General features: G+C 33.7%; 10 protein-coding genes and 1 long non-coding RNA gene across 27 annotated transcripts in view; 1 reads left to right on the top strand and 10 right to left on the bottom strand.

Annotated features, from left to right (window-relative positions):
• Positions 1-959, bottom strand: part of LOC112294325 (glutathione S-transferase TCHQD) — a 3,072-nt gene extending 2,113 nt beyond the window's left edge. The window contains exons 1-2 of one of the 3 annotated variants that reach the window (XM_090244850.1): positions 666-959; positions 162-405 (exon numbers count right to left, since the gene is read on the bottom strand). In XM_090244850.1, coding sequence (XP_090100976.1) covers positions 162-405 — 244 coding nt within the window. In that variant the 5' untranslated portion in view covers positions 666-959. Of the gene's footprint in view, positions 1-161; positions 590-665 lie in introns of those variants that run through there. The other 2 variants (XM_090244854.1, XM_024544630.3) reach the window with 2 other exon arrangements.
• An 11,077-nt stretch (positions 960-12,036) lies between these two features.
• On the bottom strand, positions 12,037-15,199 carry LOC112278068 (bifunctional nuclease 1). 7 transcript variants are annotated; one of them, XM_024511129.3, is made up of 3 exons: positions 14,892-15,199; positions 13,128-13,946; positions 12,037-12,990 (listed from the first exon to the last, which is right to left on the bottom strand). In XM_024511129.3, the coding sequence occupies exons 2-3, from the start codon at positions 13,854-13,856 to the stop codon at positions 12,742-12,744; spliced, it is 978 nt and encodes a 325-aa protein (XP_024366897.1). In that variant the 5' UTR covers positions 13,857-13,946; positions 14,892-15,199; the 3' UTR covers positions 12,037-12,741. The 7 variants fall into 7 exon arrangements, with proteins under 7 accessions (XP_024366897.1, XP_024366922.1, XP_024366914.1 ...); XM_024511154.3 differs by having other exon boundaries at positions 14,888-14,942; XM_024511146.3 differs by having other exon boundaries at positions 14,197-14,909.
• Positions 15,200-50,637: 35,438 nt separating this feature from the next.
• LOC112279172 (mitochondrial adenine nucleotide transporter ADNT1) lies at positions 50,638-55,089 on the bottom strand. The gene is made up of 9 exons (XM_024513355.3): positions 54,397-55,089; positions 53,779-54,081; positions 53,160-53,208; positions 52,823-52,986; positions 52,611-52,648; positions 52,314-52,426; positions 52,017-52,130; positions 51,347-51,691; positions 50,638-51,203 (listed from the first exon to the last, which is right to left on the bottom strand). Exons 2-9 carry the CDS (start codon positions 54,045-54,047, stop codon positions 51,120-51,122), a joined length of 1,176 nt encoding a protein of 391 aa, XP_024369123.1. The 5' UTR covers positions 54,048-54,081; positions 54,397-55,089; the 3' UTR covers positions 50,638-51,119.
• A 3,236-nt stretch (positions 55,090-58,325) lies between these two features.
• Positions 58,326-64,398, bottom strand: LOC112279176 (uncharacterized). 2 transcript variants are annotated; one of them, XR_016498709.1, is made up of 13 exons: positions 63,472-64,378; positions 62,935-63,025; positions 62,533-62,754; positions 62,012-62,206; positions 61,774-61,829; positions 61,342-61,468; positions 60,901-61,128; positions 60,519-60,704; positions 59,978-60,292; positions 59,552-59,711; positions 59,111-59,179; positions 58,730-58,923; positions 58,326-58,576 (listed from the first exon to the last, which is right to left on the bottom strand). XR_016498709.1 is itself a non-coding variant. In XM_024513363.3 (13 exons), exons 1-12 carry the CDS (start codon positions 64,014-64,016, stop codon positions 58,758-58,760), a joined length of 2,262 nt encoding a protein of 753 aa, XP_024369131.1. In that variant the 5' UTR covers positions 64,017-64,398; the 3' UTR covers positions 58,326-58,576; positions 58,730-58,757. The 2 variants fall into 2 exon arrangements, 1 of the variants encoding a protein (XP_024369131.1); XM_024513363.3 differs by having other exon boundaries at positions 59,552-59,613; positions 63,472-64,398.
• A 1,503-nt stretch (positions 64,399-65,901) lies between these two features.
• On the bottom strand, positions 65,902-84,760 carry LOC112278990 (DExH-box ATP-dependent RNA helicase DExH14). Of its 2 annotated transcripts, none has more exons than XM_024512986.3 (50): positions 84,565-84,760; positions 83,755-83,867; positions 83,536-83,600; positions 83,202-83,367; positions 82,587-83,076; positions 82,151-82,216; positions 81,818-81,922; positions 81,249-81,566; positions 81,005-81,121; positions 80,694-80,753; positions 80,441-80,512; positions 80,122-80,238; positions 79,644-79,805; positions 79,190-79,255; positions 78,823-78,975; positions 78,447-78,530; positions 78,136-78,213; positions 77,780-77,911; positions 77,410-77,475; positions 77,195-77,260; positions 76,798-76,920; positions 76,144-76,293; positions 75,762-75,974; positions 75,407-75,562; positions 75,051-75,275; positions 74,817-74,918; positions 74,414-74,494; positions 74,218-74,304; positions 73,886-74,089; positions 73,594-73,710; positions 73,214-73,336; positions 72,874-72,963; positions 72,473-72,598; positions 72,265-72,327; positions 72,016-72,104; positions 71,800-71,890; positions 71,199-71,348; positions 70,722-70,913; positions 70,266-70,331; positions 69,864-70,019; positions 69,622-69,765; positions 69,298-69,365; positions 68,694-68,862; positions 68,408-68,470; positions 68,158-68,253; positions 67,839-68,006; positions 67,376-67,564; positions 66,925-67,077; positions 66,624-66,758; positions 65,902-66,351 (listed from the first exon to the last, which is right to left on the bottom strand). In XM_024512986.3, exons 1-50 carry the CDS (start codon positions 84,577-84,579, stop codon positions 66,277-66,279), a joined length of 6,375 nt encoding a protein of 2,124 aa, XP_024368754.1. In that variant the 5' UTR covers positions 84,580-84,760; the 3' UTR covers positions 65,902-66,276. The 2 variants fall into 2 exon arrangements, 1 of the variants encoding a protein (XP_024368754.1); XR_016498699.1 differs by having other exon boundaries at positions 66,137-66,351; positions 68,158-68,267.
• Positions 84,761-85,996: 1,236 nt separating this feature from the next.
• LOC112278991 (ALA-interacting subunit 1) lies at positions 85,997-88,036 on the bottom strand. Of its 2 annotated transcripts, none has more exons than XM_024512988.2 (2): positions 87,853-88,036; positions 85,997-87,742 (listed from the first exon to the last, which is right to left on the bottom strand). In XM_024512988.2, exon 2 carries the CDS (start codon positions 87,590-87,592, stop codon positions 86,528-86,530), a length of 1,065 nt encoding a protein of 354 aa, XP_024368756.1. In that variant the 5' UTR covers positions 87,593-87,742; positions 87,853-88,036; the 3' UTR covers positions 85,997-86,527. The 2 variants fall into 2 exon arrangements, with proteins under 2 accessions (XP_024368756.1, XP_090100949.1); XM_090244823.1 differs by having other exon boundaries at positions 85,997-87,737; positions 87,853-87,993.
• A 3,532-nt stretch (positions 88,037-91,568) lies between these two features.
• On the top strand, positions 91,569-99,636 carry LOC112278015 (valine--tRNA ligase, mitochondrial 1). The gene is made up of 21 exons (XM_024510980.3): positions 91,569-91,959; positions 92,321-92,373; positions 92,509-92,726; positions 92,858-92,930; positions 93,093-93,158; positions 93,383-93,466; positions 93,557-93,634; positions 93,847-93,930; positions 94,041-94,120; positions 94,303-94,360; positions 94,695-94,997; positions 95,338-95,508; positions 95,797-95,888; positions 96,043-96,141; positions 96,398-96,800; positions 96,944-97,195; positions 97,454-97,945; positions 98,187-98,290; positions 98,524-98,623; positions 98,861-99,006; positions 99,147-99,636. The coding sequence occupies exons 1-21, from the start codon at positions 91,836-91,838 to the stop codon at positions 99,313-99,315; spliced, it is 3,249 nt and encodes a 1,082-aa protein (XP_024366748.1). The 5' UTR covers positions 91,569-91,835; the 3' UTR covers positions 99,316-99,636.
• A 5,080-nt stretch (positions 99,637-104,716) lies between these two features.
• Positions 104,717-107,973, bottom strand: LOC112293341 (COBRA-like protein 1). Its single transcript, XM_024542638.3, has 6 exons — positions 107,470-107,973; positions 107,223-107,305; positions 106,511-106,976; positions 106,151-106,349; positions 105,754-106,049; positions 104,717-105,620 (listed from the first exon to the last, which is right to left on the bottom strand). The coding sequence occupies exons 1-6, from the start codon at positions 107,537-107,539 to the stop codon at positions 105,334-105,336; spliced, it is 1,401 nt and encodes a 466-aa protein (XP_024398406.1). The 5' UTR covers positions 107,540-107,973; the 3' UTR covers positions 104,717-105,333.
• Positions 107,974-117,954: 9,981 nt separating this feature from the next.
• On the bottom strand, positions 117,955-122,510 carry LOC112278814 (NADH dehydrogenase [ubiquinone] flavoprotein 2, mitochondrial). Of its 5 annotated transcripts, none has more exons than XM_024512611.3 (11): positions 122,270-122,509; positions 121,798-121,814; positions 121,136-121,186; positions 120,653-120,718; positions 120,130-120,246; positions 119,859-119,936; positions 119,545-119,650; positions 119,252-119,298; positions 118,910-118,987; positions 118,621-118,686; positions 117,955-118,394 (listed from the first exon to the last, which is right to left on the bottom strand). In XM_024512611.3, the coding sequence occupies exons 1-11, from the start codon at positions 122,400-122,402 to the stop codon at positions 118,287-118,289; spliced, it is 867 nt and encodes a 288-aa protein (XP_024368379.1). In that variant the 5' UTR covers positions 122,403-122,509; the 3' UTR covers positions 117,955-118,286. The 5 variants fall into 5 exon arrangements, with proteins under 5 accessions (XP_024368379.1, XP_090100935.1, XP_090100933.1 ...); XM_090244809.1 differs by having other exon boundaries at positions 121,798-121,953; positions 122,270-122,475; XM_090244807.1 differs by having other exon boundaries at positions 121,647-121,814; positions 122,270-122,475.
• A 2,910-nt stretch (positions 122,511-125,420) lies between these two features.
• LOC112278813 (dnaJ protein P58IPK homolog B) lies at positions 125,421-129,680 on the bottom strand. The gene is made up of 10 exons (XM_024512610.3): positions 129,072-129,680; positions 128,510-128,590; positions 128,171-128,336; positions 127,836-128,034; positions 127,234-127,394; positions 127,013-127,106; positions 126,587-126,799; positions 126,305-126,385; positions 125,838-126,056; positions 125,421-125,659 (listed from the first exon to the last, which is right to left on the bottom strand). The coding sequence occupies exons 1-10, from the start codon at positions 129,238-129,240 to the stop codon at positions 125,498-125,500; spliced, it is 1,545 nt and encodes a 514-aa protein (XP_024368378.1). The 5' UTR covers positions 129,241-129,680; the 3' UTR covers positions 125,421-125,497.
• Positions 129,681-143,843: 14,163 nt separating this feature from the next.
• LOC141045096 (uncharacterized) overlaps positions 143,844-144,179 on the bottom strand; it is a 1,246-nt gene continuing 910 nt past the window's right edge. For both annotated transcript variants that reach the window (XR_012217004.1, XR_012217003.2), the window contains exon 2: positions 143,844-144,157. This is a non-coding gene — a long non-coding RNA (uncharacterized LOC141045096). The remainder of the gene's footprint in view (positions 144,158-144,179) is intronic.

Genomic DNA, 144,179 nt, shown 5'->3' with positions numbered 1-144,179 from the left:
CCGAACATGCTTGCCCTACAAGCTGCATCTTAAAGAAAACAAGACACTGAACAACTCACACGCAAAACGAAACCAAGAGCAAAAGCAAAAGCAGGACTCAAACACTTTCCAAACCACGGAATCACCCTATCTCACATGACACTAAACTTGGCAACCCTCACCTGAAGAAGTCTGTCCAGCAGACACACGAGCGACGCCCGAAGCCCTTTCCAACAACCGGGACCCAAGGAGCTCAGGTCGGGATCCTACAAACCTCCTATTCCCTTCGCAACCAATACCCACCAACGACAAACTCCTCCTCACGCATTCTAATTGTAAACTAGAGCTGCGCCCCGCCGATGATGCAGCAACACACGCGGATGAAATTGCACTCGCCACAACAACACTGCTCCCCGACAACAACATCTGCTCCATCGCAAGCACCCAAACACTGGGGGCAAAATACAAAAACCAAAAACCAAAAACCAAAACTCGCAACCCACACTCTCTACCAACGTAATTATCCCCAATCAAACTCTTGGGTATTGTAAATCGAGACAGCGAGGGGTTAACTGAACCGAGAAATGCACAGTTCGTGATGAGAGTCAACAATATCACTACTGCAAAATCCAGAGGGCTAATGCCCTGATTTGGAGACGTCGTCGACGACGATGAAAACTACCCACCTCGTCATTGGCTCTTCGCAGGAGGGTTGGTCGTCACACTTGGCCTCGATGTGGGCTTCCCACGAGAGGCCACATCGTCTCCACTCCCCACGTCCACCTCGCTCTTCTTTTGCCCCAGGCCCGTCGACAATCCCATGCCACGCATGATTCACTTTGCGATGGTGGTCGTGCTGTCACGTTGTTACAATAGTAGCTTCTTCTTCAGCACTAGATCGATCAGTCACGGGAGTGTGTGTGATTTTCTCCCATTCATCGCAAAGGCACTGGACTCGATTGATGCGCAGCGTCACAACCCCTCATCGATGGATCGATGGTGGTGGTGCTGCTGCCCTCCCGTCGCCATGGACTCGTGCCGACGCCGAACGCGTCGCGACGAGCGGCGATAGGTGTCGACCTATCACCGTGGACTCCGTCGTCGATACTTTTAAAGAAAAAGGTAGTGGACGGCCGAAACTAAAAGTATTTGCTTCGGACATGAAGACAAAAAAAAGACACATGAAAAAAACTGGTATATTTTTCAGTTCAATCAGATTTTTTTTCAATTATTTAAAAGGTAGTAATAAATGAACTTTAAATTTATTTTTTTATTTTTTATTTGTTAAAATCCTAATACATAATAATAACGTTAATAAGTAAATTTTAATAAAATATGTTCAAGAGTTTTTATTCAATAAATAATTGAATTTCTAAATAATTAAATAGATTTTACTTGTGTAGGTATGGCATAAATGCAACAATGACTATTTTTAGTTCATATCATTCATATTTTGTAATATTAATGTACTTTGTTAATGAATTGATGTTTCAAATAAAATAAAATATAAAATCTATAATTTTTTAGATCTAATAAAATTTCTAAAATAGTTGAACTAAGAAGTTCAAATAAAATAAAAAATTAGTAGATTTTAGAATAATACAATGAATAATTTTATTGCATTATATGGTGGACTAACATTATGCTCTAATTAATAAAAGAAACTACTTCAAAGCTTTACATATATATATATATATATATATATATACACACACACACACACATATGTATCAAAGATATTTAATAAATTATTAATATTAATTAATGGCCTATGTGTTGTATTAAAGTTTTTTTTTAGTGTTAAGAAAAAAATTCACTTAAAAGAAACATATATATATATATATATATATATATATATATAGACATAATACAACCTTAAAAATTAAAAAACTTCTATATATGTATATTTTTTTAAAAAATATTTTATGTTTATATTTAATATATAATTTTTTTTATTAAATAATAATTTAATACAATTTTTTTATGATTTAACTTGAATTTTTTTCTATTCAGCAATGTTTTTATAATGGTGTAACAATAAACTAACCAGAGATATTGCTATTTTACAATGATATATATATATATATATATATATGTATGTATTTTTTTTACATTCTTAATAATCTTTCATACATATAATTTTAAATATATATTTTTTCTAATTCAAAGATGACATGATTAAATATATTAGAATTATAAAAAAAATTAAAAAATTAAAAAAAAGGCTTAAAAAGATTAGAATCAATCAAAAAACGACGTCTGATATAAATGTATATTTTATTCAAGTTTATATTTTTTGTTAAATAAAATCATATTATAGTTTTTATGCTCTTGAATTATCAATTATTTTGTATTTTTAATTTTATTAGATATTAAACACTCAATTATTAACATAAATATTTACTTATAAAAAACATTGTAGACCTATCAAAAATTGAAACTATATATATGGATTAAATGTATATAATTTTATTATATATATATATATATATATATATATATATATATATATATACATATATACATATTTACATATAATTATTAATATAAATTTTATACTCTTGACTTTTTAATAAAGAAAGTATATAGAAGTAGTAGTAGAAAGAAGCAAAATACTCCTTAATATATAATCAAGTAATATAGTAGTTTTGTGACAATTATTGATTTTGAATCCACGCCTCCTTAGATGGTGACTTTAATCTTTAAATCTTTAAGTCCACTAGACCAAACCTTCCCATAAGTACATAATGTTTTATGTATAATACAATGTCAAACAAAGATACATGGTTAGTGTTGTGATAAAGAAAATACATTATGTCTTTATCATTACAAACAAGTAATATTTTATTTCTAATTCACAAGTTGTGGCCACTATTAGTTGGTGGCAATACCTTAAAACTTTTAGAGTCTACTATACTATTACATGGCTTGACAAAATAAGTCTTTCAAAGTCTATTAGACATTTGTTGATTAGTATAGCAAACATTGATTGTATTTACTCTAATAAGCATATATTGTTAGACCATAGAGTTTAATTATATATGGTGTAAAAGTAGAGTCTCAAAACAAATTGAATAAGCATATATTGTAAGACTATAGATTTAAATTATATATGGTGTAAAAGTAGAGTTTCATAATGGGTCTCTTAGACTTCTTAAAATTTTGCAACTAATCAGTGAGTTTATATGCGTTTGAATTGTTAAACTTCTCTTTGGACAATACCTGCTGTTTTTCTATTTTTTTTTTTTTTTTTTTGTTTTTTGTTTTTTTTTATATTCTTCCAGAATGTGCCAAAATATGCTTATAGTTTATAGTTTTTGAATGAAGTCTAAATATTAAAATAAATAGTAAATGTTATACATAAAAATGTCATTTATTTATAACTTCATATTATATTAATATATATATATATATATATATATATATGATGATGATGATGAAAAAAATTACATGAGAATTGACATAAAAACAAAGAATTATTCAACCATATCATATATGCATCTCATGTATGTCCATTAAGCAGTATGTTTTGTTAATCTATTGCATGATGATTTTGTGATGCAAAGTGTCTTAAATACTTTAGAATGTGTTTTGGCATTCTTGAAAGGGTTGATAACTTGATATTTCAAATTAATATTCCCAAATAATATTTGACATAGCCAAACAAAACAAAAACATACTGTAAAATGCAGGCACATCTACATTGAATTTAACTCGATGTTTCTGATGACAAAATATAATCATTCTGGGTTGCGCATGTGACACATCAAGACTATCGTTTTATGTTTATACTTTGTAATCAATTTATATCAAAAGGATTCATCCAAACGCTAATGACATACAATTTTTTGGATTCAAATGATTCATTCAGTAAAATTGATCTTATAATAAAAAATAAAAAATGAAAAGTGCACCACAAAGAGAAAATACTACGCTACTGAGCCCAATCTGCTGATGGCCTTGAACCAGTTTCTTATATTTTAAGCTTAGATATGACTAAACTTCTTTTGTACAATCAGAACCACAAAATCCTTATTAAAATATGGGCTTCTAGCACGACATGAATCCAAGAAAAGTAGACAACAAAATAGGACTTTGCATCAATCCTGCTAAGCTCAAACTGAAATTCTCCATACAAACACAAGCTTACACACTTATTGGCAAGCTTGGAAATATACATTACCAAAACTGGAAAGGTCTGTAGTGTACAACAGCTAATAGCCGCAGAGAATCTGCAACGTTACCTTAACACCCAACACATTTTTTTGTGCAAATTGACGATGTTGGCCAAAACATTAACTCACACTCACAAAACTCACGCACATACTTCCCAGCTGTCTGAGTTAGGACTTTTTATTTTTATTTATTTGATTTTTTCATGTCGCCAATATGCTTGCTGGACCTCTAGATCCCTTCTTGGTCCTTGATACCACTTGACGAAAGGCTTCAACCATCCCTGCAAAACCAACAAGTGGCCACAGTGTGGAGTTGCAGTAAAACTACCGGAGTCGGAGGTGTAAGGGGTATCGCATTGGTTCGGAATCAGATGTGTCGGCCACGACCCTGGCATCGTGTTCACGATGCAGAATGTGAGTACAAGATAACGAAAGAACCAGAACCCAATGCATTAAAATAACAGCCAAATATTCGAAGAGTCTATCCCTTCAAGTAGACACTATGTCTCAGAACACACACTAGAACTGTGCTAACTGATAACCGTAAAATTTCTCGAGGAGATGCGAGCTTCTTCTGAGTTGTATCAAACCCGAACCGACCTACCATGGGAAATCACTCTAAGAATGTAAACAAAAATTAAAAAACAGAAGTTTGCAAAATTTATGAGAGCAAGAAATTATATGAAGTTATGATGCGTTTTTTTTATTATTTCATTTTATTTTATTTTGATTTTAAAACAAGCTGATATTCATGTAAAACAAAATCCAGTTAATACCAAAATATATGGCTTTTAATATAATAGTATGTCCTACGCACTGCAAGGCTACAAGCACATAAATCTGAAAAATGAATATCGTGAAGTATCCGTTGCATAAAACTCACTCAAAAGTTGGGTAAACTTTCAAGCTTACTTGCTATAATTTATATATTAATATAAATTACAATCCATGTTAACACTTTGTTAATTTCTTTCTTTGTGTAGAAAAGGGTATTTAAAACAATTTAAATAATATTGGGCATTAAAAATGAAGCTATAATGAAGATTTAAGAATGAAAAGCTTTGTACAATTAATTGAATTATCATTATAAAATAGAATAAGTACATGTAGTGATAAAACATCAATTTTAAAATTATACAAGATTAAAGGAATAAATTTATGATGACATGTTAAGTCTGTAGGATATAGATGCATATATATATATATATCAATTTTTTTTGTAAGAATATAGAATAAATACTTTGAATAATATTTTAAACTAATATTTAATTGTAAATGTATTGTGATGGAACAAAGTTAAAATATTTCAAATGAAGTCATTATGGCTTATAGTTTGGAGCTGATCAAAAAATATATTTTAATTTAAAGAATTCTACTATGAATTTGGAAACAAATATTTTTAATCAAGATGGAACAAACTAATATTTATTTTTAAGATATTAGTACTACATCAAATATGGAAGGTATTCAAGGAGATGTTTGGAGAGAATGTTTAGCATGTGTTGTGGCATTGAAATTTTTGTTGAAAAACAAAGACATTGGATAAAAATCAATATACAAATTTGTTGAAGAATATTGAAATTGTTATGAATTTTTTTGATGTTTTAATAACATATATCAAGGATATATTGTAAAATAAGCTTCTATTAAGGGATTTATTTTTTATATTGAATAAAGCTTATTTACTAGTAAAGACATGTAAAACAATGTGTAAAAAACTTTTAGAGAATTATTTTGGAATTTAAAGTATTATTGTGATCTAGGAAGTGACAAGCTTATAAAGTGCTATTTCAAAATAGATAATAATATATGTGTATTGCTTAATGTTGCAACTTTTGATGAAGTGAGAGGTTATAAAAATCATTTACATAACATGTTGAATCTTGCTAAAGAATAATATTTTCAAGCAAAGCATTTGTTACAAAAATTGGAAGACTTGCATTTTGTAGAAGATGAAAAATTAATTAATTTGAAACTGTTGCCAAATACAAAAAGTTTTAAAATCATGAGACATATTTATTAAGCAAAATGGTTGGAATTTGAGTGTGAAATCAAGAAAATGAATGTAGGACTTCATAAATATTTTATCAAAGAAATAAATATTTTAGCAAGTCTTTGCTATCTCAATTAAATTTCATGTTATTTTTTAATGAAAAATAATCCAAAGATAAATAGTAAATCTTTAACATTAAAGATTTAAAATATTATATTGATATTTAGAAATTAAAATAATACAAAAAATAAATATTACTTGTATAACATGTATATTGCACATAATAATTTGAAGCTATACTACATTTTGCTTTATTATTAAAAAGAAAAGCATACATGAAATTATTCAATATGATATTGTAATAGTAATTGATTTAAGAATATCTAAGATTAAAGTTGGAAGCAATTCAAAACCTATAGAGAATATACACATTTATAATAGTAAAAATTACATAGTTATATAAATTATATAGTATTACAAATTATGGCATTGAAGAATAAATTTCAAACAATTAGAATGAGTCCTTTTGAAACACACTTTTATGAATTTTCAATGATATATTCTAAGATTTTTTTCAAAAATACATTCATTTAATGGTGTTCAAAGAAAAGAAATATTGGAAAGAATAGAAATAGGTGAAAGACCAATTAGATTGTGATGAATTGATTCACTTTATTTAAAAGTGTTAAAGCTTGAATCTTTAGCACCAACCAAACCTTGTATATATTTGTAAGTATTTGATTTTATTAAAGAAAAAGTTTTTGATTGGAGTTATTGTAGTAAAGGTTTTATATTTTGATGCATTTAAGAAAATATCTTATCAAAATATAAGATCATAGGAAGCTTGTGGTAGATTTTAACTACTAAAAAATATAGTAAACTATGAAGTAGAAATGTCTTAAATAGATTTTATTGATTTTATTTCATTTCTTTATATATATACTTGTATATTATAATTAAGGTTAGATTTTTTTTATATAATCTTAAATTTAAAAAACTAATTTAATATGTAATATATGTATTATGTATCCATTTTTACATTTGTTTATTATTAATTTATGGTTTAATTTTTAATTTCAGGATAATATGTAAGAAAAAGTAGTATTTGGTGGACAAAAATGTATATCAATAATTTAACAACTTTTTGCAAGTAAAATGAAAGTATTGTGTCTTGTTAGAATGGATAGAATAGGCAATAATACAATATCAAAGATTGCATTAGATAATGTGAATCACATGTATGATGTCTCATGCTTTGTTGAGTGCATTGAAAATAATGGTAATTGTTATAAAACCTCTTGTAACATTATAGAAAAAATTAAAGAAAAAAAAATTCAAAAGATTTAAAAGAAGCTAAAGGAATGTTTGAATAATTCTTTATCAAAAAAAAGAAAAATCATCTTAATCTTTGACAATGTGAAAGACCAAAGTCAAATCATAATACTTGGTCTTAGTACTATCAATTTAGAGAGGTTCTATTATATATATATATATATATATATATATATAAAGATGATAAATTAAATATTAAATTATTAAAAAATATTCATATTTTATAGATATTTCTTGTTAGATAATATATAATAATAGATAGTTGAATACTTATAATTTAGATGGTAGTCAATACATAGTTGAATAATTAATTATGCTGCTATGATCTACTAAGCTACTATATTAATTAACAAATCAAATTTCTATATGTTAGTAGTTACACTAATTGTTAGTGTGTTTAAATTAAATAGTCCATATTGATAGATACCATCTTTTACATTCTTTTCATAATTAAGTATATATCAACAAGAAATCCTATCATCATGTCAAGGATATGAACTCAAAGAAGATGTATAAACTTGAAAAATTTGTATAAAAAGAAAAGTGGCAAAATAGAATTAAAATAATATGTATATCAAAAGGAAACTGGAATGGCTATTGCCAAAAGACAAAGAAACTAAAAACTCTTGAATTTGGACTAAAAGCAAGAAAAGAATTGATAAGAGTAAAGAAGGCTTCACTCTTATCCCTATATATACTATCTACCTAGGATCTATGTTGCGACGTTCTATAGGACCTCTAAAAACGTATTGACTTTGCATGACACATATCTTAACTTGAAAGGCAAGTTTTCTAGATGGATGCCATATAGTTAGCTTGTTCCTCAAGCTTCCAATATATGTGGCACATTGATAGCTTATTGACCAAGTTTTTAACCTATCAATCAACTACAAACATATGTAAAGTCAAAATAGCATCTAGGAAGTTTCTAGAGAGCTTTTCTAGAAGATATTATGAAATTAATCTACTTTTACCTAATTCTACCTATCTAGGTAATGATTACAATTGATATATATATATATATATATGTATCCATGATACATCAATCTATAGAAATAAAAGAATGAAATGATCTATGTTTGATATAATTCAAGCAATGGATACTATCCTTGCTATTATCAAAGATAATATAGATCTTATTTCTTCTTAAATGTGAAATAAAATTTTACTTTATCATAATTAAAAAAAATACAAGTCAATGCTTTAGAAGAATTAATCTAACTCCTTTGAATTTTTTTTCATTTTATCTTTTAATTTATTATCAAAGATTAAAATAATCAAATGGATTTAAGAAAGAAGCAGTAAAAGGTCTTTTAATAGGTTTATTATTTCTTACTTTGTTTTATATTCTTTAGTAAATAGTAAGATACCAAATTCTAATAGAAGTATATATTTTGCAAATTTACTCTCTATTACAGAGCATTGACATTGATATCAATATATTATTTTTTTCATATGTATTACTCAAAGCAATTTATTATCTAAATTATACATATTAATTCATATTTTTTGAAGTTAGTCTTTGCAATAAAATATTAAAATTGGTTGTTATTACTCAATATATTGATAGATTTTTTATTTAATTATAATGCTAAATATGTATATATTAATTATAGATAAATCTACCTTAAGATTTATAATTAGTTTTTTAAGTTGAAGTAAATAAGATTAAAAAAGAGTTGCTTAATAATTTAGCTATTAAACCAATCAATAGTTTGTTTGTTGAGTATATAATATGTAATTTATTTTAGCAATATATTACAAAATCACCAAAATTACTAAAAAATATATTTTATTTGTATAATAGAGTACTGCCAACTTTAGCCACCAAAGCCCATGCCATATAATCTATTATAGTTAAAAATAAATAAATAAATAAAATAAAATAAAATTCATTCGCATCATTCATGACATAATAGACATTGCCAAAACTACCATTCTATATATACATATCACCACCAAATACAATACAAGACTTACTTAGCTTTTAACTAATATTGTAAGTGTGGTCACTTTTTAGGATAGTAATAAAACATATGTGCATCACTTTATTGACTATTGGCCAAGGCATTTAAATTATACAATATCATCTATTGCAAGGTTATTACAAAGACTTAAAAGACAAATAATTTAAAATTATTGATATTTTTTTTATCTTTAAATAAATTTTAAAACAATGTTATAAGAAAAATCTAGATTCCTCGAGATTTTTTTGTTTGTGCTTGAAGAACTTTTGATCACATAACTTCTATTTTCTATAATATTTTTCTTCTAGCTTAAAAACTTTGCTAAGGATAACAAGAATTAGTACTTAATGGCATTCTTTTCTTTGCTTATGTATTGTGAAGTGTTCAAAGAAATTTAAGTTGGATTTTACTTAGTTGGGCATATATTTAAAGATATTGATGTCTTTTTTAGTTATCTTTCAAAGCGTTCAAAGAGTAGAAATATATTTTTTCTTTTAGATTATATGAAGTCTTTTATATTGTACTAAGAATTGAGCTTCAAGCTTGAGTTTGTACAAAAGGTAGTAAACTTCAAATCTTATGTTCATAGATACAAATGTAATGATGTAGTACAACTCATTGGTCTTAGAGAGATTTATCAATTTTAATTTATATGTAGTTTTAAATAGATGGCTAGTTATGAAGTACAAAGAATTAGGTGGTGATGATGTTTGACTTTCTCAAAATAAACCACTAGTACTCCTTTAGAAGAAAGATACAAATAGTTTCCATCAAATTTCAATAGATGATCCAAATCCAATTTCATTAAAAGCATGTATAAAAAGAGGAGGTTTTTTTATCTATTAAAAATAAGATAAATGTACAAAAAAAAGGGTAGGAATGTACTTGAAAAACAATCATTCATCAAAACCAAAATTCATAAGTATATAAAGTTTTGAAAATATAGGATAATTAAGAACAAAGTATTTGCTAAGATTTTGGAAGTATTACAAACAAGGGTTTATCTATTATATCACCTAAATTACAAGAAGGCTTTTAATCTTCTTGTAATTGGAAGAGGATTCAACCCAATAACATTTTGCAACTAGCAAATACATGAGCTTTTGTCAATACTCAAGAAAACAAAGAACTTAAGTCATATTGTAGACCACTTAATTAAAGGCCATAACAAGCTTTCAATTCATAGAGAGATATTAAAGAAAGATCTTGGCTTCTATTTAGACCATCAAATCCAAAAATCTACCATATATGGCTTGGAAGGACCTTATCTACCATATGTAGAGACATTCCAAATGTAAATTATTCTGATTTTTTTTTTTTCAATCTAATTCTAGAAAGCCAAGAACTTTGCACAAGTCCCTACAAAAAAATACAAGGATTGTTGGGATGTAATGTAGGCCCTTGAAAAGCAAGTTCTAATTCTGAAGAGCCTTAAGAACATGTTATATATTTCATAGTTGAAGAAAAAAATCCTAAAAGTTGTAAAATTCTTATGTGAGATATTAAAAATAAATAAATAAATAAATAAAACCTTATGAATTTAGTAATAGCTAATAAAAAAGATTTGTAAACTTTGACTATTCTAAGTAAGTATTGATGGATCTTCTAATATTAGGGGCATAAATACCAATTGTTATAGAAGTGGTTGATCTAGTGTTACATTAGAAAATCTGCAAAGATAATTATAGTATTATGAAGTTTTTATAGAAACATTTAAGATTATAATTTTTTTTTTAAATTATAGAGGCTATATTGTTATATATATATATATATATATATATATATATTACAATTTTTGGAGTTGGCTCAATTCAAAAGTAGTTAAATGTGGCATATATTTTAAACAACTAAAATCAAAATACATGAACTTTTAAAACTTCTTTTTTTGTATGCAAGTATGGTATATGTGAATAATACATTTTAAGCTGTAAATTATATGTATTATTTCAGTTTTTTATCAAGACAATTCCATATTCTATGGATTTTCACTCTCTAAAATTGATATAACTAAATTATATTAAGTTCTTATCATCTTGTCTCTTGAAAGTTTCTGAACCTTAATTACTCATGCATAAGATTTCTTAACGCTGAAATTTCGAGTTATTCTAAGGCTGAAATCAATTACAGTGAAACTTAGCACCTGGAACATGGATATTGTGTCAAGGAATCTGTCACGTGGGCCACAGTTTGAACATATGTGCCTGCTTGTACAATGAAAAATATGTCCCACCTGTAACATTAATTCTTTGTTGGTACAGATAGTCTTCGTATATGTGTACCAACGAAGAAATACAAATTAACAAAGTTAAACTTTCATAAACCTGCACGTTGTAAAGCTACTTCTTTTGATCAACCTTCAATGATTGAATGAACTAAAGGTTCAAGGTAAGGAGCAGCATTTCAAAAACTGGAGCATAACAAGAAGTAGCTCACGGTTTCCGCTAGAGATGTGCACATTTTTCAACTTTGCACACACCAATTATCCACCTTGAAAATGAACTAGGGGGTAAAGGAGACAAAAGAGACTCTGTTTCCATGTAGAATGTCGTATAGCTGCCATCACATGAAAAAATGCAAATAAGAATAGTACTATTGTGTCCAAATAACGCCTCACTTTTCGAGACTTCAATTTGACCGAACTCCCCCTAGAGCTCTCTGTAAAATAGTGGCAAATCAACACATGCGTGGAAGTGATCAATTCAGATGAGCACTTGCAACAAATCTACGGATGACTACCTTGCAGTGAAACATACACAAGCCCCCATAAGATTTACACTATTTACTATAGACAATGATGATCTGAAAGGCCCCACATCTTACTCGCTGTACCCGAGGCTCTTATAACGGCAGGTCTAATAATCTGAGTGGATTTAGTCTATGTAACATATGTACAGGTAAAGCCTAAGACTCTATTCTAGACTGCAATTGAGCACAGCAAGTTGACTCAGCAGATAAGTTGAGCAGGATGATGAATAAGATCCTTAAGGTGGAGAAGACGGCATAGCGTTGAAGAAGCATGGCGGGCTGCCGTATACAATGAAGCTTGATTCTGCCTGGCCTTGGCAAGCTTAGCAGCTCCGTCGGTGAAGAATACCCATGTTTGTACATGATTGATGTTGCTTGAGCAAACGCCACGCTCAAGAGCAAGGGAGGTTAATACGGCGTGGAGCACATTATCCAGGGACTTGATGTATGCTATCAAACGAGAACTATAAAGCCACAATTCAGGCTTCATCAATTGGTCGTCTGCCAGATCTAATACTCAACCTACAAATTGGATGACCTCATCAATCAATCACCTTTGATTGTTCCTGAATTGGTGGAGCTCATCTCGCAGCTTAGCTGCATCAATAAACCTCTCTTCCACAGCTGCAATATACATGTTTCGGATGATGATGAACTCTTTGGCATCTTGACAGTCTCCTGCAAGTGCCTTGTCCATGTCAGTTATGACTTGCCCATTTTTGGTGACGATGCTCGATGGAAGCTTCTCGGGCTCACTTACAACGCGAACACCGTCCCCTAGAGCTAGCTCCTTGTTAACCTGAATGGAAAAGAAAAGAAAAGAGAAGAGAAGAAATGTATGAGTAGATTGATGGGACTGCGCCGCAACCACTTAAATGCACATTTTGAAGCAACACACTGATTTAAAGATTATTCACCTTGTCAATTAGCGCATACCTGAATGGGGACGTTGCATCGCACGGCGAGGTTGATGGCGTCCGAGGGACGAATGTCGAGGCTCACAGTGGTGGTCTCGTCTCCGTCCTTGACGAGATAAACCCTGGCAAAGTAAGCTTCATTGACACGCTTGGTCACCCGGACAACCTTCGCTTTGTATCCCGACACTTCCAACATCTTGCTCATGACTTGGTATACAGTCGGGCGGGAAATATTTACATTTCTTACAGCCTCCAGGAGCATTATGCTGGGTAGCTCAAGCACAATAATGGGGAGCATAAGGTTAGAGCCATCGTTCAATTGTAGGACGATGGCCGGTTGCGGAGCATAGACGGGGAGTTTGCCTCTCTCGGCTGGTTTATTGTGCACACACTTGACCAAGTTCCCGTCCCGCATCTTGATGATGAAGCCATCAGGCCCGCTCTTAACTTCCAGAGCTTCCACGATTGTAGAATCAGCGTAATCCTCATCATTTTCACTGAAATTCTCCGCCATGCTTCCATTGTTGAAAGACATGCTCGAGTTTCGTCTCGTGGAAGATCTTGAGCTTGTTGATTTGGCGGGAACAAGAGGAGGCGCACACCGACTGACCATGCCGCCACCCAAAACTGCGGTTCTCAAGAGCGAGTTACGTGCGGAACTGAAAGTGCAGGGTCCGTGCTTGCTCCGATGGAATCCCACCATGGTATGGCTGTGTAACAAGCTCATGGCTGTGGCGGGTGTTGCCATCTTCGCTTGTCCGATCTAGTCCTTAGCCAAAAACGACCGCGGGTACAGGAAGGGGAGGAGGCTGTTAATGCAACCCGTGCTGTGGTATACCTACACAGAGTTTCGCATGTTTTGTCAGAACGAATACCAAGCAATGATGTGAGACTTTGCGCTCGACGTCAGGCACGCTGACGAAACAAGGGAAGCCATCACATTGCTACACCTTTCACAGCTTCCAAAAGCGAAGTAGCAAAACTTCATCGTTCACCAAATCAGCGGAGATTTCTAAAACCAAGAAACCATCGCAACAAACAGCCAGACAACTGCTAAAAGTTGCACGCAGAGTTCAGAAGATCGATACCAAGAACAGTGACCGAAAGCAGATACTCAATGATGGGACTTTTCCAACAACTCGTCAAGAAACTTTCTGGCAGACGCATAGAAGACAGCCCAATCCACAAATCCACCATACAGACCGCACAACACACGAAACCCACAGGCAGACATATGAAATCAACTGCCACGGTGACGTACATGTCAAGGCTAAGAGGAAGAGACCAAATTGGGTACAGAATAAGACTGTAGCTCCCGTTAAATATAAAATACTAACAGCAACGAAGCTAACGACAAGTACACGCAACCACAAATTCCGCATCCAAGATTAAAAACAAACAAAACAAAACAAAACAAAACAAAGTACAGCACTCCAAAAAATCACACGTTGAAAAAAAATCAGTAACAAAACAGCAAGGACATGGCAACCATTCCAGGAGGATCCAAGAGAAAACACTTTCTCAGATCCTACCTCGCCAGCTAATTCTGCAGCAACAAGGTCGAGCCACTAACAACTCATACCAATTCCGCGTGGAAACAAGGCTGACCCGGGTGCTGCCACAAGAGCCGGATCCAAACCAGAATTATGGAGCCAGCACTCACATACCGTGGCGATGACAGGATCGCAAAAAGGAGAAGAGGAAGAATGGGAGTCACACAGAGACACAGAGAAACAGAGACAGAGAGACAGAGACAGAGACAGACAGCAACGTACTCACTCACCGGCTTCCCGCTATCTGTGGGGTTGGTTATGAGGGTGAAGCAGAGGGGCGAACGTGAGGTGATCTGATCGGGGTGCAGGCCAGATTCCAAAGGAAAGGCATCTCTATCTTTGGACCCACTTGCAAAGAACGGAACAAAAGGGATGATCAATGGATCACAAAGCAGCCAGTGCTGGGAGATGGCGTGCGAGCAGAGGCAACATGCCTCCCTCAGTCTCAATAGCCTTTTCCCCCTCCTCTCCTCTCCTCTCCTTGTCTTCCTCCTCTTTCTAAAGCCTGCTGCTCCTCACACCTCCATGGTGCCACTACTCCCTCTGCCTATATCCGATAAAACCCCCTTTTTCCTCTTTTCATTGTAAGGAATGACCCCCCCGGCAGAAATGCAGGTGGGGTTGCATTATACGATATCTACCAGACGGTCCCGAATAAAAATAAAAATGAAAAAACCCTCACTAAACCAGAAGCGTGAGAAAGCACCATGGTTCATAATGGTGCAACAGGGACTCTCTCGCTCCCACAATCACAAGCACCATCAACAACGCCCACACTGAACTCTCGAACAATCCACACAGTTCCTGCAAAACCCTAATTCTTCTGGTATGACGATTTGTCGCAGGCTCAATCAACCCCCACAGCTCCGGCACCCACCTTGCCCAAAACCTTGCAAATGAGCGTGCAAATTTAGCATCTCGACATGCAAATCGGTCTGCAAAAAGAGTTTCATCTGCATGCAGTTTTTTTTCTTTTTCTCAACAGCAATTGGGCAACTCGACATTCACATCAGTGGAGCAGATTTATTTCGTTTTATTATTATTAATGTTATTAATGCTATTTTTTCCGTATTCTTTTTTAATCTCAGATAAAGCTGCAGCCTATATGGTGTGGTGATGTGGCCACCCCAACTCACCAAGGCACAAAATGGATTTGATGCAAAGCACGTTTTACATGAAAGTGTAAAGTGGCCATACTGGATTATCCAGTTTGGCATGCATTCTAGGCATTGTCTGCCCCACAGTGAGGCATGTGAAAAATCAGCAGATAATTGCAACAAGATGGAATACAAAACAGGACTAACTGACTGACTGATTTCATGGACATGGTTTACAGGGCAGGTCCCTTCATTTCCTCTGTCCTTGGTCGAGTTAAAGAACAAATAAAACACTACCGTGCATTGATTTCTTGTCTTAGAAGCCGCAATAGCAACCTACATAGCAACCCACATAGCAACCTACATAGCAACCCACATAGCAACCCACATAGCAACCCACATAGCAACCCACATAGCAACCTACTTGCAAAAGCTATGAATGAAAACTTCGAAAAAATTATCAGTAAATATTATTTTAAAATAATAAACACAATTCACAGTACTCAATTCTACTAACTTGAAATCTCCTCATGAAAAATAAACTTGCATGTAATAACAAATTTGTAGTATGTGTGAATTTTGATTGTATGATATAATCAGTACAAAAAAAAAATAAAAAATAAAAATAAAAAATGAATTACACTATTGTTGAATATGTAATCAATGTATAATATTGGTGTCTTTAATGAAATAGTTGTTAGTTTTTAATTGTACATGTGTAGGGGTTTTCTGTGTTTGCTTTTAAGTACTACTGATGTGAATTTTTAATTTCTGTAATTTTTGCCAATATTTCTTTATTTGGCATGCTTTGACTTTCAGCATATTCTTCTTAGTTTAAAGAATGTTTTTGGGAATTTTGCTATGAATTATATACTAATTTTTCTATGTTCTTATATATACCATATATTCAATTCTGTCCTATTGTGATTCGAATTTTGTTATTATGTATTTGTAGTAATTCTATAATAAAAATCTTTTAATTTTAAGAAGTATTCTTTTAGGTGATTTTTTTTCTTATTTTTATTTTGTTAACATCATTTCTTTCCTTTTAATTTTAATTCACAACAGTTTGAAATTTATCCTTAGTTTAGCTGAATTATTTTTACTTATAGAAAAATTCATTATACCTGTTTAAAAATCAGATTAATTATTTATACTAAATAAAATAATACACATTGTATATAAATAATGAAACATTTTATTTCAGCCTAGTTTTATTTGTTTCATCATTAACAAGTTTGAAGTTTGCTTGACGTAGTATTTTCTTACAATCAAATTGTTCTTTATTACATAATGTAATTGTATAGTCTATGTGTATATATTGTTTATATTGTGCTTAAAATTTATGCAACTTTGTTTGTAATTTTAAAAAAATTATTATATTTGTATCCTTAGCATGATGTTTTGGTATTAATTTGATTAATATTTTTTGTACTAAAATATATTCTTTATAATCAAATTTACTTATTGCACATTCATTCTGTGGTTTTTTCTTTTTATTTTTATTTTTTTATCCATCAACTTAAAAACTTAATATATATACATATTTTTACGTTTTTTTTGTCTTGTGATTTTTGATTTATCTGTGTATTTTTTTAAAAAAAAATCATGTATACTTTTTGTATTAATAGTTTTTGATAACTTGTTTAAAATCCTTAAAAGTATTTAATTTCTTTTTCTATATATATATATACATATATATACACAAATATTTTATAAAAATCAATAAAAAAAAGTATAAAATTATTCTACAAGTTTAAAGAATTCCTTGGACTTATTTGTTATAAAGATTTTATATTTATTAAAGAATCTAGGAGAAACTCAAATGCATAATCAATTCCAATATGCATTTTGTAGAAATGTATTCAAGATTTTTTGGTTGATCAAATTATGAAAGATGAATCAAAAGTTTGTTGGGAAATTGAGATTAGTATTAAAAAAATTCTATTATTATTCATCCTTAATTAATTTTTTTATTAGTAAGCACTTTATAAATTTTATTTTCATTTTTCCAATGAAATCATTGTTTTTTAATTATGTTAAATTATGTTTTAATTGTGTTTTTTAAAAATATGGTTTCTTTTCTTTTCTCTTCTTTTTGGTAGGGGTTATTAAGCATATGAGCTAAACAATAATCAAGAATTTCCTAATTATATAAGGTCTAAAAAAGAGAGTGATTTTTTAAGATTTGCAATTCTTCAATTGACCTTGTACCTACACACTGGTAAGATAATTCATTGTAACAATGAACATATTAGAGAAAATAGTGACATTGCACATGGATCAATGGATATTGTTTCTATTAAAAAAAGAATTGAAATTGATCCACATATTTCTAATAAACTTAGAATTTGAATAATTTATATATTGGTCTTGAGGCAAAATAAGAGTTTAAAGAGCATAAGAAATATTTCTTAATAGTATATTCAAATTTAGAAAACATTATACAGATGACATCTTGAATCTTAAAGATATTAAATATTATAAAAATTTAACATTTAAAATGTAAGTTTTATAATTAAATGCACCAAATTATAATTAAAAAATCAACTATAAAGAATGAAAAGAATACTTTATTTAATGCACAAAAGAAACTATAATTAATGTCTTCATTAACTATAACATCTCTACTATGCAAAAGTCTATCGAAAATATTATTCTAATTTTTTTGATGTTATTAAGTATTAATTTATTAGATTGACTTTAATATATTTTAATATAATAAAAATTTATTTGATTGTTCAAAAAATAAAATAGTGATATTTTATATTTTTAAGAATAGTCAAATAAAATAAATATATTAAAATTAGTTTTAATTGATTTATATTGTACAAATGTTATTCAAAAGTTTAAAAACAATTATATCTTTGATTGGTGAGATTGCAACATTTGCTTTATATCAATCAAGATATCAATAATACTATTGAATCTTACCATCATATATTAAAAAAATTAGATGAAATTTATAAAAAGATCATTTTTAAGGAAATGAATCTTAAAATAATTCTAAAAAATTAATTATATTATTTTAACAAATTAAATATAAATATAAGATAATAACTAGAATAACTATTGTTAAATACTAAAAGACTAGAGATTCTTAAACTAAGTTAAGAATACAAAAAAACATTGATAAGAGTGAAGAGGATATCATTCTTGCCTCCATATATACTATCTAATCAAAAATCTACATGGCAACATTGTATAGATCATTCAACATATGTCCAACTTACAAGATACGTCTCTAATTTGTAAGATAAGTTTGAAACATGTGTGCCACAAGGCCAATTTATACCATAAATAGCCAACATATGAGACACATTGCCAATCTATAAAACATATGCAACTTGTGACTAACTTGTTGGCCAAATTTTCAACATATTAATCACCTACAAACACTTGTAATGTAAAATTTACATCTTCAAATCTTCTAAATAGCTTCTCTTTATGATATTATCAAGTTTACTTATTTTTATTTTTACCAAAATTTATTTCATCTTCCTAATGACTAATATCAATATTGATATTTATAACATTTTCTCTCCTTCTAAGAACAATTTGGATAAGGAATAGTGATTACATGTTGTCAAAGTCTAAGATGCCACAAGCATGACTTATCTTTGTTTTTTTTTTAACATAGTTGATAGGTCCACTCAACTATAGATAATATCACATATTATGACAAAAATATTATTTGATTATTGATTATTATTCAAGCCTTCAAAATTTCTTTCAAATAAAATATTTTGAATACTATTAAGAATGGTTCTTACTTCCAATAATTTTACCATAATTAAAAGTTTCTTCTAAAGTTGTAATTTCAAATATATTGTATCTTATAATCTACTTAAAAAAAATGTTATTCTTAAAGGTCTTCATTTCTAATATATTATCTTAAAGGCTGAGATAATACCAATGTCTTATCTAATAACTCAAAAAATAATTTTTCTTGATGGTGTTTTGGATCTTCTTCTTAAAAACATCTTAATAATCTTTAAACTATCTTGGATTGTTGTTTGAAGTCTTTCTACTATTCAAAATAGGTGAAGCATAAATAACAAAGCATGATCATTATTTTGCAATATGTATGAAAGCTCTTAAATCATATGATAATAAATCTTATGGTTTCTCACACCTATAAATAAGTAATGGAATGTATTAGACTAATGACTTTTGTCTTGGTTGATAAATGTGTTGATAATACTATGAAAAAATTATAGTTAAAAGAAATTCAATCTCTCTAAGGATTATTTTGTTTTAGTAATAATAAGGCTAAAATGAATAACTTAAAAATATATAATAATACTAAATATCACTAAATTATAATGACTATTTGTTGTTGATTCTATATAAATAGTTTTATGAATAACATGTCTAGAAGAAAAATGACAACTATCTATGACTTCTACATGTATAATTTTTTTTTATTAAAGATATATTATTTCTTTTAAAAAATTCTTTATTTAAAAAATAATTTGATGCTCTTAAATCTAGTAAAGAAAGGATTTTTAAATGATTATCATTTAAAAAAAATATCTATTATAAAGAAGACCAAGTTTTTTTAAAAAAATAGGACCTTCATTATGTGTTGCATAAGATTTAAGTTGCTCAATCTTTATTGTAGTTGGAAAAATTCATTTTTAACACATTATTTTTGTTGACAATAATGCTTCTAATTTTGTGACTATGTTACTTCTTTGAATACTATTGAGAATTGAAACTAAACTAGAAATAAGAAAGAAATTAACAAGAGTGAAGAAGGCTTCACTCTTACCTCTATATATACTATCCACCCAAGAATTACGTGGCAATGTTATATAAGACCTCTAATATGTATTGACTTTGCAAGCCACATGTCTTAACTTGTAAGGCAAGTTTTTTATGTATGCACCATATAGTTAGCTTGTTCCACAAGTTAGCTACACTTGTTATATGTACCTAACTTTTTTACCAAGTTTTTAACCTAAAATTTAATTATAAATACGTATAAAGTCAAAACCATATCTATAGAGCTTTTACAAAGTTTTTTTAGAAGATATTATTAGATTAATTTATTTTTATTTACTTTTATTTATTTCTATCTAATTACATAGGTAATTACTAGAAAGAGTATATATGTCCGTGATATTATCCTCTTTTTTAAAGAAAAGTTCTACAAGGAATAATTTTTATATATTAAAAAAATCTAAAATACGAAAAATTATGTTTGCTACATATTCTGATCTTTGTTTTCTTTGAAGATGGTTGATAGGTCCTCTCAACTATCAATAATGTCTTATACCAAGGTAGGAAGATCATCCTATTATTTAATTGTTATTAAGGTCTTTATAACTTCTTTCAAATAAAACATTTAGAATACCATCAAGAGTTGTTTCTACTTCTAATAAAATCACCAAATATTGGAAGTCTCTTCTAAGGTTGTGATATCAGACACGTTATATCTCATCATCTATTCAAGGAAGAATGTGTTATTTTTATAGATCTTCATCTCAATTATATTATCTTGAAGGTTGAGATAATTGTAATATTTCATTTGGCAAGTCAACAAATGATAGCTCTTGAGTTGAATCTACTAATTATGTCAAAGACATGAATTTCAAAGAAAGAAAATCCTAAATACATTCTTGTGTCATTGAAAGGAACTAAAAAGTCATTCAAAGATGATATAGTATTAAACTAGAATGGCTATTGCCAAAAATAAGAAGATTAGAAAGTCTTGAAACAAGACTAAGGACTAGAAAGACATTGATAAGAGAGAAGAAGTCTTCACTCTTGTCTCTATATACACTCTTAACTAGGAACTATGAGACAATGTCCTATAGGACCTTCAAAACGTATTGACTTTATAAGACACATATCATAACTTGCAAGGCAAGTTTCTTATATGTGTGCTACATTGAGAGCTTGTTTTATAAGCTATCAAATGTAATTAACTTATTGACCAAGTTTCTAACCTATCAATCAACTATAAATATATGTAAAGCCAAAATAGCATCTATAAAGCTTCTAAGACACTTTTCTAGAAAGAATTATGAAATTAACATACTTTCATCTACTTCTACTTAATTATATAGATATTTACTAAAGTATCTATCTATATCCATGATATTATCCTCCCTTTTAGGGACAAGTTCCACAAGAATCGATCTTCATATGTTGAAAAAATCTAAAATACAATGAATTATATTTGTTATATACTCTGATGTTTATTTTCTTTGAAGATAGTTGATAAGTCTTTTCAGCCATCAAGAGTGTTTCATAACAAGGCAAGAAGGTCACCTTGTTATTTGATCATTCTTGAGGCCTTCGTAACTTCCTTCAAATAAAACATTTGGAACACCGACAGGAGTTGTTCCTATCACTAATTAAATCATCAAATATTAGGACTTTCTTCCAAGGTTGTGATATCAAACATGTTATATCTTGTCATCTATTCAAGGAAAGACATTACATTCTTGAAGATCTTCATCTTGATTTCATCACCTTGAAGGTTATGACAATTATAATATTTTGTCTGATAAATTCACAAATGAAAGCTCTTGAGTTGAATCTACTAGTTATTGATTTTCTATCTCCTTAGCATCACAAATACATAGAAGCTACAAAGAAAGATAGAAGGTAGAATGTTATCTTCTTTTACTCTTGTTTCTTCTTTAACATAAATTTTTTATTTTTTATCTTGATTTTGATGGATGTTGTCAATAAAAAACTTCAATTTATTTTTGATGTATTTACAAGATTCTTTGTTGGCTCCCATGTGTGTTTACTAATATCATATTCACACCAATGAACAAGATATTCTAACCTATTTTGGCGTCACCTTGAATCTAAGACTTCTTCTACCTCAAACTCTTGATTATTATCCACTTCTATAAAAAGAAGTGGCATTTTTCTTCTTTCCAAAATATTCATTGTCTTATATGGCTCAAAAAATAATACATGAAATATAAGATGGATCTTCATAGACTCCAATAGATGTAATTGATAATCAATAGGATTGATTTGTTCAAAAAGAAGAAAAGGTACTAGCCTACAATAGTCCAACTTATTACAAAGGCAAGTAGTCTTAATATTGCGACAAAGTAATTATACCTTATCACCCACGTTGAATTGTAGTTGCTCCTTATGATAAGCATTTGTGTTGGTTTTTTGTCGTTCTTGAGCTTCCTTTAATTGTGTCTTTATTGTTGTATTTAGCTCTGACAAATGATTTGCTAAATCTTTTATCATAGGATTATTAACTTTTAAAAAGTCAAAAGTATCCAATTATAGATAATAACCATAATTGATAAAAAAAGATATTTTTTGAGTAGAATAATGTAACAAATTATTGTATATAAACTCTCCCAATAGCAAAAAAGTTGTCCAATCATTTTGATGATAGTTGATGGTATACCTCAAATATTATTCTAGAACTTGATTCACTTATTCAGCCTGTCCATCAATTCGAGGATGAAAAGCCAAAAAGAGCTTTATATCCACTTTTAGAATCTTAAATAGGATTTTTTAAAATCTTGATACAAATTGAGTCCCTTCATTTGACATAATATTCTTTCACAATCTATGATAGCAAAAGATATTGCCAATAAAAAGCTTAGCTATTTTTTTTACTTGAAATAGATTTTTTACATAGTACAAAATGCACCATTTTAGCAAAGTAATCTATGATTACAAATATAGAGCCATATGAATTTGAACTTGAAAGATTTATAATAAAATCCATAAAAATAGAAGATCGTGGTTGTTTGGATATAGTCAATGGTTGGAGAAGTCCATATGATTGATGACAAGGAGTTTTTGATCTTGAATAAATGTCACATGACTAGACAAAGTCTTTCACCACCTTTCACATTTGTGGCAATAAAAAATCTTTCAATATAAGCTCTAAAGTCTTATTCTATTCAAATTGTCTTATTGCTAGAAAGTCATGACATACTTAAAGAACATGTAAATGTGCTTCTTCTTCTGGAATATATAGACATCCTTTGAAATAGAGTAGGTTGTTCTTGAACTTGAACTTCAAAATATCATGAGACTTTGAAGAAAGATTCTTGATATCATAAATAAGAGGATCAAAAGACATACTTGATTGAATTTTTTTAACAAAGATTGAATCAATAGTCAATGTTGATTTCATTATTCAAAGATAAAAATACTCTAGCTTCAAGAAGATTATTTTTTGTTGATAAAAAGATACATTTTTTTTTTCTTTTGGTATAAGATAAGAGTGTCTAAAAAGAGCATCTGATAAACCTTGATTTTTTTTAGGTGGATATGTGATCTTGAAATCAAATCTTGATAATGACATATTCCAACAAGCTTGGCAACAATTCAAAATATGTGTTGACATGAAATACTTGAGGTTCTTATGATTTGTGTATAGTATAACTGGACTTAAAGCGCCTTCTAGATAATGACGCTATTCTTGAAATGAATCCACAATTACGAGAAATTCTTTGTTGTAGATTTCATAGTTATTCTTGGCTGCTGAAAATTTCTTAGAATAAAAAGCTATTGGATGGAATTTATCATCAGTTCTTATTTGTGACAATACTGCACCTAAGATAAAGTTTGATGAATCTATATCTATAAAGAATGCCTTAGAAAAGTGGATGCAATACATACTTGATGCAAAAGTAAATTCCTTCTTCAAAGTTACAAGAAGCCAAAGTATTGTTTATACAATAGATCTCAAGTTTTTCTTTACAAGACAAACATATAAGTTAAGCTACAACTTCTGAAAATTTCTTGATAAAGATTCAATAATAATTGGAAAAGTCTAAAAAACATTGCACATTTCTTACTTTTCTTGAGATCTTCCAATTTATGATAGTTTAGACCTTCTTTGGATCCATCATAAGGTCTTCATTAGAAATGATGTACTCAAGAAAGTCAACTTGAATAATATAGAATACACAATTTTTCAACTTTGCGTATAATCTTGCATCTTTTAGTTTTTATAATACGTGATTAATATGAATTTTATGCTCTTTTGTATTATTAGAATAGATTAAAATCTTGTTTACAAAAAAAAAAAATTATTAGATATTTAAAAGCAACTAGTGAATTTGTGAATCCAAAAGGCATGATATTATATTTAAAATATCCATACCTAATTTGAAAAGGAGTCTTTAATTCATCTCCTTCTATGATGCAGACTAGGTTATATGCTCTTTGTAGATCTATTTTTGTATAGATCTTTGCTTGATTTGGTTAATTAAGAAGTCATATAAGCAAAGGTTAAGGATACCTATTCTTCATAGTCATCTTGTTAAGTCTTCAATAGCCCACAGACATCTATATGGATCTCTCTTTTTTCTTCACAAATAAGATAGGAGTCCTTATTGGAGATTTAGAATAGCATATAAGGTTCTTAACCAAGTTTTCATCAATGTATTCTTTGAGTGTAGCTAATTCATTTTATAACAGGCTATAGATTAGTCCAAATAGTGGTTGAGTTTGTTCTTGAAAATCAATAGAATAATCATAAGGACGATGCTTTGGAAGAATATATATATATATTTTTTTCAAAAATGTCATAAAAATCTTAATATTGGCTAAAAATATTCTGACCATTAGCAATGGACATGGCATATATAGCAAAAGATGACCTTTTATTTGTGGCATGCATGAAAGTTCTTGCACCTACCAATAATGGTTTAGCTATACTAGACTTATAGGTTTCTACTTGTCTAGTAGAACCTTAGACTAAACTATAAGAAAAATTAAGATTGCAAGAAATCTAGTCTATTTGAAGGTTATATCTTTTTAACCACAATAATCTTAAAATAATTAGATTAAAAGGAGATTTAATCATATTAAATATTATTAAACTATTATGACCACTAGTTGCCACTTTTATAAGAATAATTTTATGTATAATATCTCCATAAGATAATAAATATCTATCTATTACTTCTATAATCTTACATTTGATTTTCTTAACTAAAGATATATCTTATTTTTTAACAAAGTCTTCATCTATAAAATAGGCTCAAGCTCCTAAATGCAATAAGACTAAGACTTTGTGAGTTTTTGGTCCTAAAAAAACTTCTATTATAAAAGAAGGTGAAGAATCAGAAGAACGAATAGGACCTTTACTAGATGTTATACATGATTCCAACCATACAATCCTTATGTAGCTAAAGCAACTTGTTTTTCGACACATTATCTTCTTTGGCAATTGTGCTTCTCATTTTGTAATTCCATTGCTTCTTTGAACAATGTTGAGCACTATGCCTAGCTTCTCCACAATATAAGCATAAGCCTTCTTGACATCGTTAATTCTTTTTCTGCTCTTTGAGAGATTTAAAATATAAAATATCAATTTGTATTGATTTTGACCTTGATGAATAAGTTTTTGAAAACTTAAAAATTGCCGTTATTATTTGATTTATTCTTTTCTAGCAAAATCTTTTTTCTTGATGTCTTTCAAGTAATCGATTGTCACATGTAATGGCTTAAGCAATAAATTGTTCTAAATATTTTATCTTTGGCATTGTTAGTAACAAGTCTTTGACATTATCCTTCAACTTATATCAAAATTGATTGATAAGGACTTTGTCATTATAGTCTACATCATAGGCAAGATTTTGGAATTTAGTAACATATATAGTGGCTAATTATGATCCTTGCCATAAAGATAAGAGCTTGGTCTTTGTTTTGCTTTGTTTTGTTTTATTTTTTTTAATTATTTTTTTTAAATGAAGCCATAAATACTTCTAAGAATAAATTCAAATCATAAAAGAATTGTGAATCTTTTTCGATTAAAGGTACAAACAAAGAGAGAGCATTTCTTGATAGAAGTGTGCCTATGAATCCGACTTGAATAAATCTATTGTGGTATTGGAAAGAATGCAACCTTAAATAGAGCTTGATTTGTTGCAAAAATCCTCAAAATTTTGATCTTGTTCAATCAAAATTTTCAAGCATACTAATCTTTGTCTTTGTCATACTTGTAGAAGCAAAATTCTTTGGATTTCATTGTAAGATGAATCTACTTGCTTCTTTCAACTGCACAACTTCTTGCTACAAACTGTGAACTTTTTTTTATAGGCATAGGCATAGTACCTCCATGATTCATATGTGAGATTTTTGTTCTTAGAGTATTGACAAGCTCAAAAAGATCTACAATATTTGCAAATCTATTCTCACTTCCACTGAGAATAGCATCCATAAACTTTCTTTCGATAGATAATTCAAACTGTTGAAGATCAACAAGTACTTGCTTAGTTACAACCACATAGAGATTAAGCATAGTATGTTGGTAATAGTAAAAATACAGCAAAGAGTTAAAGTAAGTTATTATGGTGGCACCAAGGATTTAGTTGGATGAGGTAGAAATGGATGTAATATCAAAAGGATGGAAGTTGTCTCGTTGGTGAGCAAACCAACACCTATAAATAAAGAGTATTAGAAGTAAGAATTATCTTTCTCCATACTTCTCTTAGATTACAATCCTTACTGATGTTAAGTATTTGTAGCTTTTAGACTTCTTTTCTTCAATAGGTTATGGGCCCACTTACATTTTCTTGAGTATTTTTTGAAGTTCTTTGAAGTAGTTTTGTAAGTGTGGAGTAGATCAAGTTGTTGTTGCTGATGTTAGGCTTTGGAAGAACCTAACTTTTAGATTCAGATCTAGATCTAGATCATGGTTTGCTCTTACTTGTGGTAAAGAGCATTTTGGTATTAGTGTCTTATTTTTCACCTATAGAAAAATTTTACATTGTGTTTTTATTGAGATAGATCCTTGGTAGTCTAACTTTACGATGTCATGTCCTAAAATTGCTGATTGTGCTTAAAATACCTCTTATGGTGTATAGAAGTGATTTGTGAGCATAAGAGAGATATTAGAGTGGAAAATCAGATTTGAGACACTTAGATAAGTCATCACACTTGTGAAAAGTCTTAGAATTGAAGTTGAGAGTGTTTTTTGAGAGTTAAAACACTAGTTTGTTCAGAAACAAGGATTCTAGGATTCTAAGGAAGCAAAACCTTCTTGCTGATTTTTGAGAGTATTAGGACTACTTCTTATAATTGTTTTTGATAAAACTCTTCGTTAGACATGGCTTCAAGTGAGGATGAAGAATTGAGAGTTATTGAGAAGATTAGAGGTGACAATTTCTACCATTGGAAGGTAAAAATGGAACTTTTATTGGCGTCTTTGGATCTTTGAAATATTGTAGATGAAAGTGAAGAGGCTCCAAGAAAAGATGCTGATATGAAGAAGAAGGAGTTCAAATGTCGTGAAAAGAAGGCTTTTGGATTAATTACAACTAATGTGGATGAAGCCAACTTCTTCCACATTATCTCTTGCAAAGGACCAGTAGAAGCATGGAAGACTCTTTGTAACATCTATGAGAGCAAAAACTTATCCAACATCATCTATATAAGGAGGAAGTTCTTTACTTGCAAGATGGAAGAAGGTAAAGACTTCATGGCTCATGTCAATAGGATAAAGGCTCTTGCAAACCAACTAGCAATTATTGACAAGCCTTTAGAAGAAAGTGATATTGTCATGACCTTGCTAATGAGCCTTCCCAAATCTTACAACTACCTTATTGTAGCATTGGAATCCATTAAGATAAAAGAGCTTACAATGGATTATATGATGGCAAGACTTGCCCATGAAGTAACCAAGAAGAAAGAAAAGGAGCCTCAAAGTGAAAATTCAATACTTTACTCATGTCAAGGCAAGGACAACTATTCAAATCAACTAGGTAATATCAAATCTTGCTTCATTTGTGGCAAAGTAGGCCATTTTGCTCGAAATTGCTACAAAAGCAAAAAGATGAAGAAGGAGAATACAAATAGTGTACAAGATGAGTTTGGAGGATAAGATTATACATTCATAACACCAAATGAAACCTCTATGGCTGCTATTTCAAGATGGATTGTAGATTCAGGTTGTTCCAAGCATATGACATCTTATAAGTATTCATTTGACACTTATGAGGCTATTACAGCATCAAACGTGGTGTTGACAAATAGTGGTACATGTGAAGTCATTGGAATTGGCTCTATTATGGTGGAGGTGGTTGTGAATGGAAAAACCAATAGGATCAGTCTCAAAAACGTCCTTCATGTGCCTAAGGTGAAGCAAAACCTACTTTTGGTGAGTAAACTTGTAATAGAAGGTTTTAAAGTTCAATTTTACATGAATGGATGTTTTATAAGAACATTGAGTAGAGACAAGATCTTCAAAGGCTTGAAAGAAGGAAATTTGTACTACTTCATTTGTAAGAAGGTGAATGGAGTGGAGGTAGCTGCATTTATTGAGTTTACATCAAACCAAGATAAGTTGAATATATCGCATCATCGCCTTGGCCATTTGAATGTGAAAAGCATGAAAAAACTCAAGACCATGGTAAGTGGCTTAGATCTTGGCAATACAAGCCATAATGCAAAACAACTTGAATGTAAAGGATGCATACAAGGCAAACAACAAAGGGCCTCATTTTCAAAGAGTGTAGCAACACATGCTACCAAGTTGCTAGAGATTGTCCTTTCAGATGTATGTGGACCTATAAAGAACACAAGTATTAGAGGATCAAGGTATTTTCTCACTTTCATTAATGATTATTCAAGAAAAATTTAGATCTACATTCTTAAAACTAAGAGCAAATGCTTTTGGAGGTTTAAAGTGTTTAAAGTACTTGTTGAGAAACAAAGTGAAAGTAAGATGAAGGTGCTACGTACAGACAATGGAGGTGAGTATATGTCTAAGAAATTTGATGTTTATTTGAAAAATGAAGGAATTGCTAGATAAACCACAACTCCATACATTCCACAACAAAATGGTGTTGCTGAAAGGATAAATTGAACTATTGTAGAGATGGCAAGGAGCATGCTTCATACTCAAAACCTTGGCTATGAATTTTGGATAGAAGCTATGGTGAATGTAGTGTATACTAAAAATAGATATCCAATAAAGTACTCTTGCATCAATGACACCACAAGAAGCTTGGAATGGAAGACAACCTTGCATTTCTCATATGAAGACCTTTGGTTGCATTGCATATGCAAAAAGACTAGATTATATGAGGTCCAAACTTGATGCAAAAGATACAAAGTGTGTGTTTCTTGGTTATTATGAAGGTACTAAGGCATATAGGCTAATGTGCTTGGAAACCAAGAAGATCATCAAAAATCGTGATGTTGAGTTTTTGGAGCACAAGAGTGCTTGTGAGCACTTGAAGATGTGTCAAAGTGGGAGTAATGGTGTGTTTGTCGATACATCTTTGAATTCAACAAAGAAACAAGAAGATGAAGACAATAAAGATGATGAAGATGAAAAGCCAAAGAAGGTTGAAAAGATGAAAGCTCCTATAATTGATTGGACTAGCAATGAAAGAAATGAAGATATTGAAGATTGGGATGATGATAATGATGAAGAGTATCAACCATTGAGTGAGAAACGATAAGGTTTAAGAGAGAAGGTTGAAAAAGAACAAAGAGTAGAACAAGATGAATGTTCTTCTACAAGTCAAAGGAGATATCCTTTGAGAGAAAGAAGGCAACGGGGCGAATGGTGGAAGGATCATATCTTCCCTCAAATAAGTGAAGAACATGTAAATATTGCTCTTCTTGCTGATCCATTGTCTTTGTGTGATGCTATGAAGTGTTGTAAGCCAACACATGTCTAAGGTTGGACCAATGCATTGGAAAACGGTAAAGAAGATATTGAGGTACTTAAAAAGTACAAAAGACTTCAAATTATGCCTTGGTGGTAAGAACATTGACTTACAAGGTTATTGTGATGCGGATTGGACTGGAGATGCAAATGATAGAAGATCCACAATAGGATATGTGTTCTTCATTGGAATAAGAGTCATTTCATGGAATTACAAGAAACAACCTACTATTGCAAGATCAACGATGGAGGTAAAGTACATGGCAGCAAGTCATTGTGCAATGGAGGTGTGTTGGATAAGGTAACTCTTAGAAGACATTGGTTTAGTACAATTAGAAGCAACTCTAATTATATGTGACAATCAAGGATGTCTTGCATTTGCCAAGAATCCAAAACACCACTCAAGGACCAAGCACATTGATGTTCAACATCATTTCATACGAGAGAAGATTGAAGATGGAATAATAGGTATGAAGTATTGTGCTACAAATGACATGCTTGTTGATGTGCTTACAAAGGCATTAGTGAAGGATAGACATCATGACTTGATTCAGAGATTAGGATTAAAAGCCTTTTGAATATTAACAAAGTGAGAGTGTTGAAGATCAATAAGTATTTGCTTAGTTACAACCACATAGAAATTAAGCATAGTATGTTGTTAATAGTAAAAAGATAGCAAAGAATTAAAGTAAGTTATTGTGGTGGTACCAAGGGTTTAGTTGGATGAGGTAGAAATGGATGTAATATCAAAAGAATGGAAGTTGCTTCATTGGTGAGTAAATCAACACCTATAAATAAAGAGTGTTGGAAGTAAGAATTATCTTTCTCCACACTTCTCTTAGACTACAATCCTTCTTGATGCTAAGTGTTTGTAGCTTTTAGACTTCTTTTCTTCAATACAAAAAAATTCAAAAAATTAAATTAGACGAGGATAATCTGTAACCTCTAATAAAAAATTTCAAAAAAAGAGATAATTCACTTTCTTTAAAAAAAAGATCAATGTTAAAAAATAAGATTTTTTATTTAAATATGGATAGTTTGTAACCTTCAAAATATAATAATAGAAGTACGGTAATCCACTCATTTTTAAAATAAGACAAAAATAATAGGTTAGTACTTAGTTCAAACTATCAAGGACATGAATCTTAAAGAAAGAAAATCCTCGATACACTCTTGTGTCACTGAAAGGAACTAAAAAGTCACTCAAAGATGATATAATATTAAACTAAAATGGCTATTTTTAAAAATAAAAAGACTAAAAAGTCTTCAAATAATATTCAAGACTAGAAAGGCATTGATAAGAATGAAGAAGGCTTTACACTTGTCTCTATATATACTCTTAACTAAGAACTACATGGCGATATTCCACAAGATCTCTAAAATGTATTGACTTTGTAAGACACGTATCTTAACTTGCAAGGTAAGTTTGTTATATGTGTGCTACGTTGAGAGCTTATTTTACAAGTTATCAAGACATGGTTAACTTGTTGATCGAATTTCTTACCTATCAATCAACTACAAATATATATTATCTCAAAACAATATCTATAAAGCTTCTAAAAAGCTTCTTTAGAAGATGTTATGAAATTAACCTACTTTTATCTACTTCTACCTAATCATATAGATATTTATCAAAGTACCTATGTATATCTATGACAAATTGTTGGTTCTCTATCTCTTTAGTACTACAATATAAACAAAAGCTACAAACAAAGTTAGAAGGTAGAATATTATCTTTTTTTATCTTGTTTCTTTTATGAAAAGATTTGTTATTTTTCATCTAGATTTTGATGGATTTTATTTATGAAAAGTCTCCACCTTCTTTGCTGCATTTGCAAGATTCTTTGTTGGCTCCTATATACATTAATTAATATCATATTTGTACCAATGAGCAAAATATTTTAACCTACTTTAGTGCAAGTTTGAGTCTAACACTTCTTCTACCTCAAATTCTTTATTATTGCCCACTTCTATAGGAAGATGAGGTACTAGTTTTCTTTTTGGTATATTCATTATCTTATATGGTTGAAAAAGAGACATGTAGAATATAAGATAGATTTTCATTGATTCCGATAGATGTAATTGATAAGCAATTAGATTGATTTGTTTATAAATAAAAAAAATATATCCAAGCTTAAAATAGTCCAACTTGTTATAAGGGCAAGCAATCTTGATATTACAATAAAGTAATCATATCTTGTCATGTATATGAAAATATGGTTGTATAATAAAGTAACCATACTTTGTGATAAATATCTATATTTATCTTTTTTTGTTCTTGAGCTTCTTTTAATTGTACCTTCATTGTTGCATGTAGCTCTAACAAACAATTTGCCAAAACTTCCACGATAAGATTATTGACTCTTTAAAAGTTAAAAGCATCAAGTGATAAATGATATATAGGTGTCTTTTGAAATAGAGTAGATTGTTCTTGACTTCAATCTTAGATATAACATGAGAATTAAAAGAAGAGTTCTTTATATCATAAACAAGAGGATAAGAAGACATACTTGATTGAATTTGTTTGACAAAGGTTGAATCAATAGTCAATGTTGATTTTATTATTTAAAGATGAAAATACTTTAGCTTCAAGAGTATTTTTCTCCATTGTTCAAAAGATGTATTTCTTTCTTTTTATATAAGATAAGAATGTTTAGAAAGGGCGTATGACAAATCTTATTGTTTTTTGGATCAAAAAGTGATCTTGAAATTAAATCTTGACAAAGATATGCTCCAACAAGCTTTGCAATAATTCAAAGTACATGCTAATATAAAAATATTCAAGATTCTTGTGGTTTGTTGTCATGTGTCATGATTCTCTATTTGAAAATACAGTGAACCTAGTTGTAAAAGGTTTAACTTTAACTTAATGGACAAGTTCCAATAAGTAATGTTTTCTTATTATAAAGGCCAAAGAATTATAATAATATCTAAAGATATTTTTTTAATAAAATCCTTTTATATTTAAGAAGTTTTATACATAAGGTTTTTTAAAGGATTTAAAAATATCCTAATATCCTTTGCTATAACAAATCATAACTAACTATTTGCCGATAAGTTTGATTTTCCATAAGCTTAAAGAAAATCCATAATCCTCTTACAAATATCCATCTTTATATCATAATTTTGTTATAGCTCCATATCTCCATTTTTAACATATATACAAAGTCTTTGCTCCCAAAAACCTCGTTACTTTGCATAAAATGTCCAAATTGTAGCAAAAATCCTTTAAAATATTTTTCTTCTACAAAAGATTTTCTCTCTCTAAACTTTAGAAATTCATAAGTCTTAATCCAACTATTCAATTTTTTTCAAATTTCTAAAAAATGTAGGCTATATTGTTAAGTTTTATCACAAAAAAAAAAAAAAAAAAAAAAAAACTTTAAATCTACTACTGATTGTCGAGTATCTTAGAAATCCTAACAAGTTCTTTAAACCCTAATTTATAGGCATCTAAATACTATTTTCTCCATATCTCAACAATCCAAACTCCAAATGCCACAAAACTCATATATAAAATTTATCAATATGATAACATACATTTTTAGAAAGATTTAGATAAAATCTTATTAAATTACTTAAGATATGGTTCAAAATACAACCACTAGTAAATCGGGTCACTTATTGCTTTTAAATTGCAAGTGTTGATTTCAACTTTCTATAATATCTTCATTCTAACTTAGAATTCATCAAGCAATATACAAAAAGTGTAGCTAAAAAAAAAAAAAGGCTTTCTTCAACTATAGTTGCCAATCCTTCTTTACTTTTCAAATACACACATTATGTCCAAAAGAATTATAGTAGGTGCAAAATCCACATCCTAACTTTGAGTGCTTATATCTTTCTCATAAAAATTCCAAATCATCTAAAATTTTCACCAAAATCATAGCTAAAAACCTAAACTCTTTGATCTTAGTCTTTTAAGTTCAAATGACCTCAAAAGAGTAACCCCTATTCCTAATAAGGCTTCAAGCAACCTCCTTGAAGTCCATTGGATATGCCTTTTGGCTAATAGCAATGGATATTTTTATCATCCATTTCCATTCATTAATATGGATGCCTTATCTATTCTTTTTGCTACCAAAATTCCTTTTTAATCTATTTTTTTAATATAAAATTTACATAATATATGTCCTAAAAATCAAATAAAAAAAATAAAACAAGATTTTAAAAGTCACCATTGTCTAATAAAGGTGGCTCTAAGTATATAAAAATTATTATCAATATATAATCAACCTCAATAATATCCTTTTTAAACTAACTACTTCAAAGTACTAATCTAATCATATTTTGTGACTAACTAAAGTCTGATAATGTAGCTTTTATCACATTATATAATAAATTATATATTAAATATTTATATGTATTATTTTTATATATTATTCGAATCATAATATATCATCATATAATCAATGATTAGATTAGAAGTCTCTTCTAGATATGGTGCCATTCTTAAAACAAATCCACAATTGCAAAAATTTCTTTGTTGTGAATCTTATAGCTGATCTTAACTACTAAAAAAAAAAATGAATAAAAAGCTACTAGATGAAGTTTATTATTTTTTTCTATTTGTAACAATACAACATCCAAAGCAAGTCCGGTGCATCTATTTCTATAAAGAATGGCTTAAAAAATTCAACACAATACAAAATTGGTGCAAAAATAAAGGCTATCTTTAAAGCTTCAAATACTGCTTTTGTTTCTTGATTCCATTGAAGTTTGTCTTTACAACTCAAACATATAAGTAGAGTTGCAATTTGAGAGAAGTCCTTGATGAAGATTTAATAATAATTGGTAAATTTTAAAAAACATTGAACATTTTTTATTGTTTTAAGGATCTTCTAATCTATAATAGTTTAATTTTTTTTATGATCTATTATAAGTCTATCATTTGAAATGATGTATTCTAAGAAGTCAACTTGAATAGTATGAAATACATACTTTTCTATCTTAGCATAGAATCATGCATCTCTTTATTTTTGTAGCACGTAATGAATATAAAATTTATATTTTTTTTGTATTCTTTAAATAGATTAAAATATTGTCTAAGTAAAAAATAATAAATTTATCTAAAAACTTTCAAAAGACATCATTCATTAGATGTTGGAAAGTTGCTAGTGCATTTGTTAGTCCAAAAGGAATGACATTGTATTCAAAATGTCCATACCTAGTTCGAAATGCAATTTTTTATTCATCTCTTTCTTTGATGCATATTTGATTGTATGCTCCTTCTAAATCTATTTTAATATAGTTCTTAATTTGATTTAATTGATTGAAAAATATAAATATCAAAGATTATGGATACTTATACTTTATGATAATTTTGTTAAATCCTCAATAATCAACACACATTTGATTCATCTTTTTTCTTCACAAATAAAATTAAAGCTTTTGCTAGAGATTTGAAATAGCATATGAATTTTTTAGCCAGATTCTCTTCAATATACTTCTTCAATTCAGCCAATTCATTTTGTGATAAACTGTAGATTGGTCCAAACAATAATTGAGTTCTTTCTTGAAGGTCAATTGAATAGTTATACAAAAAATATTTTAAAATACTATTCATATTTTTTTTTCAAATATATCTTGAAAATCTTGATATTGGCTTGGAATGCCACTTGAAGTCTTTTCACCATTAAAAACAAGTGTGGCATAAATGATATAAAGTAATTCTTCTTTTATAGCATGTAAGAAAGCTCTTGTACCTACAAATACATGTTCAATTGCACTAGACTTATGACTTTTTATTTGATTAATTATACTCTTAGTTATACTTTTAAAAAAATCAAGACTACAAAAAATATAATCTATTTTAGGATTATATTTTTTTAATTATGATAAATCTAAAATGATTGGATTAGAAGAAGATCTAATGATATTAAATATTACAAAGCTACTATGATCATAAGTTTTTACTTCTATAAGAAGAATTTTATGAGTAACATTTTTTGAAGACAATAGACAACCATCTATGATTTCTATATGAACAGATTTAATTTTTTTCACTAAAAGTATATTATGTCTTTTAGCAAATTCTTCATCTACAAATCATGTTGAGATTCTTGAATCTAAGAAGGCAGAGGCTTTGTGATGTTTAAGTCCTAAAATAATATTTATTATAAAATAAAGAGAGGATTTTGAAGAGAGAATAGGACTTCACTAGATGTTGTACAAGGTTTCACTTGCATAGGCTCTATTATAACTAGACAAACTCATTTTCCAACATACTATCTTCTTTGACAACCATATTCTTTATTTTGTGGTTCTATCGCTTCTTTAGACAATGTTGAGTAGTATGTTTAGGTTCTCCACAATACAAGCATAATCCTTCCTAATGATAACAAGTCTTTTTTTATTTAATAAGAGGTTTAAAACGTACTACATTAATTTATATATCCTCTATTTTTGAATATATGTGTTGGAAAAATATTGATATTACCATTGAATTATAGTGATATTGTGAGGCACTTGTGTGACTTTCATATTGAAATTTAAAAAGTTCATTTTCACACTTCACAACAAAGTCACTTGCTTGACTCAATGTTTGAAGGTCAAGTAAGTTAAACATTATTTATTTTATCTCATATTATAATCTATAAAAAAAAATTGGCTAATAAATGTAACATCATTCCACTTGATATCAATTGTAAGTTGTCAAAATTATAAAGCATATAATATTACTAATTGATTATTTTATTGTAAAATCTAAATCTTATTGGTTGCAATATAAATTGAATCATATTTTCTATACATGAATCAAAAATCTATTAAAAAAGCCTCTAAATTGACAAGAGTGTACTTATAATATTAGAGCTTTATCTTTTCTTGATTAAGAGTAGATTACTTCTTTTTCTTGATAAGACATAAATATATTAGAAGTTATAAATTACCCTCTTCAATATTGGTATTTTCTTTAGTATTTTCTATATTTTTAAGTTCTTTCTTCTATTTATCTTGAATGATATTAGACATCTTTTTTTTTTTAAGTGTTATCGTGGCAAAGTTTTTTGAAATAAAAAGTACAATGGCACAAATATAATAGAAATTGAGGGAATTAATAATTTTATTGGTTCAATTCAATTTACCACCACAAGGAGTAATAAGAATAGCAAGGATCAAAGATATAGAGATGATTAGAGTTGCTTCAACATCTGCACCAAATCATGTCCTTTTTCTTATAGTTGAACAACGTTCTACTATTAGAAAATAAAGGTTTACACTACTTGAGAAGTTTGATGGTACAAGATTCAAGTTTTGAAGATTTATCAATTAAGCACAACTTGTAATTAAGCATAACTTGTAATTTATCAAGTTCTTATCAAAAATAAGAATTTGATAAAAACAAATAAATAAGTGAGACTTTTTCAAAGAAGTATGACAAAATATAAATAAAGAAGTATGTATATTAAAAAGAAACTAAAATGTCTATTGTCAAAAGATAAGAAAACTAGAAACTCTTGAAACTAGACTGGAAGCAAGAAAAGAATTGACAAGAATGAAGAAGGCCTCATTATTGCTTCTATATATACTATCTACTTAAGAACTATGTGGCAACATTCTATAAGACCTCCAACATGTATTGACTTTACAAGCTACATGTCTTAACTTGCAAGGTAATTTTTCTATGTATGTTCCACATAGTTAACTTGTTCCATAAGTTATCCACACATGTAACACATGGCTAACTTGTTGATCAAGTTTTTCAACCTAAAAGTCAACATAAAATATGTGTAAAGTCAATACCATGTCTATAGGGCTTCTAAAAAGCTTCTCTAGAATATATTATAAAATTTATCTATTTATATCTACTTTTATCGACTTCCACCTAATCATATTAGTAATTATTAGAATAAGTATGTATTTCTATGATAAAATGTCTATGATATTATTTGAATAGTAAGTTATCTTAATAAGTCTATTATTATATTTTAAATAATTTAATTTTATATTTTCTTTTAATCCATATTAAAATTGGTTAATAAGAGTTTTGATATTTCCAATCCATATTGTAAGTAACACATAGGAATTGGACAACATAGATGGTAGTTAATTGTGACTTTTGTTGTAAAAACATGAATTTTTTTTCTACTACCATTTTTCAATCATTTTCCTCAAATGTAGCATTAAATATTTTTAAGAATGATTTTGAATCATATAAGATTCTTAAATCATTTTTTTATCAAAAGTATAAACTAAGATAGAGCACTCTTAGAGAAAAATACACCTATAAATTCAACTTTAGTAAATCCATCAAGGTATTAGAAAGGATATAACTTTAAATAAAATTTTATTTAATATAAAAATCCTCAAGATTTTGATGTTATTATGTTAAACTTCTCCGAAAAATTAATTTTTTCCTCCTTCATACTTATAGTAGTAAGACTTTTTTGATACACTTATAAGATTAATTTTCTTGATTTTTTCAATTGTACAACTTCTTGCCATATATATTGGACCTCATTATTGACTTCTTCCTTAGACCTATGAATAATAATTCTATGGTTGATGTTAGTAGTATTTTAAAAAAAATCTCTAAGACTATTAACAAATTCATGAAGATCTATAATAGTTACAAATCTATTCTCACTCCTACCAAGTATGGCATCTAATTTTTTTTTTTTTTTTTTTTTTATAGTAGAAACTTTCAAAAAATCTACCATTCAAATTTTAAAAAGACAATTTATAACCTCTAAAAACAAATCAATATTTCCACAAAGAGAGGTAATTAACTATCTTTAAAGAAAGAATTGATATTTAAAAATAAATATTATTAATATAAATATGGGTGGTTTACAACCTCTAAATTATAATAATAAAAAAATAAAGTAATCAATTTATTTTAAAAATAAAAAAAGAATAAAAAAATTATATTATTATCAAAATTATCAATAATATAAATCATAGAAAAAATCTAAAGAATCAATTAAATTCTTATGACAAATTAAAGATAGATATAAGTTAGAAATTAGAATAGCTATTGCCAAATACAAAAAGACTGGAGAATCTTAAATTAAGAAAAGACCACAAAAAAAGTATTAACAAAAGTGAAGAATATATTATTTTAATTTCTATATGTATTATCTAATTAAAGTACTATGTGGCATCATTCCATAGGTCATTTAAAATATGTCCAACTTGAAAAACATATGTCTAACTTGCAAGGCAAGATTCCAACATGTGCACTACATTGCCAACTTATACCACAAGTAGCCAACATGTGAGATATATAGCCAACTTATTGGCAAAGTTTTCAACCTATCAATCACCTATACATACTTGTAAAGTAAAATCCATACCTATAAAATTTCTAAAAAAATCTTCTCTTCAAGGCATTATTAAGTTTATTTACTTTATTTTCTACATATATTCATCTCATTCTTCTAGTTATTAATTTTAATGTAGGTATCTATAAAAATCTAGAAAAAAAGAATTAAATATGTATTGTAGCATTGATAACTTTTACAATTATTATTAATAAGTATATAAATGAGCAAAAATATAATGGTTTTTTTTAACATTAAGATAAAAGAATTTTTTTAAAAAAAGTTTTAAAAACTCAAAAGTATTTGTAAAGAGAACCTTTTTTAATCTAATTTTAATATATGAGCATTAAAAAGTTAAATCTTAAACTTCTAAAGATCTCAAATCTTAGTATTTAATTTCTAAGGTTTCTTCAAATTATTAATGTTATTCTTGTAATCATTTCATATAAAAAAAATTACAAATACCAAATTTTTGTTCTTTTGTATTTTCTAGATAGTTATTTAGAATGTGCTAATACATTGTATTATGGATTATATTATAATAGTAAGTATAGAGGTTTAAATTTTTTTTATTATATATTCTATCTTTGAGTGGTGTAGAGATTTTGAAGAAGACATAGATTTATAATATATATAATAAAAGAAGAAACAAGAGTATCTTCATCAAAGTTTAATATAGACTTTTTTTAATAATGTTAGAAGAAGTTTGTAGAATAATTATTCAAAAATGTAAGATATGAGGTTTACTTATAATACAACAAATCTTGTAATTTTAAAAAAATAGAAATAAATAAAAGTAAACTTTTACTAATAAATACTACAAATCATAACAATCTAAACATAGTTTTAAAATTAAGATAGATAATCTTAGGACACCTATTTAAAATTAAAAAAATAAATGAATGTGCATATGCAAAAAAAATACAAAAAATTTCAGAATTATACTTTTAAATTTAGAAAAATAAAAGTAACATATCCTACAACATTATGCTTAGTTGAATATATTATATCATATTTTTTCATATCTTTTTTAAATTATTACATAGTTTATATATATATATATATATATATATATATATGATTGCAAGGCATTATAATAAAAAAACATAAATTTTCATTTTATAATCTAATTTTAAATTTTTCTATTTTTATTAATAATTAAAATTACTATTAAAATATTAAAAGTATAAATAATATAATGGCTATATAATATGTGATATTATTATTATTATTATATATATATATATATATATATATATACATAATAATGTTTTTAAAATGAATTTTTTTAAAAACTTTGTCATTAGTATTGAATTAGAATCTAATAACTACATCCGTCTTTCTATTTTTAATTTTAATTTTCCATTGTATAATAAATTAATATCATATTTAAATAAACTTTTCATAAAAAAATCAAGTTACCTTTTTATTTTTATTTTTAATACAACTTAATTAATTTTATTTAATTCATAAATTTATTCTTTAATATCATATGTAAAATATATAAACTATACGCATTTGGCCCCAACAGTTGCAGGGGCTGGGGCTGTGTTTTGGGCAGTTTGTGGGGACTGCCCAGCAAGGTACCCATTCGTACACGAATTCCACAGTAATGGCTGCCGCTGAATTATTGGAATGATTTTGACACATACTAGTAGGCATTTTATTGTTTTTTGTAAATATATATATATATATATATATATATTCGTACACACACTTGTGATCACATAATGATATTATTGTTTTTGACAAGTGGTAGCTTTGACTAGCCTTTGTTTTCCTAGGAGGATTGTTGATAATCTAAATTATTGATATAAGCATCAAAAGATTTTTTGCATTCGAAAGTGTTAAATCCTTAAGGAATAGTATAACTTTCAATCAATAAGATAGAATGATATGTGAGAATTTTTAATTACAAAAATTTTGATAAATTACATGAAAATCACACATCTATTTGATAGGTTTTGAGAAAGAAAAAAGAAAATTTCAATTTTCTATGTTTTTTTTCAATTGTAATCCTCTTGTCTCTATAGAAAGTTTCCTAACTTGATTCAAATTGCCTCATGAATTTGATTTCACATTAATCTTAAAAATGTTATTAAAAAGAATAGGAAATGATATACATATGATCAAATATCAATCTATCAAAAGTTGTGGTTTTTTTATATAAATTTACACTTATAAACATGGTTTTTAAGGTATGATCAATTTTTTTAGAACAAATATAGTTGTGGAGTGATTTTATTTAAAATATTCACAAATAAAAAAAATGGTCGAAAATTATTTAAAACAAAGAAAGAATAAATTTAAATTTTCTTTTTAAAAATTAAAAACTAAAATGATATTAATTATAATAATAATTGATGTTAAATTTTATAGAAATTATTTTTTTTCTTAGTGAAAAAAAATTATTATATATATATATATATATATATATATATATATATATTATAAATTTATGATTAAAATCATGTACACTTAAGAGTCTAATTATTGGTAGTACATGTCTAAACATGGCATCGTGGTACTTTCTAAAGAAATGATATACAACATAAATCATGTTATTTTTTGGTTTAGTTTTGATTTTTTAATATTTTTAATATTTTTCTTTTAGAAAATCTATAATTTTTTTATAAATTTTATATGAAAATGCTCACATGAGTTTTTTTTAGAAATTTCAATATTTTAAATCTAACAAACTATAAGCAAATTAAATAGAATTATTCATTTCAAACCAAACCATAAAATTATAAGGTTCTATATACTTTTTATATATTTATATTTTAAATGTTGGTTAAGTTTTAAAAAAATTTAAACCATTTTAGTTTTTGACATATATGGTATATCACTTTATACATATATTATTATTTCTTATTTTAAATAAATATTAAAATTATATATATTAATAACTAAAATATTTATTATAATAGTAATAATGATAATTTCTTTAAATACAATGATTGTAGATCTCTAAGTAGTAGACTTAGTCTTAACATATCCAAAAAGATTCTTATGGTGATGTCCTCTTTGATAGTCATCTTGAGAAGTCCATCCACCAAAGACCTTTGCTAATCTATTGTTGCCTAAGATCAAAAGAAAGAATTTATTAAAGTTTTTTTAAATTATATTGTTCTTTAATTAAAACAAAAACTTTAATAAGATAATTAGGATTAAATAACATCATAATTTTTTTAACTAGATTTGAATTTAGAAATTAGGATTTTAAGAGTTATTTGGATATTTCTAAATAGTAATTATAGTAATAACCAATATTGTAAGAGAATTGTAAGAGATGTTTGACTATCTTATAAAAAGATAAGATAAAAAGATATATAAATATATATATATATATATATATATATATATATATATATATTCATTTTTCTAATTCAATCCTTCTTCTTTACTTACTTTAATATTTTATTAATACTTTTATTTTTAATATGAACTACATTAATGTATTTTTTTAAATTGAAATGACAAAACAAAAAGTTTAGTACATTATTAGCTATTCTTATAATATTTTTTTATAATAATAACATAATAATAAAATAATAATAAATTCAACAATTGAAGGATTGTTTTAGATAAAATCATGTAATTTTTAAATTATTTTTATTAAATAATATAAAATATTTTTTTTAATTTTTTATTTGTTTTTTTATTTCATAAGCATTAATAAACTTAAAAATAAAACAAAGAAAAAGTATAGTTTCAATACTTTTGACTATAAAGTTAGATAAATCTAAATGATTATTGATTTTAGCAAATATATACAATGAAACTTAAATAAACAATAAACCTTAAAAAACTATATATATATATATATATTGAATACAAAAAATGGAAAAAAAAATGTTATTGCAATAGAACCTTATAAAATTCATTTTTATTCTTACCATAGTTTTTTTTCATAAATTGGATAAAACATTTTTTTACTTCAAAAAAGCTTAAAATATACATAATTTATTTATTTATTTATTAATCATGCTCTGCATTATTCTTTTATTTATTTTGTTTGTAGTATTCTTTGTTATGGCAAATGCTTTGAAATACTATCTGAATTTTCACAATAACAAGTATAAATAAAAAAATAAATAAACAAATAAACAAAGTTCTTTTTGTGTTGTTTTCTAGCATGTTTTCTATTTTATATGTTAATCAAAGACTGTTAGGGACATATTCCTTAGAACTTTCTAGAGAAAAGTTTCTAGAACCTTCTAGAAAACAAGCCTCTGAAACCTTCTAGAAGAGAAGCCTCTGGAACCTTTTAGAGAGAAGTTTCTAGAAGCTTCTAGAAGGGAAGTCTCTGGAACCTTCTAGAAGAGAAGTTTCTAGAAGCTTCTAGAAAAGAATCCCCTGGAACTTTCTAGAAGCTTTCTAGTTAATAGAAGTAGCTCGAGAAGTTTCTAGAACCTTCTAGAAAAGAAGCCTCTGGAACCTTCTAGAAGCTTCCTAGTTAATAGAAGTAGCTCGAGAAGCTTCCTAAGTAGGAGTATATATAGGGATCGAGGCTGAAGAGTTCTTCAGTCTCGACAACACATCTCTTGGAGTTCTAGCTCACCTTTCTGGTGTTGTTCTTGTACTCATATGTTTAATCTAGTTTTGCCACTTCTTCTTGAACTTTTTGTTAGATTTCAAGTCTGTATTTTGTGTCCGTGACAGTTTGTCGAGACTACACTAACTTGAGATATCAGAGCTAGTTCTTTCTTAGTAGAGTGTGGATTATCCCTCTACTTGAAGGTATACTAGCATTTTTTAGAGGTTGCGGATTACCCTCTTCTAAACTGATACTTCTTTTGTTATAATATTGGAGTCTTATTCTTCTTGGAGAGAGTGGATTACCCCTCTTCTTGAAATTCTTAAGGCGTTTTATAGGTTGTGGATTACCCTCCTATAAACCAATATTGCTTCTTATAGGGTCATTTTTGTCCTTCTTTTAGAATGGCCGGAAGTCAAGACATTAGTATGACAGAAAGTTCAGAGTCTAAGTTAGATGCTATTATGAATGCCCTCGCTACGTTATCTCAAAGAACTGCAGAGATTGAAGGAGTGGTGGCAAGGCTTCATAATGATGGAATATCTGGGATAGCACAATCTAAATTACACCAGCCTCAAATTTCGACACTTCGAGAAACAACTTTATCTCAGGTTCGACAAGAACCACTAGTTCTACAACATAAAGAGCCTCGAGTTAGCCTTCCAGATAAGTTTGATGGAACACGTTCCAAGTTTCGAGGATTCGTCAATCAAATCAGGTTGATAACAGTTTTACAGCCCGAACGATATCCAAAGGAGGAGTCACGTGTTGGGCTTGTTGGAACCTTACTTACGGGACAAGCTCTATCATGGTTTGCTCCTTTGTTTGAGAAACGATCATCCATATTAAACAACTTCGAAACCTTTTTGGAAGCATTTGCGGAAGCATTTGGTGAACACGATAAGGTTCGATGCGCTACAACAAAGATCCGGTCGCTACGACAAGGGATGCGTTCTACATCAGTCTATGCTTCGGATTTCAGGCAATTAGTATGCGACATCAATTAGGATGAAGAAGCGTTGATGAGTCAATTCTATTGGGGTTTAAGAGATGATGTGAAGAATTTGCTGTTAATTCTTCCTGATCCACGAACGCTCAATGAAGCCATTAGCCAAGCTGTGAAGTGCGATAATCGCCTATTCCAACGTTGCCAAGACCAACGCTCAAGACAACATACAATTCGCCATGCTCCAACTATTTCGGCAAGCAGTGTGAATTCACATTCAGAGGTGGAAGACATGTAAATTGATGCGGTACGTATCAAATCTCTTACTATAGAAGAAAAAAAGCGACGTATGGAGGAAAATTTATGCTTGTATTGCGGTGGAGAAGGCCACAAAGTCGGAAACTACCCCAAAAAGTAAAATCGAGGCATAGTCAAGACTAGGGGAGTATTTGTTCAGGAAAACGAGGATGCCCAGCCACAGTATGAACCGTGCGGCTGGACAATGAAATATCCCAACAACAATCAGGTTCCTTTCTTTCTGCCCAACCTGCACTTTGTTTTACAATCCCTCTATTTATCGGCCCTCAAAAACTGAGAACCTTAGCACTACTACACTCAGGAGTATCTGCTTGTTTTTTAGACGAAGAATTTGCAAAGCGTCATAAGATCCCTTTAGTACAAAAATCAAAACCTGTTCATGTTGAGGTCATAGATGGGCGACCTTTATTGTCTGGTAGCATCACCCATAAATCAAAACCTATAGAAGTAACGTTTAAAGACCATAGTAGTCATATTATTTTTAATATTATTGGAACCCCATCAAATCCTATTATTCTTGGTCTTTCTTGGTTGGAAAAACATAATCCATTGAGAGATTGGAGGTTGCGGAAGATGACTTTTGCCACAAAACCACCCAAGAAAAAACCTAGTAAAAAACCTCGAAAAAAGAAATCCTTATTCATTGGAGCAAGAGCGTTTATAAGATCCTCTAAGGAAGGCACTCCATTTGTCATTTATGCGGCTCCAACTACCGAGGAGAAGATCTCAACAGCAAGTATACCGGAGCAATATAAAGATTTTGAAGACGTGTTTCAAAAGAAGAACGCCGACATACTACCGGAACACCGACCATATGATTGTACCATAGACTTGCAAGAAGGAGCACAACCACCTTTTGGTCCAATCTACAATCTATCGCAAACGGAGTTGGCAGAGTTACGAAAGTACATCGACGAGAATCTAGCCAAGAACTTCATTTGTCATTCAAAATCATCAGCTGGAGCACCCATCTTATTTGTGAAGAAGAAAGATGGATCATTACGGATGTGTGTGGACTATCGAGGCCTCAACAAGGTAACAAAGAAAAATCGTTACCCATTACCCTTGATTTCTAGTCTCTTAGAACAACTTGGACGTGCGAAGATCTTTACAAAAATTGATCTAAGGGGAGCTTATAATCTCGTACGAATCAAGGAAGGAGATGAGTGGAAGACAGCATTTCGTACAAGGTATGGTCATTTCGAATATAATGTCATGCCTTTTGGTCTTACCAATGCTCCAGCGGTTTTCCAACATATGATGAATGACATCTTTCGAGAACACCTCGACGATTTTGTTGTCATCTACTTGGACGATATTCTAATATTCTCTAAAAACAAGGAAGAGCATGAGGAGCATGTTTGTTTGGTCTTGGAGAAACTACGCAAGCGAGGACTATATGCCAAATTAGAAAAGTGTTTATTTCACTAGACGGAGATGGAATTTTTGGGATTCATTGCGACTACAGAAGGTTTGAAGATGGACCCCAAGAAAGTAGAAGCAATCATGTCTTGGGAGGTTCCGAAGACGGTTAGAGATGTACAATGCTTTCTTGGTTTTGCTAACTTCTATCGAATCTTCATCAAGAATTATTCTCAAGTTGCTGCTCCTCTCACTCGATTAACATGCAAGGATAAGTTGGAATGGGGACCTTTGGCGGAGAAGGCGTTTCAAGATTTGAAGACAGCATTTACTACAGCTCCAATTTTGGTACATCCAGACTTTACAAAGGCCTTCTATTTAGCAATTGATGCTTCAGATTTTGCTTTGGGAGCTGTGCTTTCACAAATGAGTGAAGATAAGAAGCTCCATCCAGTTGCATTCTATTCTTGGAAGTTCTCTACTACTGAAATCAATTATGAAATCCACGATAAGGAACTTCTTGCTATAGTGGATTCTTTCGAAGAATGCCGTCACTTTCTTGAAGGAGCTGCACATCCAGTAACCGTATATACGAATCACAAGAATTTGGAGTATTTCATGACGGCTCGAGTTTTAAATCGGCGTCAAGCTCGGTAGAATATGTCGCTATCTAGATTCGATTTTGTTATCACTTATCGACCTGGAAGGCAGCAAGGACTATCCGATGCTTTATCAAGGAGATCGTATCTTACACCAAAGGCTGGAGAAGCAGCGTTTGATCAACAATGTACAACGTTATTGAAGCCAGAGAGATTTCAACTTTGTGCTACTATTGTATCATTTGATGCTGACTTCCTAAACCAAGTACGTGCTATGACCATTAAAGATTCAGTAGCCATTGATATCAAGCAACGTACCAATGACGACAAGTTCAAGGTGGAGGGAGATCTTTTATACTTTGAAGAGCGATTGTACATTCCAAAAGGACTAGCACGACTCCGAGTTCTTCAATCTCGCCATGATTTTTCAGCTACGGGACATTTTGGATTCAACAAGACTTTCGAGCTTATTTCCCGAGATTTTTGGTGGCCCCAAATGTGAAAGGATGTGAAAGATTTTGTCTTCTCTTGTGACATCTGTTCAAGATCTAAGAATCCTCGGCATCGCCCTTATAGACTTCTACAGCCATTGCCAATTCCACGTCGACCATGGTCTTCAATTTCTATGGATTTCATCACGGACTTGCCATCATCAAACTCATTTGACAGCATCTTTGTCGTGGTAGATCGGCTTACGAAGATGGCACACTTTGTTCCTTGTAAGAAGACATCGTCCAGTGAAGTCACAGCAAGACTCTTTCTCGATAATGTGTATCGATATCATGGACTACCAGATGATATCATAGCAGATCGAGGTACCCAGTTCGTGTCAAAGTTTTGGAGATCTCTCTTTGGGATATTGAAGGTGGATATCAAGCTTTCTTCAGCTTTTCATCCTCAAACTGATGGCCAAACGGAACGGGTGAACCAAGTCTTGGAGCAGTACTTACGATGCAGCATCAACTATCAGCAAGACGATTGGACTACATATCTACCGCTAGCCGAGTTTGCATATAACAACACCCTCCATGCGTCGACTCAACAAACACCATTCTTTTCCAACTATGGGTATCATCCGAAGCTTGATTTATTGAGTCCGTCAACAAATAACAATCTAGCAGCTGAAGGATTTGCGAAGCAACTATCAGAGCTTCAAACTATGTTGAAGCTTCAATTACAATCCGCTCAAGAATCCTATAAGACGTCTGCAGATAGATTTCGGAATCCAGCACCTACTTTCAAAGTTGGAGACAAAGCCTGGCTTCTTCGACGAAATATCAAGACCAAGCGACCATGTGATAAGTTGGACTATCGAAGATTGGGACCATTTATCATCCAGAAGCAAATTAATCCAATGGCATACCGGCTGGAGTTACCGGCTTCTATGAAGGTACATCCAGTCTTTCATGTTTCTCTGTTGGAACCTTATCGAGAGTCATCTTTTCCTGGAAGAGTGCAATGTCCGCCACCTAGTATTGAAATCGAGAACCACGAAGAATACAAGGTTGAAAAGGTATTGGATTCACGGCGAAGGTGGGGAAAGTTAGAATATCTTGTTCATTGGTGCGGCTATGACATTAATGAGCGAACGTGGGAGCCAGCTGAAAATCTTACGAATGCACCACAAAAAGTACAGGAGTTTCATCAACGACATTCCGATAAACCTAAATCAATTCGATGATAGCTTCTTTCTAAAGCTTGTTCTCCCAACAATATAAGAAAAGGAGAGAGCACCAGCAAAATTCATAGTTGATGTAGTTATTTTCTCCAAGATAGATCGTAGTTTGGTCTTTTGATATGGATAGTCAAGAGATAGATACTATGCCAGTCAGAGTATCGCAACCGAGTAGCTCACGAAGGCGACCCCGAGATGAAGAACTACATGTACCACGACGACAACGGAGGATACCGAGTAACCGATCACTGGTGATCGTATTTGAGATCGAGCCTGCTTACGATGGTCAACCAGAAGGCGTGTTTGCAGGAGAATTTCACAATGAGGACACGAAAGTTCATGCTTGGTCAGAAGTCGAAGGCGTCGGCCACTACCGTTGGCTTCAAGGGTCGATGAACCACTTGCCTCGTGAACAACAGTTGGAGTTCATAGCAGAAGTTATGCGACAGATCTTCATTTTTTTGCGTTGGTATTGATCAACAACATTGCTTCTCAGAGACCTCGAAGCTAAAGGAGGGGGTGATGTTAGGGACATATTCCTTAGAACTTTCTAGAGAGAAGTTTCTAGAACCTTCTAGAAAACAAGCCTCTTGAACCTTCTAGAAGAGAAGCCTCTGGAACCTTTTAGAGAGAAGTTTCTAGAAGCTTCTAGAAGGGAAGTCTCTGGAACCTTCTAGAAGAGAAGTTTCTAGAAGCTTCTAGAAAGGAATCCCCTGGAACTTTCTAGAAGCTTCCTAGTTAATAGAAGTAGCTCGAGAAGCTTCCTAAGTAGGAGTATATATAGGGATCGAGGCTAAAGAGTTCTTCAGTCTCGACAACACATCTCTTGGAGTTCTAGCTCACCTTTTTGGTGTTCTTCTTGTACTCATCTGTTTAATCTAGTTCTGCCACTTCTTCTTGAACTTCTTGTTAGATTTCAAGTCTGTATTTTGTGTCCGTGACAAAGACTTGTAAAAGATTTTTTTTTTTAAAAAAAAAGGTTTGGGCTACAAGCACATCCCAAGGTACTACATGCACACCCTAAATTGCTATATGCACATCCAAGAAAAATGGAGGCCTCTGATTGGCTAGTTACTATAGTGTGGAGCTTGATGTCTGCAATGAGGGTCAAAAAAAAAATTTGAATTTCAACTTTGTATGGACCAGGTGATTTTATAATCTCAATGCTCTTTTTTTGGAATCCTAGACTTGCAAATTGCGTCTCAGTTCTTCTCTACCATGACTCCCTTCTTCCTTCTCTTTGCTCTCTTCTCTCTCTTTCTTGCTCTCTCCCTCTTTCATATCCAGCCTTCTTCCACAAGACTCAAAAACAGCATACATCTCACAAGAAGAGCTGCTAAAATACACCCAGACCAATTTACTCATACAAGCAGCTGCTGCCCTCTTGGTTATATGTATCAAATAAATTTCAAATTACAGTAAAAGTTATTATGTTCCTTGGAATTCTAATTATTATGCAGCAAGATAATTCGTTTGCTATGACCATAACCATTACTTTAATACATTACATCAACCATATTCAAGTACATCTTCGACATAAGCAGTGACCAAATAACATGAATTGGAATTAAGACTTGTTGGTAGTCAGTTTACAACCTTTGGTGAAACCTTATGTCAACATAAGGTCTCAGACCATAAACAATCAAGAGCTAAAAACATTCTACCAACATGTTCACCGAAATCTCCAATCTCAAGCAATAAAATCCAACATTATCTACGAGACAGCTTTTGTGAAGAAATCTCAAGAATCCTCCAAGAATGCCAGCAGGCTACTGACAGCCCATGTGTAATTCGACATATTTGGCTATTCAGTTCATTGCTGAAAAGTTATGAATTTGCTGCAGAAAATACATCACAATACTCCAGTACTTGACAAACTTCTAAAGAAAGAAGGATTGGAAGACCTGTGCTGCAATAAATACATCCCCAGTAAAACTCGTCCTCCTGACACTATCCTGCAAGTCCTAATGACAATGGGCTGGCCTCTAGGCAGTACAATCTCTTGTGCCATAGTAGCAAAATTGGCTTAATCTGAAATCCGCATCTCTACGCCCATAAGATCCTTCATCAACTCGTATGTCACAAATGCCAGCGCAATGGATGGCACAACCTGAAAAAACCAGATCCGTTAGAAAATGAGAGTCGTGAGGCATTGAGTCAGTGGAAGTCGTTAAAAAATGCAAATGCTGTAGTCTAAGCATGCACAAACAATACACGTGAGTACAAGGATAATACAAGGGCATAGATGGGCACCTTGACAGAATTTGGCACTAGCCCCTTGTAAAGAGCTCCAACACCTTCGTATTTCACAGTTTTTCTAAAAGCATCTACCATGCCTGTGTACTGCATTGGTTGCTTCACTTGCCCGTCGGCTGTGACAATCGGTGAGGCAGACTTCCAACCAACCATTTGCAAGCGTCGGCGAATTACGTCGAGTGGGTAGGCAACTGTCTGACCAACGGTGCCAGCTGCAGCTCCACAGCCTAGCTTGGTAAGAACAGCCAAATCAGCTCCATCATCTGGTTGCCAATGAGGGTGCTTCAGGATCCAGTCCTTAAGAGATTCGTAGACTGCGAAATTGAGCCCAACGTATGGAACCTGCAGCACCCAGTCATAAGAAGAGTATGCATCAGAGTTCACGAATATCATACGACAAACCGCAGTTATTAATCATTGCCAGCGCCGAAAGGAATTCCCTATAATGGGTTGTCCTGAACAAAAGAAGCAACTACATTTATCAATTAGTGCTAATGTATGTGCATCGATTCAACATTAACATGTTACTAAATTTGGGGTCAACTCCAACAAACCGTGACATTAGTACTTTATGTACTGATTCTTCCTTAAATACTATTTCAACTTAATCTACAACCCTTTTTGGTCTTTCAAACTCAGAGTGACAAGATGGATCATAACAATATACCACTCCAATAACAGATGGCAGCCATCCTTTGTATAAAGCTCTTGCACCCTCTTCCTGAATAATGGTCCGGAAAGCATGGTACATGCCTTTATAACGATATGGCGAATCCTGAGTCTGTAGGACCACCCAATGTAACAAATATAAGTGCTTAAAATGAGGAACAACAATAAGTGCACCTACACTACTAATTGAGGCACAAAAAGAACATTGGCCACAACAAGCACACTCATGCCAAAATATTCTAGCCTCACTAACACAATCGAGTAGCCAAAACTGAGTAAAAGTTTAGAAAACGACCTGCACTGTCAACCGTCCTCGCACCATATCCATGGGATATGTAGCTGACATTGCAATAATACCAGCACATGCTCCAGCTCCCAAACGGAGAACCGGAGTTAGCTCAGCATCGGCTGCATGAAACATATAATGAATCAGTAGGATTCCAACAACAGAGTTGTCCATACTTTCAAATAAAAATATTCTGCCTTCTATTGATCACTGACGGCTAGGCAAATACAATTGCTCTACGAACACCTCAGGTTTATAGAAAACATGAAAAACCAACAAATAATCTTTTGTGGATAGAGTAATTACGTTGGCCTGACTCCTTTCGATAAGCCCACAAAATTGATCTGCCAAATAAAAGAAAACCCATACAATGAAAATCACAACAGAATGTGAAAGCTCATCTGATAAAGATCCTGCAAAAGATTTCAGACCACACAAAAAAGATCGAATCTCTCAGTAGTACTAAACACGGCCCTCCACATGCAGTATAAAGGAGTTTAATTGCTGAGGTTACACACTTGGACGCTTCTTCATAAGCGAAAAACTTCACAGCAGAATTGGGAATGATCCGGGCACAATTAGTGCCATTGCCCTTGAAAAATCCACGTATCCCTTCGCTCCCCCAAATGGACTTCAACCCCTGGATAGTGCCGCTGTACTTTGGATTAAATGGATTTTGCACCTGCATAGATTTCAGAGAAACTCAGTAATCACTTTCCTTATGAATCAAAACTAAATTGAAGTTCAAAATGTAGACCAAACCATATTGGCTTGCCTGGCAAAATCATGTTATAATAGGCCAGCCGACAAATATGAGGTAAATAACGTGCACAAACAAAATGCAGAAAACCGCACTTGTAGAAGAATCTTCATACGCTCCAATGGAGCAACAGCAGTGCGAGATCTGCACCCAAACAAGGACAAGCAAAATATCATGAAAAACTTGAGAGTCAACCCCCAGAATGAGCAGATAAAATTTTAAAAGAAAAAAATAAAATAGACACAATAGAGAACGATGTCGCGATCTCAGGAACACAGGTCGAAGCACTGAAGTCACTGCAGCTGAAGACACTTCATATGCTGAAGAATACCATCAACCAACTCAAATAACGTAATCAAAAGCGATATACCTCAGTTTGTGAACATAAAATAGCGAACCCTATTCATCACAATTGAGTAAAACTAATCCAAATCAGTTCCATCCAAACACCGATACCAATATGAAATCTTATTCTCCATCTGAGTGGAGACACGGTTATTTGAAATGCGACACGACCACGGACTTGCAGAAAACAACCAAAATTTAAGCCAAGTTTGAAGTCTTTTGCCCCAGCAAGAGAAAGTATGGATCCGAAAGCATTTTCGACATACATTTCTCAAACTCAATGCAAAAAAACTGCATGAACGAAAGCATGCAACCACAAATTACAAGTTACAAAAGGGAGTTAATCTCGATGAGGACCGCGAGACTTACACTCCACCAGCCACACCTCCGGCGATGAGAGATTTACAGATGGACAGAATTGCATTGCTGGAAGGAACCTTTACTTCTTCAGTGGCTAACTTGGCTTCCTGAGCCAGCGTGACTAAAGTAGCCGCTGCCCCGTCTTTGCCATCGACGTAAAGTGGAGAATTTTGACAGTATGCGGTGTTCCCCTGACCCATACCCTGCGAACTTCCCTCGGGAGGATCCTGATCCGCGAACTTATTGAACCTAGACGTCACATCTGTCTGAGAAACCATCGGATAGTGGGCTTCCCGTAAGCTCAACTCACACCTGGGACGATGAATTTAGCGACAAGGTCAGCTATCAAGCTGTCAGACCGCAATTAAGCGGAATAAGAAAAAAATCACTGGCAAGGAGCTTTCTGTCGACACAAAAACTCGCTGAATTCTCTTGAGGAATCAAACGCTCTGATTTCATGCGATTTGGTCACCCAAGAGGCACCATCTGCGATGAAAAATATGTTCTCCGAGAGAAAAATAAAATAAAAAAATAGCGCAGGACCTTCAAAGCTTCAATTCTAAAAAAAAAAATCCTTAAAGATACGGTATCGATCAACAAGAGTAAGAGAGACGCGTGGTTGTGTACCTGTTCCCGAAAATCCCAACTCGGGTCGTGGGACTTGAATGTCGAAACACAAAGCCCCTGAGCAACGACTAAAAAGGGGAGCGTCGACACCGATCACCGATCCAACACCGAAAATGCGGTCCTGGCACGGCGCCCCCCGAATGCCACGCTCACACCAGCTCGAAAACTTAGTCGAAGGCACACAACAGAGCATCAAACGCCACAATCCACTCTGAAACACAATAAACCCCCGGTAATGTCACAAGTCACCGCCGCTGGACCACACCTGCCCCAAAATTCCTCACTCCTCTCCAGGGCTTCCCGCTCACACCCAATGACAAACCCTACACACCTCCAGCGACACTCCCAAGAACCTTTCCAATTCTTAAAGCCCACGACCTGATAGTTCAAACTGTTTCAGCGCAAAGTCGCAGAAACAGCAATAGTTGTCGAGGACGATGACGGCAACGACGATGACGGTATAGAAAAAAAAAAAAAAAAAAAAAAAAACGGAGAAAAATTTAAACCCTCAAGCCCTCACGATCAACAATCCAACACACGACTCCCACACCACCGGATTTTTATTTTTATTTTTTTTTCTTAAGAAAAACTCCACACTGCAGAAGACGCACATGCCACTCCTACCCCCCCTCGAAACCGATCCCCGGCGAGACCTCACGCTCGCTCGCTCACTCACTGCCTCACCCCAATCAATCCCCGCCCACTCCCACCACTCCGAAACTGAAACCAAACAAAATGCACCAACAACTCTCACAATAAACCACCAACCCAAAACGCGATAAATAAAATAAAATAAAATAAAATACCCAAAAAAGGTATCAAGAGTGCAGTGCAAGCAGTGGTAGAATCGGACACAGAAAGGGAGGAAAAGAATGAATGCAGATGAGAAAAAAGGAATGAAGGGGAGGAGCAAGCTGGGCGAGACGGTGGTGCAGCAGCAGCAGCAGGGCAACAAATCAAACAAACGAGCAAGCAAGGAAACAAACAAACATGCAATGAAGGAAACAAGGGAAAGGAAAGGAAAGGAAAATGGAAAGAAAAGGAAAGGCAAATGGAAAGGAAAGGGAAGGGAAAGGGGAGGGAGCTCTGCCCATGCCACGCCAAGCCACGCCACGCCAGCAACGCCGCGCACGACCCTGCCTTGCTGGCGTCTCCCCTTTCTGACGTGGCATTCCTAGGGCTTACGTGGCACACGCTTTTCGACCCAACGCATTCCTCCTCCAACCCCTCCAACCAACCAAGCGTGGATACCGTGTAATATTATTATTATTCTTCTTATTATTCTTCATATATGTAAGTTCTTCTCTGGGATGTGTGCGCATTCCACATCATCCCAGTTTGGTTTACAGTTTTACCATTGCTGGGTTCAATCTCTGCATTGTGCTTTATGAATAAACACTGCTCATTGGAACCATTCTGTGTTTCATTCCCTTTTCTTGCCAATATAATTTTCTTAGGGCTTAATGAGGGCTTATGCTCGTTGATTTTTATGTATTGGGTCATGATTTAAGGATTCTTTTTTATTTATTTTTATTACTTTGTGTTTCTAAAGTATTACAAAAAATCCTTTTTTGAGGGGTGGGGACGTGGCATGTGCCACGTCAGCCTTGGGAGGATGGGGGGGGGCAAGAAAGGGCTATTGGGACTTTTTATAACGTAGGGTATGACATGATTTGAAAAGTATCAAGTTAACCAATAGAATAAATTTGCAATCACAATTGCAAGTGATTTTTTTGTTTTAAATGAAGTAATTAATTGGACATATAAACCCAGTAGTCTTTGGGATGATGATTGTATATTTCATTACCTTTCAATACAATACGTTAAAATGTTTTGTGAGTCTTTCGACCTTGAATATATAGTTTACCATCTTAAATAAATTCATTGGTTATATTTTAAAATATATTTTGAGCTTTTTAAAAGAATAAAGAATTTATTAACAATGTTCAAATTAAAATAATTAATACACGTTATGTTTTTAAACGTAAATTTACATAAAAAAATTAATTGCTTGCATCATTTAACTGCAAAAAATAATGCATTTAATTCTGAAAATGTTGCAAACAATACTTAAAATTAAACTCCCTTTTATTCCACAATTTTTAATATGATATTTTTATACAATTTAAATTAATTTAAATGAGCCAACCTATACAAAAACCACAGAAAAGAATAAAAGAGAAAAACAATACCAAACAAACAAAAAAAACAAACATGAAGCATAAAATGGTCTTAATCTAAATTTTAATGAGCTATTGTTAGCATAACAAAGACTTCGACATTTTAGTGTATTATCTTGACCTTGAGCATTGTAGAGTGAGATATTTACCAATGTTGAATGTGTGTTCTTTTTATTCATGTATTTATTTACACATCAATGGCATTGTTAACAATACCTTTTGTAGTTTTTGAAATTAACATTTTTCATGTTCAACTTGTAAACAATATATTACAAAAGAAAATAATTGAAGTTCTGATAGATGGATAGAGAGATGTAAACATGCTAAAAAAAAGACATGCTTTAGAGAAATTTCCAAAGCTTGATAATTCATATAAATAATTTATGCAAAAAATACGTAGAATTACTTTAATATAACACTTTATTGAAATTATTGAAATAAAATTTAAAGGAAAGTAACTAAGATGTAAAGTGAACATTTGTATGTAACCTTCAACAAACAATTCATTAAATCAAACAATATCTATGCTGATAACATAATGTTTTCTATCTTTGGAATCACTACATCAGAATGCTCTAGTTACAAATACATGTGGTAAATGCAAGATTGGTACATCGTAATGCTTGCTTGTACAAACTATATTTATTTGTTTATGTATACATTTAATATTCCAAAAAACACCTTCTTTAACAACAGTGCTATTAATGAGATTTTGGCCCTTACTGTAAGTATTTTTGGAAGTAGGCTTATGATTTGTGTGAGTTATAAACTTTGATAGTTACTTTAAATATATTAACATACTTTCATTGAAAGAGTATGTTTTCTTTAATACATAATTGATTATCTATGTCATGCCAAGTTTAGGATCAAGTCAATTATTACAATTGAAAGAATTTAATTAGAATAATTAACCACAAGTATAAATAAATAAATATCTTAATAAATAACTTGGTTTTATGATCTAATTTGATTGTTGTTCCACAGAAGACGTGTTTTTACCAGAGTTAAAATCTTGCATGTACAAATTAGGGTTTTAGACACAACTATGTACCTGCTTTGTTTACACATTCTCATAGACTAAGACCAAGACAGGAAACAAGTTTTTCATTTTCATTTTTATATTACACATAAAGTGTTAATAATATTTTCTGTGCATGCTTTGAATATTTCTAATTATATTTCCCTTCATTAGTAGAGAGGCATATTCTATTGAAGGCATATTCATGAAACAAATTTTGTGGTTTGATGTAAACCAAATGTAACAATACATAAGTAAGAAAATTCCTTCAAATTCCTTCAAATCTTGAATTTTTGTAAATCCTTACTCAAAACATTTAGGTCTTTGAATCATATTGTTACAACTTGGCCAATGATTGCATAAAAATTGGATATTAAAACACAAATTATAGGACAAACTAGATTGGTAGTGAAACGATCATAAGATTAAGAAAAAATCAAAACATAACAAAACATTGTTTAATGAAATATATCCAAAGCATATTTTGCTTTACGCTAATTTACTATTTATAGTATGAGGTATCGACATAATCGTGCTCATTAATTTTTAGTTTTTATTGCTGTGAAAGCGTATTCTAAAACTTCACAGCCTGGGTGCTATTAGTAAATTTTCATATATAGTTGTCATTGATATTCGAACATGTGACATACTTCATAGTACATCTTCTGGAATTATATAATTAAGCAAGTTCAAACACGTGTCTTCCTTAAACAACACGCACATAAATCAGATTTAATGCAAGTTATTCATCTTTGTTGAACAAACATTACAGGAAGTACAAAGGAACCCAACCCATTACCTGAACATTCGGTTGTCTAAAACTGAACTAGATGTTACGCAAGAACTAAGATGACGTCTACACTGGAAAGAAGGTGCTCAAACAATCAGTAAGATGTCCAAAACGAACCAGCAAGCTCACTCCAAGTCCAGAATTCGGCAGCACCAACAATTACAAAGCAGTGCTCGCGCATCTGCAGGATATCTGATCAGGTAGTATCAGTTAGGATTATTCCTTAAGTTAGTAATCCACCGAATTATCATGCAGTTGAGAGTACTTACAGAACAGGCACTGACAGATTAATCTCACGCTTAACATACATTCATGAAAGTGAAATCAAGGAGAGTTGTTTGGTACCTATTCAAGCTACACGTTCATTAAATCATTACAAGCCCTCCACTGATTGTGGGTGACAGGAAGTTTCAGGTGCTAATGGTTTTGGATTCTTGTGCAAGCGTAAGAGTCTGTAGTCTCCAGAAGCGGCGAGAATATCAGGTGGAGGTTGAAAGAGAGCTGCATCCACCTCAGTGATGACAAGAGCAGAAGTGACCCTGCACATGCAAGGAAAAAGCTTATCTCTGAGGTCAGATCTAACAAGGATAAATTGAGTCAAACTCCCTCCGTCTCATATTTATGAAAAGGTCCTCAACTAAGTGAGACCAAGAATAATATTCAGTGATAATGGAGCCATACTCGAAACAATATAAGTTATGTATGTTTACTGTGGAAACAACATACCAAGGTGCTGCTTCTTCCTGGATAGCCACCACTGCCTCTCGAGGTGAGTCGAAGAATGCTGTTGGCAGTCTGCAAAATCCAGAAGCATCAACAGGACTATTAATGCAACTAAAGCAACAGGACTTCATATTACTAGTCTTCGCAATTTGCCAACACTCCAGGCAGTTTAATGTTTGTCGAACAGATGGATGACTAATATGGTGCTCAAGGTAAGGTCGTATTACAGGGCTGACCAATTGACTCTCTAAACGTAGACGATACAACAGTTCACATTATACCGCAACGATGCCCACAATCCAATGGTACGCATTCATCAAGTCCGTGAATCACTAATTACAATCGTATCTTGTGCGCAAATGGATCACCCCAACATCCTATCTGTGCCTAAAATAATGGGTAAAAAATCTAAGGCACTAGAAAAGATGATTGGAGGGAACTGACTTGCTGTAATAAACCACGCTTGGCATTCTCGGCCCCACCATAATAAGCGGCTCCCCAGTTTTCTGCCCACGGAATAACACTAACAATTATTAGCGCTTACTAGCGCAGTAAACATAAGGATCTGTTGTGGCTTGGTTTAGATGTGAGACACGACTTTAACCTGAAATCACCACTACGGAATATAATTAAGTCCACACACAATAGTAGCTACAGAACACATTGGTGGGCAATCCAAGCGTCAAATTAGTAATTTCTTTTCTTTAAGAACACACCTGTAGATGGAGCTACCTAAGATAATCGGTTAAGGTGAGCATAAGGTCTAACAACAGCCAAAGCCGCCAAAATTACAGTGCAAAAAATCAGAGTTGCATTTCCTGATGGTATTACAGCACGAACTGCTATGAGAGTTATAGGACAAAAACTAACCTGTTGTGCTGTGGCCGTGTAGGCCAACTGTCGAAGGGGAGCCTGACGAACACAATCAACCAAACTATACACAGGTGTCAAGAATGCTCCAAGAAAACAAACCATCACAGTTGCATGCACTACCCAAGTTGGCAGAAATGTTCTTGCAGACTTTTCCATTGGACTTTCTTCCTTCCGCTCCACTGGTTGCATCCACGAACCAAGAGCACTACTAAACTCTGCCGTTCGAAATGTGACTATTCCAGCAAGTCCAAATAGCACACAAGAAATTCTATGCAAATGCCTTTCACTTATGAGTCGTCCTATTTCGGCAGCCTGCAGAAGATCACAAGCTTCTCTATCAAGAAAATATTGTTTGTAGGTGTTGACAAATAGAAGGCTTACAGCAGATTTTTCTCCCTACCACACGGTAATAAGAGTGATCAGGTCATTCAACGAGAACCATGACCTTGCTGTGATATGCATCCAATGATTGTGCGTAGATCAACAGAAATCTGCCAGAAAGAAGACAGAAGAGTAACAAGGGGAAGCGAAAACTCACCACTTTGTCACCAGACATCAGGAGGAAGCCCGGCGAAAACCAGAACAAAACCGCCAACAACTCATACAATACTGCAGGGAAAAGGCTCGAGAGTATTCCACTCTTGTCTTGTGATATATCATTGGATGCATGTGTAGCAAAAAGAATAGCAATTGCTGGTGCCACAGGCAAGTAGTACGATGGCAGCTATGTGGATCAAAAGAGCTTGTTTAGTACTGCGAATTCGTCACCGATCTTCAACCAGTGAAGCAAAAAATTTAACGCGCATGACCTAAATTAAGTAGACTCATTATACATTAATAGAACTAAGTAGAACTTCCGCATGCCAATGATTCAGAGAAGTAAAACAGCTGCCAATACAAGATTTAAAGTCTTAGTTTACCTGACTGGAGGACAGAGCGAAGAGCACAAAACCTGCAATCAGCCAACTTGCTGCAAAAAGCGGGAGAGTTTGACACCTTCTGACCAGCCGCCAAGACTGCCTCCATGGACCAGCTTGCAGGAGTGCTGGAGGTATGGACAATGACCAGGGGTAATACAAAACGGCTACCACAGCCAAACCATACCACCACGGTCTGCCTCCATGATGATTGACACCTTGCATAAAACGCTGCATGCCAAAAACTCTGTTTGCAAATTAAACAGGACTAAATCTTACAGGAAGGAGACGACAACACACTCAAATAAACATTTGAAGGTTTCAATTTTGAAGCACCTTAAAGGGTACGTAATTGATTGCAAGTTGTACCTCAAGTGGTCACTAGTGAGATGAGAAAGCGATTAAGAATGAACAACCGTCATTCTGCTGATGATAGTCTAGTACCTCGAGATTGTGATATCCAAAAAAAGTAAAGATGTAAGTAAGTCCGTGCTTTACGGCCATTGCGCCATACCAGGGTACATTTATGATTAACAGCGTCATGATACTCTTCCAAAAAGGTATCTCCTCACTGCCATCAAGAGCCATTGTCAAAACAAAGCAATGATCCCACTGGGGTCAAAATGAGATATAACCTGCTGCAAATACTTGACACAAGATCTAAGTGAAGGATAAATTGTTAAGAGGATGTGTTCGGCAAAAAATTTCACATGGATATCAAAAATCAATATTGGTTTCAAGCCTGGTTAAGACATAGCTGGTCTAGAAAGGAGAAAATCGAACAGAAATTAGGAACAACGAACACTCGCCCACCATATGAACAGGAAATCGGTGGTTCTGATTAAAAGTAGCAATGCTAGGCATCACGGATCTTACAAAAGGACTTCCAAAAGTTCTCCTCTGCTTAGAAGAAACAATGCACAGACCAACACCTGTAGTCTCAAATCAGCAAGAAAGTCAAGAGTATTTCTCCAAATGTTGCATAAGGACAAGGATAACGAATACATGCATAAATGCATCTTTGAACTCGAAAATTGTTATGACGGATTGTACCAGTTGATTATTAAGCCTGATATCTTTTGTTAACATATCATGTGGTTCGGAATATACTCACAGGAAGTGCAATCCCAACAGGTCCTTTAGAAAGACAAGCAAGTCCCATAAAGACTGCCGAGAATATATAACCCCACTGGTGCTTGGGTGGGGTGAGAGAACGACCAACGTAGCCCCAGAAAAAGCTTAGCAGTGATGCGCCAAGCATACTCGTTAAAAGCATGTCAGACAAGGCTGTGCTCCCCCAAGCCACGACCTTCATCAATCGGTTAGTTAAAATCGTAACGGAACGACTGATTTAACCTCATACAAAGGAGGAAATGACTTCGAACAAAAGCCTCGAAACTCATCTTGCACAGCAGTTGTAGCCGCACTTCCTCGACTTTGAGTGAAGTGAAATGAGAAAGGTAATCACATTTGAAGTTTTTTGAGCGATAGAGATCCTTAGCGAATCCGTATTCAGCGCATCCCACAAAGCCAATACCAGAAAATTAACTGACATGGGTTGGTATTCAAACCAACAGGGGTCAAATAACTCAACCCCATACCTCATAACTCGCTTAAAGGTTTGCAGCAACAAACCTCGAGATTGAGAGCAAATGCTGAGATTGTGATCACTGCTGGGATATAGTGTTCTCCGACAGACGATAAAGCTTGAGACTTTTCCGATTGTGTCTCTACATCATTATATGAATTGCTTGTCCCGAATTGCTTCACAGTCGATAGAAGACCCATAAGAAGTCCTAGTGCACAGATAGTTGATGGAAGCCTCAACGCCCAAACACTCGGACCGAACAACTTCCCCTGCAATGGAAACAACGGCATTAATGCCAAGATGTCTCAGGAATTCAGCAGGGAGCTCATGATCAAGTTTAGTTTCGAAACAGCTGACAGACTATATCGCTAGATAAGTGGGAGACGAAAGCAATTATCAGTGCTTTGTCTAGCATAGACACAATTAAGCAATATAAAGAGAATGCCTACTGAAAGGGCCATGAGCCAGTAGATGAGAATGGGCTTGTCAAAGCGAGGCTGCGCATTGAACTGGGGAGTAACATAATCACCCGTCGCTAACCTGGAACACAACATACATCTGTCATGCTGCGGAATCCAAAATACTTTCAATTAAGTAGCGCTGGTGATGGGATTGTATCCATCTCTTTAGACCCGATTGAGTTGCATACTCAGCAAAGTTCTGCCAGAATTTGTGAGAAGCGTGGAATCATTCGCTTCCATCATATACAATGTTGAGCAAAGCGTATTGTTATGCATATATTGAACCCTAGAAAATGGTCGAGGAAGGTTGTCATCATCTATGTACAGATATGAAGGAGAGAGTCACAACAAGGAAGATCCACGCTTTGAAACTAATTCCCAGTTGAGTATTTTACTAACGAGCTGAGTCTAAGTACTCCATGGTGGTCACAACATCCGGAAACAATACAAACGGAATCGGCATTGTAACATGCCATCATGCCTTACAGTTTACAAGTCGGGAGAGAAAGAGTTTCGAGAACTTACATTTGACGAGCAGCTTCAGCGAAAAGAGGCTCGGTGTCATCGATCAGCCCCGACGCAGCCAAGTTCCGGAGCCACGCAATGGCTGCCAACAGGAGCACTATGCCGGCGGTCCACAGCTTCTTCTCCGTTGGGAGCAAGCTGTGCATCCATTTCACCAAATCAGGAAACACAATAGGCTTGTGCAATGCGCCCCAGGCTTTGCTCATAAATCCTTCCCTGCTCATCTTCCCCTCGCCGCCTGTTCCACCATCAAACCTGGCGAACGGTGACATTGCCCCAATTCTTCGAAATTCCCGACCAAAGCTACTGCACATGGGTCCATCCCGAAAGAGACTCTTTCCAAGGCTGAGTCGAGTACAAGTGCAGGGGTTTTCAACCATAATCGACACCCGGTGCTTGGGATCATACGAAACTCTGCTAGTCCCTAAACTGCTTCTACCCACACCCAATGCAGAAGAACCTCGAGTGATGAGCCCCCACTCCATCGAACTGGCAAAGTGCTCGACCCGGAGCGTCATTTCTGCTCGATGCAGCAGCATGTACATTGCAAAAACATACACCCAACGAGAAGAAGCATGTGCAATGCAATTCAGACTGCCATCAGCCTGGCTGGAAATTATATTAAAAACCTTCTCTTCAGCTCTAAAAACAACAACCCACAAGTTCACTGTTCATTGCACTACGAATTCAACCACGCTGCCCCTTTCTCACTCAATCTTACAGGCCATTTCTTCCTCGGAATCCTAAACCCTAAAATCTCAGGCAAAAGTGTTCATTCGTGCTTTCAGAAATCTGGGTTGTTGTTGTTGTTCTCGTCTCACCCGAAGAATTCATCGTCACTGAAATTTTGTGCAGACTGAGTCCAAAATCTCGACAGAGTTGCTCATGTCTTGAGCAGGATGGGATCTAACTAACCCTCATTTCGTCATCTCTCTTCCTTGTTTTGTCATATCTGTCGGTAGACTATCTACCGACAAGGTGCTGGGGCGGTGACAGGCGATTGACTTCCTCAGATGCTGACATAGTATCAGTTCATGATCAGTGTATATCCATTTGATCTAAATCACGTTGGTCCATAATTAATATATATTTTTCGAAGGTCTGTGCATATTTTTGGCTATTGAAATTTTTAATTTCTCACTTTCTCTTCCGTGTGTCTGTAGATTGTACATGCTCCACGAATTTCTATGCTTTTTTGTTAAATTTGCTCATGGTTGATCATTTTAGCGAAGTTTATTTGTTTATTAGATTGCTTTAGATAAAGATAAATTTCTTTGTAGTACTTAACATGATTTGTATAATTTCTTTGTTATCTGATGTTAGAATCTATGTGTAAATATATCTCATGAATATTTACACATAATAGCAATCATTGCAAAAATAAAAATTTGCTTACTTGTTAGATATACTATTAGTATTTAGCTTCCCAATCCATCAAACAATTAATTACTTGCATCTTTGGACAATATTTCATAGAATTGTTTAATTCAGTACTCATTAATATTTATTCAAAATGAGCACATGTTTTTATTTTTTATTTTTATTTATTTTTTAATTTCATTTTTCTAGTTATTTATTGTTTATCCACATATTTTATTTCTTTTTCATCGAGTTATTTTAAAACATAAGGACTAAATAAAATTTGATTGATGATATTATTTAAAACACACTTCTTTAAATTTGAATATTAATATGACATAACACTAGCATAATATACAATATTATGATTATGCAAAACAACCATATTATTCACAAGCATTATTTGTTATATTTGTATTCTTCTTACTATTATAACAATGTTATTAGATACATTTAGACTCATTCATTGTGACAAAATCAAACTACTATAATTAAACAAACTTTAAATTATATAATTTTTATATATGACAAGCAAAAATCACTTAAAATTGTATTTAAAATTCATTTGTGATGCTAAAAGCTACAATGTTTAATCAAAAAATATGTATCTATATATATACAATTCTTTATTATTATATACATTTAATTATTTTATATTATTTATTAAAATACCAAAATAAGCAATAAGGTATACAAGTTAACAATAAAAACACATCTATTTATTTATTTCTTTGATTCTGTAAGTTTCAGATAATATTTTTGTAAAAACCAAATCTGAAAATGAGTAAATTAGAAAGAATTTCATTTTCTCTAGGACACCCAGCTGAGCACACAAAAGCTGGCTGGAAGTTGGAAATTGCAAGTATTGAATTAACATTTCATGGATGACAGCTTAATGTACTTCTAGTAAACTAATGATCACCATTGAAAGAAAATCAAGGAACACTGGGCTTCAATTAGAAGCTCTTCCCAACTACATACACATGGCGTGGTTCAGGAAAGCCCAAAAAATAACGTTGCAATCATGAGAACAAGAAAATCACATTAGGAGTTAGATTACAACTCTCCAACTTAAAATTAAGTACCAAACCATCACTCGGTACTCTGGCAACTAATTATTGAAAGGATTTCCATCAATATCGTCTGCTTCACATTGCAGTCAACCGTGAGGTCCACAAGCAAACCTCAACAAGCTCCAAGCTTTTGAAATCTATTTTATCAATTACTTGATAATTCAAAGGACTGCTGCATGGTTCTTGTTACTGAGAAGAAGTAATTTGTCTAAAAATGCACATTACAAAAATAGTCATCGAACAAATTTCCATCCGGTGATTTGTTTCATTCAGTAAGTGAACTTCCTCGTTGTAATACATTCAGTAGCCATCATTAAGGATACCTTAATGCGGTAAACCCTTTTCTTTAAATCCAAATAAAAAAATTCTCACGTCAACATGCTCTTCGAATCTCGAACTCTTGGTCAAGCCCGACGTAACAGTCTGACACCAAATAGAGTTTGATAGGCTGCACAAACACAGACGAAAAAAATGTTACAAGTGAACACCATGGTATTTGAAGTTAAGAGAAGAACTTGGTAAGACCTGTCCTTGCTACGTTGGTATTACCAAGTACAAACAGTGATCCCAGATTCCGCAAATACATCAATTAATCTAAGTGCTTCCTGACAGGAGCTGTACGATATGGAGATTAATCAGAACCTATCGAAGCCAAAAAGCCAAGAAAGAAATCCAAAGGAGCTAGAGAAGTCTTCAAAATACTGCTGAGCAAGACTCTACCTCAGATTCAGGCTTCAAATGCTTTGGTAGAACCAAATTTGATCGCAAGTGTTCCAAGAATGTGACCCGCTTTAGTGCGTAGACCTCACGCGTCTTCGGGTTTCCAGCCACAAGCCACCAGCCTTCGTCTTTGACCTACAGTTTCAGAATACTGCTAAGTTAACTAGTTTAAAGGGCTAAAGATTTGTGCATGTAATGTAAACTGAAACTATGGTAGAAAAGAAACCAAATCTACTAAAGCACTACAAAGAGTTAACGATATTCCAATCTTGAGAGCAAGTGAAATCTAGAAAGATCCAACCTTTGGAAAATGGGGAACGTAAGCCCTCGCATTTGGCATCCGTTTTAAAACGCGTCTGGAAACTTCAACACGCAGAACCCACTCTTTGCTCTTATCTCCTCCGCTTGGTTCCAACTTCCATTTTACTTCCGTACGAGGCAATCTCATCCATACCTGCAATACTTTCAGTTAATCTTCAATGCCTTCAGAATACTATGAATGAGACAATCCACTATGTCATTGATCACCGACTTATTTTCTCGTTGCTAGAATTTCTATATAGGACACTCTTGGACAAGTACCAAGCATACAAAAGCAAAACATAAGAAGACCAAAATTAGAGCTGATTAGAGCAAAAGCTGATAGTCTAACAGAGGAGCGCCAGGATCACAGAAAAAAAGCCATTCTAAAGATGAAACCCAAGCTCTAGAACCATTAAGTAGAAAAAAAGAGTGAAGTACCGCTTACGCACATTCAGAAATTCTGTGACCTGTGGAGGGCCAATCACAGTCCTTAAAGCCCCTCTTACTTGATCTGCCGTGCTTGAGAGCAAATCGTTTCCAGATACTATACCACGATCTTTAAAAACAGACAATACATCACTGTTCACGTATGGCAACATCTTCAGCGCTAATCGATCATCCTTCTCCCACCAAAGGCCCTACATAGATGCACAATGCACGAATCAAAAAACACGTCAACATCCACGGTATTCTGCACATAAGAACAGTATTTAAAACTATTTAAAACTGTGCTAAACAAAATGAAGACGCAGTGCTTGAAGTAAAGATAGAGACATCACAGCCGGTTGCCCAATCAAAAAAATGACGGCATTCTTGCTAAAGTTCATGGCGACCAAACCCACAAAATGCACAACCACGGTTCAAGACCAGCAATGTCGTAAAGCTTTAGAGATTGCAGAATCGAAGAGATACCTGCATGATCATCTGAAGAAGATGCATAGTGGAAAGAGCAGTTTCGAGCCAGCCACCATTAGCAGCCACATCTACCATGGCTTGCAATACACGTATGCTTTGGTCCAATACAGACTTGGTATCCGTAACGTAGTCGCTTACAGGTAGATCAATCCTTGAGAAATGAGCCTGCTCATTCCATTGTCCACAAGGTTAACAAGATAGTCAGATATGATAGGTACAGAATAGAAAACTTAAAGCTTGATTCCAATTGCACGCTTCCTTGGATACACGTTGAAGGTTTCAAGAGCTGGGTTCGTATTTTAGACTTTGCGTTTACCTGCAGAAGCAAATTCGTTTTCACGTGTGGATCATCAAGTGCACGCATGTCAACAGGCCAGCGTACTTCCTTTGCAAGCCCCTCATTAACTTTATCCTGAAAATCCGTGCCTTCATTAAGTTCGTAACCAAAGAAGGATTAGAAAACCAACGATAAATAGATAAATTGACTAGCTTAGATACATTAAACTCATCACACGTACACATTTCACATCACTTGAACCTATAGAAAACCAAGTTCAAAATTCGACCTCATTATGCCGAACTGGCAATTCGTCAAATTCTGCAGCTCCACTCAAAACTTGAAGAAGAGCCTGCCACGTCATTGAAAAGCATGTTCAACTTTAGCATTAGTTGCGATAAAATGCCTTATTAACAGTGAAGATTATTGATCCCAATTCGATTTGATGTCACCTTAATATTTTCGATTGCATTGGGCATGTCTAAATAGAATTCGCTTTTATTTCTTAAAGCAGGGATGATTAACTAATTACGAAATAATGACAGCGAGAACCACTCATTATGACAGCCCTTTACCTCAAGAGATGTATCCGCACGAATATTGGCGCTGAACAATGCAACAGTTGTGTAATGCAAGTAATACTGAGATGCAATACTACCCATCACTAATGGTTCGACTGTGTCATCCTCGTTCACTCTTAGACAACCCCCATCTTCAAGGGCTTGAAGAGTGCTGTTCACCAATCTGTTGAAAAAGCACCAAAGTACCAACTAGCGTCAGTCACAAGTAGAGCAAATCTCCATATTGTAATCGAAGGGGTGAAAGAACAGTAATACTCGAACAAGAGTGTTACAAAACGTTCCCTTCTAAAGATACTCGCGGAGTCATCCATAAACTTCTGTTTCGTTACCAAAAAGAAATTCAAGGCTTAGCTGGTCCTAAATTGTCAGTTAGTTTGAGCGACACCTCCAGCGGATGGACAAAAAGTCATAGTACAATCTATTGATCAAACATAAGACCAACGGTGACAAAGAGGATCATAAAATGTAACTAAACGTAAAGCAGACCCAGTCGACTCAACTGATCAAACTATGTATAAGTTTCCTTCAAAACATGATAACAATGATCAAGATCATTTTCAAACGTAGTGAAGGCTTGTAGGTGAATGAGGTTCAGTACCCTGATAGGTATGCATTGATGGAAGCGCTAGTGGTATCTCCAAGGTCATAAAAACTCGGGTTCTTGACCTAGATTGAGTAAAAATAAAAGGCATTCAATAAGAAAATAACAAAAATACAATAAAATTAAGTTCAAGGATGAAAACTAGAATAGAAATGACCCTTACCAAGACCCATTTTGCAACTACTATCATTTCCAGAGTGAACGCGATAAATGGATGAGCACAAAAGCTTTGATAGCTCCAACAGCCAAAGTATACAAATGTAAACATTCAAGTACATAAAAAGTCTAGAGTCTGAATGAGTCCTTGGAAAAAAAACCCACCAGGCGCCGGAAAAGGTATGTCCAGGTCAAATAATCGATGGCATCTTGCTTGCTTGATATTGTACCAGCCACCACCTCCGCATTAAAATGATCATGAAGGTGGTGCGTGAGCATGCTTTCAACCGGAAAAGGTTCATACAGAAACTGTACAAGCATAGTAGTAGTTAATACTTATACCCCTTTTCTAGAACAGAGCAAAACCAAACAGTATGCTTACTGAAGGTCTGTACACAGGAATGTACCTTCTTGTAAAAGCTTTTCTTGGGATCATGTACTAAGATGACGGCTTTACCATGCTGATCATACTGAGGTCGACCAGCACGACCCATCATCTGGAGAACATCTGTGATAGGAAAGTCTACATAGCGCTTTGTCTTGCCATCGAAGAACTCAGTACCCTGTCAAAATAGACAACACAATTCCTAAGACCCGATTGCAAAGGAACATTCAACTCTGAGTTGCTGAAACCGAACTATTGGAAGTGGGTTAATGAATACCGAGTACTGCTAATATTGCAGATCTAAATGGCACTCATCAAAATTACATGACCGCACCAAAAACAGCCATGATAAGCGATGCGACGACGTCATCAATGAATTGTATTGAAAGGTTGAGGTATTCATCAATGTATGCATGAGCTCCACCTTTATGACAACAAGGTGAGCTGGAAGATTAACACCCCACGCCAGTGTGCTTGTACAAACCAATATCTGCCCCACCAGAGAAACAAATAGGAAGCAAGTACCAATCAGTGATAATATTGGCAGCCAAGACCAATTGAGTCAACAAAATGAATAGGACCAAACTACAATTGATTACCTAGAACACATATATTCTCTGTACAGAGTGATTGAATGAAAAATAGTAGCTAAGAAACAAGAAAATTCACATACAAAAACCTAATAACAAGAAGCTAATAATGTTGGTAATAACAAGTTTCTTACTGCAGCTTAAGGTAAGAAATGACAAAAAATCGTACTTGCTGCTAAGAGACACGATAAAAACATTGTTCATTGAAAATGTTCTTTACAAAATGAGATTATTTGTAGTACTGAGTAAATTAATACTCTCCTGATAGAAAGAAATTCATGAAAAAATACCTGAATTTTTGTGTTGGTAAAAAGTTCCTCAACAAGAGATCGATCTCGATCGTTCAAACCAGCATGATGCAGTCCAACACCAAATTGAAGAGTATGTTTTAAATTTTCATCTTGTACTTGGGAAAGAACCATATCCATTTCATCATCTGTCATGTTCACAAACTGCCGTGGTCTTTCATCGGCAGACGCGTACTGCATTTCAGGTGATGATCATGAGTTAAGTGATCTCTAATGAGTAAAAAACAACAAAACAAAAAAAAGCGCAGTCTATTGTTCAACTCAGGTTTGGCTAAAAATGTAGCTGAGGAACCCTACATTTCTGAGAGTGCCCAAGTACCAAGTGAAGTGCTTTCTTTGCAGAAAATTTACGGTCTCAAATAATACAATTATAAAATAAGACTATAGAGGAAACTTTCTTAAACTTGCAATACAAAATGACATGATTCGACTAGATAGTGATAGAGATGAGTAACACACCTGTATGAGGTCCAGAGCTGTCAAACGAGTTTGACGACGAGATGACACAAATATAAGAACTGGTTTAAAGGGAGAATGGGTTGTTATTGCTGCGTATGTTGGCTTGTTCATGCTGTTCATTCTTGGGCAATAGAACTTCCCAGGATAACCCTGTCCAAGCACAACAGACAGGATTAATAACCCAACAATGAAACACAGAAGCTTCTGGAATGGTTTCAAAAGGTTATTAATGTACCTGACAAAGCTAAAAGCATAAATGAAAATAACAGACTACATTCGCACCTGAACATCTAGGAGCGGCCAAGTGGTACATCTACTGAAGCACTTGAGGATTTTATGTCCCTCAAATTCAAATGAGAAAAATAAAAGTAATTGAAAAAAATCAACTGCCCAGGTAAGAAGTATTTGTGTAAACAACATAAAGGATGGATAGTGCCGCTATGTTGATATTGGCAGACATAGATATCCTGGCATCCGAGAAGGCAGAAGTTCGCTTCTCAAGCCAACTAAAATTCGTACTTAAAACTTGAAGTTTAAGTAAACTTGTAGACAGTGGTTTGTGTGGAACACATCAAACTAACCACTTCTCGGTAATAAGTACCTGAATGTGAACTTCAAGTGGCACAGGCCGAACGCTGGGCTTAAAATTGTAAAGACCAACTTCCTCAATTCCAAGCCAGTTAGCCAAGTCCCTGCATAGACAATTTAAACCAAGTTTAATAAGAGGATATTCACGCAATTTCCTCTTATGAACTCAGCTTTGCCCTTAAGTATTCTGGAAGCAAATCATTATTTTAAAATAGAGAAAAAGAATCACCGAGCATTAGCAAGCGCTGTGGATAATCCGATGAAGCGAACAGGAGCTCCTGTCTGAGAAGATATATATCGCATGCGGGATACAATGACCTATAAACAAGTTGTTCAAGCAAACAAAGCGAGTCTTTTAAAGACATATACAACAAAACAAGAGACAACATAAAGAAGTCATTCATCATAATCCCACAACAGCGCAATACATGTTGCTACCATATGTGCACTTCCACAACAAGGTAGCATTTATGTCTACCTCTAGAATGGGTCCACGGTCAGCTCCAAGGAGGTGAATCTCATCGATCACCATTAATCCCACCTGTATTGCATGAAAATAACAACAAAACTTAGTAAAAGAAATGCCTTAGCAAAGGTGCTGAAAAAGAAGTATGATTCCAAGCGATACAAACTTAACCCAATGTTAAAAGAGAAAAAAATGTTTGCTTTGCTCTATGTGCACAAACCTTTGTAACATAACTCCGGTTATGCCAATTACGGCTAATACCATCCCACTTCTCAGGCGTTGAGATGATAATATCAGCTGCGAGCAGTGCTCTCATATCGGGTGTAAAATCTCCTGTCAACTCCACCTGTACAATAACAATAGAGTCTTAAAATATTCACCAATCACATACATTACAAAGAATGAATCTTTGTGAATACACCAAGTTCTCTTTACCATCTCATTTAATGTTTTCATTGCTTTAGAGTGAATAATTCTACGACTTCAATCACACGTCAGAACGTCACTGACAGAATTTCCGAATATTATGAGAGGTAAAAACTAGTGGATATATTACCAAATTTTGAAGGTTGTCCCAGTAGGCATTCTAAGTCAACTTTGTCCACAACCAACATAACTTACCAATTTCTTATTTAGAGCGTGAGCAAAACCTTTTCCCCAGCCATCCATTCTCTCCCTGACAAGTGCCTTAAGTGGAGCAATGTAAATGACCTGCCACATCACAGAAACAGCCCTCAAAATTACAAAAGGCAGTGTAAGCAATAAGTTCCATTACATACTCTTCCTCAAACAGTTATGAGGAAAAGACAGGATGCATTTTCTCCAACAGTTTACTAATACATAGAATAGCATGAACAACTACAATAACTTTGATACAATTTAGTCCGTAAACTCCTACAGAAGGATTAAGGTTGATGACCAAAGCAGTTATAACTTGAAAGAAATTGTACAAACTCCTCACCTTCATATCAGGATATGTATTAAAAAGCCGCATAATGGCTAGTTCTGAAGAAATAGTCTTTCCACTACCAGTTGGAGCACCAAGCAGAACATTGTTATCCGTGTGATAGAGTGTGTGAAAGGCCTGCACAACAACTTTTGACTTCAATTTCACAACGCAATAATCTAACTTTCACGCTGACCAGTTGACACAGTAATGAGACTAATAAAATACGTAGGGCTCCTGCATTAATATCCGCCAATTAATACTTGACGTAGTTTATTCCCTTAAGTATATGGAAAACATTGAAGGAATTAATTGATTTAATTAGATCAAACTGAAACATCTAGAAGATACGAAAACAAAGCACTCTGATAATCTTTATCATGCAAGAGTCAAACCTGGGTTTGAATCGGATTAAAATGCGTGAAGTTGTAAAGCTTCTCATATTCTTTATTGCCAAGTGCTGCCAGAGGAAGAGGCCTTAAGTCCAGCAACTCCGTATGTGGAGGATGTTGCTTTCCATTCATCCCAACAAACCGTACAAAACCTCAGTACTTCAAAAAAGTTACATTAAAAAAGTTTAGATCTGATAAGCGACAAACTCAAGTCACACAAATCTACATTAAAGATCAAACTCTGATGATCACGTCACCGCTGTAGTGACGAATCATTCACAAGCAGAAATATCACCTCAGGTAGAATAAGATGCTGAAAGGAGACTGTGTGAAGAGCTTCAGCGTGAAGCCACTTGTCTGAAATCGCTCGAATGTAATACTGGCTCGGCAGAGGTTCAAATATGGGGATAGTGAAGGAAAGAATTATCTTTTTTTCTTTAACGGTTTTTCTGCTCATGCTGAGAAGTTCCGAATGATAAATATGCTCATTATCAGAATCCTGTTTGAAATCCACAGCCGATGCTCGTCAGAGGGCATTACTTTCAACGAGATTGTGAGAGAACAAAGAATAGAACAAAAGTCAGGAGCAACTAAAATAAAGTCGATTTAAAAGAAAAGCCAGCTGACCTCAACCCATATCCACCAACGTTCGGACAAGCCGTGAACTTTATCTTTCCAATCAAAATCATCTGGTATAGTGATAGTCAACGCAACCTGCACCAACCAAGACATGCTTCAGAATCGTCAAAAGTTAACAAGAGTCTAAAGGATATGTTTAATCGCACATTTCTCTACTCTACGAACTCAAGCGAAAAATATTTACCTGGAGTACAGTCCGAGTAATAGGGCTGATGTTGGCAGAAAGCTCTACCCGTGGAAAGTATCTTAAACACTGCACAACTAGCTGCAACACATACAACACATGAACTGACTTTCACGCCAAATCAAATCATAGAAAATCCTATAAAACGTAGAATTCAAACGCTACACGAAATACTACTGTACTGCTGAACTTACGAAAGACCATGAGATGGCAAACTTGAGCTTAGACAAATAATTAAGTTGTCGAACAAAACTCCGATGAAGACGGAGCAGATCACTAAGAAAAGATGAAGAATGACTACTTGCTAATTAATTGCAATCCACACAAGTCAACTCAAAATATCGGGCGTAAATTTCAGAAAAAAAAAGAAATCACTTTATTTAATTCAAGCCGTAGCGTGTACCTTCCCACCATGAGGATGCCGAATCAGTTCTCCGATTTGCTTGTCATCCATATTATATAAACGCTCCATTGTTGCATCTCTGCTTTCGAGTTTGTACAAAATCTGAATAAAACAAGATCCTTGTCTGTAAATAATACATTAGACAAATAAATCTTACACGACCAAATTAGTTCAGAAAAAAATAATAATAATAATAATAATAATAATAATAATCAAGATATTAAAAGATCTTACGTCCGAGGATAGAATAGCATCGAATTGGCGAAGTGGGTGCTGATGAGGCCAGACACGTCGATCGACTGCTTTGCAAAATTCTAGCAGAAGGGTTGTCATAGTCACCCAACTTCGTCGTAAACATATTTCAAACAGAGCTCGCATGATGCGGCCTAAACTGGCGTTAATATAGGAACTGTCAGCCACAAGGGAAAAGCCATCCACAAACCCTCGAGAAAGATACACCTGGTACAAACATCGTTTGAGAAACTTTCAGAGAAACAATATGGCTTGTTTGGACCCGAACCGAATTCACGAACATGCACTCACAAGTTACAAGAACCAGAGAGTATACAAGCTTAAAAAAGAGTAGAGACCTGAATGAGAATGTTGATCTTCCCATATTTATCTTCTGGGCCCCCTTTAACTTCGAAAGGGCAATGACTCCTAACAAGCTGTGCCAGTTCTTGCTGCTCCTCTTCTCTTACCATAATATTCTCAAACTCAGATGAATGAGCAACCATGTGAATTAACTGCATCCGTCATAGAAATTGCACATGGTTGTAATAAGGCTTACAATTAAATCTGACCGGTGTTAAGAAATTCATTTTCATACCCATGCATTCCCTTACATTACTGCGTCCACAGAACCATGATAAGGTTGATTCTAAGATAAAATGACAAGATCATTTTCACTGCTGTGAGGTGGGAACTGAAAAAACAACCAACTACCTCAGCTTCATTCATATGACGCTTCAGCATCTCATTGTAGGTCTCCACACTAGTGTATTGTATGTAGAAATGACTAGCAACCCGTCCAAGATCAGTTACATATAAGTTCCCACTTTTTTCATCGAATCGCATCATTTTTGCTTTGTCAAGTTCACGTGCAGCATCTGTAATGAGCGCTTTGCGTTTTGCTAAAAGCCCAGGATCCATCACAGCCTGCAGTACCACCATTGTAAGAAGCATGCGACAGCCTTCATTAGACACTCGTCAGACAATTTTTGTGCACTATTCAGATTGACGAGATTAATATCTAATACATATTAACCCAAAAAAAAAAGGACACGAATATTATAGAAGTGTACACTTTGTCAGAATACATGCGTACCTCTTCCCAAGACATGCCGTACACAAGAGGATTCTTCAACATACGGACAAAGAGATAAGTATATCCAAGCCAAGCAATTGCTTCCTTGACATTGGTAACAGTCCCTAGTACCACTTCCGCATTCAAATTGTCTTTTAAAGAAGTCACAAACTGCAAAATTACACAGAACGAAACACTTTGTATTGAGCACTACAATCATCCAAACCTTAACATTATCCTAAAGAAATAATCCTATAATCTTCTTGATAAGTGATTCAATGTTCTTGGTGAAAAACTCTCCTTCCGCTCACAAATTCTATTTGCTGGACACAAGAGATCGGTCTTTAATCCATTCAGAAAGTATAACTATGGAAATGCCCTAATCATACGACTTGATATGAAATCACTCTACGACTACCAAAAATGACTACTTAAATCCACTTAGTGAAACCCCTAAACAACTACACAAAGTATTAAATACTTATATGATCATTTACTTCTTTACTAATGCCTAAAAACCATGTAATATTTAAAGAAACTACAGTTTATGAAATAATGCCGCATAAAGAAGATGAGAAAAGTTGTTCAAACACCCACAGAAGCTTACAACCCCACACAACACCTCATCAACTTGGTGAACGCCGAGATTATCTCAAAACTAAAGAGGGTACAGACCTGGCTCTCAATCGGCAATTGATGAGTAAGAAGTCGAAGATAGTGAGAGAGTTTATTATGGGTTGTGATAATAATGCCTTCACCACTGGTATCAAACTGTGGTCTTCCTGCTCTTCCAAATATCTGTCAAATAGTTGTAAACTAATCAGTATACACATAAATGGAACCTGCAAATAAAACACATACCTTCTCAAACTTGAAAAATAACAATCAATTATGGACCAGTATAGCGGGTGAATGCATCTCACTCAAAAAAGAACTGCAAAAGCAAGTCTTGATGGAACAATACAATGTGCAATGAGTCGCTCAATCTCCCAAATAGATAATCATAGGCATCTTATCCAAGTTTCTAATGACGAATCACCCATTCTACATGTCATCACGAGGAAACAATTACCTGCATAACATCAAGCATACCAAGCTCGCGCCAACCACCAGCTTTAGGGTCATAGAGTTGTGTTCCCTGTGATGTCATTGAAATCAACAGATTTAGAGAAAAAGATCTTACTGTAAAAGTTTTCAATTAGAACATCATACGATGATCGGCAACTTACACAGATTCTCATGCCAATCAGCGTCTCTGCAACACCAAAAAATGGAGGACAAACTGACCTTAATTACAACCATATGAGCTGGAAGATTCACTCCCCATGCAAGGGTAGCTGTGCAAACCAAAACCTGCATAAAAATAGCTCTTCAAGCTTTTAAAATTTCATCGGACTAAAAAGAAATAAAAAATTTCCACCTACTTCGGCTACGAACCCCGTTCCAAAAAAATTAATTTCTATCATCATTTGATACTACGGTGAGTCGTCTGTATAAATCAAAGTCCCCACATTATTGTTGAAAATTAGCGCATGAACCGAAATTCTCATCAAACTACAATTTCGCAAGGAATAAAACCTTCGCTATTAAACCAGGATAGCGCAAACCACAGAAGATCCAAGAAAACACCGAATATTCAGTGGAGGATTGAGAATACCTTAATCATTCCTTCTGAAAAGAGTCGTTCAGTAAGGTTTCGGTCCGACCTTAGCATCCCAGCATGATGGACGCCAAATGCTGAACCAAATAGCTCAACTAGCTCTCGATTCCTTGACTTTGTCACTTCTTTCTGTTTGATATGTCGAAACAACGAAAATTTTAGAGTAATCTAGGTGCACTCTATAAAGCCCCCATCCAATAAAAATCGACGGTGCAGGCCAAAAACGCACACTATTACAAGTTCAGTTTAGCATGATTTAATAGAAACTAAATTTGGAATATTATATGAAGAGCATAATATGATTGAGTCATGTGTTATGTTACAAGGAATACATATGAAACTGTCAAAAGTACCTTCATCATTCCATACAACGGGAGCTCAGAGACGTCGGTAAGTAGTGACAACTGATTATTACGTTGAGCAATCTCCACCTGCAAAAGATTTGGAATAGCATTAAAATACGAACTGTACCACATTACCAACAGGCATGTACATGTACATTCCATCAATCCTCAAGTACACCAGTCAAAAACAGGAGGGGTTCAACATCATTAGTTTGTGATGCGTTGTAACGCTCATGAACCGGCAATGCAGGGTGATAAACATTGGCCACTTCAGGTACGTTTAAAGAAAGGGAAATAGAATCACGAGAGCATTGTAATACCAGACTGCGCGCTGACTTCACTGTGTCTTTCCGCGAATGAACGAAAACCATTGCTTGTTGCCCACGCTTGATTGCCTCCATTACCTGCAATGTAAAGCACAAATCACAAAGTTATTGCATTCGCACTGATTTCTGTCAACCTGGTTCTGTCAGCCCGGTACAGACAATCAAGCACAGCCTCAAGCCCCAGAACTAATGCTATACCATGCAGATGCCGTGTGATACTCCCGCCACCAAACATGTACATGCATTTCCTTAAGAATATGAAGAAAACGCTACTTTCGGCTACTCAAATCAGGGAAATAAGGCAAAAAGAATTCAAAAACACAAAAACTCAAAAACTCAAAAACACAAAACTTAGAGATTTATTATATACCTTCGTATAGCAGACTTCATTCATGAGCTGATTGCGAAGAACAAAGTTCTGTTCAGTGATACCAATATACTGTTGAGAAAGTGGTACCGGACGGTAGCTTGCATCGAAGTAGAAGAGCCCTGTTTCTGCATTCACCCTCAAAAACTGTGCAACCTGCAAGATTTTAAAACAGAAATAAAACAATCAATAGAAATCTTGATGATTGGACTAGCTCATGAGAAGGACTAAGTTAGGAAATAAAAAGACAAAATCAATGAACAGAAATATAACAGGTCCTTCACAAGTAAAATGAGTAAAATTTGTATAATTCAAGCCATTATCATCTCAACATGAAATTGAAACATTCGATCAGTGAGCCACACCAGACCTCCAAGTAATTAGGAAGAGTAGCTGAAAGTCCAACAATACGGATCATGCTTTGTGTCGATTCCACCTGCAAGTGTCCAAAAATATAACTTTCAGTCGAGCAGATGATTTATGTCAGCGTTCTATTCTGCTCCTCCTTGCCTAGACCAAACTTAAATGACTCAGAGTTACCACCATAACGCAATCATGAAAACCATCTAAAGTCATCTCCTGCTTGCTATCCCATACAAGTTCAGCAAGGAAATAAACATGTGAAAATTCAAAACATAAAATATACTTGTTAATCATTTTCATCCACTATTTCATAAGATATAGTATTGTATGATTCAGAGTCCATGATTAAGGACTTTCTTTAACTCAAATCCGATAAAGGTAGTTCCCGTCTGCAAACGAAAGAGGCAATGAACCTCTCAGACAGCACTTTTGGTTGCATGAAAAAAACCAAAATAAATTACCTGACGAAGAGTTCGGGCCACAAGGGTTTCAATGACAGGACCACGGTCATCATTCAACAGATGGACCTCATCAATAATCAATAGCTTCACCAGAGTAGCCAGTGCCATATCGCTGCTTTTACGTGTAATTACATCCCACTTCTCCGGTGTAGTTACAATCATCTGCCAATGCCCCCAAAGTCTAATTAAGCTCAAGCTTATCGAAACTCAATGAAAACAATATGAAAGTATCAGACACTAGCAAAGCTCACACAGAGTAACACAGTAAAGTCTTCTCTATGAACTAGCTCAGAGTAGTTGTCTCATGCGAGATAAGGTAATTTAAAAAGCAACATACAGTTTACCTGACTGTACGTCAAATATGCATCAATAGGCCACGATGAACCACAGAAAAAAAATGCAACAAAAAGAAGAAAAACGTGTTTCACATGAACAAACAGACATTGGGGGCTCTTAAAATTTGTGAATAGACTTTTACCTGAGTTTCTTCAAGCTCACGTTTAGTTAATTGCATGTCTCCAGTTAATTCTTTCACGACCACATCCAAGGCTGCTAGCCTGCGACTAAATGCTTGTGTCATCTCCGCTGCAAGTGCCTGCACTCAGAAGAAATCCCAAAAGTACACTTGATATTCTTGAATGAACATTAATGCACTTAATCAGATTTGGACGTAATCAATGAAATCGAAACAGCCGATCATTTACCAAAGCTGTCAACCCTTGATTAGAACTGCAAAGCAGTAAGCGACGCATTCAAATAAGCTTGCTAACACCTCCTTGCAAACCCCCACAACGTACCTTCATGGGAGCTACGTAAACAATCTTGAAATCATTTTTTTGCAGCACGCCATACTTCATATTCTGCCCTATCTGTATGCCAAAATACACGTGAGCAAACTAAATGAACCAGAACACTTTCAAGATAGATACAAACGAGCATTTTTAGATTGGAAAACTAAAATGTAAAAAACTAAGAAACGGCAGCTTGCTTAGTAAACAAATGAATTCAAAACATTAGATGCTGCCTCAATAACATTATCAGCGAAAATACCTCATGAAGTACTGAGATCATGGCGATATTCGTTTTACCAGCACCAGTTGGAGCACAAACCTGTTCAAGTTGGCATGTTAATTGTATATGAGAAAAACCATTCATTCAATATTACGTCTCCCATGTCCCCAAAAATTCGTGAGTAGAAGATGTCATTTGATCATCGCATCGAAAGAATTATTCTTGCTTAAAAGTAAAGCAAAGTCACGAGTGACCAAAGGTGCAGCGAAGTGAGAAAGTTCACCGAAACAAAGCACCATAAAGTACTTCAAAGGATGACATGACTACAGGTGACCATCGATATTACTTACAAGTATGTTCTCGTTACTATTGAAGGCTGTAGGAAATATACGACTTTGTATTCGATTGAGTGTCTTGTATCCTTCGAATGCAAGTTGTGCAAAATTCGGTAATTCTCCTATTTTGATCTGAGAAACCGACCAAAATTAGCAAAATTTGCAACAAAAATCTAAACTATAAGTCCTAAAATATTGATGACATTTCTATTCAGGAAAAGCAGAACTTTAATTTCTGCAAGAAAGAGATCTTTATTACCAGCTTCTCGTTTGGTTTCAGTGCAGCGGTGACTATTGCTGGAACTCGTACTTCCTCGTAGCCTTTGAATACTTTCCGAATAGAACCTTGCGGTAGAATTGCCCCAGTCAACAGCGTATCATCCCCTTTGCCTACCAAACCGTCGATCACGCCACTTCCTTTCTCACTGGCCTCCACCAAAGCATAGAAACCTCCTAACCCCGATAACCACTCAAGTGCTGCATCGCTATCCCCATTAGCGACTCGTTTGGCTTGTTTCTTCTCTTCCTTTTTGCGGAGCTTATCTAGCTGTTTATCTAAGTCGGAATGAACACTCACCTGTTAATATCAGCATTCCAAATTCAGCCACATTGTAATACAAGAACCCTTTAGCAAGGATACATCACTGAAGTGAAACTTGGAATCAATTTGACACAATCCGTACATGGCAAAATTAATAATTGATCCATAAGAAATGATAAATCAGAATGCATTTCCTTTCATTTTCCCGTAGACACATTTACTTTACTACACTCACACCAAGGTCACATAGGAAAACAAATTAAAAAATTAAAGAAAAAAATAGAAACCTGCGTGCCATAGCTGGGCATGCGAGGCGTTGGACCAGAACTAGCTTTGTCTGACTTGCAGATGGAAATAGCTTTATGTACAAGCTCCACAATCTCCTTGCGATGCTGCACGACCAAGGTGGAATTTGCAAAATATAAGAAAACAAAAGTTGTAGCTGAATAATATAACCGTCTCAAACTTAAGAGTACAATCCAAAAAAACCGCATGAGCCAGGGGCAACCTGAGATTGCATAAATACAAAAAGAAACTCTCACGAAATACTGAAATTAACACATCTAGCTTGTACTTATCATAAGTGAAATGCGAATGCAACAAAATAATGGAGACAATACCTGCAAAAGCTCTTGAATTAGTTCAAATCCTCCGTCGCCAACAAGATCGAACAATTCTCCTGCAATCTACAATTCCAAAGGTAACCATAATAAGTAAGTACAGATCAAACTCCAAAACAAGGCACACCCAAGTTGAAGGGTCTTGTTACCTAGTCATCCAGCTTGCATATAAGCGAAGTAAGCTGCCCTCTAATATCATGTCAGCGTCGTAGAATACGTCATGTAAGCTAATATCGTATCATAATCTAAGAAAATCTGCAAGTGATCTGAAATATCAAGCTTTCCACTTCAACTGACTTGTTTAAAATAGAGCATTTGAATCTAGTGGTTATGTCACTTCAACAAAGATTACAGCATGGAATTGTTTAATACACTTCATGTGTATGGATGCGAGTAATCAACTGAGTTCAAAATATATGTCCAATGGTATTCTCACCTCATCTTCTGACCGTTCAGAGTCAAGGACGCGATAAAGAGCCATAGCCAACTCAGACCCGGAAAATTGACCATGACTTGCTTGCTCACACGCTTCATAGTACCATCTTAGGGTAATTCCACCCACCCCATTACTGGTAGAAGACGGCCATTCTCCTTTGTGAGGCATGCTGGCTGAGCCATCTGTTTGCTGTGATACAGCACTTGAAGCGACAATTGCAGTATCTTCCAGACTAGAATTAATCCCAAGATCATCCCAATCGTCTTCATCGTCATCACTAATATCCTCGAATTCGTCAGAACTAGCAGCTGGAACTTGAAAGCTCAAGTTTGAACCAAACTCATCTAGAATATTTCCAGGTTTCTTGCTGGACGACTTCTGATTGACATTTGAAGCCAGCTGCCATACGTGTATCTGATTAGCCAGATCTGCAACTTTCAATAATTGATCCTTTGGGAATGTTTGGCCGAATATATTTGCTAGCTTTTCTCTGCAGCCAATCAGTCACATTAGACAACAAGAAAAAAACTAGTGTACTTCAAAAGTGACCACGACATTCGATCACTAACACAGAAACTACCAAGAGAATTAAACACCTCAAACAGACCGTAGTACCGTTTCTGATTATATACAGGCCCTGAACTTGCACCGTCTAGATCATGAATTGAATCATATATTAGACTTGCAGATTGCTGCAATTCATCGGGAGGAACCTCGCCATCTATCAACTCCTTAACAGCCACCAAGAACTGCTCGTAAGCGTGTCGAATTTTCGCTGGAGCTGTAATTACAGAAAGCAACGATACCAGCAGGTGTTACACAAGTAAAAAATGACATCGCTCAAAAAGTACGTTCCAAAAGCAAGACGCCAACAATGTAAAAGCAATTTGAAAAAAAATAAAAAGATAAAAACAGATTCACATTGCTCTTGATGAAAGTGATTGCACACCTTCATCCCACGAGGGAACCAGCCTTCGAGCTAATTCAGAGGAGCCGACAGCAGCAACTCCATTCCTATTTGCCGAAGCACCACATTAAAGTTAATTATCATCCTGTGCAACTAAAACCATCCCTTCGACATGTACATGGCCAAGACAAATGAGGATTTTCATATTAGTTTCAGATCAACAAGAGAAACGGGCACTAGTGGGTGAGCATATATTATTACCTCGACTGTCGTCTCTGTTCGAGAATGCGTTTTCTTTCAAGATACAACTTATCGACATCAAGCACGGTCCCTGGATTACCAATTGATCGGACAACGGTGCTCAGTCGTGACTTCTGCATGCACAACACGTAAGTTCATTAAGCATGGCAATCCTCCCAACTTCTTAACTTGTAAGATACATTACATTGACTAAGCTACGTAAACCACTCAAATCCTCTGCTTTTAAACCCTAAATCTTAATTAAGCAAGCACTTATTCAGTTTGAATCGACATCAATAGCCGTCTCGCGAAACTTTTCATAAGTGACAGATGCTATTACAGTCTCCAGCAAAAATTAAGCCAACCATCTCATTAGCAGCATTAATTGTAGAAAGCATGCAATACAACAGTCCAAAACAGTCATACACGGACACGATTTAAGGAGTATAACAAAGCGGCAGATTACAAAAGTCTCTAGAGTATAAGTCACGAATGCACATCAATTAGCAAGCGCATGCCTCGAAGTCAAGCTCACGATTACCATCCACCCGAAAATTAAACAACAAAATCCAAATGCGCTTTAAAGGTAACAGTTACAAGGTAGACACCACAATTCGCAGTCCAAATTACAATCCCCTCATCAAATTCACCAATTCAACAACGAAAACCGCGAATCCAGAAACATTGAAACCACTGTATGACACCGCGAATTTCAGAAAATCCCAGATCACATCATTAAGTGTCAAAGCAAAGCTGGAGGAAACAGAGAAAAATAAACAAACAAACTGAAGCGACACAAAGAAGCTACCAACTCGAAAACGGAACACACACCTGTATGATCGCCATGGTGACCAGAAGTGTCTCTTCTACCCATACGATCAATCCTCCTTTGTGCTGCTCTCAGCTAGAGCTCTGTAAGGCAGAGTGGTGGCTGCAAGGACCCGAAATACAGCCTCCCTTCGAGGAAGAAGCAGCAGTCGCAGTGAAGCCTAGCTCGGTGCTAAGTTAAAAGGTTATGGTGAGGCGAGTCAGCTTCGAGAAAGGGCTTGTCTGTCTCACACAGCTTTGAGAAAAACAAACAGAAAGACAAGGCGACGCAAGAATATTGGATGATAACCTCTACTTTCATCCAACCATCATCCAAAGCGACTCTGAGATCACGCATTGGTGAGCTGATTTTCAACCTTTTACTTTCGTGATACTTTTTCCCCAATCATGTAGCAATTCTTCTTGCTACTCACTGATTATGCACTTGATTTTTGGTTTTGAAAACCAATAGTTAGTGATGCGGTATTGTGCCGGTCGCAAGCTTAGGCCAGAATAAATAAACAAAGAAATGAAACAACTTGGTAGAATAGTCATTTTCTGTACATGTGTGATAAGAATGATTCAACGAACATGCTCACATGATAGAACTCCAAATGGAAGACAACATCATCAAGTTCCAGTTCCTGAAGATAAGAAGATCAAGGGAAATGAGGTATACAGGAAGATGAGTATCTAGACTTTGTATCCATTACAAACATGTAAGTTCATATTACTTGCACTACTGGAAAAGAACTCGTCGAGAATTTAACAGAACATTTTCCCATCTTCACATCAGATGCAAACAAGCAAATTGTGAGCCTTTGCATTCACATAGCACCTTGTCTTTCTTGTAGTTCAGAAGCAGAAAACCGCTGTGATACATCTTTGAAAACATAAGCATGTAGAATATCCTCAAGACACTGCATATCGAATCTAGCTGTGCAAATAAGTGGGCTTTACCATAATTGTGACCTTTAACTGTGAATTTCTCTCTAATCGCCTGCAGTATGCATGAAGTTGAAATTCCCGTTTGTAAGTGTAGGTCAGCACTTCACTCATCAAGTCAATCAAACAATTGTTGAAAGCTGTTGACCTTCACAAAATCAAACCATATCTACTCTGAGGATGTGGCAAATTGACTTGTCTAAGATGTACTATTTGCATCAGGAGCATCAAAATAGTGCGTAACATAACGACATTGCAATGAAATATAGGAAACATACGGTGCAAAGAGAAACCTGGTCATATCAGTATCCAGACCTATCAGTTTAGCCAAAGAATCCAGCTTCAGGGTGGGTTTCACAATCACAATAAACGCATTTTCAATATCGGCAAGAGTGATGGAAGAAATACCATTACCATATCAACTAGTTAACTACAAAAGCCATGTTGACGTACACCAACCATTCACATCCGAGAAAAATCACTGAGGAAGTATGGTTGTGTAGAAGACGACTTAAGAGGTAAATCTTTTGTTTTCTGAAAAAAACCGTTCTAAGCACAAGAAACCTTGCATTGTCATGAAGAAAGGAAAGCAACTTCCCTTTCCTTCAAATGGAATTTCAACTAATCAAGTGGCAGTCATCTACGGTTCCACTGGAAATCATGAGAAAAGCTCTTTCAATTACTAGGGCACTCATTTCCGGACTATGTAACGGACTTTCAAAGGAATCAAGATACTATGTACCAATCAAGGAATAGCAAAGCCCTCTACAAACTTTTCAATTGGCTCAGTTTATTCTAGTCCGAGTAATCCCAGCAGAATCATCGAATTAGATCCCAATAGGGGCAACATTACGATAGAACCCCAATTCAGCAACCACGTGGAAAATTCTTGAATATGACAACAATCAGACCAGGGTAGCCACCAAACTTCATCCGAATAACTGCAATGCATCAGCACAACTACAACGCAAGTCAGGAACCCATTCTCTCATGCTGGCTCACAAATCGCAAGACAAGAAACGAGAGGCATGATGTCCTCTACTCAACCCCTAGAATTGTTGGAGGCATTTTTCCTGTTCCAAGACAAATATGATGTGTCGCCAAGTGGTCTTGGATTCTTGAGATGGATAAGGAAGAAGACAAGCGCCAAAAACATGCAGATCAATCCCACTGTCAAATACGCGATTCCCAGGAAAGAATTCTTCCCGCCCAGCCAGCTTGTGGTGGACAACACCAACTTCTTACTGCCCTTAAAAGTGTAGGTATTGTACACATTGGAGATGCCAACGGTAACCGTCTGGTTTGCTTCAAGTTGCTGATTAATTCTCCCCCACAGCTTGCGGAAGTTTGGCAACGCGGCAGTCCTCATCCACACTATCAAATCCTCGGCATCTCTCAGAGGCTTGTTCGGATCCAATGCTGCTCCTCCAATCACTCCTAATGAACCATTCCGATCATTGTTTGGAAAGAATAGGGGCTTCACGTCAGATCCAAACTTACTTTGAACGTCACTCTTCCAAGCAATTCCCGTCTTTTCCACTAGGATACCTCCACTCGCGGTGGTAAAACTGTAGGTATCGTTAAACAAGCTCCAGGCAATAAGGCCACAGGGAACAATCGTTTGATTTCCGACTTTATCGAGAGGCTTGCAGGAATCAAGGCTGGATACCTCGTCACCTCGAAGCTGCTGATCGTTCCTACTCTTCACATATCGACGGTGATTCTGGTAGAAATTAGTAAGCTCATAGTACACGTACACAGGGGGTTTCATTCTCTTAGGGATAGTAAGAGTAACATTGCAGGAATGATCAACTGCACTGTTTTGGATGTAGCTCACACGATCCGCTTTCGTAGCGAGAGTCGAAGGAAGACACTCCATGTCATACCTGTGAACAACCTCAACTACTGAATTGGAGGCCAAGAGTGTCACAGCACCGATGGGAATAAAGATGATACCCACGACCATGAATGTGGCCATAACCCATCCTGGCGTGAGCAAGGGCTTACACGCCGGCAGCTCCTGTTGCGTAAACTTGGTATATTTCGGCTTCTTCGACTCCTTCATTAAATTCGTCGGCCCATCTTCCGAGGAGCTGGCGCCATTCATAATGCCCCACCCTCAAAATTCTAAGTCCAAGACACAAACCGCTAAATTCACAGCAAGCAGCCGTGGCTAGGAACAGAACTGCCTCCTCTCAAAGAACGCAATTCTCCAAGTAGAGCAGTTAAGGACTTGGGCACTTCGCCCAGAACTGAACTGCACCACACCATGAATCGATGTCAAATAAGGTACATGAAATAGGAACACAAGCAAGAGAAGATCACAAAAACAATGAAGGGGAGGAAGACGAGGAAATCGAGACATACCTAGATGGAGAAGAAGCGAAACCCTACCATGTGAGAGAGGAAGATGTAAGAATGTGTCTGGCACAGCGGAGGGCAAAAAGAAACAACGAGGGGAAGTAGGAAAAGGAAAGAAGAAGAAGAAGGCAAGGGCGAAGAGCAGACAATGGCGGAGGAAGGGGAAGGTCTGGCTGTGCAATTTGCTGTTCCATGCTCCCTCTCTCGCTCACTCTCTATGTTCCACTTCGGAACTGTCGTGGAACCCCCCCCCCCCCCCTGCTCCGGGCTGCCCGTGTTCCATAACAAAAACATAACCCTTCACTTCACTTACCCCTATTGCTGATTCATATACACAGATATTTGAGTTCTATTACATATGTGAATAGAGTATATATATATATATATTTATATTTATTTATTAGTGGAAATCTGTGCCATTGGCCAAGGAAACGGTGTAAAAGTTTAATTTGTTGTTGCTCAGTAAAAAAATTGACCACTCCTAAAGAAATGTTATTAAAAAACAAAAAACAAAAAAAAAACAAAAACAAAAACAAAAGCATAACAATGGAACTGGCATTGTGTTTCTTCACCATAACTAGCAGACATAATTTTTCATAACTAAACATGTTTTTTCATAACTAGCAAACATAATTTTTTATTACAAAAATAAACTAGCTAATTTAAAATAATTTTTGAAAAACTGTATTTATAGTAGTATTTTTCTCTTCATTATTTTCAAGATATATAATCTTGATCATAGTCCAAAAAAAATGCATTGTGAAAAGACAACATATAATTGTTAATGTGCAAATATTGGGATTTTAAGATCTATTTCTATATTCTTCAACGATTTGAAACTTGTTAATGGTCATTGCAAATCTCACCTTTATTAGAAATTGTCTTTGCTACAATTTGAATAAAAGCTCTACAAATGATGGGCATAATGTGATCTGTGGAAGAAGATTCAATTGTCTCTTGTAGTCTCTAAATAAAAGTCTTGCCTTTATAATTCAATTATTGAGTTACACAATGATTAGGGATACTTCATTACAAAGTCCTTGGCATGAAATTATGTTTTGTAATAATATAATAGAACATCTAATATTTAGCTTCAAGCTAAATGGTAGCAATTTAAGTGAACTTAAGCTATTCAAATACTTGGTTGGATAATAATTACTATTATTGGTACTATATTTCATAATTACTATATTTGTACTAAAATAAATATGTGAAATTCCAAAAAATCTCTCCATTATATGCTTATTTACATCATCAATATCATAATTTTGTCTAGATAAAATAGACTTGTCAATGAAATATTCATCTCTAAGTATCCCAACTTTATCATATCTTGAATAGATAGCTTAAATCAAATCATTTGATGTTGGATCTACTTTTATACATTCTTAAAGAACCATTGTACTTTTCAATGGATCTACATTTATTGAACCATTTTCAATCTGCAAATAGAAATTATTTTTAGATATATTATATAAAAATATTATATAACACATAACTTGAAGAGTTTTTAGGAAATAATTGATTTTCATCATATACACCTTCTAGAATAACAGTTTTAGTCAACTTGCACACTTTAATATTAGACCAAATCTTTGATCATTGCAAAGAAGCATCAACAATCTCTTCTCTTGAAACTTTAATTACAACAACAAAAATTTGCCAAAAATCTCTACTATTGGCTACAATAATTCTGCCAAAAAAACTTCTTAGTATCATTTATGTCTTATAGAGTTCTATCAACTACCTAAGTACAATGGCAAAATTGCATCAGTATCTCATTTCAAATGATAAGAACTATCCTTCTTAGAACATCTATGTATAAAGCATTCTTTGCAATATTACAAAACAAATCACTACTTATTCCTATTGTTAATTCATACACACAAATATTTGAGTTCTAATATATATGTGAATGAAGCATATCCATATATATATATATATATATATATACAATTGCAACATTGGCAAATCTTAAATAATGTCACAATTTATGTCGAATTTATATAATATAATTATGTACTGTACTGAACAAGTCTTGTATAGAATATTGTAAGATGATTTTTTTTTTTATAAATGTATTTGTCTTTGCTTTTTAAATAAACATATCAAGGTGAATATATTCTTAATTTAATACTTATAAAATCCATTACAAGATGGTATTTGATACTACTTGCTTAGATAAGATTATGTTATTTAAATAATATTTAATAAATAATAAAAATAAAACTACATAATATTTTATGTAATATAATAACCAATATAGTAAATTATTTATAAAAAAATAAACAATAAACATGTTTTAAAATAAAACAGTATTATATAATATAATACTTCTTAAAAATTTTGAACTTATAAAAATATTAATAAGAAGGTTTAATTATGATAAAGTATTTATAAAAACTTTCCATATTTAAGTCTAATTTCTAACTATGCAATAAAACATATGATAATATCACACATACAACAAAAAAATAAAAAAATTATGAAATAATATATTATATTAATATGTTTGTAATTAAGCTACAATATAAACTTTATTAAATATAAGAACTTATGTATTAGTTATATCATTTTTTTAATAAAAAATATAATTTTTTGATTATTTTATTTTTAAAAAATAAAATAATAATCTTATGACAAAATAATATTATTTTTGTAATGTAGCCATCTGATTTGTGACTATAAAGTTTGGATATAGCCAATAATACCACCAAAGTTCTTGCTACTACTATCTACTCAACATGTTTGTTTATTAATTATTTTATTTATTATATATTTATTCCAATCATTTTTTTTGAATTAAGTAGAATTAAAATTTTGTAATTTAGCTATGAAAAACTTGATTGGAATGAGAAAAAACCAAATAAATATGTTAAGTGAATAATACTTTGTGGTGGCACTAGCAAAAACTATGGTGGCATTAGCAATATCCTACAATTTTATACATAGAGAGATTTATTCCAATAAACACCCACTCACTAAATTTTGAAATTTAAAAACTGATGTTTAGACTCATCTCTTTTTTTATTAAAAATCTTTAAATAAATTTGACATTTTTCATAAATTTTATGATTCTTGTGATAATATCTATTAAAAATGATTATCTTATAAAACTTGGTTTTTGATTTTTATTCTTGAAGTTTTGTAACATTATACCATTAATATTTTTTGTGTATTATATATAATAAATAAAATTATAAAATGATGTGGCATAAACTGATGTACCTTAAAATCAATGTTTCAATATTAATAAATAATTTTGAAACATATTCCCTTGAAGTCATTTATTTTTATTGAACCATTACTGTTTTTCTAAATACAATAATTATAAAATAATAATCTAAACACTAAAACAAAAAGCCAAAACTGTATGGAGGGAAGAAACGTATCCTACTAACAGTAAATAATGGTTATAAACCATATACTATCCATACAAGAATGGGAATTTCAGCACTAAGTAAGGTCTCAAGTGTGGAAAGGGCACTGGAACTCAAAGTGGACCTAAACAAATGAGATGTCAGTGGGAGTTAGAGCCACTTAAAAACGTGACACGTTAACACAGGTTGAAGTCAAGGGCTCAAGAGCAGGCTGATTTTGGGCCCTCGTTTGAGGACGTGGGATCGAAGGATGTGGAGAGTCCAGGTTCGGCACCGAAGCCAAACCTGGTCTGGTCTGGCTTGGGCGCCATGCTCCGCTTTTTGTTTTCTTCACCTCACTCTCTCTCTCTTTCCCTCTTCGCAGTGGCGGCCTGGGACCCTTGTTTCCTTGCTTCAACCCTTACTTGCCCAGCGACGTGCCCGCCTCCTTTGTTTTGTTTTTCTTCCAATTTCACTTATCTTTGTTCCCTCTGCAACTCTGTGTCTCTTCCATGGTATTCGGAGTTTAATAGATGCTGCAAATTTGATGTGAGATAGGAGTTGCATCCTTGTGTTGGTTAAGAGGTGGTTCGGAGGTAGGGAGGATAAGGCATCTGAGGTCGAGTAGAAATGTCAATGCCGAAGGAGGATCCGTCTGCCATGACGGTGGAGGAGACCTCTAGCTCTGCGGAGACTGGCAGGCCTGCTGCACCTGCCGCTCAGCCGTTGAAGCCCGCTCCCCAGTCAGCGGATGGTACATAATTGCTTCTCGATTTGTTGTGTTTTGTAGAATGGCGGCGTGTCTTTGTTGTTACAGTGTGGTAGTTTGTGTTCAGGGCTGTGTTGAATGCATTCTTTGGTTTTCGGGAGGTAGGTGTGAGGAATCGGGGAGATTTTCAATGAGTTCGGAATACTCGGATTGGGGTTGTCGATGCAAGTTTCGTGTATTCAATGCATTGTGGAGAGTAGTGTGTGAAGGGTATTCTCTTCCGTCCTTCTGTAAGAACTTCCTAGCCTGCTCTTTTAAAAGTGTGGTTCAGCCATCGCTTCTATTCAGGGTTTAGGGTTTAGGGTTTCTAGATGTCGAATGGGAGCTCATTTGTATGGAATAACAGGTGAACGTGCTAAGGAGGAGGATCCCGAGAAGAAAAAGAAAAGAGAAGAGAAGGTTAGCGTTGTCAATCATTTCATGAATCCTGGAAACATGCAATTCACTCAGTAATTTGAAGATTACTTCTGTTCAAATTTTTGTTAGATCTCATCATCATCACTTGGGTCATGTGTCTGGAGCGTTAATAAACAGGCAAGGGAGAAGGAACTGAAAAAGTTGAAGGCTGCCCAAAAGGCTGAAGCTGCCAAAGCTCCTGCAGCTCTTTCAAAGAAGGCCGAACAAAAAGCGAAGAAAGCTGCCGCTGCCGCTGATGATGCCGATGCAGTAGATCCCCCTACTACTCCCGGGGAGAAGAAACTACTGGCCCCTGAAATGGCAAAATCTTATAATCCCAATGCTGTTGAGGCATCGTAAGTCATTGTTGCTCTGAAAGTATCCTTGTTTTCATTTTCCAAACTTGTTAATGTTCATTACCTCGCCTTTAGTTCACTCCTGCAAGTGTAATAAGATTAGGATGCTAAGGATTGCGCTTGCGGTGCAGGTGGTATGAGTGGTGGGAAAAGTCAGGTTTCTTTGTTGCTGATCCGGAGAGCAAGAAACCTCCCTTCGTAATTGTAAGCTTCCTGGATAGAAGTTTCTTTGATTCACAATTCTTTGAGATGAACAACTTCGTTGTGGTTTGATCATGTTGTTTCAAATTGCAATTCTAACGTATATATATATATATATATATATATATATATATATATATATATATATATTTGCACACTTAACAGGTGGTGCCTCCTCCAAATGTAACTGGAGCGCTTCATATTGGTCATGGTCTAACGGGAGCTGTAGAGGTGTGTTTCTATCATATTACACAGTTATCTTAGAAATTATTGTTTCATTAACTTTATTATTATTATTATTATTATTATTATTATTTTTTGTCAAATCAATTAAGAAGCTTTTTAGAAGTTAAAACATAGTTTAAGGCTGTCCTCAAAGAACTCGCTGACTTTCTGGGAGAATTTTTTTTTTCGGTAGTTAACTATCAAAGCAACCCATTGGTCATGGAATACAGGACCTTATCATAAGATGGAGACGAATGAGCGGTTACAACACCCTGTGGGTACCAGGTGTTGATCATGCTGGCATAGCCACTCAGGTGATTTTTCACTACTTGTAACTAATGATTTTGAACCCATTTGAGTTATTGAAGTTAGTGAATTGATTATGGTAACACGTTGTGGTGCAGGTAGTTGTAGAAAAGAGCATTATGAAGGAGAGGAAGCAAACTCGACATGACTTGGGAAGAGAGAAATTTGTGGAGGAGGTAAATATTTGATCTTGACTGTCCATCAGTTTTTATTTTTTTAGTTTAATTTTACGTTATTTTAGCTGTGGCTTCAAAATTGTTGGGAGTACATGCCAGGTCAGACTTTGACACTCGCTGAATTCTTTATTAGTCTACTTCATTCCCCTGTTTCTAATTAGTTCGCAATCTCCCGTTATTTCCATTTCTCATATTACTCTTTCAATCTTCAGGTGTATAAGTGGAAAGATCAGTACGGTGGGCAGATTTGTAAGCAGTATCGTCGTCTCGGAGCATCTCTTGACTGGTCTCGTGAGGTGATTTTGTAACCGCTTCAAATTTCCACCTAATTGGCAGCTCTCTCATTTTCTGATTTGCTTTTACGTGATGTCGGAACGCTGATGACCTCTCTATTTGTAAAATGAAGTGTTTCACTTTGGATGAGACGCGGTCTAAAGCAGTATCAGAAGCGTTTGTCAGGCTGCATAAAGAGGGCCTCATTTACAGGTTCGTTGCCCCAGTAACCACTTATTAGTTGGGGTCATGTATTTGCCACTGGATTTTACAGCACCCTCTGTGTTGATAGTGGAATCTAATTGTAATCCGCCTTGCGGATTGGTTTATACATTCAGGTGACAATGTACACGACAAGGGGTACACTTATCTTGTGAGGATGGTGTATGTAACAGGGATAATCGGCTTGGAAATTGGGACTGTGTTCTGAGAACAGCAATATCAGATATTGAGGTATTGGAACTAGTGCGGATTTAGATTATGTCTAGCCTAATTTCATTTTAGAATACAAGGTACTTTCCTGTGTCTAATATTAAGTGCTACATTCGAGATTGGAGGGGGATAGAGTTGAATTTTTCCTCTATTACGCTTGGTTTTTAGTAATTCCGAATTCATTGATTGGGATTCTTCTCTACAGAAAACGTATGAAGCAGAGCATTGACACCGTTGTTGTATTCGTATTCTCATTACAAACTTTTACGGTAGTATATGCATCACTCAAACATTTCCTCACGTTGAATAACAGCCATTTCAGTAAAGTATAATGATGTCCGGTCTTTTGTCGCAGGTGGACTATGTCGATATCACACGCCGAACCTTGAGAGCAGTACCAGGGTATGATAAGCCTGTGGAGTTCGGAGCAATTACGTCATTTGCTTATCCACTTGAAGGAGGGGAAGGTGAAATTGTGGTAGCTACCACAAGGCCTGAAACCATGCTCGGTGATACAGCCGTTGCTGTGCACCCAGAGGATCCACGCTACAAGCACCTTCATGGAAAGTTTGTAGTTCATCCTTTCCAGAATCGTAGGATTCCCATTATCTGTGATGATGTACTAGTGGACATGGCTTTTGGTACTGGAGCTGTCAAGGTTTGTCACTACACTTCATAATCTGTCACATGAGTTTCCATCCTTGTGCTGCTTAAGTACGTACTTATTGACTTGTGATAATCTTAAATTGCTCGTAAATGGTTGGCCACGTTGTGTACTTTTCCTTTTTAGATAATATTGCTTAGTGCCTCGTATTGTTTAAAAATGTGTTGTTCAGTCTGTTCCACGGTGCGTCCATTTACCGATAGTTGCTTAAATTTTAATTTGTTTATATAAACAAACAGTTAACCAGATACTTTTGCGCTGGTTATGAGATGTTTACTTGTTTTGAGGAGTTTGTGAATGGAGTTTGACAGTTGATTTTCATTCTCAAATTCAGATCACGCCAGCTCATGATCCTAATGATTTTGAAGTCGGTAAGCGGCACAATTTAGAGTTCATCAACATTTTTACAGACGATGGATTGATCAACAGCAACGGTGGCAAGCCGTTTGCTGGGATGAAACGCTTCGACGCACGTGTAACTGTTGTAAAAGATCTAGAGGCCAAGGTAAGTAGGAAATGGGATTTGTAGAAGCAGGCATCTATTGGGGATCGCACATACAAATTCTATTGATTTTTATGTTTTGTACAAACTCCTTCGTAAATGTGCTGAGCATGTGACTCGTGTGACTGAAGCAATTATCCTGCATTGTGAGCATTTGTTATAGCGATTGGTTTGCGATCAACGGTTTAAAAATTACTTATACGGTCAGGACGCATATAGATTAGATAGAAAAGTTGATTAGACAAATTGAAAAGTTAAGTTTCGTGTTCCCTTTCATCGGCTGGTCGGCAGGGTCTTTTTAGGGGAGTGGCTGATAATGCTATGAGGCTTGGAATATGCTCAAGAAGCAATGACGTGATCGAGCCCATGATAAAACCTCAATGGTATTTACTCTTCTCTGTATAAGACTTCTCGTGAAGGGCTCTTCTACTCAAGTTATTTTTATAGAAAAAGGAGTCCTCTTCTCTACCCGATCAGTGAATTCTCGTGGTATGTTGAGGGAGATTATTTTGATAGGATGGATTCTGTCTTGTATAGGTATGTGAACTGCAAGGATATGGCAAAGGAGGCTTGCGATGTTGTACGCGATGGTCGGTTAGAGATCATCCCAAATCAGTTCGAAGATACGTGGTTCAGGTCTTTGAGCAATTATACATTTTCTCCTTCCGTCACTCATTCTTTCACGATATGTTGACTAATGGGTATAATGTTGAATTTCATTTAAACGTCTTGAAAGAAATGAACCTTAGCCCTATGATATCATCTCATTGAATGATTCAGCTTGAATTTTGTTTTTCCACATATAATATAGATATAGTGGCGATTTTACTTCTCATTTTTATTTTTGCAACATACACCTAATATTCGTTCGGATTCGTTCACGGTGATATAGATGGCTTGAAAACATCCGAGATTGGTGTATTTCGCGACAGCTTTGGTGGGGACACCGTGTGCCTGCATGGTATGTAACTGTAGAGGATGACGCCAGGACTGAGATGGGAGCTTATCCTGATCATTGGGTGGTAGCTCGGGATGAAGTGGAAGCAGAAAGTCTCGCTAAAGCTAAGTTTGCAGGGAAAACATTCAAGTTGGAGCAGGATCCTGATGTTCTGGATACCTGGTTTTCATCTGGATTGTTCCCATTTTCTGTGCTAGGTTGGCCTGAAGCGACCCCTGACATGAAGGCCTTTTATCCTACGTCTGTCCTAGAAACAGGGCACGACATTTTGTTCTTTTGGGTTGCTCGCATGGTGATGTTGGGATTGAAGCTCACAGGTGTGAGCCCCTTCAAGCAGGTACAGATCTGTACTTAAATCAGACGCGATTCTAGAGTCGACACGCGTATTTTGGTATTGAAATTTGTACTTCATCCAAATCCAACTGCTTTGCTTAATTTCTTTTTGACTTAAAACTTTCAATTGTGAACTGTTTTATTCAGGTTTTCTTGCACGCCATGGTTAGGGATGCCCATGGAAGGAAGATGTCAAAGTCTTTGGGAAATGTGATTGATCCACTTGAGGTTATTAACGGCGTAACCCTGGAAGATTTGCACAAACGACTTGAACAAGGCAATCTTGATCCTCGTGAAGTGGAGAAGGCAAAGGCTGGTCAGAAAGCTGATTTTCCGAACGGAATTGCTGAGTGTGGAGCTGACGCACTCCGCTTTGCCCTTGTGGCCTACACGGCGCAGGTACAGTGTTCTTGTTCGAATCTGATGACCATGTTAATTGCAAGTGAACTTTACTGTGTTAGAGTCGCTATTTATGCGGAATGTGAGGTTTAGTATAGAATTGTTTTGGTTAAAGCTCATGCGCAGTTAGCACCTTCTGCGAAGGTGGCCAGTTTATTCATTTGTTTATCAATTAAATTAATCTTCACTTGGTGAATATCTGTATACGTAAATATTCCGAGGTTGTTTACTTATGCTTGGGTGGATCTCATTGTTCAGGCGGTGAATATAAATCTTGATATTCTTCGTGTGGTGGGATACCGCCAGTGGTGCAACAAACTTTGGAATGTCATTCGTTTTGCCATGACGAACCTTGGTAGTGACTTTGTTCCCTCGGCCACCATTCAGCCTTCATCGCTTCCCCTTAGCTGTCAATGGATTCTCTCGGTACTCAACAAGTCCATTGATAAGACTGTCAAGGCATTGGAGGGTTACCAATTCTCGGATGCTACAACTGCCTTGCATTCTTGGTGGTTGTATGAGCTCTGCGATGTGTTCATTGAAGTCATTAAGCCGACTATGTTTGGAAACGATGAAGCTGCAAAGAAGGCCACCAGGGATACTCTGTGGTTATGTCTGGATACAGGTCTTCGCCTGTTGCATCCCTTTATGCCATATTTGACGGAAGAATTGTGGCAGCGACTTCCTCAACAAGAAGGAAGCCAGGCTAAGGTTTCCATATGTGTGGCAGATTACCCAGCTGTCAACCAGGTAGTTTCACTTGGTGGCCCTCAGTGAGCTCTAATTCCCACTGATCAGATTTACATTCTTTTGGTCGAAAATTGACACTCACGATTTCTAGTAACTGCGCCTTTCCTACCGTGTTGGACTTGTTAGGTTTTTAAGTACTTGTATAGAGGGCCATCTCTACTCTGAATCGTCATTTTTCGCAGAATGCAACTCGGATTATCTAATTTGTGTCGTAAACATCTGGATTCTGTGTCTTGTTTAGGAATGGACAAATGACGAGGCAGAAGCAGACATGGAGTCGATTAACGCAATTGCAAAAGCCACTCGGACGTTACGAATGGCGTATGAACTGCAGCCTAAATTGAGGTATTCAATTTGAAAGGCTTACAAGTTGGTTGGTGGTTGCGCACTCCGTGGTCCTTCAGGGTTTAATGTGTTTGTGAATATTAGTTTTCACAAGTCTAAAGAGCAACAGTGAATTAAGCATGACACCAGTAACTGGATTTTCAACACAGTATCACAATTGTTTTGTGTGTTGATTATTTCTTAGGACTAATTATTAAAAGTGCTAAATTGAAATTCCGTGGTTTTTGTGACAGGCCGGAGCTTTATGTTGTGTGTCGCACTGAAAGAGTTGCTGAGATTGTGAAGAAGGGAGCTAATGAAATTGCCACTCTTAGTCTATCTTCTTCCGTGAAGGTATTTATCCCGCGCTCTATTGCCTCCAGGATTTATGAAAACAGTACTCAAAATAAAAGAAAAAAAACAAAAATTGAGACTTGGAAAATTTGTATTTTTTCATTTCTTAAGCTTCTGCGGTCCAGTTTTATTTTCTCTGAAATCGAGCATTATCGATTCATGTTGTGGTCATCTTTTTTACAAAGCTGTTGGTAGAATATATTTTTGCTTCTCAGTTGTGAGATTTTCTTGACACAGGTTTTAGGAGAAGGAGAAGCTGCACCTCTCGGATGTGCTCTGGGTATTGTGGATGAGAACACGACAGTGAATCTGCTCTTACGAAATGTGGTGGATGCTAACGTAGAGATCTCCAGGTTGCAAAAGAAACGTGATGATCTTATCAGGTAATTTCGAAATGATGGCGTTTGTCTTTTTGCTTTCGAGATTCTGTAAATCATTTGCTTATTAATTTGTCCTCACACAATGTTTCATTAACGTCAGTTTTGATCATGAACCACTAATCTTGATGCGACATTTTCCACAGGCAACAAGATGCTCTCCAGAAGAAAACGAGTGTTGCTGGATATGCTGAGAAGGTTCCCGAAGCAGTCCGTGAAGAGAATCAATTGAAGAGTGCGAAGCTTGTTGCTGAGCTCCTGACTGTTGAGGAGGCCACTGCCAATTTTGAGAAACTGCTGATCAACAGTAGTTAGGAAAGTTATTAACATTTGTCAATTTGGACTGGTCCATTGACCAAAATATCTGGAGGATGAGTAAAAGAAGTGCGACAGCCTTAAGCTACTTGTTTAGCTCTGTCGATTTATGTTCCTTATCTGTGCCTCGTACGAGGAATTACTAGATATGTGATTGGTAACGATATTGCAGGCAAGTGTAGTTCTTGCGCTGCTATTGAGCTATTCTTTGGAAGTTAAAGTTTCAGGTGTCCGGATGAGTTTTTGTATTTTGGGAATTGAAATAGTTTTTGATTATTCAGTACGGTGACGAGGTGCTGATTTTCAACTTTCCATCCACAAGCTTGTGCTTATTTCAGTGGCTCCTTATCGAAAACTCACTGCTTCTGGTTGATTCTTCATCGTCGTCTTTTAGTGTGAATTGGTAACACTAGGTAAAAAAATGATGCATTGCACGAGCACACGTAAACACTATTTTTCTCCTATTTCTCATGATTAACTTTCGTTTACTGAAAATTGTAGGATATCTTGAACAATGTCTAGTGATAAATCTTTTAAGGATCCTGACTACTGACCATGATTTCCAAAAACATCCTACACATAGTACATAACACAACAATTTAGAAATCTAGTGTTACATTGGAATTTTAAAACAGTTTGAAAATCCAACACCTGATTAATGTATTATTTATTCTTGTGGTATGATTTCTTGTTACACACAACTGAAATCAAGTATGAAGTGAGACTTTTGGTGTTTCTGACAAAGTTCTATTGAGGATTCTTAAATTAAAAAAACTTACGATTGTTCTCAACATTTGCTCTTCTAACTTTTTTTTTTTTTTTTTTTTTTTTTTTTTAAATAATTTAATTTCTTTATCAACAAATCAACTTTATTTATTATTTTAATTTTCTGTATTAATAAGAAACAACTGAGTTTTTCTGAGATGGATTACTATTCTCGTTTGAATTCTAGAAAAGGCAAGTCATTCCAAACACTTACTGTGTAGAAGTTGTCTTCTAAATGAGAACACAAAAGTTAAGAATTTATCTAAAAGATTTATTTAACTTTACTTTATAAGATAGATAATACACATGGTTCTTTAGTACAAATTAACAACAAAAGTTATACAATAATCAAATTGAGAAAAGATATAATTGTGATACTTTGTACTAAGATCATATGAGACAATTAAATATTATAAATAATTCTATTTGAGCATTTATATAAAAAAATAAAAAATAAAAATTTTTATTTAATAGATTTTTTTATCAACTAATTTTGAAAATATGCTTTATAATCTTTTGTTAATTCACAAAGTTTTTTTTTTTAAAGAAATGAAAAAATATGATAAAAAAAAAAGTAAATTTAGGCTACATCAAATAGAATACATATAACCTTACAAGTTTGTCATAAATTTTGGAAATAAATTTTCAAATTTAAATTTTATGTAGTCTAAATATATTTAAAACTTGGTATATTTTTCAATCACATTATTCTAAATCATGAAGTTTTATGGCTACAAAAATATACAATAGAAATTATCATGCTTGTTTAAAAGTTAATATTATGTTTAATATATGTAATTACAAGACAGATACTATATTTTTATAACTAAATTAAGTTACATGCAAAAATACATATTTTATGCGATTTTATTTTAAATTTGAGTATGTCTACATTTAAAGCTAGTACAACATAAATAATTAAGATTGCTTTGATTATATAATTTGCAAAGCTTCTTATGTTCTTTAAGTTGCTTCTATCTATTTGAAAATTAATCTAAAATATAAATTCAAGTAATTAAAAAATTGAAATTAAGTAGCAACAAGATTCTAATCTTTAAATGTCATCACCATGGAAGTACAAAGCTTTTCAAGTATGGTTTAGAAAATCTTATGGTCAATTACAACAAAAGTATTGTTTCTATTAATAGTTTTACACTGAGCAAGGGCAAATACATTTCTTACATAATAGATCTTTTTAGAATTATACAAGTGGTACTGTTTGGCTAATTTAATATGCTTTAAATATTTAAATTTGGATATAATATAAATTTCCTTTACAAGAATAGATTCATTGGTCAAATATCCAAACCACAAGTCCTAAAATCTACTTTATAATCTTCTCTTTTAATGACCTATTAATAAGTGCTAGTGTGAGTGAACTTGTATATTTCTACTTGGTTCTACTTATGTAAGAGACTAATGTAAACTAAGAATCTAAGTTAAATGAAAATAGAATAAAATGATGTTGTTGCAATATATGTGATTTAAAACCAAAAATATAAAAATATTTGTGATTTTTGGAATTTAGAGCCAATTCAAAGATATCAAGAAATAAATTCTCTATTCGATTTCTTTTATTCAAACATTATTGTAGATAGATCATAACATAATGATTCATATATAAAACATCTTTATATTTATAAGATTAAATATAATCTTTTATAATGACAAAGCATGGACTTAAGTAATTGCATTTTGTTTTAAAACTTTTTAGAGAAATAAAATAAAAATAAAGTTTTTTTTATATTTTTTAAAAATAAAAATCCTAAATTAAGAAATATTTATAAAATATGAAGTAATAGAAATTTATTTAATTAAATATTAATATAAAAAAAAATCTTTAGAACTTTTGAATACTTGGTATTTGGATTCATGATTCATTAAATGGAGCTTAACACTCTAATAGACATAATATTTTTTTGAAGTAGATTTAAGAATTACAACAATGTCAATATTTATGTCAAATTTGTACTGAAAGATTATTGGTTTTATACAAAAGACACAAATGTTGGTATGCTTTTACAAAGAATTTATATGTTATGATTTTTTGAAAGCCTCAAATAAACAAATAGAACATTGAAAGCATTTATTGCATTTTTAATGAAAGACATAAAATAACCTACAAGCTTCTTTTAATTGAATTGTTTTTGCAATAAGTAAAGTAACTATTGAATTAAATGTACTAAAAAGAATTTGGATATTTTACATAAGAACTTATGTTGGATGACTTGGAATATTTGTTTTGGTTGATAGACATGTTTTGTAATTAAGAAAAAGAATTGTGTTGTTACTCAATAAATACATATAATTGATGTTTTTATCTTGAGATAACATTGTCTTAGTTGAATTTGATTTTGAATAATCAAAAGATTAATTAAGTAAAATACAGTTGGCTTAGGCATTTAAAATTTATATTTAAGATTCTAAACTTAAAATATAGAAAAAGTTATAACTAAGCAGATTACACAAAAAATATTTTTACAATATTCATGTTTAATTTTATAGATTATAAAAACCTAATTGTAGGATTCAGTTAGATTAGAAGTAAATAAGGAAGTAAATTAGTTTTAGAAGAACTAATTGATAATTTATTTGGTCATATATTAATGATGGATTTCAAGATATATCATCAAAAAATTACACTAATACAATTTATTATTATCTTAAGTAAAATCTACATGAAAATTTTAATGTAACAAATACAATGTTTTAAAACTACATTAGAAGATTCTTGATGTATCAAAAAAGTGAATTAAAATCAAGTAAGATCATGGTTCATCCATTTTTGCTTTGAATTCTATATGCAAAAAAATTATTTAAAAGAAAATTTAACTTCAATAAAATTTATTTGAAGTATGTAACAAGAATCTACTTTCTTTACATTACCAAACATAGAATTTTGTTCTACCTAATATTTTCAAATAAATAATCTAACAACTACTTTTTATAACCTACAAGTATGTATGTAAATTTTGTGATTATGCTTTGATTGTATACATTTTCACAATGTAATATGTGAAAATATTCCTATCTTGACATACATGATAATAATGTGATATTACACATTGTTCTTATAGGATATCTCTACTTCCATCTAAATCAAATAGTGTACATTGCAAAGAAGTTTTCTATACATATTTTTATAGCATTATAGGTTTTGTAATAAGACTATCCAAATTTATGTAATATTTTTTCTATTTGTTAAATCTTTCTACATTATTCTTATGATCAATCATTTATAGTTTAAATCAGTTTTTTAAAGTTTATATTTAAATTTAGTTGATATTGTTAAAAGAAAAACTATTCCAATTACAAACTAAGTTAATCATTATTTTTTTTTTACTACAAAAGCATTTGGTGATTTGATTATATATTATGTAATTATCTTTAATTTCTTTAATAATTGAATACACAAGTAGATTTTTTAGGAATTTTGATTTTATAGATATATCAAGTATTATATTATTATATTGGTTAACTAATAAAAATTAAGAAAAAATTCTTTATGTGAAATTATTCAAAAAATAAATAATAAATGCACAAGTTTTTTTTTTTTTTTTTTTTTTTTTTTTTGAGATCTTCTAAATTATAATAGAATGAGTTTATTTATTATAATGACAGAAGAGATTTTCTAAAACATAATTATATAATTTTATGATTTATTTGTATTAAATTCTTAAAATATCTATAAAATTAAAAACAATTAAAAAATATATAATCAATGCAAATTATATATCTTTATTTTAATTAAAGTTGAATATTGCATTGATCTACTAATGGAATAATTATAAAACTAATGATATTTTTAAATATAGTTATGTTCAAAACATTACTATATCTATATTGTGCAATAGATATATCTTTGTTGATTAATAAAAAAATTCTTATATATTATTATTGTAGAGGTAAAAATGATATAAAAAATATTTTTTACTTTTTTTAAATTTTATTTATTTATTTATAAAGAATAATATTTTAATTTAATTTTTAAATTAAAAAACTATAATAAATGAAAAAATAAAAATAAATCAACAATTACTTAATACGAACTTAATTTTAACTTTATTAATATTAACATGTATGCCAATGATGTAATTTTAAAAATTCAATTATTCATTCTACACAATATCATATATAATTTTATTATAGAAAATTTGTTCCAAAAAATATTGTAAAAATTATGAAAAATATAGAATATTTTAAATCACATGAGTTAACTACCAAAGATTTAATCCATCCCCTCTATTCAATATTTCAATACTAAATTCTATATTTCAAGTGTCCACTAAATAAATTAAATTAATAAGAAATTTCTTTTAATCATACATAGAATTAATTATTGGTACATATATATGTATATATATCAATTTCATATTATTTCTAATGAATTACATAGTATAATTAGTATTTATTCATGTTTTTATATTTATATTTTATATATTTATTATTTATTTATTTTTTATATATTTATTTTTTATTTATCAACTATCTCTTTATCAAAGATTTGAAGCTTTCTATGTCAAATAAATATGTTCCTTTTATTAAGATTGTTAGGTACCTCCAAGCTTATGCATCTTATTCACATGTACTATCATTACAATTTTATAATAGATGCAAATCTATTGAAAGCTGAGACTCTTGTAGAAATGTACACTATGCTGTGCTTTATTCGGCTTTACATCTGCAGCTGGGGTCTCGCATGTCTTTGTTGACAGTATCGCCATCGTGCATGCGATACAGCGTGCGGAGTGTAATTACAAAAACTGAATACTGATTTGGAAACACAAACATCATACTTTCCTTTGAACATCCTCCCCAGGTTATGTACATTTTGGCACTCCGACCGACAATCAGTTACTTATATGTCACGGGAAATTTCGATGGAGTGTATCGTTGACAAAGCAGAAATGAATAAATTCACACTGCCGGGATGTTGTCATGGATTTCAGTCCACCATTGCAGGGCGGGAGCTGTCCCAAGGCCTCCCATTTTGCACTAACTTATCAAATATTGTCTATCTACTGCCCACTTGGTGCACAATGCAAGACGCGAAAGATTCCTAGACTTCCAATGATGTACATTGAATTGGAGAATGGATGAAAGAATACCGAACGAGTCAAGCCTATTGTTGCAGAAGCTCACGTCAAACCCCTTGATCTCACGGCACACAGACTTATCATCATCACTTCAAAATGAATTGCGGGATTCTCTACATGGGTTAAATTGCGCATTGCGAATTGGGAATACAACGCCCTAGAGCAATGCAAATGGAGATATTGCGGAAACTACGAGAACCAAGAGTAGAGAGAGTCTTGCTGACAAAGAGGGACTGCCATTAGGCAAGGTGGGAAAGTCCTGCGGCAGTGGGAGCACACACTGATCGCCGTTGAAATATACCCGGTCCGGAAAGGTCCAGCCATTTCTCAGAGTGAAATCCTCACCCTTTCGAAACAACAAGTCCGATTGTACATTTCCGTTGGGACCAGCTTCCATAAGCATATCATTGAAGTAAGTCACTCCCCAGAACATTGCCGAGTCATCTGCAGTGATACGAAACAAAATTACCGCTGATATGACCAAATAGGTCATTGAACAAAACCCCAGCAAGCGGCTGCCAAATACCAGGAAAATACAAGAGGAAGAGGGGGAATAGAATTCGTGACGAGGACTTACTGGAGTATGCACCATAAGGGTTCAACGCCTTGTATTTGTAGCTAAACGCTTCTGTCAGGTTATTAAAGTTGGGATGCTTAAGAGCCAGAGTCCAATTCGAGAAATTAGCCCCGAAATCTCGGTTGGTGATGGTGACCTTCACCCGCCAGTACTCTTTGTAGTTCGTCTTCACGTGCCAGTGGATCTTCACAGGGCACATGTCCTGGGTGCAGTACATGAGATGCGGCGCACTGGGAGGAGGAGGCGGACTGTTGCCACCTGAGATTACACTAGGAAGCTTGTCGTAGCGTGTGCGCCTGTTTCATAACACTTATGACAGTGTTAAGTGATGCTGTCCGATTAGGTCTAACCTAAACGCAAAACCTATTTTAGTCTGCTGAAAGAGTGGGGTACTCACGGGTCAATGCAGACCTTCTGGGCAGTCGCATCGGGGTCGTCAGATGAAACCGGCTCTGTAGGGTTCGTGGGCTTACAGGCGCACGAACACTCCGGGCACGACACAATCTTCTCGCTGTAAAATGCCGAGAAGGAAACACAACACGTTCGTGGTGTCATTGACAAAGACTGCGAGTAGCCGCATGTCACGTTCCATGTCACTGCGGCCACATGTCAAGCAAACGTCAATCAGTAGCGCAGCACCTTCGTCCCCAAGGATAAGGCAAGCTGTGATCCTACCGAGACAACAACTCCTGGAGAGCGGGATTGCAACGCAGCATTGGGCTGGAACCAGCTGGGAGTTCATAGAAAATGAACTCACTGAATGCTTCCGTGGATCTTCTACCGTCCGGCGCCAGAAACTGACTCTTCGGCACTTGCATAGCCGGACTGCAAGTGTAACCAGGGCCTGAAGAAGAAGAAGAGAGCGTAAAATTCTCCGGCAGCACGACGGTTGTATTCGTGTTACCCGCTCCTCCTACAGCGACTTGGAAAACAGCGAGTGCGTTCTCGGGATCCTGTCCAAACGACGGCAAGACACCTCCCTTGCAGCAGTTGGCGATTCTCATGCTCTCCGGAGGTAGGGGGAGAAGATCGATGACCACAGGTCTCCTGTCACAACAATGAGGGAGAGGATTGGAGTGGAACATCGAGCAATCTCCTTGCATGGTCGTCTGGGCACCCAACATCGACCATATGATTTCATTTTTCGCCCACGCCCAGCTGAGCTGCCACCCGGGAGCTTCAATGTGCCGATACATTTGCCAATTGAACATTGTCACGGTGGCCTACAAAACATCTTATTTGTTACAACATAGCAAAGTATTTCAGTTGGGATACTAGCGAACATGTGAAGCTGCCATTTTTCACCAGAGCACAATTTCGAGTCGCCGGACTGGTGGCATATCAAGAGTCCAATTCTCTTGCTCTCGAAGTGGTGCGAGTAGCTCTGGCCGCGGAGATGTGACGAGCATGCTACTGGTGCCAGTGCCACTACTTCAGGATTGTAGGCAAGGGAAGAGCATGATTCGTACCACGTAACCATCGCCGGTCCATGCAGTGATGTCCCACTTGATGGTGATGTTGCCATTTGGGTCAAGTGGATCAAACGCACATTCTGCGCACACCACAGCAATGACCACGGTACCGTGAGAACGGCATGGCCGCCGTTGTGGATGACCGGTTTCTAGCCACGGCCTGTAGCTGCGTAATATAATCTACATGGCAATGCCATTTGCAATGTTCCTCACTTAAAATCTCTGTGACCAGCACAGCACTTACCTGCGGAAGGAAACGCCGAAAAGAGAACCGATGCCGATATTAGAGCAATAAACCAGCGGCTGCCCTTCATGTTTTTCAGGATTCTCAGCTTCCCTCTCTCCCTCCCTCCCTCTCTCGCTCCTACAATGCCCTACAGCCAGTTTCCTCCTACACGGTGTATTGTGCTTATGCTCTCTGCGAGCCAGCAACCGGTCCAAGCAATCCAACCCCCCCGGCTCAACAGCAGAGACTCTAGTATTTTTTTCTCCTTGCTATTCGAGCATGAAACTCCTGCACATCGAGCTGAACAGCCGGCTACAACTTTGACATAAGCCCAGTCACTCACTTCGACCCACAGTCCGGCGCACAGCATCTACCACAATGCGATCACGAACTCTCACGCTCAGACCCCACAAGCACGTAGATTAGCATTGATTCTTTCTCACTCAGAGCCTCCGAGCTCTTCGACTGGCAGCCCGGGGGGGGGGGGGGCACTGGACGAACCATCGCGGGCCATTAAACGGTACTGTTGTACAGACCGCGCAAACCCTGCAGACCTCAAATTTAGTCATCGACACAATCCACTAATGGAATCCAACCACCTGCAAAGCTAGTCCCACAAACCACGCCTTTCGGAACTCATGCTCTGGCCCGATAAATTTAGATCACGAAAGGTAACATGATCGCCTTTTTCATCAGCCGTAGTCCGAGCCAGGAAGTCCTCCCGGCACCATCACACCCACTCCGCAGATTGTGCCAACCCACGTCGACTGCGAACAACGTTAGTCTTCAATATTGCCTGACAATCCATCGATCCACGTCCGGAACTCGGTTTCAAGCTCCAGATCGTCAAAGCATCTGGGTCCGTCGCATCTGATGCACGCGAAAGGATGTGCGGTGGCTGGCCGGGACTGGATCTGTACCAGGTCGCACTTCAATTCCAAGTAGTGCGCCGCACTAGATTCCACGGCGCCTCCAACTCCACGCGCGAGAAGAAACTGCTTCGGCATCCACATCGAGAAGGGGCTCCCGTCATCGACCCATTTGCTCGTTGATTTGTTGATTATTTCATTTATTCATAGTCATACCCGTTCCTTCATCAAACCCCGTACTTGATCGTCGACTTCGGCGGCATCGACGACGACGTGCCCATCCTCGTGGATGTGTCGAGCTCGTTTTTATTTATTTATTTATTTATAATAATCCACTGGAGGAATTTTTCCTTCTTTCATCCATTTTCCTCCGTTTCGACGTTGTGTGATGTTCTTTAATGGGGCGATTTCAAGTTCCTTTGCATTGTATTGTGTGCGTTTTCAATTTTTGGAGATAGGCAAAGTGAGCAATACTAAAGAGTTTGATGGCTAATTTAAATAGTTAACTTTATGAGAGCACTTGATCTTTAACCACTTTACTACATCATGTAGAGTAATGTAGACTAAATTAGATTAATGAATTATAAATGATTAAAAAAACTGTAAATTCAAATAGAAGATGTTGCACTAATTAAGAATCTACTTTTATTCTTTAAATTTATATTTTTGTTGTACAATTATCAAACCCTCATTCTTTAAAACAAAACATGTTAATATTGGAAGCTATGTTAGAGAACATTTCAAAATCATGATGCAATAAGAAGGTTCTAACTTTGTTAGATTTAAATTAAAACTATAACTATGAATAATTATTTTTATTAATTAAGATGATAAAGATTTAGAATCTAAAATGTTGTGTTTGAAGTTTTAGAGTAATTCAAACAAGTGCTTATTATATTACAATATCTACATAAGATGTAATCAACATTATTATTACACTACAAAAAATGATATAGATACAATTACTTGAGTAAGTATTAAATGATCTTACTAGTCTAGTATCAATAAAAGAATATAAAAACAGAAATCACAACAACAAATAATAATGTAGAATGAATGCTTTACCAAATGGTAAAAACCAAGTATGGAAAAAAATGCCCAAATTAATGATAAATGCACAAACAAGTCCTTGGAATCTTAAGACAACATTATATACTACAAAGCAAAGACACAATCTAATTCATTGTGGTAAGTAAATAAAAATAATGTCTACAATACTACACAATAGTAGCAACCAACTAATAATTTAATAGCAAAGAAGAAAAAAAAAATGAAAATATCAAAAATAACATGCTTAATATTTACAATGTTGTATTTGAGATACTACTTTGATTTGAAATACTACAGAGAAAGATAAAGGAAGAAGACATATTCCACATTCCAATATGCCTATACATAATAAGATGTCCCATAAGGATTATTTGGAAGTAAGTTATACAACTCCTATTGAATGAAATAACTTATCAAGTAATTAATCAATGAATTGGCATCAAAGTAGATACAATTTAAGAAAATTACAAGAAAACACAAGCCATATATACATCTATACAGTTAAGAAAATATAATGAAAGTTGAAAAACTAACATAAAAAAAAAAAAAAAAAAAAAAAAAAAATTCATATTTCTCAAAAAGCAATCTTTTGCACAGTTCTGGATTTTTTCCTTTCTAAATACTCTTTGATATAAAACTAGTAATAATCTTGCAAAATTTTTGAAGTCTCAAAATTTTTTCTAAAATACTTTTGGTTTGTAGTTATATTTACAATATTAGATTTTGGTATAATTTATTAGTACTTTAGAAATAAAAGTGTTGTTATAAAATATTTCAATGATTTAGAAAATTATTTTTGTCTAAAATTATTTTTTTATAATTTGAAAAAAGATCGAAGACATGTATTGGATTAAGATAGTACAAGGGCTAGAAACAAAGAGTATTTTTATTTCTATACATTTAAAATATTTAGTAAAATATTTGGATGACTTATGACAATAAGGTATTATGAATTACAATCAAGGACAATTTTTACAAGAATTTGGATCTTATTAATGTTCGTACTTTAAATATACACAAAAAGAGATACCAACTTTGAATTGAATTAGAAAAATTTCTTTCAAGAAGTATTTTAAAGATTTTTTGAAGCAATTGGAATAAATCAAAGAATAAAATGGATATATTAACTTCTTTTCGAATGATTTTGGTAAGTCATGAATTAATTCATAAAAATTCTTCAAATCTCAATAAAATCTTAAGATTTTATTTATATTTTCTATTAGAAAAAAATTAAAATGTTCTTGAAATAAAAATAAAAATAAAAATATTATTAGCACTAGCTGATAGATTTTTCAAAAATAGAAAATTACTTCTGAAATAATAAATAAAAATATATATTTTCTTCTTCTTGTCTTAATTTTATTGAATAAAAAGATATAAAATCTATAGAAATGATTTACAAAGAAATTTAAATACAACATTAATAGTCTTTATTTATCTTTTTTTTTTCTTTAATATTTATCATAAATTATATATTTCTAGCAAAAGATACCAAAAAATGCATTGAATCCTATATTTAATTTCTATTGCTATTAAAACTTGATTTTTTAAAAGAATGGTTTAAGTCTTATTTAAATGTGTAGATGCTTTTGTTTGAACTTATGGCAATTGCACCAAACACAAATTTATTTAAAAAAGATGCTTCTTTATGTCATATTTTTTTATTTTATTAAAAGGATTTCAACCTTGTAATTTATGGTGCTATTTAAAATATTCAAATTTTTCAAATTAAAATTTTATAAATTACAAATAAACAATGTATTAATTAATACACATGCATATCAAGTCTTTAAAACAAAAAAATGTGGTTAATGTAATAAGAATCTTTAATAATTTTTGTAAGGTTAATATATTTAAAATAAATGGGACAAAATTGGTTACTCATTAGCAATATAATAAATTATAAAGACCTCTATAGAAAAATTAGTTTAAACAGTATTGATAGCATTGATGAATATGAGCACAAATATATATATATATATATAATTATTCATATTTATGCTAAATATAGATAAATTTTATAAAGAAAATATAAAGAAATATCTATAATTCTTTTGGTTAACAAAAACGAACATGAAAAGAAGAATTATTATTTTTAATAAAGTTTTTATAAGCTCTAAAATAAATTTTATCCACTTGAATTGGTTTTTTTAATATTATTTCAAAAATAAAAATAAATGGTAAAAATAATCTAATATTTTATATATATTAAATAATTTTAGAAAATTTGTTGCAAATCTTAAAAAGTTGGAAACTAAGGCATTAAAGATCAAGAATAATGTATAGAAATTCTATTAGTTTATAAAAAAAAATCATCAAATTAGAGGTTTAGATGTTTAATTTTTTATAAAAAAATGGTTTATAATGATAAAATCAAATTTTTCAAGGATTTGGTGGCTTGAACTGAATATTCTTTGTTGAAAAAACATAAATAAAAGTTGAGATCTAAGATTTTATATTATTATATACAAAATAATAGACTAAAATATTTATACTTTTGTAATTAAAATTCTCTATTAATTATTATATAGTAGAGAAATAAAATTTTGTAATAAATTATCTACTATCTACTAATGGATGATTGTACTAAATCTATAAAGTAATTTTCTTTTTATACAAAAATAGACTTTTTTAAACCAAAGACATATTTCAAGAATACAACCTAGTCTTCAAATTATATAATGAGATTAAAAAAATATTTTGGAGAATAGAAAATACTATAAATGTATTATATAATTATATTCAAGAAATTGGATAAATATAATAAAAAATAAGATATTATATTTTAAACTTAATAATTAGATTATAAGAATATATAGATGAATACATCCTTATAAGTATATTCCAACTATAGCCAAATATTGTATGAGTAGAATAAGATTAACAATATGATTTTTTAAAAGCTCCTAAATTTGAACTTTATCAAATAGTAGGATGACTAAAATGCTACATTATAAGTTATCTACAACTCAAGGAAATATAAGCTTATGTAAAAAGAGAGAAATACTTGATAAAGTAGAAGACTTTAGTAAGCATATGAGAATCATCTTTGAAGCAAAAAGAATTTATAAAATAGATATAAAAATAATATATTTATAATTTTGATATTATAAAAGATTTTCTTATGATTTCAAAATGTATTGATACTCCACTAATTTTGAATATATGACTTATTTTTCAAAATTAGACAAAAAAACATAATATTCATGGTTATTAGATATGAAGTAAATTCAAATTATAATTGGTACTATTATTTTATTTTATTTTAATTAAAAAATTATACGGTTATGACCAAGAGTACAAAATTATATTATGCTTGTGTAGCTTATGTAGCAAAAAAGAGTTGTAGTTTATGTTTTGAAAGTATAAGCCAATATTTATATGTTAATAAATTATCATCTTTATATGTAATGTATATTAAAAATAATTCTTTACTGATTTTAGAAATGCTTCTACAAAAAAAAAAAAAAATGGAATTAGGCCTAATATTTAATGTATATCTTGATATTAAATCAAAAGATTTAAAAACCTTAGAAGTTCTTAAAATTAGATCAAATCATATTTTCTTGAAAAACAATTCCTAAATTAAGTAGCTCCTAATTATTTATAGTCTCTTTTTTTAAGTTTCTATTTTATAAATTCTATGAATTTAATGGATTTTTTTATTTCCAAGAATAATAATTCAAATATATCATTCATGAAAAATAAATAGGAAAGCAATTAATTAAGCATAAAAAATTATTATTTTTAAATTATAAGATAAAATAAATATAAATAAATAAATAAATAAATAAATAAATAATTTAATTATATTTATGTATGTAAAATATAATATTAATAAAAAAATTATAATTTGAATTAAAAATGAAATACTAATAAGAAAGGATCTTAGATTATCTTCATATAAATTAATGTTATAGACATACATATTTACCTAGATTTAGAGGAATTAGATAGAAATAAGTAGAAGTAAGTAAGTTTGATAATATCTTATAGAAAAGCTTCTTAAAAGCTTTATAGATGTGAATTTGACTTTGTATTTGTCTAGATGTGATTAGCAAGTTGAAAACTTGACTAACAAATTGGCCATGTATTGCACATGTTAGCTACTTGTGGTAGAAGTTTGTCATATAGTGCACATGTAGGAAACTTGTCTTTCAAGTTATATATGTATTGAAAGTCTTATAGAATGTTATTAAATAGCTTCTAATTAAATAATATATATATAAAGAAAATTATAGTCTTCTTTACTCTTATCAATGTTTTATTTTTTTTATTTTTATCCTTTGTTTTATTTCAAAGGCCCTAATCTTATTTTTTGCAATAGTCATTCTACTTTTAATATTATACTATCTTTAAATGACTATTTATTTTTTTCTATTAATACAAGAATATATTGATTATTTTATTATTTATAATTTATATCTTTAAGACTTTGAGAAGAATTTTCATTAACTTTTTTTGTTTTATTTAAGAAGAAAATGGATTGTCTCACTTTTCTTATTATATTTTAAAGGTTGTGGACTATCCATCTTTGAACTAAAAATTTTTGTTTTCTATCATTGGTTCTTTTTATAAAGAGAGTGAACCACTCTTCTTTGTAAATTTTTCATTTGTAATCAGAAGTTATAAATCACCATCTTCTAATTTGACTGATAGATTTATCAAAGTTATTAATTGTAGAAATAAAAAGAAAATTAATAAATACTATATTTAAAAATATAAATAGATTTGTAACTATTATAAATCTTTATAAGCTTGTCAACACTCTTAGGGTGGAAATCTAATATATTATTAATGTTAACTATGTAGGTACTAATTCTACATCTATAGAAGAAGTTAATAATAAAAATCAATATATATATATCAAAAGTTGTAGAACTAAGAAAAGAAAGTAAATCAATTTTACAATTGAATGCAAAAAGTGTTATTAAAATAAGTAAAAAAATACAAGGATTAAGTTTTTGGAAAAATTTGATGGAATAAGATCAAAATTTTTAAAAATTCTACAAGAAGTCAAGCTCTTTTCAAGATTACATTCTTTTCAAAATTTTAATAGATTTACTAAAGTTTGATTTATAAGCTTACTCTTGTCTTGATTTTTTTTTTTTAATATGCACCTTTGATAGAAAAAAATTCACAAATCCTATATGATTATCATTGATAATTTTAAATACAAATTTATTAGATCTATTTATTGCGTAAACCATTGCATACAAGAATCGACTTTTTTAAGTACATTAAGAATAAAGATTTGAATAGAAAAGCACAAGTCAAGTCATGATGATAATTCTTAAGTTTTCATAAACTAATTCATCAAAGACAAAACCTATGTAAATTTATATAATATGTTTTAAACTTCTCATTGAATAAAAAAAATCTAGATATTGTTAAGAATTTTTTTTTCTTATATTATAAAAAACCCATGCATACTACTCAATTTTTTTGAAAAAAGAACGGCAATCACAAAATGAAGAATATGGTTGATAAAAAAAATTAGTATTTTAATAAATATATTTGTTTAACTATAATAGAGTTTGTGCAGCTAAAATCTTATGCAACATGTACTAAAGATCAAATTCTTTCTTTAGATCCTTTATCTTGTTTTAAAATAGATATTTTCTTAGGACCAAAAAATTAAAAAGCCTATATTATATTAGATTTATGAGTCTCAAGTTGTTTTTATAGACAAAGACTTTATTAAAAACCAAGAAGTATTTTTATCAAAAAAAACTAAGCTTGTACATATAGAAGTCATAAATGGTTGTTTATTATCTTTTGGAGATGTTATCTATATAACCATTTCTATAGATGTAATAATTAATTGTTATAATAATTTAATAATATTTAATATAAAAAATCTAACTATGTAGCTTTTTATTTAAGAATTTTCTTAGCAGCTAAACTAAATTATAAGATTTGCAATAAAGAACTTCTTAAAATTACAGATTTATTTTAAGATTCACCTTATTATTTAGAAGGTATCTCTAATTTAGTAACTATTTATATAGATCACAAGAATCTTGAATATTTCATATTAGCACATGATTTAAATTGTTGCAAAACTTGTAAGAGCATATCTTTGTCAAGATTTAAAATCAAGATCACTTATCAACAAAGAAATCAATAAGGTTTCCTAGATGTTTATTTTAGATGTTCTTATCTTATATTAAAAAAAAAACGATCAATAAAAAATTAATCTTTTGAAGCTAAAATAATTTAATTTTGAGTAATGAAATCAATATTAGTTGTTGATTCTACCTTTCTAAATCAAGTCAAATTAAATAGATCCTCAACTCTTTTTCATGATTTCAAGTATACTTCTTTTTAGTCTCATGAGAGTTTTAAGTTTGAGTCAAGAATAATCTTTTCTATTTTAAAAGATGCTTATATGTTTTAATGATGAAACTTGATTATGTGCTCTTCAAACTTCTCATAATTTTTCAATTATTTTGGATATAATTTCTATCAAGGTTTTTGAGAATCTTTTTTAAGATATTGAAAAGTGACATAAAAATATTTTTGGCTTTCAATTCTCAAACTAATGGATACATGAAATGAGTGAATCAAGTTTTCGAACACTATTTGAGTTTTATTATCAATTAATATTAACAAAATTAAACAATTATTATTTTATTGTCAAAGTTTATTTATAATAACATAGTTTATTCTTCTATTTAATAAACTACTTTTTAAGCTAATTATAGTTATAATGCATGACTTTATACTTTTAACCTTATAAAAATTAAATATCTTGTAACAAAAGATTGATAAATTGTTTATCAAGGCTATATTCAACAATAAAAACACAATCAAAGGAAGTTCAAGAACAAAAATAAATCAACGTAGATATCTATTGAATAATCTCAAAGTTTATATTAGCAAAAGATTATGATTATTTTTTCATAATTTTAAGATATTTTTTTTTTGTATCGAGTTATATTAATATAGATTGGGACAAGTTTTTATTTGTAAAAAAATTAATTCAATTGCATATCAATTAAATCTATCCAAATTTATAAAGAACAATCTTATATTCTATGTATTTCTTCTTGAGCTATAAAAATTAGTAGATAGATTGAAAATAAAGATATGTACTACTTCTTCCAATAGAAGTGATAAAAATCAAGGATTTGAATTTATAAAAGTCTTAGATTCAAAGTGATACCATAATAGATTGAAATTTCTTATATATTTGTATGGATATGCCAAAATATATTGAAATATCTTGTACATTTGTAGCACTAAGAAGATAAAGAATCAACAACTAATAGATTTAACTTAAGAACTATTATTTGCTAACTTACTAGATAAAGTATTGAGATTTTTAAAGCCTTCAAGCCAATATAATAAGAATGAAGATTCTCAAAAATGACATATATTTCCTCAAATAGATAGCAAGATATAATATATTTGGTATTGTAACTTTTGAAGAGACTTCCAAAATTTGATAATATTATTAGATGTAGGAACCACTATTAATGGTGTTTCAAATATTTTATTTGAAAAAAGTTATGAAGGCCTCAACAATGACCAAATATGAGATTAGTCTTCATGTTTAGATATAGAATTTTCTTGATGGCCAAGAAAACCTATCAACTACATTCAAAGACAACAATGATTAAAGTATGTGACAAATACAATTTATTGGCTCTTCAACATATGATCACCACTCCTTGTAGAGCTTGTCTCTAAAAAGGATGATAATGTTACAAACATATATAATTTCTTAGATTTAAAAGAGTTAAATAGAAGTAAATAAATTTCATAATATCTCATAGACGACCTTTTTAGAAGTTTTATAGACTCACATTTGATTTTATACTTGTCTATAAATGATTGATAGATTGAAAACTTGGCCAAGTGAGCCATGTGTTGTACATATTGGTGACTTGTGATACAAGTTGGCAACATTGTACACATGTAGGAAACTTGTCTTACAAATTGGACACATGTCTCGCAAGTTAGACACATATTAGAGGTCCTAGAGAATGCTATCATGTAGCTTCTAGTTAGCTAGTATATTGAGGCAAAAGTAAAGCTTTCTTCATTCTTGTCAACATCTTTCTTGTCTTTAGACTTATTTCAAGAGTCTTTAGTCTTCTTATCTTTTGCAATAGTTATTCTAGTTTTAATATTATACTATCTTTGAGTGAATATATATATATATATATATATATATATATATAATAACACAAGAGTGTATTGATTTTTTGCTTGTTTGTGATTCCCAAATATTCAATGATTTCCAGTAACATGCAATCTTAAAACTTGAATTGAATTGAACACTCATAAATATTACTGAAATGTTACCTGACTCAACATGAAAACCAACGAAAAGAAATACAAGCGGGCGTAGAAGGAAACTAAATTTTGTTGTGCTTTTAAAACGTGAAACGATCTCAAAGTAGTGTCATTTTTTCAAATCTTTTCACACTTTTGTTACAATTTATTCTTGTTCGTAACCAAGCAAGAACCGTGCTGTGAGCATCATCAATTCAAGCACCTAATACACACATCATACAACACTTGTAGGTAGGAAGGATAGCAAGGTAACCATCGACCATGTCAACTTAAACTGGAATGGAAGGGAAACAACCTACTTTTGAATATTAAGCAACATATAATATAGATAGAAAAAAGAAGTAGGGCTCGGCCGTGCGGATCTAAGTGAACAACATCCATTCTTTTGTCAAAACCATCGCTTCGAACAAAAGAATTCTTGAAACCTCACCAAGAACCACCACTACTCACACAAAAACTTAAGATCATCTTTTAATCTAATAAGATAGGGGAAGTTGCGAACTCAACAGCATAATTAGTAAGGCTTTGGCAGGTTTTTTTTTTACAAATAGACATCATCGGAACCTCAACGAAGTAACGGAGAATATGTTCACACAAGATGACAATGACCACTCAGCACGCATCTAAGTCCCGACAAGCAGGTGCTCTAGGTTCTGTCAACAACGTCGTGTTGCCACCTGCTGGCCCGCAATTGATCCTTTCTGGGTGTTGTGTGCCCCACTACATCCCAAACAATACAAAAGTCAGCATAACAACCATCGTGCATAAACACCCTAAAACCCTAAACCAACTCATGAAGTGAAACATCAGAATCCTGCTGCTCACTTACCGAAATTGAGGTTAAGCATCGTACACTTCAAGACATAAGGACAGGACTAGGTTCATTCGAGGATAAACTGAGCGGATTTCCCATAAAGTGAAGTTTTCTAAGAAGTAAATAAGATACCTTGGGTTTCTTTCCCTGTCTCAACTCCTCCACCAACTCCACAACTCGTTCGGTAGTTAAATCCTCCTAGAAAACAAACAATGAGGTTTAATGCAGCAGTCAGTATACAAGGCATATCTTAAAAAGCCAAGAGGAACTGCACGAAAATTTCACCAAATAGACAGTCATGATCTCATTCACGCGAGATTGAGAATAAAGCAAAAATTGTAATTCATAGGTATTCTTTGTATTGTACCCAAACGTCACGTGCCCTGACAATAAAGAAAAAGCAGATGAGACCAAAACTCACATAGTAATTGTAAGAGTAGCCTTCAACACCATTGGAGTAGTCAGCAACAACAATCATTGGAGCATTCACACAGGAGCCCTACAATTCAAATAAAACCAGTTAATAAGTGGAGAAGTAATCCACACTTCAAAAAGACAATTCCGAATCAGGCCTACCATACACATACTAAACTGAATGATCACAGGGTTTAAACTAAGCAGGAGCTATCAAAACCTGCAATAAAGAATCCTATACGTGAAGATCACAACACTAATCTTACGGTTCAATCCAAACTTCACTACGCCCCTTTTGACAATGCAAGGCTTCATTCTGAAGATCCTGAAGGGAAGCAAACAAATATACCATGCACTCTACTTCACCCACGGAAAACAAACCGTCCTTTGTAACTTCTGCAAGTGTTTACGTTAGCTGTTAGTTTTTCAAAATTGTCTTATCCAAATGCCCAACTAATTGCAGACTGTCCATTTTCAAGACGAAAGGGCGAATAACCAACGTAACAACACAACCAAGAGAAGAAAGTGCAAGAAGCTTTAAAACAGGCATCACAAGTCAAACGGATGGGATATACATAAAATACACCAGATGAAGTGGGCCAATCATGCAGTCACTACGAAACGAACAGCAAATGGACGCACCATTCCGAGCTACATTCAAATGCTTCAGGAGAGCGTCCTCAATCTCTCGAGATCCTCGCAGCATGCATGGTGTAGTTCCACACACGAGTAAATGATACCTGCCAACCTGTCCACCATGAAGGGCATCAACACACACCCTGCAACAGAGATTTCAATGCCTAGAAAAATATAGGCTGTTTCATGTGGAAGATCCTTGAGAAATCAAGGAATATTTTACTGTCAACCATAATTCATTAAGCATAGCAATTCACAATTAACATTCAAAGCTTCAACGTTCACAACATAATAAACAAAGGCTATATAACGATAATTACTGGTTGACGATTGAACATGGAGTAGAAAGTAGCCACTTCGTACACACGAATTGGTGCATATCCAACTATCTCTGCAATCTTCAGTAGCGATACAAAGTCAACCCAAAGTATAAATTCCAGGACAACATTTAATTTAATGATGTCGGCTGCAGCATAGGAGCACAACATGCTAACTTACGTTTTGCAACCATTGCAAAGATTTGTAAGGCAACTCCTCTCATGAATGTCAAAGTAAAAAAGGATGCACTGTGTGAAACACCCAAATATTTACCCTATTCATGGCCTGTACTGGAAGCCATCCACCTTGCTGCTGTTGAGCTAAATCGAGCAAAGGAATAACTGCAGATTGTTTGTAGTTCTTAGGATAATGGGAGAGCAATTCCTTAACCTGGCCTCGCAAACAGAGTACTCAATAAATTAGGAAACACAACAAACGCTAAGTTGCGACTACGAGAAATCCAACAGATAATTCGTCCCGTTCAGAACATCGGCTCAGAACAACCAACAAAGCAGGCAGACCGGCACAATACGGGGCAGCATCGCAACTAAATATTTCTAAGCGAAGGTACAACAAATTTGAAAATGACCCCAAGAGCTAGGGTGCATTAACCCCATACAACGTAAATTAATAACAAAATGATAAAAATAAAGGTAAGAACCACATTCAAAACTAGTCTCCTCTGCAAAAGCACGAGAATGTAGACATCGGAAACAGCAGCCTTGTTTTCATGTACAGACGTATCCATAAAGATCAATAAAAGAAAACACAGTGTTCGCTAAGGCCATAAACACACCTTTTCCATGTTCGCTGGAGTGAAATCCCATTTCAAATCAGGATTGTTATCTGGCGTATTTACGTGCTGTCACACCCACAATGGGTGCCATTTCAGCACTACAGAAGTGTGGGAAACCTATCTTCGTGCTCCATGTCAATGTTGACAGTGATAGCACTGCTTGGTGAGGAATAGCTGTGGTTGAAACAAAGCAAATTTCGGAGCTAAATGGCAAAACCGAGGAGCAAAATAGCAATTCATTCCAGTTACCTTTCAAGAAGAGATATGTGCCTAGCTGGCGTAGATGTGGATGTATGCATCTTTTGGAAGGAGGTTGTTATCATAAAAAAGGGAATGCGTATTCTATTGTACTTACTCAAGCTTCTTAACTCGCTATGGTATGGTACAGTTATTTTATGAAAACATAAATGCTAGAGCTTAGACTATGATAAATAAATAAGTAAATAAAAGCCCACGTGTACGTAATGCCCATTAAAAACGTACCGCAAATGTCGCAGTAGAGTAGCTCCTACTCAGATCTTCTCGTCTTCGAATCTGTTGCACATTGAACAATGAATAAAAATATATTTGTTAAAGATAACTATAGTGCGACTACTTAAAATTGAGGACCAATTGGCAACTTTCTCAGGCTCTGCCACAATAGACGATGGACCCCTTATCCAAGAAAGCATGCCCATGACGCTTCTTTTACAGGAAACTTTCAAAATGAAATAAAACAATCACTGTGGTGGGGCTGGGAGATTCAAGTAGCAAGAGTCGGAAATGGGAAATCCGGGATGAGAGAGTGTTTCGTATTAAAGCAAAAAATTAAAAGCATCCTGTCGATTCAGATGAACTATATAGATATATATATCGTCCATAACAAGGCAATAGACGCCGACAGTGGGTTTACTTGACAGAGTGCACAAATGACCTGGAACTACGTCCAAGAGCACCAAAATTTCTTAAAGCAATTAATTAAATAAAATTTATTAGAGTGTCAAAGACAACATACTAATGAACTACTCGGACACAATTTCATTTCCCCGGCAAACACCGAAAAGTCAGATTTTTTAGAGGCTGACTGCGCTCCCAGATCCTGCCTGACGATAGAAAGACCCCGCATAATTTCGAAGCAAAACATATCTCTGTGAAAATTTAGCAACCTTCAACATTCCGAAACCTGTAACATTCCACAAAGGAGACACTTGAAAAGACGTAAATTCACGACACAGAGTCCGAGGATCCTCAGCAAAACCAATGAACTTCCAGTCGATCCCAGACACTTCGATCAGGAAACAATTAGCAAACTCAGGTCATTCCTTCACAACCAACAATGCAAAAAAATAACCATCAGATACCATAAAAATGAATCAGAAAACCATGCAAAATAAGAATGATCTTGGAGGAATAAAAAAACACACCATAATCCATAAACACCAATTCATGAGACTACAAAATTCTCAAAAACTCGGAAACCTCCAATTTCTCACGCATGCAGCAGACCGCATTCCAACAGAAACCACGTGCAACCACCCGACGAAGATCCGCACACAGTTCAAGAGACCAAATGAAAATCTGCAGCATTAAACCCCTAAGAATAATCAACCCACCCACGAATTCTTACTCCGATAATACCTGAGTGGAGACGCGAGCCAGGGAGTGCGGGGCTGGCGCTCTTCTGCTGTGCCACCCCTGCACTGTAGCAGTAGTAGTAGTAGTAGTAGTAGTAGTACGCAGCATCCACAGAGCCCGAGTGGCAACCCTCCATGGCCTCATTTTTCCTCTCCCTCCCTCGCGAGAGCAGTGGGTAGAACTGCAACGAAGCTCTGAAAACACAACACACACACTAACATACAAAAACGAAAGAAAGAAGGAAATAATATAGAAAGTGAACGGAGCTGAGGTCAGATTCGTAGATAATGAGGGTGAAATGCGAAGATCTGGCTGATACAAAGACCATCTATGCCTCGGGAAGATGAGGAGGAGGTGAGGCTATTGTCTTGAGTTATTACCATTCAATGCTCTTCATGGTCTTAACTTTTACAAAACCCATAATGTTGTCGTTGTTTTTTATTTTATTATTATTATTATTATTATTATTATGTTTGTGCCTTGTATTTTTCTTGAACAGATATGTTTGCACTTATGGGTTGTCCGTATTTTACTGTAGAACAAAATATGTGTTTGCAATTAGGTTTTTTTTTTAAAAATAAAATTAAAATTAAAAATGGCTTAGGATTTGCAATCAAAACGTTTGGTAGCTTTAAAAAAGAAAAAAAGAGTTGTATATAAAAGAGAATTAATTGATACGTTTATTACATGGTTATTGCTTTACATTGATGTTTTTTATTATTTTTATCAATGCATGTGTGAAACAAATAATGAAAAAGTAAAACTGAAATATAAGTTCTTGAAATTAATATTTAATAATATCACTATTTTATTTGTGGAATTGTTGTAAAACATGATCATGAAATTAACAAGTATGATTTTCTATAAGTAGACATTTATTTGTAGATGTAAGTTAGATTGGAAAATCAGGGTTGCTCTCAAATTTCAAAGGCATTGTGTTGTTAATTGTCATTCTTATCACAATGCATTTGTTTTCTACTTTATGTTACTATTTGATTAGAAGCACTAGATTATGATGTTCTCATTAAGCTTGTTATAATTTAGGATTACCTTATTAAGTTTCAAATTAACAATCACTCAAACTCTACAATTTTTAGTGAGAATATGATAAAAGCTACAAATATATCAGTATGAAGTTTTAGGATTTGAAGTACACATGAGATATATGGATTATTGTTTGTTACTTTGAAAATTGTGTTTGTCTAACTTTCAAACTAAAGAATAATGACATGAAATTTGTTAAAAGGTATTATAAAGTAATATATATATATATATATATATATATATATATTTTAAGTATAACTTAACTTATGGTATTATATATAGAGAGATATATATCTTATTAAATTAAAAAAAATAATATCTAATTGCACTATAGAAAATATCATTTTTTAATTTTTTCAAATTATTGGTTTGAAACGTTTTTAAAATTTTAAGATGAATAATTATGCTAGCACAATTATACAACTACTGAATTATCAAAAGTTGTGTAACATGGTCTATAACATTCAAACATTATATGAAAACATCATGTCTTTAACATTCTACACCTAAAAAGTATATTTAAAATCTTTTAGTTAGTTGCTATAATATTATCAATAAAATAAAAATAAAAATATTTTATATTTATCTAAAAATGATAAATTTAAACTTAGAAATTTTCATTTTCATTTCATTGTCCTCAATGGTTATGAATTTGTTGGTAGCTATATCAAGAAATTCTACAACAAAATTTCTTGTTAATTTCATTTGAATGCAATTCATAAAATATAATAGTCACAGTGATTCTTCAACAATGCAGTATTTTAATTGTATAAGTGATTTGACAATACTTAAAAAATTCAAATGTTTTTAATCATTACAAAACAATATACTAAGGCGTGTCTATATATTTTCATGGGTAACATTAATAAATTCAATTATAAGCCAAGATGATTCTTGAAAATAAAACTTCAAACCGTCCCAAATCATATCATAATTTATCTGGAATCAATTTATTTTTGAAATATTCATAATACAAAACAATTGACTGAACTGTACACATTTTTTCCATAATCAATATTTTCTAGTGTCGTCTTTGTGTACTCGTGTGTGAAATAGCTAATAATTTTAGAATAATGAACACCTTCAGGTTAATTGCATTATAATTTTCTACAATCCCTCATACAATTAGCAACTTTACGATTTAAACCTCAAAGCAATACTCAAAGAAAAATTACTAAAGATAGGCTTGACCAATGTTGATATACAAAAAAAAAACCAATTTTTTATTTTTTTATTTTTTTATTTCAAAAATAGTCCTTGTGATGGGATTGCAAAATCTAATACAAGAGTGCAGCTGCTAAGTGGTCCGAGTTGCACCTATCATTGGCTGGACTACATGTTCTCAGAGTAGTTTTGGTTGTAGTTGTTTACTCTTGATTGACAACAAGCAGGCTGCATTGCAAAACATGACTCAAACATAATCTGCAAATTACACTCTTGATTGAACAAATCTACAAACTTATTGTTGCCAAGAATCAAAAGACTTTTGCCAAAGTGATCACCTCCACGGACTACTTTAGAAGTTAAAATTTTGATGAGCCTATTTTCGACATATTAGCGTTTGTCAAGCCTATTTTCAATATTTTCCCATGCACAAATCTCCAAACAAAATTAAAAAACCAAAACAACAAATATAGCGTTAAGGCGATGCAGTCTTGAATGCTTGCATAGGGTTGTTCGACGTTTTCTTAAGAGCCACAGCCACAGGCTCACACATACTCTCTGTTCCTTTCGGTTCAATACACATTTCAGTGCCTGGCATTCCTGTCTAAGCTGGGAAAGGTAAGGATCAGTGTAGCCGTGAATTGAGTGACAACCCACGTCCCTTTCTGCTCAGCTTCAGGCACTTTGGGATGTCATTATTGATGGTAGTCGAGGAAAACCGGGTATAAACTAGGCGAACAGTTTTAGGAAAATAAAATAGGCCTACGGCTTAGATACCCAAAGTCTGGCATAAAAGCACACCATGACGCAGAGAGCGCCATTGACGTTACTGAGCTATCCAAGCGAAATCTTCTGACGAATTTACTGCCGGAGCATTCACAAACGTTGAGCTGGAATACTACAATCAACAGTCACGATGAGCGGATACGATTCCAAAGAGCATCCATGTTTGTAACAATTTAAGCTTTACTTTGGCGATGCCACAGATGAATGGTACGGGACTACTGAGCTACGCACTAGATCCTAAAAGTGAAATCCGCCTCCAGGAAACCCTCCCTCGAACTGGAAAGAGAATGTTTGGCCTCCACCATTAAACGGGTTGTATCCATGGCCTCCACCCATTTGCTGCTCTTCCATGTCCTCGCCCCTATCATACCGTTCCCTCTTCTCTTCATTTCCAAGTACCTGTGATAATCGAATACATTAACAGGTTTAAGCATTGGAATAATATAGCAAGTCTTCAGAAAAATGTAAAAACCCAAAAGGTGTAGATACAAGTACTCAAAGATTTTGAAGAATGTGGCGTCCTAGTGCTACGAGTTATCACATGCTGCTCCGTTTGCAAAATGGCTTGATAATTCACCTCGTAAGCCTCCGCAACCTCACGGAACTTGTTTTCCGCTTCCTCCTTGTTATCCTGATTTTTATCCGGATGCCACTGAAGTGCAAGCTTCTTGTAAGCACGTTTGATCTCTGCAGCTGATGCTGTGTTCGTCAAACCGAGAATCTTATACCAATCCTTCCGTTTGCTCAACTTCAAGGCATGCTCAGCTCTGTGAAGTCCTTCTCTAAGGTCGTGGTCCTGCCAAATAACACTCTTATCATTAGAAATAACCGAAATAATCGCTGATTTTCAGACAGGACTTGAACAGGAAAGAGTTCCACGACTGTTCTACGGAAGCAGATTGGCGTGATTGACCTCGAAAGATGCCCAAAGACTGCAATTTCCGATACTTGTTACTACAGCGATAAAATCATCTAAAAATCAAAATTCAAAAACGTTCACGAATCTAATCAGAAAGGGTTCCAAGTACGATTCCAAGTACTAACCTGTGGATTTTGCTCAATTGCGGCCTTAAAATCAGCCACAGCTCCTTCCCAGTCTTCCACAAGTAATCTAGCCTCCGCCCTCTAAAAACACAAAACTAGATTGTCAGATGCATCCACACCAAATCTGCCGTTGATTTTTTCTACTCCGACCTTCGACTGCTCTTCAATATTATGCTTTATTATATTGCTTAGAACATTGTATGAGTGAATGATTATTGATAAGAAAGATATAGATACGACAATACTTTGTGGAACGTATCTATAATGAGAAGCATCACGCACCTGCTGCAATGCCTCAACCGAAGCACTATCCATTCCCACAACGAGAGAGCAACGCGTAACAGCATCCTTCCCACGTCCAAGCTTAACCAGTGCTTTGCAGAGGCCCATATTCAGCTTGATGTTGTGAAGATCATGGTCTGGTACAACCTCCAGGGCAGCATAGTAGGCTTCAACAGCGGTGCGAAGCTTATTCTTTTCCAATGCTTCTTCAGCCTGCAGATTTCCACAACTTAGTAATCAAGCAAAAGTCTCCGGAACGACCTATTGAATACACTTAAAATTCATGAGCGATACCAAACTGCACTGGCAGTTCACAGAGCACAAATTTTCCTGAACATGCCAAGATAATACACTTCCAAAGCCTGGAAGTATAAGGAGCATAGATTAAGTTAATATAATTCTGCAATGCAAGGAATCGAGACATACAGCCTTCGTCTTTCTCAGCAAAAGTTTCAACTTAAAATACTGCTTCTTCAATTCTCCATGTTCGGGGTCCAAACGGAGACCTGACTGATAATGCCTGCACAAGGATTTACGTCATTGAAAGCAAAAGAGCCTGTAAAAGCAAAGTATTCACAGAACAACTGAGATAGAAAACCCACTTACATGTAACGTTCAAAAACATCACAAAAGAAATGTATAAGTACCTGAGGGCAACATCATGGTCAGCAAGATAGAAGTATGCATTTCCACGAACCAGTAAAGCATCCAAGTCACCATCATCCAACTTCAGCACACGCCCTGCCTCCGCAACCGCATCACTGAAATCTTTCTTCTTCAAAGCTAATTTAGCTCTCAACAACCGCGCCTGCACGGGTCAATCCATACATCATACATTAATAAGATCAATAATCGTCCACATCCATCCAAGTCGATGTATAAATTGCTTTCTGTCCAGGAAAAACCCGGTTGCTCCTAAAAAGAAGCCTCAAACTTAGCAGTTCATGAGGTGCATGGCTATCGGAAATATTGTTGTAGTTACTCTGGTTCTAGTCTTTAGACATACACATAGCTGGTGCAGCCAAGAATGTTATGTGCAGAAATATTATTTAAAATAATCGCAAACCCAAACATTTCTTGTCGAATATGAAGCTAAAATTATCATCACTTAGAGCCCAACAAAAACCAATCCTGAAACCCATTCAACATATTGATATAATTCAAATGCAAATCTTCTCGAAGCTTCACCGCTTGATAAAGTCTTGGCTATTTACGAGAACAAAACATCCACTTACAGCATTCAATTTACCTGAGCGCACTCTGAAGATATGTCCAGAACGTTCTCCAGAGCCTCCGCAGCCTGGTCGAAATCCTCAGCATCAAATAATGCAGTGGCCTTTTCTAGCAAAGCTGCTGCATGAACTGACTGCTTCAGGTCCTTCGTCCCATGTGAGTGCCCAGGTTTCAGCTCCAATACCTTGTCAAAGTCTTTCTCGGCTTCCTTGAAACTGCAGCCACCAAGGTGTAGCGCATTGGGAATTAGAACAGACGATATTTGCAGTCCCTTATCAACAGAAGTAAGCAACATGAAAGATGAGACGCGAATGGTCAAATGGTTGAAGTCATGACGCATCAATTTCTTACCGACACATTTGTCGCAAAAGTCGTCCTCTATTCAAGTAACCTTGAAAGAACGTTGAATCCACTGATAGCGCCCTGTCTAAATCTACCAAAGCTTCACGGTACTTCCGTTGTTGAAGGTAAACAGCTGATCTTTTTGTAAAACCTAATGGTGCTGCTGGATCCAGTTCTGCAAATCCATGATGGAACCACTTAGTGCTTCGAATGGGGTTTATGAAATTTTGCATTGATTATTCGCATGAAAAACAGAAACGAAATGAAAGACTTTAGTTTCCAACAGCTTTACGAAAGCTCAAATTGCTGTACTCTCATTAATCTCTTAGTAGCAAAGTTTCTACTCACCAATAAATTTGCTATATTGCTTTATCGCAATGGTATAGTCTCCTGAAGATAAAGCGGCATCTCCACTTTGCAAATAAGAAGCTGCCAAGCCACAATAACTCAAAATCAGGCTTCAAAGCGATAACCTGGAATTGAAGCTTCCAGAACTAAAACCCTAGGCTGTCATTACAATTTCTTCAGCGGATTCAAGTCTGTGAAAATGAACAGAGGTAACCTCACCAGCTAAAGCTAGTACACTCCGAACTCAAAATACGTAAGAATTAAGCACTATGAAAGAGATCAAACTGAGCTCGGTAAAGATTCAGAATCTGAGATAATATGCAAAACCAGGATATCCAAGAATTTTGCAAAGAAACCCCTAAATCCATATCCCAGGACTTCAAAGTGAAAACGAGGTGCAACAGCTATGCGTCTAGACATGCAGAACACTTCCTTCAAATTTCTCAGACCTACACACCTTCTTACCAAGTCCCAGAATTGAGTTCCAAAGATAAACCAGACGCTAAAAAAAACTACTAGCAGAAACGCAACGCCATGAAGCACTAAAAAGGACGGAGCATACCAGCATCAGAGGCGAAAGCGTGGAAAGCCTGGCACAGAAACAAAACAGCCAGAGCAATGCCGCGGAAGTAACTCGTCCCCTGTCTCCAGCAAACCGAACCATCAAACAACCTCCACTGAAGCTCCCCTCCCAGATGCCCCGTCCCTCCTCCACTCTTCCCCATCCGCATCTTCCCCAATCGTCTCAATTCGCGACAAAGGCACACACTCTCAAACCCTCCCTCACACCCCTCGATCGGACCCCTCAACCAACCATCCCCCCTCTCACGCCCTCCTCTCCACACCCACTCTCGGCGCTCCAATGACCTAAATTTTGAACACTCTCGTTTCGAGCAGCTTAAATTCAAAATCGCGGTAAGAGCATCAGCAGCAGCAGCAATACTAAGATTGATCACGAATGTACACAAGAGCTCGCTCGCTGCCTTGCACGAGAGAGAGTGATACTTTGCTTGCTCAATGCCGCGCCACAAAATAGAGCATGGCAGCAAATCAGTGAGAATGATCAGCTCGCTGCAAGACAGAACGGCGATCCAAATTGAAGCAAGTGGACGGAAGGGAAGGGAAGGGAAGGAGGATGGTGGTGGAAGTGAAGGGTGGGGGGGTCAGAGGCCGGGTTCGATCCTGCGCCGATTATCTAAGTAGGGAGAGGTGGCTATGACAGGAGGGCGAAGCTCCGAACCAATAATCACCCGAAGGCATGAAACGTGGAAGATGTTTAATGGTTGTGGAGTATGGCTGAGATGACTAGGATCGAGGTTACCGTACCTGAGAGCCTCAGGCTCGGGAATTCTGGTTCGGTCTTCGAAATGGGGCACGTGACAGTTCCTGCTCGCAATCGTCACAATATTCCATTTGATATCTCATTTATTTTTATTTTCTATGGCAACTAGTTTTTATTTATTTATGACATTCTTGATAAATCAACGCATTCATTATAAAACATGTTCATTATTTTATTTTATTTTCTCGATGATGTATTCAAGTACTTATGTGTACTATGGATTAATTTGCACTTGAGTTGAATGGTTGTGATGGTTCTGTTTCGAAAAGTTTAAATAAAAGTAATAAATTTTATAATAAACGTGATAATATATATTGAAATAAAAAATTAAACTGTACGTTATTTTTATTACAATAAATACAATTTTAAGATTTATCACAAGAAAGAATTTAAGAGCATAGTTTATGTTAAGTTTGAAAATACATATATTTTAATATATCAACATTAGTATTCTAACTAACCAAGAATATTCATATGTAATTAAGAATGAATGAGTGATCTTATCAAAAATATGAATACTATTCTATTTCAGTTCTACTGATAATCATATTTCGAATTTTTGTATGAGTTTTAGTATCACCTCTCCAATTTTAGAAATAAAAACTTACATACAAAAAAAATAATCTAAATTTAAAGTATTTAAAATGGATAAATATGAGTTAGAATTTATATTTTAGAAATGATACTACTTGGATAAGTTGGCATTTTGATTGCATTTTTAAAATAAATTTTTGTTAAAAATTAAAGCCTTGCCAATAAATGTCATTTAAAATGTCGTATCTATTATGTGCAAAAGATTTATTGATTAATATATAGACAAATATACATATATAACACCATTATATCTTTGAATATTTTAATTGATTATATTGCATAAAAAATATCATTGATAAATTTTCTTATTAATATTTATTATAAAAGAATTTAAATAAAAAGTTATTTTGAAATAATATATTTTTTTCTTTTATTTAATATATATATATATATATATATATATTGATAAAATAAGCTTTATATTAAATTTTTAGATCTATAAAAATATATAAGAATTAAAATTTTATTAATATAATGCTTTTATTTATTCAATAAGTTAATTCAATATTTGTAACTATTTTTAAAAATATTTTTATAGAATATAGTATAATATAACCACTTATAAATTCTTACAATATTTTGTAAGAAACAAAAATGTTTTAGATATTAGGTTTTATAGAATAAAACAGCACACTCTATCATTTTATTTTTTATACAAACATCAATACATTAATACAAATCTTTATATATATATATATATATATATATATATTTTGTAAATTTGCAGAAATCTATGTTGCAATCTCTAGCATATCCATCCATAATCTTGTTCACCTACACTTCTTTGTTAGCATGTTCCTTCTTTCCCATATTCATGTATTCACTGATTCTCATATTTTTTGGTTATTATGTTCCTTGATTCCTTAGTTCCCTTGTTTATATGTTTACATATTCTCATATTCTATGATTCATATGTTCCCTTTTTCTCGTGTTTCCTTGTTCCTATGAAAATAATAAAGTTACATTGTATATAAAATTATATAAAATATCTAAAAATATTACTACTTGAAGATGCATAAAAAAATAAAAAGAATGAAACTTTAAGTTAGATTTTTTTGTTTTATAACATGTACTTATGTATATATACATATGTTAAAATAATTATGTGTGTGTAGAAATTTCTAATCTTTTAAAAACTAAAAATAATATAGATTATGTTTTTTTAATAATAAAAGTTATGTAGCTAAGCATTTGTATTAAAAAACTATTAATCATTAAATATAAAAAAATAAACACAATATTTAATAAAGGTGAAATAAATCAGAATAGAATCAAAATCCTTAATTTAAAAAATACATATTTATGAAATAGTTGATAAATTAATTTATTAAAAATCATTACATGACATATTCTAAATTATCTAAAAATTTAAATTATACTTTAAGATTATAAAATTATATATATATATATATATATATATATATATAAAAATACCACCACAAACTTTAAAAGTAAAATACTTATTTTAGTTAGTAATAAAAACAACATATATCATTAATTTTTTTTATTAGAGTTGAAGAAATAGTATGTAATTTGTAAATGAATTAAGCCATTGTGACATTTTAATGTAAGGTGTGCAAGAGTAATATCATTATTTGAATTCAATTAAGAAAAAAAAAAAAAAAAAGTTTCGATATAAAACAAAGTTATATGTTAAATAAAATTATATTATTTTTTATTTTTTAAATAGTATAACACTTTAAAAATATAAGATTATATAAAATTATATGCTATGTGGAAAGTTGTTTTAGAGCTTAATCATGTTAAAAAATACTTACAAATCAAATTCATGTCAAAGTTGGAAAAGGTATTTTTATATGTAATAAAAATATTTACAAGTTTTAACTACTAATTAGAATTATAATATTATTTAAGTTTTTTTAAAAAATATTTTATTTTTTTAATATTATTTATAAAACATAAAAATTAAATACCAACATGGTCTATGTTAACTAACTTAGTTAACTAAGAGTAGTTTGAAAGAATTCATTTGACACCACAATCAAAATCAATATAGTTATAACAATAGAAGATATATTAAAAATATATGGTCCATACAAGAATCCAATCAATAAGGTCTAGAGTGTAGAAAATAAGTCAAGGATATGCAATTTAATTAAAAACTAGACATTCTAAAGTCAAAGTTAAAACAAATTAGATCAAGAAAATATGTAGTTACTAACAAAAAGACAATTAATTGCCAGCAATTAATCTAAGTAGTATCAGTTATCACAAAAGTTGTTGTTTACAAGGATATAGATAAAAAAAAATAAAAAAAAATAAAAAAATGTTAGTTAGTATCATTTATCAAGTACTAAGTTAAAGCCAAAAGTATTATTACTATCATTATGAATACAAAAATTATTTTTGAAGTGATTGTGAATATAAACTACTTTCTAATTTACTACTTACTTTTTGTATTGTTTTGATTTAATCTTCATATTTGCAACCTCTATTAAAGCTAAGTTATACATAGTCCAATTCAAACTAATATTTGGTACAAAATTCCTCTTAACATGAACTTTGACTATAATTTATTAATTTTAATAGAAGTAAGATTATTTGTAGATTGATACTTGCAAATTAATATCCAACAAAAGAGGTTATTATCTAGTCTTGTTTAAAGTAACCAATGATCCCTCTCCCAAGTGAAGTGTCACGGACACAGAAATACAGGTTCGAGATCTAACAAGAAGTTCAAAAAGAACTGGCAAGAACTAGATTAATAAGATGAATACAAAAACAACACCAGAGAGGTGAGCTAGAGCTCCAAAAGATGTGTTGTCGAGATTGAAAAACTCTTCAGCCTCGATTCCAATATATACTCCTATTTAGGAAACTTCTCAAGCAACTTCTACCAACTAAGAAGCTTCTAGAAGGTTCTAGAGACTTGCTTCTAGAAGGTTCTAGAAAATTGTCTCTAGAAGGTTCTAAGGACTATGTCCCTAACATCACCCCCTCTTTTAGCTTCGAGGTCTCTGAGAAGCAATGCTATTGTTAATTAGTACCAACGCAAGAAAATGAAGATCTGTCGCATAACGTCTGGTATGAACTCCAATTGTTGTTCACAAGGCAAGTGGTTCATCGGCCCTTGAAGCTAATGGTAGTGGCCCACGCCTTCGACTTTTGACCAAGCATGAACTTTCATGTCCTCATTGTAAAATTGTCCTGCAAACACGCCTTCTGGCTGACCATCGTAAACAGGCTTGATCTCCAATACAATCACCAGTGATCGGTTACTCTGTATCCTCCGTCGTCATCATGGTGTAGGCGGTTCTTCATCTCTGGGTCGCCTTTGTGAGCTAGTTGATTGAGATAATCTGACTGGCATAGTATCTATCTCTTGGCTATTCATATCAGAAGACCAAACTATGGCTATTGAAAAAATTCTACTTTATCTTGGAGAAAATAACTACATCAACTACGAATTTTGGCGGTACTCTCCCCCTTTCTTATATTCTTGGGTGAGCAAGCTTCAGAAGGAAGCTATCGTCAAATCGACTTAGGTTTATGAGGATGTTGTTGATGAAACTCTTGTACCTTTTGTGACACATTGGCGAGATTTTCAGCTGGCTTCCACGTTTGCTCATTAATGTCATAGCCGCACCAATGAACAAGATACTCCAACTTGTCCCACCTTCGCCATGAATCCAACACCTTTTCAACCTCATATTCCTTGTGGTTCTTGATCTCAATACTAGATGACGGATATTGCAATCTTCCAAGAAAAGGTGACTCTCGATAAGGCTCCAACAAAGAAACATGAAAGACTGGATGTACCTTCATAGAAGCCGGTAATTCTAGACGGTACGCCATTGGATTGATTTGCTTCTGGATGATAAATGGTCTCAATCTTCGATAGTCCAACTTATCACATGGTCGCTTGGTCTTGATATTCCGTCGAAGAAGCCATGCTTTATCTCCAATTTTGAAAGTAGGTGCTTGATTCTAAAATCTATCTGCAAACGTCTTGTAGGATTCTTGAGCGGATTGTAATTGAAGCTTCAACATAGTTTGAAGCTCTGATACTTGCTTCGCAAATCCTTCAGCTGCTGGATTGTTATTTCTTGACAGACTCAATAAATCAAGCTTCGGATGATACTCATAGTTAGAAAAGAATGGTGTATATTGAGTCGATGCATGGAGGGTGTTGTTATATGCAAACTTGGCTAGTGACAGATATGAGTTCCTCGATCTCATACAATATCTTCTGGTAGTCCATGATATCAATACACATTATTGAGAAAGAGCCTTGTTGTGACTTCACTGGACGATGTCTTCTTGCAAGGAACAAAGTGCGCCATCTTTGTAAGCCGATCTACCACGACAAAGATGTTGTCAAATGAGTTCGATGATGGCAAGTCCGTGATGAAGTCCATAGAAACTAAAGACCATGGTCGATGTAGAACGGACAATGGCTCTAGAAGTCTATAAGGGCGATGCCATGGATTCTTAGATCTTGAACAGATGTCACAGGAGAGGACAAAATCTTTCACATCCTTCCACATTTGGGGCCACCAAAAATCTCGAGAAATAAGCTCCAAGGTCTTGTTGAATCCAAAATGTCTCGCAACTGGAAAATCGTGGCAAGATTGAAGAACTCGGAGTCGTGCTGGTCCTTTTGGAATATACAACCGCTCCTCAAAGTATAAAAGATCTCCCTCCACCTTGAACTTGTTGTCATTGGCATGCTGCTTGATATCAATGGCTATTAAATCTTCAATGGTCACGGCACGTACCTGATTTAGGAAGTCAACATCAATTGGCACAATAGTAATGCAAAGCCGAAATTGCTTTGGCTTCAAGAACGTCGTACATTATTGATCAAACGCTGCTTCTTCAGCCTTTGGTACAAGATACAATCTCCTCGATAAGGCATCAAATAGTCCTTACTGCTTTCTAGGTTGATAAGTGATAACAAAATTGAACCTAAATAGCGACATACTCGACCGAGCTTGACGTCGATTTAGAACTCGAGCTGACATGGAATATTCCAAATTCTTATGATCCGTGTATACGGTCACTGGGTGTGTAGCTCCTTCAAGAAAGTGATGCCATTCTTGGAAAGAATCCACTATAGTAAGAAGTTCCTTATCGTAGATCTCATAATTGATTTCAACAATAGAGAACTTTCGAGAATAGAATGCAACCGGATAGAGCTTCTTTTCTTCTCCCATTTGTGAAAGTACATCTCCCAAAGCAAAATCCGAAGCATCAATTTCTAAATAAAAGGCCTTTGTAAAGTCTGGATGTACCAAGATTGGAGTCGTAGTAAATGTCGTTTTCAGGTCTTGAAACGCCTTCTCCGCTAGAGGTCCCATTCCAACTTATCCTTGCATGTCAACCGAGTGAGAGGAGCAGCAACTTGAGAGTAATTCTTGATGAAGATCTGATAGAAGTTAGTAAAATCAAGCAAGCATTGTACGTCTCTAACCGTCTTTGGAACCTCCCAGGAAACGATTGCTTCCACCTTCTTGGAATCCATCTTCATGCCTTCCGTAGTCGCAACGAACCCCAAAAACTCCATCTCCATTTGGTGAAATAAACACTTCTCCAACTTGGCATATAGTCTTCGCTTGCGTAGTTTCTCGAAGACCAAACGAACATGCTTTTCATACTCTTCCTCATTTTTGGAGAATATCAAAATATCATCTAAAACAGATGACAACAAAATTGTCAAGGTGCTCCCGAAAAATATCATTCATCATATGTTGGAAGACCGCTGGAGCATTGGTAAGGCCAAAGGGCATGACATTATACTCAAAATGGCCATACCTTGTACGGAATGCTATCTTCCACTCATCTCTTTCCTTGATTCGTACGAGGTTGTAAGCTCCGCTTAGATCAATTTTTGTAAAGATCCTTACACGTCCAAGTTGTTCTAAGAGACCAGAAATCAAGGGTAACGGATAACGAATCTTCTTTGTTATCTTGTTGAGGCCTCGATAGTCCACCCAAATCTGCAATGAGCCATCTTTCTTCTTCACAAATAAGATAGGTGCCCCATGTGACGATTTTGAATGACGGATGAAGTTCTTGGCTAGATTCTCGTCAATGTACTTTCACAACTCTGCCAACTCCATCTACGATAGATTGTAGATTGGGCCAAAAGGCGGTTGTGCTCCTTCCTGCAAGTCTATGGAGCAATCATATGGTCAGTGTTCTGGTAGCATGTCGGCATTCTTCTTTTGAAACACGTCTTTAAAATCCTTATATTACTCCAGTATACTTGCTATCAAGATCTTCTCTCCGGTAGTTGGAACCGCATAAATGACAAACGGTGTGCCTTCTTTAGACGATCTTACAAACGTTCTTGCTCCAATGAATAATGATTTCTCTATTCGGGGTTTTTTAGTAGGCTTGTTCTTGGGTGGTTTTGTGGGAAAGGTCATCTTCCGCAACCTCCAATCTATGGATGGGTTATGCTTTTTCAACCAGGAAAGACCAAGAATAATAGGATTTGATGGAGTTCTAATAATATTGAAAATAATATGACTACTATGGTCCTTAAACGTCACTTCTATAGGTTCTGATTTATGGGTGACACTACTAGATAATAAAAGTCGTCCATCTATGACCTCAACGTGAACAGGTTTGGATTTTTGTACTAAAGGGATCTTATGACGCTTCGTAAATTCTTCATCTAAGAAACAAGTAGATGCTCCTGAATCTAATAATGCTAAGGTTCTCAGTTTCTGAGGGCCAATAAAGAAAGGGATTGTAAAACAAAGGACAGGTTGAGCGAAAAGAAAGGAACCTAGTTGTTGTTGCGGTATTTCACTGTCCAGTCGCACGGTTCCTATTGTGGCTGGGCATCCTCATTTTCCTAAACAAACGTGCCCCTAGTCCTGACAGTGCATTGATTTTGCTTCTTGAGATAGTTTCCATTTTTGTGGCCTTCTTCACCGCAATACAAGCATAGACCTTCCTCTTTACACCACTTTTTTTCTTCTAGAGTAAGGGATTTGACACTTATCGCATCAATTTGCAGGTCTTCTACCTCTGAATGTGAATTCACATTGCTTGCTGACATAGTTGGGGCGTGGCAAACCGTACGTTGTCTTGAGCGTTGGTCTTGGTGACGTTGAAATAGGCGATTATCACACTTCACAGCTTGGCTAATAGCTTCTTTGAGCATTCGCAGATCAAAAAGAGTTAACATCAAATCCTCTACATCGTCCCTAAAACTCCAATAAAATTCACTCATCAATGCTTCTTTGTCCCAATTGATGTCATATGCTAATTGCTTGAAATCTGATGCATAGACTGATGTAGAGCGCATCCCTTATCGTAGTGATCGGATCTTTGTTGTAGTCCTTCGAACGTTGTCGTGTTCACCAAATGCTTCCGCAAATGCCTCCAAAAAGGTTACAAAGTTGTTTAGTATGGACGATCGTTTCTCAAACAAAAGAGTAAACCATGATAGAGCTTGCCCTGTAAGTAAGGTTCCAACAAACCCAACACGTGACTCCTCCGTTGGATAGCGTTTGAGCTATAAAACTGTTATCAACCTGATTTGGTTGACGAATCCTCGAAACTTGGAACGCGTACCATCAAACTTGTCCGGAAGGCTAACTCGGGGCTCCTTATGTTGTAGAACCAGCGGTGCTTGTCGAACCTAAGTCAAAGTTGCTTCTCCAAGTGCAGAAGTTTGAGGCTGGTGCAACCTAGATTGTGCCATCCCAGATGTTCCATCATTATGAAGCCTTGCCATGACTCCTTCAATCTCTACAGTTCTTTGCGATAACGTAGCAAGGGCATTCATGATAGCATCCAACTTGGACTCCAAACTTTTTGTCATACTAATATCTTGGCCTCCTGCCATTCTAAGAGAAGGACAGAAATGACTCTACAAGAAGACAATATTGGTTTAGAGGAGGGTACTCTGCAACCTCTAAAACGTCTTAAGAGCTTCAAAAAAAAGGGTAATTCATCGTCTCCAAGAAGAATAAGACTCCAATATTGTAACAAAAGAAGTTTCAATTTAGAGGAGGATAATTCGCAACCTCTAAAACACTAGTACATCTTCAAGTAGAGGGATAATCTACACTCTAACGAGGAAGAAACTAGCTCTGATATCTGAGGTGAGTGCAGTCTCGACAAATTGTCACGGACACAGAAATACAAGCTCGAGATCTAACAAGAAGTTCAAGAAGAACTGGCAAGAACTAGATTAATCAGATGAATACAAGAACAACACTAGAGAGGTGAGCTAGAACTCCAAGAGATGTGTTGTCGAGACTGAAGAACTCTTCAGCCTCGATTCCAATATATACTTCTATTTAGAAAACTTCTCAAGCAACTTCTACCAACTAAGAAGTTTCTAGAAGGTTCCAGAGACTTGCTTCTAGAAGGTTTTAGAAACTTGTCTCTAGAAGGTTCTAAGGACTATGTCCCTAACATGAAGCTAAATTTGAAGAAAAGTTTCTAATCCATTATACTTTAGACATGCTTATATTTAAAGTATCAAAACTCAAAATTTAGATTTTTAAAGTAATAATTTTTATTCTCCTTTGTAATGATATATAATATAAACAAATATAGTTCTATAGATCAATTTTCAATTCAATCAATGTGAAATTTAAGATTAATAGTATGTTAAAATTATAAAAAGCATAAAACTTATTGAAAAAACTTGTATTTTGTACAAATTATAAAAGGTAATGTTAGAGCTTTCACTCTATTTATGTTGAGTAACCATTTATCAAAAATACTTTCTTTATATTAACCAGTTCTTTGATAAATAGTTCTTTACAGTAACCATTTATACTCATTAAGTAAATTTAATAAAAACATATCCAAAAAAAAAAAAAAAACTCATTTTGTGGCTAAAATCAATTAATTATGACTACAACTCCCTCAGGAGATGAGGCACAAGAGAGTACACAAAACCATACAAATGAACAAATGCCCATTCCAAAATGTGATCAAACTTTGCTTGGGTGATCATCACATGTCCATACACTTGGGCAAAACTCTCAAATATGCCTATTCACCCAAAACAATTCTCATCGATCAATCCTGCTACTGAAAGTGGAAACCTATGAAGTTAACACCGCATCATGAAAGACAACATTTATATAAATAAAAATCTATTTTACTCCCCACAATTCAGAGAGAGGCTTTGGCTTCAATCCCTGCTCATCAACAATGCTGCTAGTGGTGGTTATTTGGGTAGAAGTCACTTCGGCACTCCATGACTGTCTTCAGCAATGCAACAACACAGACCATGGCAACCATGATTGAAGCTGCAGTGAGTGACCTCGTTGTATGAATGATAAGGGTGTTTGCTGACGGACTCAAACTAGTTTGATAGCATCGGATTGAACCTGACTGACATTGTGGTTGCAATCAAGCCTCATGGCCGTAGCGGCACTGAGGCAGCAGTGGTGTTGATGTCTGAAGGTGGTCCTCTCAGAACAACTGCCTCATTGGGAAAAGCAGCTGATGGTTGTGCCCATCACAGGCAACTCAGTTTGCTGTGATTACTGGGCATCGGTCCACTCACACCACAGCTCTCGCGGTGAATGGCATCTGTTCAGGGCTTTGCATCCAGTGGATCCACCAATTGCTCCTCATCCTTCCGCATCGACCATTCCCGGTTCTGTTGCCCATGACTGTTGCGACACTACTGGAATTAGTTTATCTGATTCTGCCTTCGGCCGCGGAGAATGTGCCATGCGCTGCTTCTGCTCATTGGTTTCTAGTGTATTCAGATCTTGCCTGCAGTGGTCGTGTTCGAGTTTTTCGGGAATCCTCGGATTGTGTCCTGAAATCTAGCTACTGGCTCTGAGGTTTAAGTTTAGGACTGGGTGAGGTATCAGCTTTGGGGAAACTAGAATGAGACGGCGTAAGTACCGGCCTTTAAATAGTTACACATCAGCAACTTGGTCCCATCCAGCATGAGCTCAACCAAGCCCACCTGCCCAGTGTGAAGCGCTTTCTGCCAGTGCATCGGACTATGAACCCAATCAAACTTCTGTATGTCACCCAGGATACACTATGGAGACGCCCGATGCCCTCGCTGGATGAAAGTGTGGTCAGAACTGTTTGTGACGAAACGGACTTGGCCTGCCACCACTCAAATCACTTTATAAAGTAAATTCAGCCCCTAACCTTGCATTTACATCTCCAGTAGGATTAACGTTTTGTTAATGAAGTCTCTACCATGTCATTACCTCTAAAAACTTACAAACACCGCTAGTCTGCATACGAATGGGACACATATAGGCTAAAAAAACCCGAGAGGAATTGCATCAACAGATGAAGCGCAAGAGGAGACAAGGCTAACCAGGAGACCATCCAATGAAGGTGAGGTCTAGGAGACGTGGCTGGTGGTTGATTCAGCACTTGCATCATCAGGTGGGGCACTAGTCTAGGCACTGGACAACACTTTTAGCCCTGATTGTTGCAGTACAATTTATTCTCTCACGTCGTATGCATTGGCGGCACGTCGTTCACTTGCCTCGACAAGCGCTCGAATGATGAACTCGTGATGTCTGTTACCGACAGTTACGGTGCATAAGACGAAACATAACGTGAGTTTTGGGATGCGGCACCAGGTTGGTCTAGAAATCCGTCACACCCCACACACACTGCACCGATTCTCTGTGTCTTGTTGTGTGTTTTGCAATCTAACTTGCTCAATGACAGCACACTCTCGACTGCTGTTGTCGATGCAGCGGTGGATTCCTCATGCAGCTCTTCAAACTCCGAGGAATTCATCTCCATTTCCATGTCTCTTGAACGTCAGTCTTTCAAGCCAGGCTCCAGCTGGTTGACATTAATTGCCAACATGAAGCCACCGGTTTGTGTACAAAATGTACAGGAAAACACAGAAATATGTCATATTAATTGCTGGTAGTTTACAAAAGAAGTTATATATCAACGGTGGTTTGTGATGTCAAATTGTGGCATTTCGCTAACTAAAAATGATGAAAAATGGGTGTGCTATGGAGCATGAGTTGGGCTATTAGATAACAAGAAGGTGGTTTAATTGCAAGCACATTGTCTGAAGTGAGCACAAATTTATAATTCAGTAACCATCACACCACCAGGAATAGCGTAGAACAGTTGGGTGTGGATAACTGTGGTAAAATAAAATTCATGCACAACCCAAGTTGTTTCAATTTTGGTGAAAAAAATATTTGACATTTGTGAGTAAAATTTGACAATTACAATTACAGTTTCTGAGGAAAAAATTAATAGATTAATTGTAAACAACATATCACAGCCCACCCTATTCGATTGCAGTTATTATTATTGGCTGAGTCATATAAACAGAAAACATTGGACAATGTTTGATGCTTGTGTGCAAAGTATCTTTGGAAGGTATAATATCGACAGATAAAGTAGAAAAGGGTTTTTAAATAGTAGTGGATAGCATCTATTAAGTAACTTACCAAAGTCTATAATTCTAGATCATAAATATAATACATTTTTAATAATACTTTATTATAAATAACTAAGTAATTAAATAAATGGCATATATATATATATATATATATATATATATATATCATACATCCAGTAAGGATGGAAAAATCAAATTATAAATGAAACATTATAAACAAACGTATTGTAGTGATAGTTATCATTGTCAAAAACAAATACATAAATATGCCACATGTGGGAGAAATCATGTAGGAGAAATCACACATGTGAATATAAAATTTATAGATTGTGGAAGTTGGTTGGTTCCAAGAATTTTTAAGCATAAAGTTATAGCATACTTCAAATTAATCCTTTTCTCAAAAATAAATATATTCTACCAAGAGGCTTTGTCACATCTTATATTTTAAATGTGTCCCATTTTCATCTGTAGTAAAACAAAATAGGCAAATTACACTTTTTGGTACATGACAATCATCAATGCAATTAGGAAATTTTATTCTTATATTAGATATGATGCTTTCAGGTTTTTTTCAAATTTACAAGTACAATTAAAGAGATAATGCAGTAGCACTTGTACCATGTTGCTAATTAAAATACACTATTTTTGTACAACTTTTCACTTCACTTTGCAATATTGTAATAGAAGATCTAGACTTTTGGGTATCTATCATAATTCTTTAATCTTCTATTACAATGTTCTTTAATATTGTAATAGAAGGTCTATTTTAATTCTTTAATTTTTATTAATCAAGAAATTAACTTGCTTTCTTAAAAAGTCATCCAATCAACAAACTTCAAGGATTAACAAAACAAATTTGCCAATCAGCAAATTTCAAGGAAAAACACCAAATTTTTCATATAAAGTATATTAAAAAAATTATATATATATATATATATATATATATATATATTAGCATGAAGATTGTTGGCACCTAAATCTTTCCAACAAATACATTTTTATGATAAATTATAGAAAATAAAATGAGAAACATGAGCATGTGTGTAGCATAAATGTGTTAGCTACCTTCATTATATGGATACGTATGAGAGTAAAACAAAGACAAATAACATATTGAAATTAAATGAAAAATTCTGATGAAAAACTAGTGCAAATTGTTTTTTTATAAAAATTAAAATCCTTTATTAAGACAAGTACACAATAAACACAAATTACTACATGGGAATGATAGAAAGTACAACAATATGTTAAAAATATTTAGATAATGAAAATAAAAAATAAAAAAATAGAAGTAAGAAACCTACCTCAATTATTTTTAAAACGTTACAAACTAAGAAAGAACCCCAAAACTCAAGAAATAGCTGAGATGTAAAAAAATTGAAAATAATGAGAAAAGAATTCACAGACATGCATATCAATCAAATTCATAAGAATAAAAAAATAAAATAAATAAATGTGCGCATAGAAAGACATCTAAATGCTTTTAAAAACACTAAATTACCAAACCACACATAAAAAAAAACAAAACAAAACAAAACAAAAAACAAAAAACTTTTACAGATGAAAGATTGATCATGCTAAAATCGAATTTACAGTTAAAAAAAAACACAAAACAAAAAGAAGAGTCCTACACCCAATATATTCGTTAAAAAAAAAATTAAAAGAAAGTTACAGAGACACAAAGACTTTCACCCAATTACAAAGAAATAAATCAAAAAATAACAGGATATAAGTGGTAGTTTCATTCAAACAAAACCAAAACATGGAATAAAGTAAATTTTTAATACAAAAAAATCAAACGTATTATTCAACACAGCAAAACCTAAAAGCAGATTTATTAATATTAATTTTATTATTTATGGATTTAAATAAAAGTAAGGAATAAAACAATGCAAGGTATTTTTGCAACTATGCTCTCCACTAAACACATGTGAGGTTAAAGAATGAGTTCATTTTACATGAACCAAATAAATTTATATGTACACATATACACAAAAGTACCATTTTAACAAATAACATGGTTATTGTAGATATTACTCCAAATGTACAACAAACAACATGGGTACTATCATTGATATGCTTTTGATTACAATCCCACAAATACATTTGTGTTCCAAAATATAGCACATTCCATACTTGCTGTCCACATTTAATAATCCAAGTGAACACCACAAACTAACAATACCTGCAGAATGACTGTTAATGCACAATAACCCTCCAATTACATGATCAGGGAGAAAAACAATTATAAATTACAAATTATAAAATAATTATAAAAGAATTGAGAAAGGAAAAAAGAAAGACCGAAATCATTTAATTGTGTAGTGTGGCAGGAACTCCTTCTCACAATCCACCTTTTCTGTCCACACATTTGCCACCAT

This window comes from Physcomitrium patens, chromosome 2 (genome assembly GCF_059467195.1).
Source record: "Physcomitrium patens ecotype Gransden chromosome 2, ASM5946719v1, whole genome shotgun sequence".
NCBI classification, from domain to species: domain Eukaryota; kingdom Viridiplantae; phylum Streptophyta; class Bryopsida; order Funariales; family Funariaceae; genus Physcomitrium; species Physcomitrium patens.
Note: the sequence above shows the minus strand (reverse complement) of the source record. Positions and strands in the feature narration are given on the sequence as shown.

What these genes read in the sequence shown, in the direction of transcription:
- LOC112278068 (XM_024511129.3), bottom strand. Translation starts at nt 13,856, where the DNA reads ATGGCAACACCCGCCACAGCCATGAGCTTGTTACACAGCCATACCATG. An exon ending in GATGCAACGTCCCCATTCAG is followed by an intron (nt 12,991 to 13,127) that starts GTATGCGCTAAT and finishes TTTTCCATTCAG; the next exon opens with GTTAACAAGGAGCTAGCTCT.
- LOC112279172 (XM_024513355.3), bottom strand. Translation starts at nt 54,047, where the DNA reads ATGGTTTCTCAGACAGATGTGACGTCTAGGTTCAATAAGTTCGCGGAT. An exon ending in TCGAAAGGAGTCAGGCCAAC is followed by an intron (nt 52,427 to 52,610) that starts GTAATTACTCTA and finishes TGTTTCATGCAG; the next exon opens with CCGATGCTGAGCTAACTCCG. An exon ending in TAGTGCCAAATTCTGTCAAG is followed by an intron (nt 51,204 to 51,346) that starts GTGCCCATCTAT and finishes TGGTTTTTTCAG; the next exon opens with GTTGTGCCATCCATTGCGCT.
- LOC112279176 (XM_024513363.3), bottom strand. Translation starts at nt 64,016, where the DNA reads ATGTACATGCTGCTGCATCGAGCAGAAATGACGCTCCGGGTCGAGCAC. An exon ending in CATTTGCTCTCAATCTCGAG is followed by an intron (nt 62,207 to 62,532) that starts GTTTGTTGCTGC and finishes CGATTGATGAAG; the next exon opens with GTCGTGGCTTGGGGGAGCAC. An exon ending in TTGGATATCACAATCTCGAG is followed by an intron (nt 61,129 to 61,341) that starts GTACTAGACTAT and finishes TTTGGCATGCAG; the next exon opens with CGTTTTATGCAAGGTGTCAA.
- LOC112278990 (XM_024512986.3), bottom strand. An exon ending in GGTTCCCTCGTGGGATGAAG is followed by an intron (nt 83,368 to 83,535) that starts GTGTGCAATCAC and finishes CTGTAATTACAG; the next exon opens with CTCCAGCGAAAATTCGACAC. An exon ending in ATCAATGCATACCTATCAGG is followed by an intron (nt 68,863 to 69,297) that starts GTACTGAACCTC and finishes CTTTTTCAACAG; the next exon opens with ATTGGTGAACAGCACTCTTC.
- LOC112278991 (XM_024512988.2), bottom strand. Translation starts at nt 87,592, where the DNA reads ATGAATGGCGCCAGCTCCTCGGAAGATGGGCCGACGAATTTAATGAAG.
- LOC112278015 (XM_024510980.3), top strand. Translation starts at nt 91,836, where the DNA reads ATGTCAATGCCGAAGGAGGATCCGTCTGCCATGACGGTGGAGGAGACC. An exon ending in CGCTCCCCAGTCAGCGGATG is followed by an intron (nt 91,960 to 92,320) that starts GTACATAATTGC and finishes ATGGAATAACAG; the next exon opens with GTGAACGTGCTAAGGAGGAG. An exon ending in GTGTGAGCCCCTTCAAGCAG is followed by an intron (nt 96,801 to 96,943) that starts GTACAGATCTGT and finishes TGTTTTATTCAG; the next exon opens with GTTTTCTTGCACGCCATGGT.
- LOC112293341 (XM_024542638.3), bottom strand. Translation starts at nt 107,539, where the DNA reads ATGAAGGGCAGCCGCTGGTTTATTGCTCTAATATCGGCATCGGTTCTC. An exon ending in TTCGGCGTTTCCTTCCGCAG is followed by an intron (nt 107,306 to 107,469) that starts GTAAGTGCTGTG and finishes TGGTGTGCGCAG; the next exon opens with AATGTGCGTTTGATCCACTT. An exon ending in CCCTTATGGTGCATACTCCA is followed by an intron (nt 105,621 to 105,753) that starts GTAAGTCCTCGT and finishes GTATCACTGCAG; the next exon opens with ATGACTCGGCAATGTTCTGG.
- LOC112278814 (XM_024512611.3), bottom strand. Translation starts at nt 122,402, where the DNA reads ATGGAGGGTTGCCACTCGGGCTCTGTGGATGCTGCGTACTACTACTAC. An exon ending in CCATGTTCAATCGTCAACCA is followed by an intron (nt 119,651 to 119,858) that starts GTAATTATCGTT and finishes CATGGTGGACAG; the next exon opens with GTTGGCAGGTATCATTTACT. An exon ending in TGGGTGAAGTAGAGTGCATG is followed by an intron (nt 118,988 to 119,251) that starts GTATATTTGTTT and finishes TTTGAATTGTAG; the next exon opens with GGCTCCTGTGTGAATGCTCC.
- LOC112278813 (XM_024512610.3), bottom strand. Translation starts at nt 129,240, where the DNA reads ATGCGGATGGGGAAGAGTGGAGGAGGGACGGGGCATCTGGGAGGGGAG. An exon ending in GCAATATAGCAAATTTATTG is followed by an intron (nt 128,337 to 128,509) that starts GTGAGTAGAAAC and finishes ATGGATTTGCAG; the next exon opens with AACTGGATCCAGCAGCACCA. An exon ending in GACCATGATGTTGCCCTCAG is followed by an intron (nt 127,107 to 127,233) that starts GTACTTATACAT and finishes ATCCTTGTGCAG; the next exon opens with GCATTATCAGTCAGGTCTCC.